A 144,179-nucleotide genomic window follows, 5' to 3' on the forward strand; every position below is an offset into this window, starting at 1 on the left:
CCGGCATTGTGGGCATCAATTACTTTCATTTTTTCTGTCTTACACAGCTTCTTAGAGGAACCCATGGTTGCTGAGTGTTTGTACAAGGTTTGTGGAGTCGCCGTATTTAAGAAACCCTCAAATTGGCACCAGCTGGCACTCCCTAATGACAATTGTTGACACATGCTTCAGGACCAATGAGCTGGTAGAGCTTGTAAAAAGAATCTAACACTTTGAAACTCTCAGGGTGCCCCGACTTTTGCACATGCCAAAATTATGTTTTTCATTTTTGTAATTTTGTTCAATTTATAAAATAAAATGTAACTATGCATTAATGTTTCCTGACAATATTGTCTTTTTTTCACATATACCAGAGAGACAGTAAATATGAATATAACTTTTTAAATATATAAAATATGCTGTTTTTAAAGGGGTGCCCTGACTTTCGCACACAACTGTACATCTAAAAGACAGCACTAACAAATACCAAATTCCTTGCAATCTTCATATGGTAATTTCACATATTTTGAGAAGTCAACTCTACCAAGAACTTTTAAGAGTTCACTTTTATATTTGCATATCAAAGGCTTTTTGAATATTGTGTTGTGGAGTCTGTCAATTGTGCATTGTGAGGGCAAATTCTGCAATAAAAATAGGTATTTTTATTGTGTACGCTCATTTGTATATCAGATGTACAAATCTACAGCGTAATCAAAACATACGAGCTAAACAACGCCTTAGATGCATTTTAAAAGTGTACCTCTTAACATAAATCATCTGTTTTTCTCACTTAGGGTTTCCTCATCCAAACATTGGCTGAAGTCACTTTTCTTGCAGGTTTCCCTGCTCATCACAGAGAGCAGTGTGGCATTTAATTCAAATCAAAGTGTTCATTATTCAGCCCTGGAGAATACATGATGGTGAGCTATGACCCACGTGGAGATCACTGCTTCAGGCTATCTCCCCCTCCTTTAGCTCAGACATCACTGTTTGTGAGGCTTTTTGTCCTTTCTTTTTTTTTATACTAATATTGAATTATTTCAAGAACAACATGAACAAACCCTTGATGCAATAACATACATTCCCCATGTTGTGCATAGGTCCATCTTTGCTGCACTGCAGTGACATTATCACAGAGATGGATAATGTCTTCCAAGGCGCCCGTCACTAAACCTGCATTGTCAATAATTAAAGCCCTAAAGAGGGAAAGACTAATGATGAGGCTGAGATGAACTGGCTTATAATCTCCTACATCGCCACACGAACAACTCAGCAGGAAGCCACCAATACATTCATTTCCATAGAAGCAAGCACACTCATGCTGAGAAAGTGTTAAAAGTGTCACAGTCTGCATGCAGATAACAAGATACGACAGAACATCTGGGGTCTACTGTACAGTGACTGAAACAGCACTCGTAAAAAACATGCATTTTAATGTTGAAAATGAGACTATCCATCATAGAAAAAACACACAAAGAAAGTCCATGTGTGCTTCAAATGCAAAGAGTAAAACATGTTAATAATCCTAGCTACGCTACTTAATGTTTGCCAGATATGTTATTATTGTTAAGTGGGACATCTGTTGTTCTCCATGTAAAATTCTTGAAGGTTGGAGCTTGTTTGTTTCTTTTCTTTTTCTTAACCAAATTAAGACCAAGACATTCTGTCAGGGATTGGTGTTTGGGTAGATGATATCAGGTAGAGAATATTTTTAGGCTTTTTTGTTCACTGTAATGCTGCAGTTTAAACAGATCTACAACAAGAAAGGCATTATGGGCATGATAAAAAGCTATTATTTGAACTAATTTCTCCTGAGTCTTCATTTAATGCTGAGCAATGAGACATGACGTGGCAAGGCTGTTATGATTTTTATGAAGTGTCTATACCACTGCTGTGCATGCTGTAAATTTTTATGAGCTTGTATCTGCTGCACCTCACTGTCCTTTATTAACCATTCAGCGTCCCCAATCCACAATAGCATCTGCACACATTGTGCCCCAAATGGATTTTAACTCAGGAATTCTGTATCAAAGTTCACAGGGATAGAGATTGAAAGGAGGCAGTTCACCCAGATAAATGTTGCAGACACACAAGCTTCAATCCTTTCAGAGATGCTACGTTCTGAAAAAGACAGTCTCGTCACTCCTGGGGATGCTTGACCCAAATTCAGAGCTCTATTTTACTAAGATGGGTGAAAGGCAGGAGCACCGATAGAGAACAGGGTCGACTTGTGCACGGGAATGCACTACTATATTTATTCCAGAGGTTAGTTCTTCCTTCTATTACCAGTTTCTAAAGGCCAGAGTGTACTTTGTATGATCTACATACAGGAAAGAAGAACCTAAGGATTATTTTTTGTTTTTAAATTATCATTTAAAATGAAGAAACCTCTTTTTTAAATGCAAGAGTGCACCAGATTAAGCAGTAAGCTAATTTTTATGTGTAGATTTATTAAAACAGACAGTAACACAACACAACATCAACCTCAGACATAAAAAGCAATCAGCCTTTCCACATTGATCAGCAACTCATTATCAGAGATTTAACAAACATGTCTTAAGGAAGTCTATTCCCAGCTCATGTTCCTTATTAGTGGGTGAACAGTCTAACACTTGGTGAATTTTGCTTCACAGTAATCTATGTGCTTTGTGCTAATCACAGTGAAAGATGTGAAGTGGAGTAGAAAAAATAGAAATACATTATAATACATCTATTTTCTGACCCACTAGCTCCTTTTTCAGGTCTGAGTACCAAAAGTACCAGTAATGTAGAGTACAATAACAAATGTACTTCACATTAAAGCAGAACTAAGTAACTTTTTCACCTTAATAAATCCTTCTCTTAGTCCCTTTGAGGGTAAAACAAGTGTTTATGGGGTGATTGGGGGGTCTTTCATCACTCCCTGCTGTCTCTGGCCAGAAAACTGCACTTGCAACTTTCCTGCCTCCGACCCGGTGGCAAGACGTACTGCTTTACGGCAGCCCAATACAAACTAATGCTACATTGTGACCAGCCTCGTGGCTGCTCATGGTTGTCTACAAATTCACTTTTTTCAAACTTATATCATGGTGGAGCCAGCAAAAAAAAAGGCAGAGAAGACCTTTGTCTGAGGAACGCACAGCAATTACGTACCGTTGTCATGGCAACAGGCACGCACACACTCGAAACCCGGCACTCCATCAGGCAACACACACAAATATCTGTCTATCTATCTATCTATCTATCTATCTATCTATCTATCTATCTATCTATCTATCTATCTATCTATCTATCTATCTGTCTGTCTGTCTGTCTGTCTGTCTGTCTGTCTGTCTGTCCATTTTCAGAGCTCAAAGCAGCAGACAAACAAACACATCACACACATTTCCACACTCCCTTCTGTATTACTCCCACATCATTCATTTATTTTACTTGTCGCTCTTCCTCATACTGTTCACATGGTCACATGGGACTATTTGTGTGAAAGCACCCTTAGTGTCACTAGTGACGTGCCGTCAGGGTAGGCAAGGTAGGCAGTGCCTACCCAAGGGTGAATTGATATTTTGATTATTTGTTTTAATTATAATAAAATTATAAATCATTTATTTTTCCATTTCCAGTAGCCTACAGTACCTATAAGTTTGAAAGTGTCTGCATTTTGTGCGTTTCATAGCCCAAATTACTAAACAGCGCTGTTTCCTGGAACAGCTGCACAGTCTTTTTTTTTTTTTTTTTTTTCACTTCGCTGTAAGGCAGAGGGAGGCCACGCCCCCTCCCAAAGGCACGTCGCTCTTCTGACTCCGTTCCCATTGTGTGACTTTACATGTTTGCGCATGCGCAGTCAGGTCCCCAAGATGACAACCATTTACGCGTAAAGGCAGCGTAGAGAGCTGCCTTTGGACGTAACCGCGCTATGCTAAATGCTATACGTAAGTTCACAGCACATTAGTGAATAGATGCAATGTGACCACTACTGCTACGTTCTCTAGCTAGTGGGCGGGATAACACTACAGACAGGATGACAGCGCTAGAGATGATAGAGAAACTTTTTTTTTGAGGAAAAACGACAGCTTTTAAAAGATGGAGACCAACACCTGAGTTACCAGAGCTTCAGCAAAGGTACGGTCAGAACATGTTTCATACTTTTCACAGTGAATGGAACAAAAGGAAGGATTGGCTTTGTGGATGCTCCTCACTGAGGCTGTTCTAAGTTGTCATTTTCTCTGTGTTTCTGTGTTTCCAACACAAACAACAGATGTGCTGCCATGTCATGAGATATATCTTGTTGGAGAGTATGGAGGCTATATTAAATAATTGTTTATGTTTCTTTAATGGTGTTTATGATGTTGATTTTGTTAGATGGCTAAATGCTTGTTCATGTGGATATTGTTGGGTTTTTTCTTTCTTAAAATGAATTTTATATTTTGATAAGCGCATTGAGATGACTGTTGGAAAATGCTTTACATAAATAAAATTGATTTGAATTGAATTAACACTTGCCAGCAGAAACATATGAAATTGTCATTGGTGGTCTCGATTTGCAACGTGCCTACCCAGCCCTAGTGGTCACGGCACGTCACTGATGTCACTGTTGTATCATTTTTCAGTGATAGGTTGCTACTGTCTTGGGAGAGCAAAGGTGCGCATGTAGCTGTGGGGTGACGCAGGCAGAGGGGGGTGTGGAGTTTTTATGTCAGTGACATAAAAAGTAACTTGCACTAGTGCAAGTTACTTAGTTCTGCTTTAAGCAGAGATATCAAAAAGGAACTTAGCAGCTGTGCATAGATTAACATTATTTTCAAAGACTATTTAAACATTGGGAATTCATGAAACAAAAGAATTTGGAAAACTGGGCTTGTCAGTACCTGACCACAGCTTTACCAAATACTTCATCTACCTTTAATAAAGCCATTGATGTTTAAGCCCTCCTCCACCGTTCCGCCAAGGATACACCTGTCACATTGATCATGGCTGTTGTCCCAGCTTGTTCCCATCACAGATCAGGGAGGGTTTTGTCCTGATTCACTGAAGAAAAGCACCAGAAGGTAAGTTTAAAAAAATCTTATATTTTAATTATATTGAAAGTGTCTCAGTTTGATCTCTTACATTGTTTCACCACTGGTAACATAAACAGTCGATTGTTTTCAAAGATAGATTATGAGTAAAATCTGCAAAGGGAAACAAATTAGGTGTGTTACACTAACCTGGGTTTATCCAGAGAGAAGTGTTGATATAACACACATGGGGTGAGCTAAAGGCAGTGCTAATGTTGTTGACAACCCTTTATTGCATGACTAAATTGTACAAGAATGTAAAATAAAGGACTGACAACAAACATTAAAACAAAATCTCTGTTGTTAGTTTAAATGACTGAACACATACCAGTAGTTAATGGTATACTTTTGGAGTTTTTACTATGTTAACACACATCCTTTTTGCAAAATGTATTAAAGTAAAAAAAAAAAAGAAGTCAAATTATTATTATATATTTAAAAAATAAATAAAAATAGTGAGATGTGACTAATCCAGACTGGTGTGACTAAGACTAAAACAAAATTCAAATCATTTTCAAAATTAACACACAAGTGCACAGTTTTGTATGTATACAGAGAGGTTTGAGTGCATGTTAGGCTATTTAAATAATTAATGCAATATTTTGACACTAATTTACAATGGTTGAGAGCTAATTAGTTGTTTTAATGTAAATGTCAAGTCCTGTATTCTAGATTTATTATAACTATTGACTGAGATTTTGTACATGTATTATATGCATTAAGATTAATGATGAAAAGAAAAAGTCATATTTGGCCAAAATGTATGATTTACATTTATGACATGACAGTAAGCTTAAATTTTAAACCCAGCTGTTCCAAATTTCCACCCCAACTTCTTTCTTACAAAATAACGTTGCTTCACAGAGAAAAATCCCTCTCCATGCTCATCTTTGAAGCTCATCTTCTCTCGATTGTCAGTGAACTGGCTTTAGAAGTTTTTGGGTTTTCTGTGAAGCTGTTGTTTCACTGACAGGTTTTGCTTCCAACTATGACTCACTTTGTGTCTGGATGTTTGAAAGTTTCACATGCTGCTATTTAAAGCTTCAAACTCTTGTGTCAGAAATGACGTGGTCGGTGCCACCATTGTGTTATTAGTCGAGAAGTCAAATAGTGTAAAACGGAAAGAAAGATATTTAGACAAAGCGGGTCAATGTAGCGGTATCCATTCTTCCATCCCATTTTCTGACCCACCTGCTCCTTTTTTTCAGGGTCCCAGGGCTCTGCTGGTGCCTATCTCCAGCTTTTAATGTAGCGGAGTCTTTGTAATTACAAAGAAACACATCCGTTTCCTCTAATGAGGACAGACTCCCACCTGTTGATCACTGACACTGACGGATGAGCTCGTGTGTATCTGTTGTTTTTCTTCCAGACTCGTAAGATGTGTTGAGTCATGAAAACTAAAGGTCACAACCTTTTAGCTTCCTGTCACCTTTTCCAGGCTCAGCTGCCTCTGTGGAGGCGCCAGGATCCTTATTTTAGTTCTTTTGATTGAAGTGAAGCTCAAATTAAGTTGTCGAGTTGAGAGCATGTGATCAGATGTCTCCGTTATCCTGTGTTTGGAAATACTTTGTATTTATTTATTCATTTTCCATCCATTTTCTGACCCGCTTAAGCCTTTTTTTAGGGTTGCAGGGGTATTTATTTATTTTTTTGTTGCATACACAAGGACTTTTGTCCTCAAATAGGAAGAATTACATACATATAGAAAACAAAAACACAATATTCAACTTCTTTTTTTGCAAAAAATAATTTTTTTATAGCGTTTTGGCTGCTCTTAAGTCGTGACTAACTTAATGTCATCAATGCTAAATGTTTTTCCCCCCTTGTTGGTGGCAGATGCACTCGACTGCCTGTCCTAAAAGAAAAGCTTTCATCGTTCCTAAAAAGGAAATCCCTAAATCCTGTTCAAACACAGGCACAGACAGGTGTGTCAGCAAACTCTCTGATGATCGGATACACAAACACAGATGTCTAACGTTAGAAATGTTTTCCATCTTTAAAACATACTCCGTCAAGCTTTGAAGTAGATTCCCCAAACATATATGAAAAGTAAAAAACATGTTTACTTTATGCTTTGTTTAGTAATGACTAAATCATCAAACTAAAAATAAGTTGCATTTTTTTGTTGATATTCTCCAATCTCTCAACTTTATTTATCTTTGACTTTATTTATTAACCTTCGGCTTTATGGTAAATGGATGAACCACGTCCCAGATGACTCAAGTACAAGAAGAGATCTCCAGAGCAAATACACATAACATGATCACAGTTACACTCCTAAGGACTCCTCTGGCCAACTAAACCTAACTTATGTTTAACTATGAACCTAAACCTAACATATGTTTGGATGGCTCTTATTACTTAGCATGTAAATAAAGGGCGTCCAAACATACGCAATTTTTGACCTCACATTACTTCATTTTTTTACTACCAGTAAATAGCATAAATTGCAGTGAGATATTATTCAATGCTCTCACTTTTGAATTAAACAGGACATTTTGTAAGCATGAGTTTCAAATCAATGTGAAGTCTGAACCATCTTTATTACCTTACCGGAAATGTATGGAAAGCTGTTTAAGCATAAACTAGAGATCAGTGATATCAACCATGGGTAGTTCATGTAGGCCTACTCAATTTTGGTTTACCAGTGCACGAGTACACTTTACTTAAAAACTATTAGTACCAGTGAATAGTAACTATTTCTACAAGTGAGACAAAACATGTCATTAGTACTACTAGTAAGTTTTATATAAGGGGGCGTGGAAACGCAAATTCAGGTTTTAAATCAGGGTGCTGGATTTCTTTATAATCCACCTCTAATTCCTTTGCATTAGGTCTACTAGTACTACTACTTTTTTGATATTACTAATACTACAAGTGGATTACAAACTGTCTTTTAGTATGACTAGTTTGATTCTGAGTGTGCTAAATGCACCAGCAAAACTAAAATAGGGGAAAATCGTCTACTAGTAGACGATGTGTTGTAGTACTAGTAAAGAATTTAGTTTTTACACGTAACATATTTTAAGTCTTGCTTCACTAGTACTACCAGTGACACTTTTTGCACTAGTTAACCGAAATTGAGCAAACCTACATGTACAGTATGTAACTTGTAGAGCTTTTAACAAAGGTTGATATCACTGATCTCAAATTTATACTCAAATGGTTTCCATAGAAATGAGCAGCTGAACCTTCATTTCACTGGATTATCTTGGTGGTTTTTAGAATGTGATGCTTCAGTTCTTCAAAAACAGGGTTCAGTCCAGATGTTGCGTTCACAGTCAAACAGTGCCAAAAGCATCCACAGGTCGGAAGGTTTTTTTTTTCTTTTCTTTTGTTGTTGTTGTAATCTTGCTCAATAGAGGAAAGAAACCTTCCCACTGATCTTCTCAGAGCACAAACACATTTTTGAATGTTAATAAAATATGACATCTCGTGGTCATAGTTATGCACTGCAGGCTTAGAGTCACCTTAGAGATACGCCCCCCCCCATTAAAATACAAAGTATATTATTTTACAGTATGTTTTTCTTCTCAGTGTATTCAGAAAAACCCTTTCACCAGTGACTTTGAATGGAATTAATGCAGTGACAATACTTTTGGAAATAAAATAAAGCAAAATGGAGATGATGTAAATGCTAGCCCTTATGAATATACGAACAAAGAGACAAATGCAACAGAAATGAAAGTGTCTAAAACACTGTGAATCTTTTCCTGTTCAACTACTAAACAATAACTCAGCTCCACCCCAGGGCCAGCCACCTCTGTGCAGCTGCGTCCAGACTCATCACTATGAAAACATGACGCTTAAAAAGGGAATGGCGTAAGAGGAGTATACAGATAGCCTAAAAGATCTGAAGCTCGGAACCCAAATGAGATAAACAAAGAGGGAAAAGAAACAGCAAAGCAGAAAAAGAAATGAGGATATAGAGAGTTTACAAGGATGAAAGAAAGATGAGACGCGTCCTCAAAGATTAGAGCCAAGGCAGCTACAGAAGGTCATAGAGAGAGAGGTGTTCCCCAGACATAAAAAGGAAAGACTTGATGAGACAGAGATGGTGAAACATTGGAGAAATCAGGAAATGGAGATCAAAGTTTTTTGTTAGCTTTATATTATATAAGAGCCCTAGAAATAAATTAAATTACTTCTCTCCCCAGTTGGCAGTGCACTAAAATATTTAAAAAAAAAAAATGTAAAGAGCAAAAATATTAGATTTACGTTTTGTAGATAACAGTTTGTATATATCGTAGCAGTTCTCAAACACGAGTACCCCCTTTCTATTATTTCTGAATCCAAGTACCTTTAACCGACTACAACATTTTGCTCAGAATACTATGGAAAAAACAACTATAGAGCATAATGATGGAATGACTGAGTGATGACACACATTTTAAAGAATCTCATTTAGTACATAAGTGAATGAAGCACTATTTAGTGCCTCCTGAATAGGCTTACCGGCCTTTTCCTGCCTGGTGTAAAATCAAAAGTGGCTCTTGTATTTTCAGTTCATGTTGTAGTCAAGGTCATTTTCATCATCATTATGATGTTTAGCATTCTTAACAAAAAAACAAAAAAAAAAACAAACAAAAAACAAAAACATTATAAAACCCCATATTTTTAATGCATTCATTCATACCCCCATTTGAGAAACACTGTACAGTAATTATAGTATTTTATATTAGCTGTTTAGTAAATAAATCATACTTACCATAACTAGACTAGATTTGACCATTTTTAGTCAAAGTCTGTTTGTAGTTTACTATAGGGCTGATTTACGAGTGCGTGGAAGATGTTTCACAAGAATAAATAAAAAGAGAAACAAACCTCCCTGTCCATGTAAGGCATTCCAGCTGACTCAGTTCATGTTTCATTGACTGGTGTTGGGCGTTCGTGCATTTTTCCCAAAAAAATTATGAAGCCTAATGCAAATTTGTGAAAAAGTGCTTTGACTGACCCACACAGTAGTGGGTGCAAAGTCAGAACAATATTCCTCACAGCGCTGTCAACTCAAACCAGAAAGTTATGGAACACATTTCATTTTTTATCAATTCATTTTTTGTTACTTTTGGTACAAGAAGTTGTTTGAGGAGGAATGTAGAGATTAAAGAACACACACACACACACACACACACACACACACACACACACACACACACACACACACACCTGTGATAGTCTTCAACCACACCTGAAAAAACATCGTCTATCTGCAGTCTGACTCAGCTGCGTGTTTAGGTCTTTCTCTTTCCCATGGCCCGTAGCAGCAGGCGGTGTTTTCACATCACCTCTTTCCCACAACAATACTGTGTCAACAACTCTGCTTACACAACCGAGTAGAGTAGAGGATGACAATGAGATACTGCCTTCGTATAATCTCTAAAGGAATCCTAATGACCACTGGAGTCCACTGGACTCTCTCAGAACTGTGCACTTTCTCAGGCTTTATCAGGTTGCAATAGTCATTGCTATCATCATATTTCTGAGCTTACCAGATGGCCCTTTATTTCGGCTATTAATTAAAAACCATATAAAAATTTAGGGTTCCTTTCACTTGCACCATTACTCGCAGAAGGTCATTGTCAACAAATGTGTTATACCATCAAAAATGACCTGAAACTCAATTTATAGAGGTGGTTTTCATTTAATCATGAGTTTGATTTGATTCCAAGCTGTTGAAGGGTCCCACAATTCAATTTGTTTCCAATGTCGTGCTAGTGTCTTGCATGGTCCAACTTGGATGGTGATGAGGCACTATAAAAAATGAAATTATATGTATATATATATATATATATATATATATATATATATATATATATATATATATATATATATATATATATATATATATAAAAGGATATATATGACAGTCGTGACCTAGCTCCTCGAGGCTCCCAGCGACGGCCGGGTATGGGCCCAACGTAAAACTAACCTCATGTTCCATATTAGTGACGCTTGGTGAATTCTGCTTCACAATGACAGGAGCTGGGTTTGTGAGACAGGTTAGTTTTACCCTACTGATGATGTGTTGATGCAATAGTAATCCTGCTAGTGTAGTGGATAGCTAATCTGCTACTCAGTGAGTGGCCAATGTTGAATCCCAGCTCTGTCTTTTCTATGTCTAAAGGTTTTCTCCAGGTTAGGTTGATCAGTGCCTGTGAACTCCCCCCAAGTAGAAGTCTATAGGCAATGGCTCTATTAATTAGCCATTAAATGCATGTGGGAATTGATGTACAAAGACATTTTTTAGGTTTGTTTGTAGTATTTCATTACTTTAAAAAGAAGTCCTGGTAGTTAAGATACTCAACATGTTTGGTTTTGCCATTAGAAATTCACATTTGATAACAGTCAGGATTTCGTCTAAACCCTTTTATTATTATTTTTTCTCTCTTATCTCTAAGAACACCCCTTTAGTAAGTCAATCATTTCAAAAGCTCAATAGGGAAGCACATAAAATGTTATCTTTAAAACACCCTAAGGGCATTAATCCAAGTGAGGTCAGGTTTATTCTTCCATAAAGAAAATGGATCAATCACACTCCTCAGTTTCCAAAATACATTAACTCCTTTGATAATGTTTCATATTCCCTTTATACTGAGTGTTTCATCACTACAATTGCTCGACTTAACTTGTGCATTTATATTTATATCAAGGCGATGTTCTGTGGTAATGGGTGAGTAACAGTTATTGTTGCATTGTAAATACTTCATAACTTATTTTTGATGGGTGTAGGGATTCACTTAGCAATAGACTTTTATTCATGTTGAGGCCTTTCAATAAATTACCCAAATGTATATGACTTTGCCAGAATAATAATCAGTCTTTGGATTGTTTTTGTGGCGTGTTTTTTTTTTCTTTTTTTTTCGCTGTTTTATAATCAATTGCCCACATAATTATGTGATGCTCTAGAAGATTTTTGCTTGATGAACAACCAATGTTAAGAGAGAGTATGGCCAATTGATTCATTTTGTAATTGATTAGCAAATATAACCAACTCAGTAACTTTGTTAATGAAAAAATTCACAGGAGATAAACAGAAAAATACATTTTCTGTTAAAGTGTTTCATTTTGCAAGAACTGAACAAACAATGAGACGAGCTCACAAGCACAAACACGGTCCTGTTGACAATGGAATGTCTGTGAATGCTTATCTCCTCCTCATAAATAGCTTATTTTGACTTTTTTTTTTCCAACAGTGAATGGCAAACCAAACAAAACATGCCACAAATCCACTCTGAGAGACCTGGAAATACCTCACACAAAAACCCATCAGTGGTGTGGACAGATATTGATGAAGTTGAATCCAGGACTTAAGTTTCTGCTATTTGTTGAAAGAAAAGCCAAATGTCTGAATCACTAGCCTCAGGCTCTTCTTAATTTTGACAGGCCAGAGTTGAACAGGAAATGATGTCACCATCACCGCAGCAGATCTACAGACGCTGATAAGGTTGTTCGTCCTGGGAAAGGGAAACAAGTGAGAGACAGATCAGCTCTTTGTCTTCCTTCTTTCATCTTGTCCAATCAGGACAGAAGTAATTACATAGAAAAAAAGCTACTTAGACATTCATCACTGGGTCAGAGCTCTTCATATTAGTGTCACTGAAATGCACATCTGAGGTCTTTCCTATTAGGAGATGGACCCACCACAAATTATTTGCTTTTGTTCACTCATTTGTAAATAACCTGATGCACGTGAAGTTAATAAACCAAGTCTGTGGAGCAAATGAAGTCTGGAAACTGAGCCAATAACTGATGTACGGGCTAGATTAGAGAGTAAATTACATTCTCCCATTCTTTCAGAGTTATAGCACTAGGTATGAATCACCCTTTATGTGCTGTCAAGTCTGTGTGCTGCAAAGTTTAAGTGGTGGGAAGACGCTAAGGTATCCAGGGATCTAGCTCCCTCGTACCCATTATTACAAAGCAATTAGACATCATGGGATGTAAAGATAGGGCAGCCAAGGTTTAATTGGCTGTGTTTGTCTATCTACATTTACGCAGTTGCTTGTGTTTATGTCTGTATTCAAGAAATTGCTGTGAATATGTTTACAGTGGTGGTAAATGAGCCTGTGTGGGTGTGTGTACTCCAGACTTCCGAACAGTGGCATTGTTTCCGGAATGGGCTCGTTTCTATCTCTGTGTATCTTTCTGGTTTTGCTTTGTCTGGTTTGCTGTTCCTGGGTGCTTTTACTGTCTTATGTGCATTCTAGTGAACATCCTCATTCCTTGAGTCTCAAGCACAAAGCAGCCTTCCTCCATGTCTCCACTGTGTAAGGCAGAACATCTGGTTTTCATGAGTGGTGGAGGTCAAAATGTAGTGTCAACTCACTGTAGACTGCTTTCATCCTGCTTCACTACACTAGGACAATAACCTTATTCCCTGAGCATCTTTTTCATTCAACATTATCTTTTCATTCAGAAAAATCTTGGACTGTGTTTATTAAACTCCTTATAAAAGTATAAATGTATTTATCTGAGATATATGACAGAAAGACTACCTAAAAAATTTAGAGCAAACTGTTTCTAAATTGTAAGGGGAAATCTTGGGATTACTATTTACTCTATAACCTTTTCGTTGATATTTCATTGATAATTTCAAAATGTGAAAAATATAAAACACTATTTACATGTTCCTTATTACGCCAAATAAAGTGTCCTAATCCTAACTACTGAATAATAATCTTATCTGGCAATTGTTTGTTCCTCCAGAAAATCTCAATCTTGCAATTCCAAAAAGTAAATCTGAGAAAAAAATGTAAATATTTGTGATAGCTTACAATTTATTTTCTAAATTCCTGGAATTTTTCCGCACAATTTCTGAAGGTGATGTAGTACACATACCATTAGGCCAACCACATTCCCAGTCAAGGAGTGTATCAATCAGGAAGTGGACAGATGCTTCGCAGCAGACGTCTCCAAATGCCAGGTTGTGGCCCAGTACAGGCCAGTATAACAGCTGATACTGACACTCAGGGGTAAGAATAGGGGATGAGCCCACCAAAGCTAAGGCAACTGATTTCCCTCAATTTAACATGTTGTAACTATTATTATTATTAAACACACCAAGGATTTAAAATCTTTTTTTTGTGTGTGTGTGTTTACAGTCATTTTCTTTTCAAAGTTCAATGTAGTTAAATAAAAATAAAAATACAAAAAGGCTATAAATTCAAACCATTTGCATAATTATAAAAAATACAAAATGTGTCAAACATGTAAAGAGAAGGAGGATTTTTGACGTGATGTTAGAGCACTTTTAAACAGCGGGAATCTGTGCTCGATATTTGTTCACTGGCTATTTTTCTAAAACAATGCAAGGTTTCCCAAAAGAACAACAATAATAATAACAAATGACAAAAAAAAAAAACCTAATTGCTTACAGATTTATGGCTGCAATAATTAAAAACAAAGGTACATCACATATACACTTTTTGCATTCATAGTTGACTCTGCTCTGATGGGTAAAAACATGCGCCCTTGCTGCATGATGCAACATTTCATGGTTCTAAGCTGTTTTCGGTTGCAGTTATTTTACCTAATTAGTCTTTGTTCTGTGCTTGAGGATCATCTTTAACCTCCTCTATAAAGCAAACCCATATAGCAAAATAACCAATGCATCTTTCCAAAAAGAATTATGATGTGGTATGTTAAGACTTATCATGATATCAGCTGGAATAAGATTCTGAAAGGCTGCTGTTTGTGCCTGAAAAACCACATGCAAATACCTTTGGGTTGGTTTCAACATATGATTTTAATAATGAAAACTCTCAGAAGACAAATAAAAATGTCTCTTCTGGTTAAAAAAAAAATTGCTACCTTGAAATGATTTATGATTATTAAGTAGGTGGCCCTGGAGTTGATACTTTGGTTTTTAGTATTACACTTTCTGGTCTATATTAAATTGTGTATTTTACAATTATCCAATATTTATCAAAGAAGTGCTGAAAACATTGTCACAAATGGACTGTGCAAAATGTTCTGTATGTTGATTATTGTTTTTCTAAATTATTTTTAGTCAGCATCATTTAGACACCTGCTCTAATCAGTAACATCAGCCTAATACAATAGCAGTGGCTTTTTCCCTTTTACAACAGCACAGACAAAGCAACCTTTTGAAATCAGATTACCTTTAGTATGCTAAAGTTAAAGTTTAACTTTTAACCAAGTCTAGGTTAAACTGGTATTCATCAACAGATGACTAACTTCTGATTGAGTAAGGGCTTTTTTTTCTGGGATGTGCAAGTTGTCTCAACAACTTTTCTTTCTTTTTTTTTTTTTTAAACATGTAGTAAATGTGTCACTAACTCTTCCAGGTCCCAATTGTTCACTGACTGAAAACCAAATTTTTCATCAACAAAATCAAAAGGTGTAAATGATTGTTTTGGAAAATATCCAGAACAAATTCCAATTAGAAGAAGAGAAGAAATCACGTGCAGATTAAAATAACAGGTTGCAGCATGAAAGAAATATAATCACGCGAGGAGAGAAGAAAGCACATCCACAAACCACGTCACATACTTATGGGTTTAAGGTGAAAGACAAGGAGCCTGGATTTGTTGGGAAGAAGAACAATGTGAGGAATGCTTGGAGAGGCTTTTGATTTTGCTGATTGGAAAAAACCACAAATATTTGGTGTAAAAGCAGGGAAGGCAGAATAAAATAACAGCTGATGGACACTTGATTAAAAAAATATATATATCCCTTCATCCATTGGTGAGGAAGATAGTCATGACTTCCTGGAATTTAAATGAATAACAGACAAAGATTGAGGCTGAGTTCTTTCTCTCCAAAGTACTACTCACAGGCATTTCTTTGGCCTCAGCCGACAGAAATAAACAGAGGTTTGTCAGTCTTCCCCCATATGGAATTCTTCAGTGATGAATCCTTCTCCTTGCAGCAGCAGGTCCAAAGGTTCTTTTCCTATCCATCTCTTAGATGTTTTAATGTAGTTCAGGGGGTGAATCTTACATTACTCACACCTAATGTGAGGCAGAGTATTAACCTTTACAGGCCTGCTGCTGTTTAGCTGGAACCTTATGTAGGGAAGCCCTCTGCTGTCCCTGCCTTTGATATGAGGGGAAACTCAGGGCAATCTGCCGCAAGACAATTGCTGAAGAAAGGAAATGAGAAAGCCAGCTCCATGGAGGGCACTGAGGGACAAGAGAGAGGAGAAAGACTGGCTTAGCCTTCTAAAGCTCCCAGTGTTTAAAATAGAAAGAAAGAGGCCACAGATGAGGGGCTGGACTTCTGCAGCTCACAAACTCCATGCCAGATCATTGTTTCTGTAACTGGGGGCCTGATACACATGTGTGAATAGTGGGCCGTACGGGGTCGGCCGTGTGTTTACTCAAAGTATTTTATCTCGTACTGTAACAGATAGATGTTGTTTCTTTGACCACGTTGTGTTTTCCTTTGTGTCTGAGGGTGTGTTCGGCTGCGTGATAAAGATTGTTTAAGAGAAAGAACTCTGAAAAGCCTGAAGGGGGATTTCCTCTGAAAGAGAACGCTTTTCTCCTCCCCCTTCTCAGACACTTGGTCCAGCCCTCTTTCATTTCTCTGGCACTCAAACACAGAGAGGAGCAGAAGAAGTGGGAGAGAAAGTTAAATAGGAGCAGAGGAATCAACAGGCAGTAGAGCAGTTTGTGTTATTGTGTGCCATATGTTTTTGCAGCTGGGGAGGGACTCTAAGAATGGAATTGATTGTATTTACTTACCAGCCAAGACAACTGTCTGTCACATGGATGTCCTTGAGCCAGCTTCTGTTGTCGCTTTATTTAACATGGGAAGTGTAACAGCACCGAGACCAGACTTTCAGTCGAAAGAGGATTATCACGACCGAATATGAAAAAACTTCCTGCCTGATAAAGGAGAAACTCTTGCAAAAATGGTACAGTAATATCTACATTTCAGTCCTGTGTGAACTTCCTACTCCCTTGTGTTGTTTTGTAGCGCTCGAGCTAAAGTGCTCTACTGACCTACTAACTGGGATTTGTTTCCAGGAGAGAGCAGTGATATTGTTGTTCTCACTGTCTCACACAGCTAATGGAAAATTGTTGTTTTTCTCTTTTTATTAAAGTTTATTTTCTTTTTGACATGCAAAAGCAAAAACTAAAGCCAACTCAACAGCCTTTGTGCAAAGCTTTTTGTAGTACCGTGCACAATCATGGGACAGTTTCCCACCAACAACCAGAGCATCTTCAGCTCTTCAAAACTGTGCACGCGGGGAGTAGAGTGACTGAGAGCCACTTCTTCTTTTGTTTTGGTTATTCACACACTTTGATTAGGACGTGAGTTGATGTGAAAGTGTTTGTGTGTATAAATGATGTGGTCAGATTCTAGGGGAGTACTTTACAATGTTTAACCCCCAGAAAACTGGATTGGGTGAATCTAATCTAAAGGCACAACAACTAAACAATAACAACTGGACAGACAGGATGGTAGAATTAAGGAATGAAAATAAGTTTGTGGTCTATAAATTTAAATGATAATCTTGCAGGTGCATTTATAAATAAGTCAGTAAAGTGGGCGTAATCAGTTTGTAGTTCAATATCTTTGGACAACATTTGGGCGAACAAACATTATTGTTTACTTTTGCTGCTGCTTTTATTGCTTTTCTTTATATGGAAATCACCCCGACCCAAAACATCTGTCCAAGCAGACCAGATAAGAGATTGCATTACACAGACAGGAAGGAAGGATGTCTAAAGTAGTCAAACTTGGCTTTTCATCATGGCCAGCACCATGCTCCATCTTCCTACTCATCAATGATTTACTTGTTTGACAATTTCTTTTTTTTTTTTTTTTTTCGTTTCAGTTTGTTTTACTTATTAAATGACTGATTTTTTCCCTCCGTGAACGTCTCAGTTTACAGCCACAAATCTGCAGAATGTGATTTATTAGATTACTGCACTGTGTCCAGATGAGGGTTTCTATCTTGGGTAAACACACAACTGTACAAATCCCAGACATTTGGCTTTGAGCAGGTTTTGAGCTTAGTTACTGTGTGACAAGGTCAACTAAGTGTCAGTCAGTCATTCACTAGCAAGGTCAGCCTCTTTCTTAATATGGGGAGAGATTTGTCTCAAAAATATTCACAAATAGATCCACAACTTTGTATGTATTTTTTTAGATTTTCACATGTGTTTTTTAGATTTTTACAAGTGTTTTTCAGAGCCACAAATATATCCACAATTTACATGTGTTTTCTCATTCATGTGTGTATTTATCATGAATTATCATGTGTAAATCTTCAATTGTGCTTGTGGATTGAGAAAAGTGCGTTTGTGGATCGGCCCCACGTGTGAATGTATTTTTGAGACAAACGTAACGTGGCTTCGCTTGAATCACAGCTGCCGATCCACATGTGTCTAGCGCACCACCATCCACTAGGGGGCAGTAATGAGGCATCTACGACACAAAAACAGATGCTGCAAGAATGTCTAACAACGTTGTTGTTATTCCCAGCTGTGTCACCAAAATCACTGCAGCCTTCCCTTATCTCCTGCTGATCATTGTATAACACTTGGTTTGACAAAAAAAAATACGGTAACACTTTAGTTTAGGGAACACCTATTAACCATGAATTAGTTGCTTATTAGCATTAGTAACATATTGTCTTTTAATTAAACATCATTAAGTACTTATTAATGCCTTATTCTTATTAATACCTGGTTATATACTTAATGGCAGTCTCTCAGTCCAAACAGGGTTAGGGTTAGGTTTAGGATTAGGATTAGGATTAGGGTTAGTGTTAATTTTAAACCTTACCCTAGCATGTTGAGCTCATAATTCATATCCAACAACTTCCTTACTTACTACTAATAAGTAATAATTCTAAGGTTATTGAGGAAAAACTCTTCGTTAATGGTGTACTGGTTGTATAATAAGGCCATGCAGAATAAGGCATTAATAAGTACTTAATAATGACTAACTAAAAGTGATAATGTTACTAATACTAATACTAATAAGCAACTCATTAATGGTTAATAGGTGTTCTTTAAACTAAAGTGTTACCAAAAATACTTTTTAATTAATGTATATGGCTTTTTAGTAGTAATAGAATTGAATAATTTCACTGTAATGTGTTGTATACTAATGACATAACTCAATCCAATCATCGAAGGAGTTCTGTTGATCACACTACAACACTTGATTTGTCAAAAAATACTTTTTTTTTTTTTATCACTTTAATGACTTTTTTATTAAAACAATTACAAATAGTACAAATCTATTTAATCAATGTAAACATTCTGCTTTCAATAATCAGTTAACACTAAAACAATTTTAGAAGGTATCCTATTTTTTATTTCCTCCTATTTGTCACACTGGAGGTGCAGCCTCAACAGTTTATTGGTATGGTGTCTGACTCTGTATGGTGAGGATAATAAGTTTAATTATTATACACTATAAATTTTTTGGCCAAACTGGTGCACTGGGGACCTATTTTTACTCTGTGTTATATAAAATATAGCATCACAGATATCAAGAGGAGTGTCATCAAAAACATTTTAATAAAAATCCATTAAAATTATAATGAGATACTTTTTTGAACCAAGTGTTGTATTATGATCAGCAGGAGACAAGTGAAGGCTGCAGTGATTGTGACGTTATTAGATATCCTTGTGTCGGAAGATGGAATTAATCTTCAGCAGATACTGTACCTCATTACTGCCCCTTAATGGTGTTGCTCTAAACACATGCCCCTGACTGTAAGCTGCATTAACCCTATCCTTTATCTATTTTGTATGCCTATAGTATCATGTAACATAAAATTATTTATATGGAGCAATTTATTTATTTTGAGGCTGATTATTTTTAACTGTATAAGAATCACACAGCACAATAGCATGCCGCATTAAGCTCCGCCCCGAACTGCGGACTGCAGTCAGGGGTACTCTGTGGATCAGCAGCTCTGTGTGTGTGGATTTGAGTGAAAATTGTGGATCTATTTGTGAATATTTTTGAGACAAATCTCTCCCCATGTCTCAAACCTTTACAGCAGTGTTTTTTTTGCAGGAAGGCAGTATTCAAAGTGTCCTTCCATCCCTCCATTTCCTGACCCGCGACTTGTTTCTGTTTTCAGGGTCGCAGATATTCAAAGTGTATTAAAAGTTAATGCAAATTAAGAGAGCAAATGAGCTACACCTGGTTTTGGGAACTCAATGATGGTACAACATTGCTCTTCTTCATTATTCAACAACTATTCCTTTCATTTCTGAATTATGTAGCCTTTTATGTGGTTATTGTAGCCCAAAAATGGTTAGATTGCCAGCCAATGTTCTTAAAAACTACAATGTAGGTTGCAGGAATTATGTAATACATATATTATCGATTGCAGCAAATAGCAGGGTTTAACAAAAGTTAAGAGTTGGATTTAGCGTAAAAGCTGCTTTTGGAAAACTGACAGCCACCTGTAATGAAAAAGAGAAGTAGATTTTCCTGTCGTTTTTTTGAAAAACTGTAATACCTGCAACAGTTTCAATACTATTTCAACATATTTAAATATTTTGAGGGCTTTTACAAATTGTAGCATTAGCTGTCTTCTAGTAAACTATCAAAACTTGCTTACTTCTGTTGAACTTTAGAAAAAAAAAAATCAATCTTTCACCTAATGTAGGCTTGCTTAAAACTTTGTTCATTCCTACATAAAAAGCCATTGAATACAGACTTTTTCAACCTTACAGTAATGTTCTCTGTAAAATTAATTTTTAATGATAGCATATGCAAAATTAGGAAAAACACTATTCATACTTTTCGGGGGAAACTTGTTTTATTAGATGTCTCAATCGTCCAAAACAGCAGCTCAATCTGAAGACAGAGAGGATTATTGAACAGCACGCTATTCAGCCCACCCAAGTTCACTGAGTTAGTCCAGTGCCATATAAGCATGTAGACTTAAATTTGTTCTCTGTCTGACTTACTGTGCCTCTGTTATGTTCTGTGAGGGAATCCAGATTCCAAATGGAATGCAGTGTTCATACTAATCTGCCTTTAAAGTGTTACAGCTGTGCCTCTTTCTCCCAACCATCAGTAGCTCCATCACTGTCATATTTCCCACATGGTGTGTCTTATATTTCAACAAAGAAGGAGAAAAGTTCTGGTGGAAAAAACAACAACTAATAATTGTGACATCTGTCTTTGCTGTTTGAGTCTAAAATCTGAATTATTTGTAGTTGCTGACAACAACCAAAGTATTTATTATCTCTGCATCACAAAAGTAGGTCGTACTCCACAGAGTATTTGCAGTGTTTTCAGTGCATAACAGAGTTAGAGAAAGTATCTAAACAGAGGAGGGATGTTGTTTTTAGATGTGTTTAGTATTCTCTCTAGAAACTTAATAGACTTTTTTCCCCCAAAGAAAGTATCTACTTCATTTTCACATATTAGAGAGGGGTCCCTCTATATCCACCTGTAAGGATGTTGCAGGATAAGTCCTTGCTTTATTCAAGGATTCATAAATTCAAGGTTTTTATTGTCATTTTCTCACATGAATATGTAGAAATAAAATGTGTGCTTCAGGGCATACATAGTAAAAGGTAAAGTTGACAGAAGTATAAAACAACATTACAAGACACAGACAGGATGATGAGGATATTGTGGATGTGTAGCAGCATCAGAGCTTTGGCTTATTGTTTGTCAGTCTAAAGCTTTTGCAAAGAAGCTGCTATGGAGCCGAGCCGTTTTGGCTCTGATGATGCAGTCTTTTTCCTGAAGGGAGCAGATTGAATATTTGCCTTTTGATTATCTGTTTGAACAAACAAACAAACCAAAAAACAACTTCCCTTACTAAATAAGACTAAAGAACAGCATATGTGAGTATTTAGAATATTTTCTGACTCATGAAGACATTCTGTGTGGTCCAGTCTGAACGATTCCTTTAATTTGGCTTCTTTGGTGTCCTGGTCATTTTAAAGTGCTTCTTATAACAAAGGAAACTGCTTTGGTGCGTTGGAATTTCTAAAATGCAAAACAAATTAAGATTAGACTTTGTTTTGTCATGTTGACAGGGAGTGGTTCATGTGTGACTTTAGCTGTGCTGACAGCTCTCAACTAACATTAAATCTTGAAAAGAATCAGGGTTCAATCAATGGTTATCTTTTGGCATTTAATTTTAAGTATTTGTGTATCAAAATCTATGTTGCCATTGTTTGACTGGTGCTTAGCGATTCACAAAGTGTTTGGCAATTTTTCACCTGTAACAGTTGGCATGACAAGCAACCTATCAGGAAATATTATCTTCAGATCCGCGGTGATGCTGGCGCACAGACAGAAAGCTGAATTTTCCCATCACACAAGACATGAGTCAGAATGTGATTCATGCATGCTACAGGCACAGTGGATCCATTATCCTCCTCCAGGTTACTAAAAGGTAAATTGCGACATTACTTTCTACGGTGACCTCAATAGTTTGTGATGGATCTAGAAGCTTATCGTTCAATAAATACAGATCAGTGAATCAGCCTACTAATAAATCAAACTTTATTTGTAGATTGGCTTACAATGCATGATAATTGCAGGAATATTTGTTCATTCTCCAATTGTTTATCTTCTATACTTATTTCACACTACTACAGCATTTAAAAGACTCCAAAAAAAGCATGTGTTTTTGGACTGGGGAGATAATGAGATTGCCTGGAGAAACCTCACACAATTCACACGGGAACATGCAAATGTTACACAAAAAAGATTTGACAGAGGACAGTGGTGGTGTCTTATATTCAGTGGCGATAATATAAACTTTGACAACTGATCTGAAAGAGCCCTGTGCATTAAGCTCCATTGTAACATCGTAAACATCTTTAAAGAGAACTTGTTCACATGCAGTATTTTAGATCATGATGAGATGGCGGTTAATATCAGTTTCATTTAATGGACTCACCAGTCTTTTTATTTATTTATTTATTTATTTATTTATTTATTCAGTTCATTTCTGACATGGTTGCAATCACAGAAATTCATTTTGACATTCAGAGCAAAATCACATCATTGTTTTTTTTTTTTTTTTTTTTTTTTTGTTTGTTTTTTGTGCTTTTGCATGCCGGAAAAGGCGACGGAAAAAAGCATTATGCTTATCTTGTCTTCAAAGACAACAGTTTACATCCCATCATAAACAACAGTTATGTTCATTCTGTGACCTTCTTCTGCTACGTATAGACATGCCCCTACATGTCCATACATGCAGAACTCGAGTAAGCCATGACTCTACAGCAAGATTATTAGTTGTCGCTCCAACTTATGTTCTTGTTGTACTCTGGAAAATGATTAATGGTCTTTTGTTGTGTTTTGTTATGTGGTACAATTTATCCAAAAGGTCATTTTAGCATTGTTAACATCAAGACTGTGAGTTTAGCTATACGGTTAATGTTCTTTATAATGATGTAGTAGTTTTGAACTTTTGTGGTTAGCGACAATGTAACCTGACTGTTTGTTTATGCTGTGCCTTAAAAATAAAGCAAGACTTTCTTTAACCATAGCCTGAGGCAACATGGTCGAACCTGCAATTATCTGCCTAATACCAACCCTCCCAGGAGAGCGAAGAGGAAGACAAAGCGAGAGAGTGAACCTTAACAACAAATGCTTCTTGTCTGCGTCAGCACACAAATTCCATCTAAACAATGATCTTTGTCAGAGACAGCAGCTTTTCCGAGAGTTAAATCCCAAATTGGTGTGGACAATAGTGGGAAGAGGGGGAATCCCCTTGTTTGAATGAGCAGAGGAGGCAGAGGTGAAATGTGGTCAACTGGACATTGATCAAAAGAAACTGTCACTACAGATCCTAATAAAGATGCAGGATTTAGGCCTGAATGAATGCTCTTCATTGAAATAATGTGGGAGGTAAACACCCAGTGGAGAATGTCGCAGTGCCTTGTGTTAGTGTGAGCTGGTTAGCAGACACCAATATACTGTCGTGTTTAGAAGAGAAAAAAAAAGATGTAATCATAGTAATGTCAGTAACGGATTGTCTGGCAAAAGTAGACAAATATCTGTAAGGTTTTGTATTTTCAGGAAACAGACGTACAGCACAGTAGACAATACATCAGACAAAACAAAACATCCTGGAGATTCCTGGATGTCAGCATTTCAATAATGAGATTGGCTGAACATTATAAACAAACCAAAAGGGCAGATCTAGCATTCATACAAATACAGACCCTTTCCAAAAAAAATTCAATATCATGGAAAAGTTGTTTGATTTCCATACTGCCATTCAAAAAGTTAAGCTTTCATAGATTATAGATTCAGGGCCCACAATTTAAACAATTTCAAGTATTTATTTATTTTTTTTTTACATCATTTGGGCTTCCAGCTCATAAAATCCACGAAAAAAACAGAATTTCAAAAGATTAGAATACTGTGAAGAAATCACCATTTACTTTTCAGTTTTTGCAGAAAAAAAGACAAGAAGAAGGACTGGACTGTTGGCCAGTGGTCCATGGTCCTCTTTTCCGATGAAAGTAAAGTGTGTCTTTCATTCGGAAATCAAGGTCCAAGGGTTTGGAGGAAGACGGGTGAGGAATAGAACAAAACATTGCACCCTAAATCATGACTGACTGGATATTTCACACTGGACCTCAAGCAGCTTGGGTTCTGTTCCTCACCCTCGCTCTAATTTTTTGAAATCCTGTTTTTGTGGGTTTTATGAGCTGGAAGCCCAAATTATGTAAAAATAAACAAATAAATACTTAGAATTGTTTAAATTGTGGGCTCTGAATCTATAATCTATGAAAGTTTCACTTTTTGAATGGAATAATGGAAATTAAACAACTTTTTCATGATATTAAAATTTTTTGGAAAGGGTTAGTAATGTGTATAAATAAAAACGACTTAGGTAGTTGTGATTTAAGTTGATAAGCACTTGTTTTTGTATAAAGCATTCGTATGCATTCATATTGCATTGTCTAAAGTACATGTTAATTGACAGGTTATTACACTCACTGTCAGTATAGCTTTAATAAATTACTAAAGACGATACCCATGGCTATACAACTGTTTCAAATCCAGGTGTCCACCTTATCTATCTGAAACTGTCAAATGTTTCTGAACCTTTTTTTTTCTTCTTCTATCATTTCAGATAAATAAGGTTTGATTAAAATCCTGATAATTTTTTCATGGTAGCTCAACATCAGTGATTCTACCACAACCTGATGAGAGATGTTCATTGGCAGTTGTTTCACAGTCACAAGTAAAGGATGTTTGACTTTCCGTAGCTACGAGTAAGACAGTGCATGTTACAACTTTACTATACAAACAAATCTGCATCAAAATACATCAATGAAACATACAATCAATGTTGTTAATTTCCTGCCCTTTAGCTGCCTAAGCACGACTGAATTTTTAATTGTTTGATATTTGTCTGTCTCTCTGATATGTTTGCTCAATTCATATTCATCACAGTGGCATGTACAAAGCATATAATTTCACTAACTCAAGAGCAGTGAGATAAAAAGAAACTAGAGCCTGGTAGTAAAAAAAAAAAAAAAAAATTCTATCTGATTAAATGCTAGACCTTCTGTGCTTAACCGGCTAATAATGCAATGTTATGTGCAATAGCTATACTAAATTGCTAAGTAGTATAGCATACTGTCAACCTTTACTCAAAATGTATTGCAAATTTAATATATGTACAAAAATTGTTGGATCGGTGCTAATAAAGTATGCATTTCACAGTAAAACACCACATAAAAACAGGTATGATAAAACCAAAAATAAAGCAGTTATATGGCGAAAAAAATAAAATACTTGAAAAATGCTTAATCAAGGTTTCCAAGCAACAATAACAGTATTAAGCTGTTGCCATAGTTGAACTGCATGTCAACTTAACATAAAAAGGTGTAAAAACTCAGTAAAAACTGTTTAACAAAAAATAAATGAGAAGACGTGCTACATTAACTTACTCAGACAACTCATCACAGGCAGTTTATCAGTTTTATTAATATACTTTTCCAAACTAACTACATTCAGTTTAACCTTGATTAACAAATCAGGAGACGTTAGAAACTTAAAAGATTTTTTTATAAAACCATTAGTTAAGTATTATACTATGACTATACACAAGAATTTCCCACCAAGAGTTCACTTAGCTGCTTGTACCAAGGTTCAGCTAAGGTACGTGAATCTCAAGAGAGAATCTTTCATCACGTTTCATCAGTAAAAACAACAAGAGTTGGACAGAGATCCTTTCTAGAGCCGTAAAATACTTGTCTTTTCTTTGGTTGATAAAAAGAGGTTCATATTTGTGTAGCAACTGAGTTGCTAAAATGATATCTACATATTTTGGGTTAGAATGACATGAGGTGAAGGGTTAGTTTAAGGTTTCTTGCCAAGGATAAGAGCGAATTGAGACCCTAGGAATTTCAAAGCTTGGAAAAGACACTCAAAGCTTCGTTTTATTGGACACGACTTAAAGTCTACTGTTATCTTTGAAAAATACAGTTGAACCCAAAGTTGAATGGCCGCAGTCTGTCTCAGGCAGCTGTGATGCATTACCACTCAGGAGCCGGCCTCAAAGGTACTCTCCTCTCTATTTCATGATCTATTTTGACAGATGTGCACAATCAGGAAAAGGAAGCATTCTTTTCTACTGAGGACATGAACAGACTTTGAGGAATACATGGATTGTAAACATTGAAATTGATTCATACCTGATGCTTCTCTTTATAACCCTTAGCTCATTTCCCAGGCTTTGAACAAAGTGATCTTGTTTGGATTGAACAGCCCAGTTTGATCCTGCTAAAATGAAAATGATATAAACTCAGAATACTTACAAAAATATACAAAGACGTATGAACAAGACTAAAAGTTTAATTGCGTTTTCTTTCTGACAGTTTGTTTGTTGAAAGTTTATTTCCGACGCGCTCACAAGTATTCACATCTACCAAATGGTTGCGAAGGTAACCAGTTTGAGGCCTTTGAAGCTGCTGGACTTGTGTTTACCCAGGGCTGGTCTGGTCTCAGTTAGGCCATCAAGCTAAATGAAGGAGGGGGTTTAAAACAGAGCTCTTTGTGGGGCTGAGAGATTAACACAGCAGGCTACTGAGAACTGATTGTATGACTATCACACCTGCTGGGGTCAGCATCTAAACCCTGGTCAGATCCAGAAGATGTGTCATGTAAAACCTTCCAAATTCCCAACAGAAAAATACTGCTTTAAGAATAATACCACAAATTATAATGAGAAAGTAATAGAATGGCAGATTATTTCTGCCAGTATTTAGAACTGAGTTTATAGATTGAACAGACAACAAGTTTTTTTTTTAATCCAAACAGGAATAACTAAAGTATCGTAGCTGTAGCTCTTTGTGGCTTTTGCCTGAAGAAGAAAAAAAGATTCCAACACGTTTTTATCCAGCTGATGTTATCTTTGGATCACTACTTCTCTTACGCTCTAAGGCAGCGCATTCAGCCCCTTGCTGCACATTCATTGCAAATCCTTCTTTCTTCAGCCGCCAATTAGTAGTGTGCACTAGCAGTAGATGTTTTCTCCATATGCAATCTGCCTGAGCCAGAGTGCAAACCCAGCCATTCCCAAATTTGAGGTTATTCTTGTTGCGTCAATCCACCAGATATTCCACCTCCAGAAACATCGTTGTTGGTGATGCAAACTTAACAATAAGACAGCCTGGTTGAACAGTTGGGACCCCCAGAGGATGTCTGATTAAAAAAAAAAAGTCCACATTTATAAAGGGGGTAGCTTAGTTTGAGTGTGGACATTTTGTGAACCAGTGTCTGTCGTGACTCATATTATGGTGTTAAATGCAGATGTGCACAAAGAGTAGACATACATAATGATCCTTGCTCTCCAGCTGTGTGTGTGTAGCATGCACCATAGAGGAAATAGTACCCTCTTTGGATTGCTTCCTTAAGTATGCATACTGGGTCCACAGTGACATATCGTTGATGGTGGCCATGACTAGTCTTTCAAGCAGTTCATGACTATTGGGGTGATGGACACTGGCTGATAATCATTCAGCTTGTTGGTTCCTTGTTGCAACTTTTGTTACCTAACCACCTCTTAAGGCTCAAACATAATCGGGCGGACCCTGCGCACAACTGACTCTGCGCGGATTCTCCCCTCTCCTCAGAGCTTATATACCCGGGCCCACTGCTGGGTAGTAGTTTCCATTGAAATCCTACATGTCCCAGGATTCTTAGTGCTTCTCTGTAGTCCTTTAGTTCAGTTTTTTTGTGTCCGTCTGATTGTCTGTCAATCCTTGTGAGTTTTCACTACATATGCCAGTTTCATAACAGTCTCAAAACATGGTTGTTAGGTTCCTTTGCAGTAGACCTTCTAAATCGGTCATTAGAGTAATTGCATTTACATTTCCTGCAAATGAGTGGATGGATGCACAGTATCATCCTGTAATAAAGTGAGTTTTTCTTCTACGCTCCCTTACTATTCCTTTACTTAAGATTTCTACTCATGGATAACAATTAATGATGTCCAATATTAGTTCAGTAATACCACATGTCTGTTGTGCACAAGGCCATTGGGGTTTGCTATTGTCAACCTCAGCTCACATCAGAATAAAACAAGTGATGTGCATCTTCAACAGGATGCCACACTCATTTGCAGGCAATTAAGCGTTTCCATCAACCTAATGGGCAAGTTTGTTTGTTTTTTACTTTGGGAGGAAGTTGAAGTACTTGGAGAAAGAAATGTCAACACAGGGAGAACATTTAAACTCTTGACCATTGGGAATCAAACACAGGTCCTTCATGCTATGAGGTAGAAGTTGTAATAACTACACTTGTACACCTTCATGGTTTCCGTAATACCCTCACAAATATACAATTTATGTGCCATCAGCTCTTTTTTTATCAGGAATTATAGCAATTTCAAAGTTGCTTCTGAACAAAACATTACCCAACTCTGTGATGGTCGAATAATAACCACTTTTCCATACTCCCATTCATTATTGATAGATGAGACGACAACACAGCTCATTGGTGGTCAAATTCAACAAAAACTTACCTGGGATCCGATCACCACCAATTTAGCACATCCCAGAGGAAGTAATACAACTAATGCACCACTTCAGTTAGCCTAAATTTTCTTTGATTTTACAATTGAATAGATTAAAATGTAACATTAAAGCACAAGACAGTTTGATGAACATATTGCCTTCAATACAGGGAAAAATTAATGAAACAGCATAGGTAAACACTAATCAACTCTGCTTTTCAACTAATCTATCACGGCAGCGTCACATCATTAAGCTTTGCCTGAAGCTAAAAGTAGTACAAGGATGCCCTCGCACAATCTGAATAGCTTCCATGTGTTTGGCTGGACTTCATCCATGCCACAGCTGGTCCTGGGATGCTTAGCCATGTCAGCGGTATAGCAAAAGCAGATTTGTGCATATAGTAAACATTAACATTAAATAGAAAAGAGACGGAAAAACCGCCCCTTCTTAGTGGGTATTTGTGATGAAACGCTCTACTTCTCTGTCACTTTGAATTAGATCACATACTAACCTTGGTCTGCTGCAAATACACAAGCTCAAACGAAGTGTATTCTGGCCAGACATGAAAGGTAATGGAAGTCCTCACATGATGGGGTTTTAATCATCTCTATATTAAAGATGAAAAGCTTTGAGAAGACGGTGCTTTGACTCTTTTGTCTTTGCTGATGTTGTTTTTAATTACACAAGTATACGCTCCCTTAGACAGCACTAGTCCCACAGTTCTCTTTTTGATCTTTAGTTGCTCTTTCAAGACACTCCAATAGAGTCCAAATACAGAAATGATTAGGTCAAGAAAACTATTTTTTTTTCAACAATTGAGTAAGTGTTTGAATGAATGTTACTATGTTGCAGCTGATTTTTTTAGCTTCCTTAGATGTTAGCATGAGAAGAATGAAAATTGGTTCTCACAAGCATGCACAATGACAAAAGTAGACAATTCAAAGTGTGGTAAGAGTGCAAACGGCCTGCCAAGAGATTTTCTACACACTCTATGAAACTTTATATTATTCTGTGGGTCCACACTCACATGTTATCTTACTCAATTTGTCACACTTCACTCAGTCCAGATCAAATTAGGTGTAAAATTGCCTCCAAAATTGTAATCACAACGTTTATGGGGGAAGGTAAATAGATTACCGCTAAATTTCAGAGATTCTGGATTCTTTTGACCATCTCACCATATCACACTTCTGCAACCTCTGGTTTACTGCACAGCTTTGGTTGCTGAGGATAATAAGCACAAATTGCCACAAAGTCTGTTGCACTTCTGCAGCACAGTCAAAGGAAAACTATGATTTGAAGACATGCTCAGCTCCACCCCCAAAATATATCTGCTGATGAATGAGGGGATTAGATCAGACTGTGCCAGTGTTTGCAGGTGCAGAGAAAGCTTTTGCATCCATTATCTAAAACCTTTATATACCAGCATTAAAAATCCTTTTCCAAATACAAAGATTTTCAAACCTTTATATGGGAGCTCATACACAAGAAGAAAGACCAAAATACGCCTGCAAGCACAGGGTCAATGTGCAAACTCGACATTGGGAGCTACCATTAATGTGAGGTGATCATTGGCTAAAATCTGAGCTTGAAGTTAGAAAATGTAACTAGTGAAGCCTTGGTTAATCAGTATAATATTTAAAAAAAAAAAAACAAGACCAGATTATTTTTCTGTTATTGACTTGGACCTTTCCTTCATTTTTCAGAATCCAGAATCTCTGGACTTGTCCATCCAAAGTGCCCTGTCGGCCCTTTTCCCACCCTTTGAGGTGACAGCTCCTGTTGTCCTCAGTCAGCTGTTTCGCACCATTGATGAGCGTTACCACAGTGATGCTCTGCAGTGCCTGCTGGACTTCCTTATTCCCTCCAAACATCTGCTGGAGAGTGTTCAACAGGCAGCGTGTGTGAGTATAGATTTATTACAGCGCCTGCATGTCCATCAGAGGGTGAAATATCAACACAAGCCACAGTAATTCATATTTTGTGATTTCTGCTCTGCATTTACAAATACAAACAGGGAAGGCAAATAATACTGTAGTTGTGTTGCTGAAGTGAAACACAAACATTTGAATCACCCAGCAATAAATAATAGAAGGATATTAAAGGCTTTCTTTGATAGTATCATTGTAGTGGGAGGAGACTATAGGGATGACTCCAATGTACAACACAAGAGTTCAGGATGCCTCTTTACACAACGCCCTTTTCTTCACCAGACATGTCCCATTTTGATGCTCTGTCTGGTTAGTTTAATATTGATCATGCTGTATGCTACTGCAGTGTAAAGCCTCACATCCACCAATACAATTTTACTCAGCATAAATGAAATTGTTGGAGGTTTCACCCTTCATTTGGAGCAGTATTTTTATGTTCATGAATTTTAAAATTCAAAATGATTCTGTTTATTTTTAGTCACAAAGAATAAATACAAGAAAATTGATAATGTAAAAATCTTAATAAACAAAGAACATTTGTTTGTTTGTTTGTATTTCCAGGCCGGGTACTCAGATGTGGTTTTCCGATGTGAGGGCTGGCCTTTATGTCTCCATGACAAAACCGTGGTGCAGTTGGCCCCTGTAAATCCTTTGCTTTTGCGTCCTGGAGACTTTTATCTTCAGGTAGAGCCTTTTGGAGAACAAGCAGCACGCATCGTCCTCAAGAGTCTTCTGGAGGTGGGATGTCGGGAAGTGGAGGAAACCCCAATCCCTGAAACCTCATACCCCTGCATGTTCTCTGAAGAGTGGCTGCAGGACATCAATGAAGGTCGCCATGGAACTCCACTCTCACGTTGTTTGCTTTGCACAGACCAAGGAGTAATCAAGTTACCTTGGGCCTCAATTGCCATCCCTGAGTTTCTAGAAAGGCCAAAAATCACACCAACAATTCGGGAAACACATCCTGAGCCAAAGCAGAACTCTGTTCCCTTAGATTTGACCTCTTCCACCCTTCCGGTAAAATCTGTGGTTTATCCAGGAAAAGACAAGATGTCAGCATCTCTTAGACCTGCAGACTCTAAACTTGTTAAAACAGAGCACGAGAGACGAGCTTCCAAATCATGCTCAAAACCACTAATCAAACCTGTTGGTTGGGTTTCTCCGAATACATGTGACAGTCAAAGCTACCAGGAGATTGAGGGTGATTATGTGGACCTAGTGGAAATTGGCAAAGGGAGGGAGTTTGTTAATAATCAAAGACATAGCCATCTAAATCAACATGATTCCCCTATATTCAACCCTGTGAGACTGCCTCCAACCATGCCACCTGGAAACATCACACCCTGTGCCCTGACTCTGCAGTATAAGGAACCATGTACCCCGTGCAGCCAGAGAAAGCTCGGGCAGGTGCTCATGGATCAAGACTTGAAGTGTAGATACAGAGAGTCTTACCTAGCAGCACTGAAAAACCCAGTTCCCTTTGAGAGGGGAAACGTAAACCTCACGGCTTTGGAGGAGGAACAATTAAAACCTGACAATCAGACCGCCACTCAAAACGTCCAGCAAGGAAACTTTTGTGAGAGTTGTATGAAGCTTTTAATGGGTAATCAACCCTGTCAGTTCCAACCCGGTTGTCAACCAACAACGGAAGAATTTGCACCTCACCATTGTGTTTGTTTTAAACCTGAGAGTGACATACAAGGAACACCTGGGATTTTGAAATCGCTACCAATTTTGAGTCAAAACCAGGGGGTTCAGGCAAATCAGACATCTAAACAATTTGGACATACTGCCTATGTGCCTTCTTTATCCAATATTTCACTCGCAACCCAAAGCAGTGACATGCAACCACAACAGAAGGAAGAGGCGGTGAAACTATCGGCCAAACATAAAATTAAAGTTAGGTCCTTGTCCACTTTGTCAGAAACACCTTTAGGGAGTCCACCTCTTTATAAACTCAACAATAGGAGCCTCAGCGACGTTTGTCCTGAAGCAATCACCGGCATGATCCGACTTAAGAAAGGTGCACTTTCTGATCAGGAGACTCTAAAGCTGGAGACAATGAAGTGCTACAAAAACGGTGAGTAAAGATGGGAGAGTGACTCTTTCTAAACACTCACACACTATCTGAACCCATACAACTGTGCACATACAGCCAACCAAGTGCCAAAAGGGTCTGTGATCAGTGAAGGCAAACAAAGGGAGTGAAACTTTACAGTGACCTCACATGTTTGACAGAGTGTGCATCAAACAGGGTCACAGTCCATAAAGACTCTTCAGAAAGAAGGTTAAACGGTCAAAGGGTTGAATATGATCTTCCTTCAAGGATTCTTAGTTTTCTGCCCACATCCATGTTGTTCCCATTATGAACAGAAATAACACGCTGCATCCCACTGAAAGTGCGGACCGTGATCTAGAACACAGAAGTAAAGCATTCCTGTAACATAGAGGCAGCAAAAACGTGTAAAAAGGAGTTTCCTCTGTCTACATGCTGGCATGCAGCCACATGCCCTCAGAAGGAAAGGTTGAGATCTTGACTGGCGACATGCTTGTCACGGGCTATTAAAGTAGCAAAGAGAAAAGGAGCACAGACAAGGCTTTGTTGGTTATATCTGAAATCAAAGCCATGCAGAGGAGCCAGGTCACTGCAGGGCTTGGTTGTGGTGCTCTGTGTCTCGGTGTTTGCACACAGCTATTGAGGGGGGGCTCACGTGACAAAGAGTTGTTAAACTCAAACACATTAATAATGAGCGTCAACATGAAAGAGTCTTGCTAGAGCTGTGGTTTCCAAACGTTTTCAGCTCACGGCCCAAAATCACAATCGTGATCACTCATCCTGACCCAAAATAACATATTTTTTCTCTTGGGGTCAATCTGACCCCAAGGATATTTGCCTGCAGAAAATAATTTTCAGAAAATTGTTGACCAAGTTTTTGTGTCAGGCACTTTGTTTATTCGTTGAATACATAAATAACCTCTTGATAATGAAACCTTGCCCTGTTTTCTAGCGCCACCATCAGGCCAAACTTTTTCATTAAAATTAATTTATATTTAATAGTTTTCATGCAAATCTTGTCAAGAGTATGAACCCTATTGGTTGTGGTGATGATATGACCTGATCAGTTTTAGAGTTAGTGTATCTTGAAAATCTTTCATCCAAATCTTTTCTAATTTGGGGTGCTGTTGGTGACCCCCTCTTTCCTCTCATAAATGCAGTTGTTTACTTTTTTTAATCTCCTTTTTGTAACATATTTTGGGTTATTTATTATAAAGTCCCCTGTCTCAGACACATTCTCCTCTCCGTCACGTTCACTGTGAAAGAGTTTCACACAGCTAAAACAGCTTGGGATCAAATTTACATGAGAGGAACACCAATGCATGCAATATGTGTTCAGCACATTGAAAAACATAATTTTATGCTTAATTGCACCCATCAAATTGGGAAAAGTCATGAAATATGAAGCACATATATATATATATATATATATATATATATATATATATATATATATATATATATATTATTTTTTGAATGATAAATGTTAAATGTTGTCAAATTGACCCCAAGGATAATAGGAGGGTTAAAGTGCCCTTAATATTTAAGCAGTTTGAGACAGGTGAGGTGGACAGCTACATTATTTTTCAAAAGATCATGAATTTTGCACAACCAAATGAACCCCCAAATTAATTCTCAAGCCATTTTGTGTCAGCACCCATAGTTCGGGATACTCTGAGCTACAGTATTAAAAATAATTTTAAAAAAAGTTGACACTGATGTCACAGTTTGGTTTCTCTCACAGATTCCCACTCAAGCAGAGGAGAAACATCCTCCATCAGAGAGGAATCAGTCTTCAAACTCTACAGAATAAGCACAGGAACGTCTTCTTCTCCACCAGTTGAAGTGCCATTAACAAATCCAGACAATCAGAAGCCTCCACAGAGTGAAAAAGGCAGATTGAGGAAAAATATTAGTCTGCTTGAACTGGGTATTATTTGTGTACCAGGTAACTATTAAGTCGTCACTCAAATCGTACAACACACGTCTTTTACTTTAGTTTATATCCATTACAAATCATCAAGATGATCTGAGTTCACTCAATATTTGTCCAAGTCAGAGATGAGTATAATCTTTTTAAACCATTTCCTTCACTTTTTGCCTCTGTCATGACATTCCCCAGGCAGCAGGGACAGGACTGGCAGGGCAGTGGTGGAGGTGTATGGAGACAAAAAGGAGTGGATGTCCCCTATTGTGTCAGCAGAGACAATTTGTGAATTACTGCTATATCTGCACTCAATACCAAGGTACAGCAACTACTGTTTATTCTTCTAAATATGTAAAAATATGTACATATCAATATTATACAAGATTTCATTATAAGTATTCGTAATAGTACAGTGTTATAAGCTGTTGCAGGGTAAAGCATACATGCAATGAAAAAGATAACCACAAGGGGGCAGCACAACACAACTCAAATCTTAATGTTTTTTGCAGGACATAGTTATACATTATACACTACACTGTGGTGACGTGCGTCATGCAATTAACAGTTAATTAATCATTTAACAGCTGTGCTTATTATTATTATTATTATTATTATTATTATTATTATTATTATTATTATTATTATTATTATCATCATTTTTATTATTATTATTATTATTATTATTATTATTATTATTATTATTATTATTATTATTGTTACAATTTGACAGAAGAAAACCTCTTTTAAAAGGTAGAAAAAGGCTAATTTCATATCTGCAGCACTGACTCAGGTTGCAGGGTGTCTGGATTATACTGCCTTGCTAGACAGCCCTCTAATGTCGACTCATACGACAGAAACTGTAGGAAGGCCATTAGAGAGGATGGGTGAAAGTGTCAAAAGGGTGCAAAGAAAGAAAAGGTACATGCATCAAAGAGAGCTAGAGCTGTCAGGAACTGAATGGGGAATCTGTGTTATCCAACCCATTCTAAAGTAAATGTCCAATTCACCTTGACATGATTCATTGTTGTAACAGAGAAGATGTCCGAGAGCTGGGAATGACTGTGGTTATCAATGCCAAGAAGAAGCCCCCTCCGCTCCATCTTTACAAAGCTCTGCTGATGGCCCAGGTAATAAGAGCAAGGCTTCACACAAATGCCCAAAATTCACTGATTCATAGATTAAAAAAAGGAACTGCTGATGAGGAGAGTTGAATTCATACATTCAGGTTAAAGGAGTGTTTTGTTTTGTTCAAACAATATTGTAAATGACTAGTGTTTGTTTATGCACATATGCACATAAATTCAATATTCTGTTTTGACTATGCATTTGAGTATTTCTAATGAACACAGGTTTTATAGTGATGTAGATCACTAGCTTACCTCAAAGCCAGGGACTCCTACCATGATTACTGTGCAAGGCGTACATTTCAGAACATAAAGAAACTAAATCTAGTATAAATAATTTATGTTAATTTAAAGAAAGATAGGGATTCTTTATTTTATTTTTAAAAACGATTTAGAATCACTATATTAAGAGAAATTCATAAGGGTTTGAAACTGACTGATCTTGATGAAATTTGACTCATTTATATTGAATTGGTTTCTCAAATACTCCATTGAGTTGCATCCGGATCAGATCCGGATTGTACATTTATTTAGGATTTTTCAAAAAAATCTGAGCACCTATATTTCGACCTACTGGATCGATGTTAACGGGGATGAAAAATTTCATCTAAGCCTTTAAAATGTGAATGATCATGGAACCATGATCAGGATCTTTGATGTAGTTAACTGCCAATATCTACTAGGAGTGTTGGAAAAAATGGATTCAGCAATATATCACGATATTACGTCGCACGATTCCCGGATCGATTCTAAATGCATCCATATCAATATATATATATATATATATATATATATATATATATATATATATATATATATATATATATATATATAGTGAGCTATTATTTTTTAAATGATAAATGTTAAATGTTGTCAAATTGACCCCAAGGATAATAGGAGGGTTAAAGTGCCCTTAATATTTAAACAAAATCAAACTCTAATGGAATAACGTTTCTCTGTATTTGATATTAATCTTTCAGCATCATTAATCTTGGGACAGTTTGAGACAGGTGAGGTGGACAGCTACATTATTTTTTATATTTATTTATTATTTTTTTTAAACCTTAACTTAACCAGGAAAGTCTTTTCCACAGCAGGAGACAATTGTAACTGCACAAAGAAGTGCTCTGAAACCTGGGCACGTTGACCAGCTTGTGTTTTTTCAATAAAATCTAAAAAGAAAGTACTAACTTTCTGCATTTATTTGTTGTTCTAGGAATATACCTCAGTTAAGTTGCACTAAAGTGCACTAAAGTCAAAGTTGGTTTAAATGCCACAGACAGATTGTATGTTATTTTTTTTATTTTTAGTTGTTGGCACACGGCATGTTTAAGACAATTATTTTTTAATCATAAAGCCAATGTTTTGAGTGTAAAATATAAATATAATAAATAATAATAAAATATATTTCATACATAATGTTCTCATGAAGGTGTACACATTTACAGATGAGTTGTTTCTTAAGTCATATATATATATATATATGACATATATATATATATAAAAAATCACAACAATCGCCTTATACTTTAATATTGGGATATATCATATTGTATCATACCGAGACCTATGTATCGGGATACGAATCGTATCGCCAGATGCCAGGCAATACACACCCCTAATATCTACCAAAGAGGATATATGTATGGTGCTTGGCGGAGGTTTGCGCTCTTTGAGTGCTCTTGTTTTAAAATGTTTTCCGGAGTTGTAAAATAAATTTCCTTGTGATTGTATAAGCTTAATTAAAAAAGAGAGGCCAAAATAGCCTCAACAGAACAAAACCAATGAGAACTGACTGAAACACTTAACAGTTGTTCTAAACAAAGCAGGGATGCCTTTGGACACTTATACACAATACATAACACAAACAAGGAAAGAGTCATTTCATAACACAAAAGTTCAAGTGGTGCAGAGAAAAGGTTGTGAATCACTACTTAAGGTCACACTGCCAATGGACATATAAATTAATTCTACATCTACTATAGCTTCTACCACGAAGATATATCCCTCAGACCTTAGCATATCCTTCATTATTGTTTGTCCCACTGCCTGCTGCAGGAGCAAGCCCTCCATGCTGTTCACAGTATTCTCATCCTGGTGGATAAAGACACAAGTCCACGGCCTGAAAAACAGCCTGGTTTGCAGGTGAGGAGTCTGTGCAAATTCCAGTTTTTATATGTTTCAGTCCAGGTAAGTCCTATTCTACCCTTCTCACCGATGTCTTTGTCCTTTAGATGGATACAGTGACTTCTATGAAAAACCTGAACAAGACTGTTGAAGCTTCTCAACTGACCTCCAGTTTAGGCGGAACCTTCACTTACAGCCACACTGACTGGCTGCAGTTTCATCAAGTAAGACATGGTGGGAGTATTGCACAACACACATGACTAACTGGGATGTTTGACTGGAAAGTCTCACAAATATTCTGTACTTGATTCATCACCACTTTAAGAAAATGTATTTTATAAAAAAACATGTGATACTGAGGTCTGCTGGTTTTGTGGTGAAAAATAGGAGGAGGTCACTGGGGGCAAGTACCAAGTCTTATCTTAGTTGATTTATTATTGTGTGGTTAGCTGATATACAAACCGGTAATTCATTCTGGTCATGCAACACTGATCAGCACAGACCCTTCAGGCTAAATGCCTGCACTGTTTCACTGCTGGCCTAGCCAAAAGAGAAGATTGTGGTCTTGTTTATTTGTCTGAAAGTGTATGTTTGTACCCCAGACACACTGAATATTTAATAGTCAATATTGTGCAGTAGCCTGGACTAAAAATACCTTTCAAACTGGTATTTTGTGTATAAATAAAATATTTTCACAACATTTTTTCAGAGACTGGTTCCTTTCATGGATGACCTCAGGGGAGCAGACGGTTTATTGCAGAAGGCCATCAAGAAAATAGACTGTAGAAATCAAATGGACACTGCCCAGGTATTTCTATGCAATAATACATAATATTTGTTACACGTCATGTCTTTTCTTAGAGTCGTTCTCATTAAGTGGCTCTACTGAGTAATTGTACTATTTGTTTTGGATCTTGCAGGAAGTGCAGCAGTGCATTCAGGAGCGGAGAGTTTCAATGAAGGAGGTGCTCGAAGATGAAAGACTGGTAACACTGCAAAGGGAGGGAGGTGCTTTATTGGCCAGGATAAGGAGAGAAGAGTTCAGGTTTCCACAATCAGAGGACTACAGGTATTAGAGTATTAGATTGAATAATATCTACAGTTTATAAACATGTTTACACTGCTGCATCTCATTCATTGTGCCATCAAATTGTTATTATAAGGTAGTCTGGAATTTATTTCCAGGGAAGGTCCAATTATATATTTCAGCTACATTTACAAATACACTGTGTGACTAAACTGAACATTTTTAGAGTGGCCTTTTATTGTGGCCACCCTGAGGCACACCTGTGCAATAATCATGCTGTCTAATCAGCATCTTGATATGCCACACCTGTGAGGTGGGATGGATTATCTCTGCAAAGGAGAAGTGCTCCCTAACACATTTAGACAGATTAGTGAGAGAAATAGGTCTTTTGTGTATATAGAAAATGTTTTAGAGCTTTGTGTTCAACTCATAAAAAATGGGAGGATTTATATTTTTGTTCGGTATGATTAGTGTATATAATTACAGACACAAGTAGGGCTGGGTATCGCAATGTACCTCGCGATGCGATAGGAACAGAACAGAACAGAACAGAATATTGCAGAATATTGCACCCCAAATCATGACTAACTGTGGATATTTCACACTGGAAAATAAACAAATAAATACTTGAAATCGTTTAAATTGTGGACCCTGAATCTATAATCTATGAAAGTTTAACTTTTTGAATGGAATAATGGAAATTAAACAACTTTTCCATTATATTCTAATTTATATATTGTTTTCATCATGCCTTGTATGTTGCGATATAAAAAATAATAATAAAAATAATAATAAATTGATATTTGGCGCCAGTGAATTGATAACGTACCACAAGACAAAACCTCGCCATATATCGTCATATCGATATTTTTGGCACACCCCTAACACAAAGAGTCCCGACTTCTGCTCACATTGTCGCCCTCATTGAAGATAGTGAGTTGTAACCACAGCGTTTTGTCCCCACTTTCAGTTCCCAAGGTATTAGTTGTATCATTGTCAAAGGAAAGTATTCATTAACTTCTTTTCAGCGATTAAACACTCTATATCTGCTGTACAAGGCTCATCTCTCTGTGTGTAAATGTCTGTTGTTTCTTTTCAGAGATTCTGTGGATTCTGTGACACGTCTGTATAATCAAGTGGAGGAGAAGCTCCACACATTGGTCATGAAGTCAAATGAGTGTTTGCAGCACCTGGATCTCCTCTTCAGACTCAGAGAGATGGAGGCCAAAATGAGCCTGGTATACGCCTACTTCTTTTCTCAGTTTTTCTTTATTGAGATAAAATCAAAATCAGTGTTTACTGCAATAAATGTTCTTTGTATAAATACATTTTTTTTTATGAATATTTTTCATAATACAGCAATGCATGACCCTCAGAGCTACAGGTATGACTTTAATTTGCCATGATGTCTTGCAGATTGGGATGTGGTTCAGTACAGAAGGTGAAGAGAGACTAAAGGATTCTTACACAACAGAAGAGGATCAGTTGTTTCCTAAAAATGCCTTAAAGCACTTTCATCTGTTTCTCACTGAGTCTAAGGTACAATGACACTTATAAGTTACAAATGATGAGCAATAGGAATAGATATGATTATATCACTCAGTGTAACAATTATTTATTTTCTTACAGTCTCTTGTCTTACTTGCTTTGTTGCCATTCATTACAGGATAAACAACACTATGCCTTGGCTCTGGTGTCAGCGGCAGAAAAGATTGTTAAGGCCAGTGATTCCAGTCCTGCAATAGATGTATTTCGAACTCTCGTCAGCACTTTCAAATCAAATGTAGAAGATTTTATATTGCGGGCAGAACAGAGATATAAAGAGCTGGAGACCTTGGTGGATATGAACAGCTTTTGTGACAAGGTTTGTGTTTGCTTTAGGTTTTATCTTTTATTAAAACCATTTTCAAAATCTTGTATCTATTACTGTGTGTAATTTGTTAGTATTATGGACTCATGTTAACATATAATTTCTCTTTCCCTCACAACATCTAGGCGTTTGCCCTTACTGAAGAATGTGGTCGATTTTTGGAACAAGTAGAGCCTGAGTGTTTCTCGGCTCAGACTCAAAGCACACTCCAGATGTATAAAAAACGAATGGGCAGTGATTTCTCCTCCCAGCATTTCCAGGCTCTTAAAGACAAAGTCTGCAGCGTGGGATCGGGGGCCACAGGAGTGATGAGAGTGTGGAATGCTGCCTTGGTTCGGTGCCAACAAGTCAGGAAGCGTCTTGAAGAGATGCAAAAGAAAAAAAGTGTTGATAAGAACCAGATCCAGCATCCCACAGCTGCACACTCCCCAGGGGAAGTTGGAGAATTGGAGAGGAGGAGAAAAAAGAGCGATGTGGGGGAGGTTAAAACCTCCCTTCTCCACAAGCCGGGGTCTCCTACAGAAGTTATTCATGCTGAGGAAAGTAGAGAGAAAAACTCTGTTGTTTGTTTCAATCACTTAGGATCTGAATTTAAAGGGAGCCAAAACAAAGATGCAGAATTGAAACAGTTACCTATTAAACCATTTAAAAATAATCTTCCACAAAACAGCAAATACCACCTGGAAAACAAGTGGAGGTCAAGAGAACACCACAGTGAAGCAGATCTTACAAGCATAAGCTCTAAAGATGATGGTAAATGTTTTCCATCGCACAATCCCTTGGGTCGCTCCCTGAGTGAGGGCTCATATTCCTGCTCTCATCTGACAAACCTATCAAGCCTCTTACCTCATAATGTTAGTCAAAAACACTGTCAAAGCAGGACACAGCCACTGGAACTCAAGCTGCACCTTATCCAGAACCAGCCAACTTTCCATAATGATGGCTTGTGGAAACAGATCTTCCAGTCAACCCCCCCCAAAACAGCTGCAAACAAAGTGCAAGATGAAAGATGCCAAATCTCCCTCCAGAGCCATGAAGATTTAAGACCTCCTGGGACAGAGATCAATGGCAGCAATGGGTTGTAAGTAATACACTTCCCTTCAGCTTTGTAATCCAAAACTTAATACATTTTCACCTTGTATAGATATTTGTTTTAACAGTCCAGCCATATAAGTAAGCCTTGCACAGATGGATTCTGATCTTATCTGGGTTTAGTTGTCAACGTGTTTTCTTCATGTGAGCAGGAGGGTTGAGAGGATCATGGAGGAGTTGCTGTCCACAGAGAGGGAGTATGTCAAGGCCCTGGATTATGTTCGAGAACACTACTTTCCTGAGCTTGAGAGGACCGATGTCCCCCAAGACCTCAGGGGTCAGAGGGGAAGCATCTTTGGCAACTTAGAGAAACTGCACGACTTCCACCGTCATCACTTCCTGGATGAACTGGAGAGCTGCAAGAATGAGCCCTTCAGAGTTGGACGTTGCTTTCTGCGGCATGTAGGTACCATTTGAACCCATGTACTCTTTGTTCTTTGGTTATTCCATTTTGAAACCAAATCCAAAAAACAAATAAACAGTGTTGTTATTTTATTTTACTGACTTAAAACCATGACAGAAATACAGAAAATCCAAAAACTAGATAAGCAGCGTTTTTCTGTTTAAAAAAAAAAAAATCTTGTTGTTCTGTTTGTGAGATATTAGGATATTTACGAGGAAATTGGAGCAAGAGCTTAAGTCTACTGCACCTGGTTTCCCTTCACAGGTCCTGGACCAGGTCTCCACACACAACGGAACTGTTTAGGATTTATTTCATACGTTTTCTGCTCCTGCTTCTGTTTTCATGCAGTCTGTGGATGTCTGTAGTTTTGTTTTATCGTGTAGGCGATCTTAACAGTGTTATGGTCCAAATAGTATCCAAGTAAACTGGTGACTGATTATCGACTCTGAGGCTGGTGTGAAGAACTATGGATGTAACAACTTCTACAATTTGACACTTTTGCAAAAACAATTACACAGCTTTTTTTAAGGCAGCCGTCAACACAGACATGAGTTGATCACAAGAAACGAGGAGCACCAGTAGATTCATGACACCACCTCTGGTTCTTTTAATCACATATCATGTACATGCTTTTCGTAACATCCTTTTTTTGTTTCGATTCATTAATGTATTAATAACTTTTCAATTCACCGGTTCATCAGTATTGTGACTTATTGCTCCTTCTTTCGTCCTGGAGTAAAAGTCCGTTGGTATATCCTCTCCATGTGGTGAAATTAAAACATGAAGCTCTCGTCATAGTTTTCTCGTAAATATCCAAATATCACATACAGTAAACAGAACAAGACTTCATTTTAAAACAGAAAAACAGTGCTAATCTAGTTTTTGTTTTTTCTGTAATTCTGTTTTGGTTTTAAGTCAGTAAAACAAAATAACCACACTGTTTATTTGTTATTTTGATTTGGTTTTAAAACGGAATAAACAAAGAACGAAGGGTACATGATTTATTTGTTCTTTATATTGTCAACATTTTAAAAACTTCTTGTTTTAGCATTGAAATCCTTATGGGGTTATTAGAGTTCATTATTATCCAATCATCCTACTATTATTGTATCCTATATTATGAATGAATAAACAAATGTAAAGGGAAAGGGTAGCATGCTTTGAGTTTCTAGTAAGGCACAGTTTGATGAAACCATTATTAGGATATTGATAGTTTCCTCCATCACTAAGCATTCTCTGTCTGCATGGTACATATGCTCATGAACCTCCATACTCATGATACAAACACCTCTGATAGTTCAAACGGATAATGACTAATAGTCTGTTTTGTTTTCTTTCTTTAGAGGGAGAGTTTTGCCTTGTATGCTCTCTACAGCAAGAACAAACCCCAGTCTGATAGTCTCCTCATCAATCATGGACAGACATTTTTCAAGGTAAGTTCCAAGACCTGCCCCAACTTCTATCGTAACTCACATGCTTGAAAGATCCCAATTGATCACTAAGACTACAAATAAACAATGCCACTTTTTTTTTTTTACTTGTCTGCACATGCTGTCAAAGGTCAACACCACAGGAAGTGCAATCATTATGAGACAGCAATGTATATTTTGTTATTGCAATAAAATACATTGATTTATTTTATTGCTTAATTGTGACCATCACCAGCCCTCCCTAAGGAAGGGTAAGAAATCTTTTATTATAGGGAGGATATAAAAAGGGAGAGCAGTGCTACACCTTGGAGGGGGAGGGGGAAGGGGTGGGGAAAGGGAGCAGGGAGGAGAGACTCAAGGCAGGAAATAGAAAAGGTGGGGAAGAATAGATTGTTTTACAGTGAGGGTGAGATGTGAGGTTGTAGAATATATTGTGCTTATTATGTTGTGTAATCCAGCCAGTATAGTGACAAGTGTGAAGCTTAGCTTTAATGGTGGTGGCTGTGAACAGGGGGAATGAGTGAATGGTAGTACCTAAAGTAGGAATTTGGGATTAACGTGTCTAAGGTTAAGCCCAGTATGAGTTTTATCCCACATCCCAAGGCGTGCCAGTGCATCGTATACCAGTATATGTGCAAAAAAAAAAAAACGCTACTGCAAGCCCAGGAACTGCCCCGGGCCCGCAGATGCAGCCAGGCCAGCAGAAAGAGCGGAGGCCAGGGAGCCCCAGGCAACCCCCCCCCCGCGGCCGAGCAACCCCCCAGATGCCCCCAAGATCCTAGGCCGAGATGCAGCCACCGCCCCCCACACACACATCCGAGGGAGCCCCAAGCAGCCGAGCACCCAGCGCATCCCCCCACCGACCCCAACCCCCAACCCCAAGGCCCCCCGCCAGCATCCAGCCCCCCCCACCCACCCACACCCAAGCACCCAACCCCCCGAGGGAAGGGCCCAGAGAGCCCCCCGCCCGAGACCCCAGCAGAGGAGCCAAGGCCCCCGCCCAGCAGACGGCCAGAGCCGCGCGGACCGCCGGTGGGCCCAGAGCCAGCAGGGTCCGGACCCCAGGCCAGAAGGACCCGGAACGGAAGCAGCACCGAGAGCAGCGCCCCCAGGGACGACAACCACGCCCATAGTCGCTGAGGGCACCAAGGGGATGCTGCAAGCCGCCCCGCCGGCCCCCAGGCGCACCGACCAGGCACCCCAGAGCGTGCCAGTTCGCCTTTCCTTGATGCCGCCCGCGCGATGCGCCCCAGACGCCCCCTCCCCCCCCCCACCAAAGGGCCCAGCCACAACGCAGAGCCCGGCTCACAGGGCGCCGCCCAAGCTGCACCCGCAGGTATGGCAGGGCGCGGCCCGTACCACCCGCCCCGGCAGACCCCCGCCAGGACCGGCCCAGCCAGCCGGCCAGACCCGCCTGACCCAAAGGGCACCACCACAGGACAGGGAACCCCTAAGGGCGAGCCCCCGGGCCAGACCTCCGTGGGGGGCACCCCCCCACCCCCCAGCCCACGAACAGGCCACAACCCAGCAAGACCGCGCAGCCCCAGACGGCACAAAGACAGCTGCCCAGGTCCCGCCCCCCACCAGACAGTGCAGGCCACGGGGCAATGCCCCCCCCGGCGCAAGAGCGACCGGCGGCCGCCACCACAGGAGAGAGGGACCCCAATTGCACACAACCGATGTGGAGCAGCAGCCCCCAGCCAAAGGCGCAGAACCCACCCACCCGCCAGCCCGCAGATAGCAGGACAGACCTACCAAGTGGCCGATACCGACCTCAACCCCCGGAACAGCTAGAGCCGCCCCCCAGCAAAGAGCTCCACCCCGGAGCGCCAAGCAACCCCGCCCCAACCCCGGCGCAGACGCCGGCACCCCCCAGCGCGCCCACCCCCCACACCGGCGCGGCAAGCCGCCCCGGACCCACACGCCGCGAGGCACGCCCCCAAGGCAACCAGGAAACGAGACAAGCGCCAAGCCCCACCCGCAGGGAAGGGGCACCCCCACGCCCCACCAGGCCGGCACCGCCCGGAGAGACCACGCAAAGGGAGCCCCCAGCAACACTCCTCCACACCCCCCAGAGACCCACCGCCCCGCCACGCCCGACCGCACCCCCCGATCCCCACACGGTAGCCCAGCCATCAACAGACGGGCCGGGCCCCCACCCGACAGGCCCAGATGTGTGAATTTACCCACCACCCTGTTATGGTGCCTCTCCATTCCCCAATGGAGAGGCACTTCCCTATCCCCTGAGTGAATGTATGTGTTTAGTGAATGTATGAAGTGCTATTTAAAAAGGGTGGATGGAGGGGAGCGGTGTTCCCCATCCAGCCTATGTGTATATATGTGTATGTGGTGCAATAGCTCCGGAGGGTGGAAGTGGTGGTCCCACCCTCCGGGGGGTGGTGTGTTGAGGTGAACAATGCCACTGTTTGATCAATCAACCTGACATACATGTGGGCCAGTCAAAGCTCTAATGCCAGGGTGATCCAGCGAGGGATCTTGTTTCTGATACCTGATGAAAACTAGAAATTAAAATGTATCAATTTCATTTGTTTTCATCTTCAATACAAACTCAACTTCATAATAATATGCCAAAATATTCATTATAATGTTTTTGTTTGGTCCCTTTTCTTGTGCCACCAGCAAAAGCAACAGAAGCTGGGAGACAAAATGGACTTGTGGTCATATCTGCTGAAGCCGGTCCAACGCATAAGCAAGTACAGCCTGCTGCTGCAGGACTTGATTAGGGAGTGTGATCTGACTCAATCCAGAGAGGTTGCTGAGGCCAAGGCAGCCCTAGAGGTCATCCACTTCCAGCTGCGCCATGGAAATAACCTGTTGGCTATGGACGCCATTCTTCACTGTGATGTAAGAAGCTCCGCAGCAGTAGCTGTGTTACTGTTACACTTTATAAAACCACCTGTGCAGTGGTATCAAAATGGTTTGACTGTGTGGAAGTAACAGTACTATACACAAGCCACATTTGGCAAAATTAAATGATAACTGCAGTGGTCAAGGCCAGGCAAGTTTAGGTCATTCTGAATACAGTAACTGATAAAAATTGACCTGATTTATATGGCACTTTCATGAGAAACAATTTGAGCTCATTCATACATCAATTTGGGATGGAGCTGACATGCAAGGAGCCAGTCGACCATTTGAAGCAACTTAGAAATTTGTGTCTTGTTCAAGCTACAACAGGTATTGGCTTGGGATTGAACCCACAACCTCTTTATCAGAAGACGACCCCTGTAGCACCTGACCAATCGGCGACTGTGGTATAGGTGTAGGAAGATGAAAAAAAAGGTGGCATTTTAATGTGAATTTTACATCAGTTAAGGTTTGAACATACAAACATTTTTAATTAAGTTAATTACCAAAAGATTACTCTGCTGTACATATGTTTAAAACTTCTTCCTGCTCTTTATAGGAATTCTACAGCTGCAATAATTAGTAAATAAATCAATGTCAATCCACAACTATTTAATGAAGGAGCATATTTCACTGAGCTAGGGTTGCTGTAATTGCTGTAAAACAATAAATAAATCAGTATTTGAGACAGAATTCTGATATTTTAGAAACAACATCTACAATGACATTTTTTGCATTTTTTTTTAAATTAAACATTATTGAATTTAGCAATAATTCACAAGTAAATGTTTACATTTAAGGTCAAACATTTTGATGCACTGTCGGCTCAATTTTTAATAAATCAAAATATGTGTGGATCGTTTGTGTCTGAAGATGCACTGCAGCAAGTTTGGTGTCAATTGAGCAGGAGAAATGTTTAATAGGTTTTAGTGACATACTTCCTAATTTGCAGTATTAGAGCTACGATTTGCTGATTTGTTGCAAATCTGTAGCACATATGGTTGATTTGTTGTGATTTTTCAACATTTTAGAGATTTGCTGTAATGCCACCTTTAGGGCAACTTGCCTGTTTTTGCATTTGATCAAATCCGGCATGGGTATGGACCTTTGTGCAATATTTGGTAATTGTTCGTAAATGGGAAGTATGAAGAAGAAAAAATCACAATATGTTTCAGACAGTTTATGCTCCCACAGTTTTTCCACAGAGATACTATTTTCCATAAGGAGAAACTCCTTATGGAAAATAGTATCTTGAGCTTATACATCTGGAAGGTCAGAACAAAAGGGAAATGTGCGAGTGAATTTGGTTGGTTATTATGACCATAGGGTTTGTAATTTCGATTTTATGATTTTATAATCTCTGTCTGAATGTTTAACCTTTATTTTTGTACAGCTCAAAATAAGTCAGCCTTGCCAATGAAGGGTGACTATATTTAAAAATATATATTTGGGTTTTTTGGGTGAAATGTCATTTCATACTTTCATCATTAAATTGCATTTGCAGTGATTGGGTAAATGATTGCCCTGTGAAAATGTATGTTACACTACAGGTAAACCTGAAGGAGCAGGGCCAGCTGATCCGCCAGGATGAGTTCATGGTCACGTTCAGGAAAAAGAAGTGCTCCCGCCACATTTTTCTTTTTCAAGAGCTCATTTTATTTAGCAAGACACGAAAAACTGACAGCGGAAATGACACATACATCTACAAACAGTCGTTTAAGGTAACACACAAGCACGCATGCTCACACACACACACACACACACACACACACACACACACACACACACACACACACACACACACACACACACACACACACACACACACACAGAATACATCTACAGTAACCTGTAGTAGTTGAAATTAGGTAAATGCAACATCATTTTTGGTCGTACTGACAAAGATGGTGAATTATGTTGACAAATCCATTATTAACTCATTCACAGTTTTAAGCATGGTATGTATTTAGAAGACTATATAGATTTTGAGCACTTTGCAGACATTTTGGAAACAGAAAGATCTTTCTATAGATTGGTAAAATGCTCAGCATTTATAACCTGTAATAATAAAACTTCCACGTTAATAAGGAACATTTACACTTCAGTAAAAAACATTTCCCTCAACTTTCTTTCCTTACTTTTTTTTAACATATATAAATTAATTAGTTAATTGTGTTTTTTAGAAAAAAACACTAAAATACAGTTAGAACTTAATTTTTTGACTTTCAACAATTGCTGATATGTTCAGCTTAACTATAAAATACTTTTCCATTAAACAACTCAAACTTTTGATTTGTGTTATTCCTAACTCTCTTTATACCTTTTGACAGAAGAGGGCTGGTTTTTGATAATAGCAATGTTGGAGCCCACCCAAGGGCTCTAACAAAATAAAGGTGCATGTGCTTTGTAACCCCTAAAAACTTTTATATCAACATCCTTCATTTACATTTACCCATTTTCTTTTCTTTTTTTACAACTGCCGCTTATTTCCGCTTCAAGTTAGTGGACTGGGTGCCAGAGTGCTCTTATTTTCACATCAAGCACAGAAGCAGGAGAACGGGGATAGAAGATTAGACACGATGAATCCCAGGTCACTCAACCCAAACCATTTCTAAATAAATTACAGCTTCCTACCCAGTTTTGCAAACTTAGCGACTTCTCAGACCCTCCTAGTTACTTGATTTCCAAAAAGTAACTATTGGCCAATTTAGCAACTTTTTCCGGTGGCCAATTACTCTACTGTGCACCCCTGTAAGGATACCCCTGCAAGTTAATCAACCACTATCAAAGCCATCAGTAGCCTATCTCTAACTACAGCATTTTCACACAAGCGTCTTACTGGCTTTTCCATAATCAGCATCAAACATATACTGTATGTGTTTGGGGCATTTTTCACCCTGGGAGTAAAACTTACCAGAGACACTTAAACTTGTTGCTGACTTTGACACTAGTAATACTAATGCCTTTTTTTTTTTTTTTTTTTAAATCTAGACGTCGGACATAGGAATGACACAAAACACCGGTGACCGCGGCTTGTGTTTCGAGATCTGGTTCAGGAAGAGGAAAAGCCAGGATACATACACACTGCAAGCAGTGAGCCGAGAGGTGAAGGAGGCCTGGACTAAAGACCTGGAGCGGATCTTGTGGGAGCAGGCTATACATAACAGAGGTACAGGAACAGACAAGCACATACCATCTATACCAGATACTGTATGTTGGCCTTCTTTATGTAGATAACTTTTTGACACTGTCAAAAGATAAATAAATGTGATATTTTGGTTTTCTTTTTTAGCGGTCCGTATGCAGGAGAGAGTATTCCTGGGTATTGGAAACAAACCTTTCATGGACATCCAGCACAGTGAGGCAGCTATCAGTGACAGGGCTGTGAACTATGTCCTGATGGGACGAGGTGATGATTTTTAAACTTTACCTGCCTACCATGGTTTTAGATAGGGGTTACAAAGTGGTTTATCATTTGATCCTGCAGAAAACAAGATGGTGTCCTCATCTGGGTCCCAGGATGAGCTTACAGGAGGGCGACCAAAATCTGTTGGCAGCAGTTCATCTTCCTCCTCTTCGTCAGGAAGGGGCTCCCTGTCCCCAGTGGGGTACCTGTGTGGGCCAAGGGTTGCTACAGGTGGCCTTGGAGGATACACATTGCCCTCTGGATCTCTGGAGGAAGATGATCTGGACCCAGAGAATGGCAACCAAAATTTACTTTGTGAGTGAAAAATCTAATAAATAATGAAACATATAGAACCAAGGTTCAAGGATCCAGCTACACCCAGGAGGCTTTATGAGACTGTCCATATTTGTATTTCCCAGTGGACAGCTCTGAGTCATCAGGAGAAAGCATAAGTGGCTGTTCTGGTCACAGCTTTTACTCAGCCGTGGGAGAAGTGGAGGAGAGCCCCTCAGTCTGCACATCTGTGATCACTGTTAAAGAGGTGAAAGGGGGATCTTCAGAGAAAACTCAACCACAAGTGGCATTCAATCTCAGATCACCAAACAAGAGCAAGGATCAGGCCTTCAATAAGGTAAAATACAAATGAGTTTAATGTAACGTGCATTTGTGTCATAATATGTAGAGTGATTTAGGACCTTAGTTTGAGAACGGATGGCACAGTAGCTGTGAGCGCAGACTGATTTTTTTCTTCTAAAGTGTGGTAAGATGATTGGTGACTTGATAGGGGTGATAACATCCTTCTTTTGCATTCAGCTTTGGGCACAGATGGAGTTCTCCCAATTTGTACAGATGGGCAAATGTTTCTAATCAAATCATCCATCTGCTTTGTGTCTGCAGAAAACAATAAAATATACATTAACTGCACAACACCACCTTATCTCTGTAGACACATGTCTGCTAGGATATGGATCAGGAAGGAGAAGGCAGGGTCTATGGGTCTCAGGAAGCAGTTGATAGGTTACTGGCCGGATGAGTATTGTGTATACTGTGTACATCACATGAATGCAAACTTTCTGATGCCTTGGGTGGGAGGAAAGAGCAACTCGCCCATACTGTTTATAGTGGGACTGATTGCTGATACAATATATGATATAGCTAACATATGGAGATACCCGCATACCTGCTATTTTGTGATAAAAGGTCTGCAAGCAAGTGTAATTATACCGGCCAAAAAGAGATAAAGTAAAACCTTGTATAGTAATGTTTCAAATCTTTCTAATTCACTGCTTTGCTTTTTTGCAGATTATTTTTGATCTGTAAACAGCCATTTATATTGTCCATTAGTGGTGAATGCATGCAAAATATTTGTTTTCAACATGTCAGTCATACATCTTTAAAGGTTTTACTTGGTACAGCTGATAATCACACTAGTGTGTCACAGCCCGAGGATTGAGAAACCCTTATAGTGACAGAATGATTTAAATGTGGTTCGATATATTAATTATGAGGCCGATGTATATTTATATACACACTTATCTGCAATTCTGTGAATTTTCAGGTTCGGCGCTCAAGCCTTGGAAAGTCCACTGAGGTTTGACCTGAATGACCATAAGGTAAATATGCCACAGTTTAGCTTTGTTTTAAATATGTGAACATGTATGTAATAATAAACTGTTTGTATTTACAACTTTTATTTCCTTTACAGATATTTTTGCAACCTTTGAAAAGCAAAGAGTGTTTCCCCTGTTCCGAACACCATTTGTTGCCATGCTGTAAATATAGCCTTTATATAAGCACTAAAGCAATAGTTTAGAGTCTGTCTGTAATAGTTGTTTTTTTTTTTTTTTTTGTTTCTTAAAGCATCACGGGGACAAATCATTTCAATAAATTGTTTAAATTCACCTTTGACTTTGCACTGTAAGTCACTCGATATTTAAAATTGAAACATAAGAATGAAAATGTTTTTGGCTGTGCTTGTTGCATTAACAAAATAATAAGTTATGTGTTTTAAGTATGTTATAAATGTATGTCCTAAATCGTTTGTAGATATTGTGGCAAATATAACAACAACCTGTGCACCTTTTGTAATTTTTTTTTAAAGTTAACACACATTGCCTCATTTTTGTCCTTATCATTTCATCATTTTGCATTAATGATTTTATGGCCTACAGTTTGAAATACACACTTTTCACAGTGAATAAATTAGTTTTATTTCTGAATCCTTGTCTGCACCTCCTTTATGACAGCACTCTAAATACAGTATACACTCCAGGTTGTGTACGTACTAATACATATCCTTCAACTGGTGCTGTAAACCAGTGTTGTCTAATGCAGATTTACTTTGATGTAATATGTGGGCAAAAAACTTTTTTCAAATCTGTATTAAACCATGCCCACAATCATAAGTTCATGCCAACATTCGTCAGGAAGTTCAGTCTGATGATGAATTCTTATCTAGAACACACGTGTCAAACTCAATTATGCCTACAATTTGGCCTACATGAGAAAATAAAAATTATAGAAAAAACATGAAGAATAAATTACCAACTAAATCGTTTGTAGATTTTGCAGTCCCTCAAAATGCACACATTTAATAAAACTTTACAATATTTCCCAGCTCTCACAGTTTTCCCATGTTTATATCACATGATGGCAATCATTTTTAAAAGCAAATTGGTAAAAGAACTCAATTTAAAAAAAATAAAAAATCCTGTAATTTAACTCAAATTATTCCCAAAATCAAGTAAATGTAGGTTTAGATCCTACAGGGACTTATATCCATCACCTATTACTTACCTATTATCTGCAGCCCACTTGAGATCAAACTGGTCCGTATTTGGCCCCTGAACTAAAATGAGTTTGACACCCCTGATCTAGAAAATTATCTGGACACTGCTGAGAATTCATTGCCAATAGTTTTGTTCTTCAGAAGGTGGTGGAGCCTTCTCAAGGTAGGTTGTCCAGTTACTTTAAAAAAGTAATTTGATTACTGATTGTCACATATGTGAGGAAAATGACATGAATAGAAACAGCAGTAATTTATTCAAGTTATTATTTATAAATAATAACTTGAAATAGTAACATGTTAGATTACCCGTCACTGAATAAAGTGGTCATGTTTGAGTAACGTGTTTCTTAGTACTGTAACTAAGTTATTGACATCTATGCTTCTAAGTTACACAGCAAGAAGCATGGTACACCTTGAAGTTGAGAAGTATGGTTAGGAACAAAAGTGAGAACATACACTTTTCACAGAGAAAGATATTAAACACCAAAGCTCAAATCTAAAATCCTACTCACAGCCTGTGTTATAATAGTGTTGCCTATCTATTGGTGACATCATTGAAGAATGAACACTCACTAGAGTAGACACTCAAGGACCTAAAAGGGTTGTGGCTCTGCTGTGTTAAATGAGTGTTTTACAGAATGTCCATGGTTTTTATACAGTACATGTTTCTTTACCCAAATATTATAGTCATTTAATTTGTTCGTAGACTTTTGGTTTTAGTATTTTTTTTATTATCATATCGAGAAGAACATGTAAAAAGACAAAAAGAAGGCAGATGGTTTATTAGGAATTTTCTTGTTAATAAAACAGGATACTAAATAATCTGACTTTACTCATTATGACTGCAATTTAACTAATAGAAGATATGTTTTTCAAGTGTGTCCTAAAAATAAGAAAATGGCTACTGTACTGTTGGATCTGAAGGATTTCACATTATAGAGGGTTTTCACGGCCCGTCATCAATCCAGAAGTCGCCATTTTGGAGGTAATCCCATTATACAAACAGCACACAAACGAGCAAATCCTGAATTTTGAGGAAATGGTGAACTATTGCCATGTTTTGGGCTGTCCTAATCCGTCAGAATGTGAAAAACGTGGAGTTTTATAAAATGCCAAAAGTTATAACAGATCAGGGAAGAACAATGTCTGCATTTTATAGTCAGTAGTTTTACATCAGGGGAGCAGTGACATGAGACTAGCTCACCATTGGTGCACCAGTTGTTGGTGTATATGCAAACACCGCCACCCTAATAGAGGGATTTCACGGCTTATAAAATTGCACGTCGGTGATCCTTTCATTGATGATTCTGTGATCGAATTCATGGTTTTTATAAGAAAGCCGTCAACGCCCAGTTATCTCAAACATCCACAGCCGGCTTCACGAGGTCTTGTCTCTTTATCCTGCCTCAGCAAACGTGCAACCAATTTATCCAAGATAACACCGACCAGACTTTGTCTAACCACACATTCTCCTTTATCCTGGTTTTTTTCCCACTTTTGTGCAATACCTTCAGGGTTTATTTATTTATTTATTTGATTGGGACAGTGCATGATAATGGACATACATGAATAAAAAATACATGAATGTAAACACGTCAGATTGTAGCCAGTGGCTATTTTCCATCTGTTGTCATAAATGGGGCCAGGGTCACACAGGGCTGGGTTACAAGGGGCTGGGGTCACATGGGGCTATATACAAAATAAGACAGTAAACCATGCACAATACCAAAAGTTCATAATGCCACACATAAGGTTAATTAATTCCATACATACAAAAAAAAAAACACACACATTCATGAACCAGACACTACTCACTATTACAGTCTACTCACTATTGCACACACACCACTATTGCACACACCACACCGCCTTGGACAGATAGTAGAGTTTGGCCAAAGGTAGTACATCTATGAGGTATCCCCAGGTCCCTTCTGGTGGTGGCTCGTGTTGACATTTCAGAATGTTCGTTATGTTTAATAAACTCCTTTAGAGGTGGGGGAGTGAAGGAATGCAAGACCTTGTAAATTAGACATGCTCTTTTAAGTTTAATCATGTTGTTAATATCTAGCAGTCTGTGTTTTTCAGAACATGATGTAATGGTAGGATAAGGGGTTTTTTTTTTAATCAAGTACCCCCAGGGTTGCAGCACAGATCCAAACACAACAGTTTATTAAAAGTCAGATGATGAATGACTATGACAGGAAGCATTAAGATTAAAGCTGATATTCGGAGTTTCTGAGAAATCTATGTTTATGTATGATTCTTTTGAAATGCAAAAAAATGTGTGTGCCCAGCCAATAGGCTTTAACTTCCTGTTTTTGAGACTGTCAATCAAAGTGAGTGTGGAAGTGTGCACAGAAACAAGACCGTGCGTCACAACAGCAAACAGTTAAATATGATTTTGGCTCTTACCTGACCCATAAACCTATATCAATGCGACCCGATTTGACCTTATTATGTTCCGTGATGCGTATGCAGAAAAGTAGAGGCGTGGCTTCTGGTAGATTGGGAGAGGTAGTGGGAGGAAGTGAGGCTGTTTAGGGCGGGACACTGAAATGTTTCTCAGAAACTCCGGATAGCAGCTTAACTGTGACAGGCTATGGTTGAGGCTTATACCTATATCTAGGAAAGGCTCACCTGCCGACAGATGAACACTCATTCACAGAGAAGGACCAAACCTAAATAAAGAGGGTGATTACGAATGGGACACCTGGGTCAGATTAGCAAGAGAGAGAGAGAGGGAAGGATAGGGCTTGAGGGTAAATAAAAACACCAAAAGAAAACCACAGTGATACAAACCAAATACAAAACAAATAAATGATTTCATGACACAAAGGTCATGTTTAGTAATAATGCCATAAAAACAGTGTGTTCCTGTTGCATTTCTTGATTTTCTCAGTGTTGCCACATTTCATTGTATTATTCCATCAATAATCTGTCAATAGTGCATTAAAATCCTTATTTAAACAAATTATCCCAAACTGGCGACACAGCTCATTTAAGGTTGGTTCTCCCATATGTTACATCTTATACAGTAACTGGGTTTCCATTACCCTTGGAAGTACAGTGAAGTAAAAGTCTATTACATACATCATAATGGTAAAATGTTGCTTTGTGTGTCAGATTTTAGTAACACACAGCTGCAATGAAAAAACAAATTTAGAATTAGAAGATACTAAGGGGCGAATTCATTAAGATCTGAAATAAAGGGTGGTTAACCAGTTGTGTCCCTAAATCCTTTGGTGACGCAGTTTTCTCACCTGCTGGGAGGAATTCACTAAGATTGCAGCAATGATTAGCGCACGTGTAGAAGTGGTGGAGACCACCCAATTTAAATGACCGTTTTGCTCGTTCGATATGGAGAGGTGAGTGCACAGAAGCACACAATGACATTTGAGGAAGTTAAATTGGAGGCAGATGGACACACACATTTAATAAGGTTTAAAACTAAATAAACAAATAAAAATGTTTTTTTTTAAAAAAAAACTACTTTAAAACCTAATATTTTTTCCCCCTAATTTAATGTGGCTGCTCTGCCAAGTCCTGTAACTTTGCTCTGATCAGTCAATGAAAAACAGATTTGGACAGAAACCGTCTTATTGATCGGCCATCGATCTGAGTTAATGCGGCAACACAGTCTGTCAATCAGTCTGCATCATTTGAAGATGACCATCATCCAGCAGGTCTGAGGTCCTGAGTAGCACTGTGTCACCACACTCTCATATGTGAAAATTCTCAATCATCGTAATTTACGCATCTGATCAGCCAATTCTGGCCTTCCATTAACACGACACGTTCAAAACATCACTGGAGTAGTGCGTCCATAGCGCTCACAGCATCCTCTCTCCACCACAGCCACACCAGACTCCACACACACCGCTGCGGGTGTGCAGCTTTTTCTCTCCCTCACACACACTTCACTCTGCATTTTCTTAGTCACTGGCTGTTAATATTGACAATTGTTTTATTTAAATTATTTTTTCATACTAGAAAGGTTAACTAGAGCATTTTTTTCTATCTCCACTGTGTTTTGTGTAAACGTTTACTGCAACGGATCTCTGCGTGTGTGTTTGCACCTGCTTGTCAGTCGTACTATTTTCCGGTGCTAAAACAATCACCGCAAACAGTTCCAGAGTTGATGAATTGAATTTCGTCCACTGCATTAATTTATTTGTATTTCCCCCTTCCATTTTTTTGCGCCCCTTATGAGATCGGCCTACTTTACATATTCATCAGAGGGAATTTTCTTCAGGGAAACACACTAAATTGATTGAGGGCGCTTTGTGAGGTGCAAAAGACGCGCTGTCCTGATGCCCTGGGGTCTCTACTCCCTATTAGTGCGTGGAGTGACGTTTCCATACGTTTTAATACCCCAAACCTAAAAAGGAAGTCTCCGTGCAACCCAGATAATGGTGGTAAAGTTGTCTTTTCAGGGCCACATGGTTGAAGATAATTTGCTGATCAAATTTCATTAGAAAACAATGGCTGACTGCAGAATGCATTGTAGCGCACAGGAAGTTTGAAGTTTTATACAAAAGGCCGACATTACTCTATCAATATTTGTCATTAGCATGAATAAGGTGTAATGAAGGCTATCAATGAGTGTAATTTGCTAAATTATGACACCTTTGGAGCCATTTTTGCATTTTTTGGGTTAGATGGAGGGATCTAGTGGGGTGAAGTAGGTTTAGGGTTAGGGGTTAGGGTAACAACACTTAAAGGTAAATCAAGCAGCAGTAATTACCTTTCAAGCAGAAAATCTAGCTCCGGGAAAGGGGCGGGGACTGAGCAACAGCTGTCAGACAGCCCATCAAACCAGTGACGTGCCGTGACCACTAGGGTTGGGTAGGCACATTGCAAATTGAGACCACCAATGACAATTTCATATGTTTCTGCTGGCAAGTGTTCAATTCAAATTAACTTTATTTGTATAAAGCAATTTACAACAGTCCCCATTGCCCAGAATGCTATTTAAATGAGTGTCAGCCAACATAAATGCAAAGAAGTCCAACAATACAAATCAATTGCTGTTAGAATTTTTTGGGCAGTTAAGTAAAGTTGACACACCAAACAATATTGAACTGCACAGTGGTGGAGAAACACTATCAAAGACAAATAGTTAAAAACTCTTGCTATTCAGGGTTTGTGCAGAGGGCAAAAGGTAGAGTGCACAGGAAGACCGACCTGCTGGGCTACCGCATAAAAACATGCATGCACACATCGAAGAATCAACACTTTAGAAACTCCAATAAAACCTATAAATGTGTTTTAACCTCAGGGAACCTGAGTGAATAAGCCAAAGTAAATACAAGCACCCATTGGGAGAACATGCAAACTCTACACAGGAGGTTTAAAAGCTGTCCCCTTAATTTATCCTCATAAAAGTAAATGTTTGCAGGTGTAGTGTTTTATATATACTACTCTTATTATTATTATTATTATTATTATTATTATTATTATTATTATTATTATTATTATTATTATTATTATTATTCTTTACAATGAAGGGAGCAATGTTGGGGTTTGGTACCCTACTCAAGGGCACCTTGGCAGTGCTCGAGAAGTAGTCTGGCACCTACCAGTTACCGTTTTTTTTTTTTCTTTTTGTCCGCAAGGGTACTTGAACCCGCGACCCTCTGCCATATTCATATTATCATGGCTACACTATTTAACCATTACTCTATAACAAGGTCATAACATTTTTTTTACATGTAACTAAAAAACAATATTAAGTATTTTAGTTTTTCAAAACAGTGGTTGCAAATCCTTTAAATTGAACTAATAGGAATTATCTCATCATGATTCCCACAAAATTCTGACAACCTCCCTTTGTCTCATAACACGGCCCTTGATAATAACACTGGCAGCTGAGCTACAGTCTTCGCTCTGAACCTCAGTGTTCTTCCACAGCTCTCCCCCTGTGTTTTTAGGGGAGGGTCGTGTCACACCCTCCCACTAGGCTGGCCACAAATACAGCTCACATAGCGGCAGTCTGTGTTTGTCCTGCAACGCACAGCATGGCACAAGGTAAGCAGAACTACTATTTGCTTTTCTCTGTTGTACTTATGATGTCACACACCAACCATAAGCTGAGACTTTTAAGGATAACAAAATATTTTTTTGTTTACTGTCTAATGCAGAGGTTTCAAACATTTGATATGTGGGGCATTATAGGGAGTCGTGCTAATCTTATCAAATGTAATACCCCTAAACCCATGTTTGTTTGCTTTTTCTGTTTTTTTTTGTTTTTTTTTGGGGGGGGGGTTACATCTCAAATCAATGTTTTTGTATTATGAACGCAACATTATATGGTTTGCTTTGGTTTTTAATTCAAATTTTCTGTTTTTGTGTGTCCATGAATAAAGACATCAACCTTATTTTAGATGTGACTGTCAGTGAGTTTTAAAGTGAACAGCACATTTGCCAAACTGAAGTCCCAAGAGCTAAATGTAGCTTGGCTGGTATGTCATGTTTCATATAACAAATAATATAAATAGATGCTTTTATAGGTATGGACATTAAAGTGTTAAAAATATATATATATATAATCACATGTTACACAATATGATAAATGATAATGGATGCACGTCTGTGCAAATCAAGGTTTCATTCATGGGGCAACCGTGGCAGAGATGTCGTCTTCTGATCGAGAGGTTGGGGGTTTGATCCCTGCCTATGCATCGAAGTGTCCTTGGACAAGAAAATAAACCCTAAGTTGCCCCCAATGGTCGACTAGTGCCTTGCATGGAAGCTTTGTCCCATTGTTGTGTGAATCTGAGTGTGAATGGGTGAATGAGTTGATATTGTAAAGCGCTTTGAACCTACTTCAGTGTAGGGATAAAGCGCTATATAAAATCAAGTCTATATACAATTCAATCATTGGGCACTCCTGTATTTCATCACATCCTGATTGGTGACATCATTGAAGAATGCACACTCACTAGACACTCAAGGACCTAAAAGGGTTTAACCTCATCTTTAAGTAGATGATTGTTACTCTGGGACAAAAACAGTAACAGCTGAGAGCAGCTGGAGCCTACACACACACACACACACACACACACACACACACACACACACGCACACACACACGCACGCACACACACGCACGCACACACACACACGCACACACACACGCACACACACGCACACACACACACACACACACACACACACACACACACACACACACACGCACGCACACACACACACACACACACGCACACACACACGCACACACTTTGCACACTTTATAGCCTTATGAAGGCTTGGCATGTTAAACATCCAGTTCAGATTCATTGATTCACATTAGGAAAATGAACTATAAATGATCAATTAAATTCTGGTTCCATACAAAAAGACAAGCTTTCACATGATAAGCTTATGTCAGTTTGTATATGGATCTTTAGATTACAGTAAGACGGGTTTCTGCTACAGAAACGTGATAATAAGAGCTAGATTGCTAGAAATCTTGCTACATTACCTTCTTACCAATTCCACTAATGACCATAATCAAATCTGTTTTGATTTGTTAGTGATGCTTAGTTTCCATCAGTATGAAGCACAGAAAGTTGTAATGAAAGTGAACATGTTTGTGATGAAGACCTGAGGTCAGTTTGGGCGTTACCTTGAAAACAGAATAGTTCTGTGTTCGCCTGTAAGTCCCCCCCACTGGATGAGAAGTGTTTACTGTATTTGCCTCTTCCCATTTGCCGCTAGCTAAAAAAAACTTTCCTTCAACCATGATGATCTTACCAGGATTGTAATAAATGCACTTGTAAAGTACATTGATGATCGTATACTTGGAAAATAAGAGATACAAAGAATGAAAGTTTTCATAATCTATTAAGTTGAAAAATTATTTGTATAGTTTGATTAATGTTGAACCAAAAATAAGATATAATGATAAAAAAAAAAGAAATGTATATTGTGGCTTGTGAATTCCCGATGAGGAAGATGAATGACGTCCCAGTTTCCCACAAAGATGACAAATGGACAATCACCAATGTCCTCAGCACATTTAACTGTTCACTTCAGCCTATTGCCTTTCTTTAACCTTATAGAGCATCGACAGTCACCTGTGAAAACTAGTTTTCAACACTTAAAAACGTGTTCACGCAAGGCCCAGCTGATTCAGTTTGGTTTTGAAAAGGCTCTCATTCTAGTTTACATCTGAGTGGAAGAAAATTTTGACGAGGAGGTACAATAATGTAGCTATCATTGCTCAATGTTGCTCAATACAGGAAAATACATTTAGTTGATTGACCAGGGTCAATCAACTGCATTGACAAATGTTGTATTAGAAAGTATGTTGTAAGTGTGCACTTAACCCTCCTATTATCCTAGAGGTCATTTTGACCCCATTCAATGTTTATCATAAAAAAAAAGTTTTTCTCAATGTGCTGAACACATACAGTATTATACGCATTGGTGTTCCTTTGAGGTCAATTTGACCCCAAGCTGTTTTAGCTGTGTAAAACTCTCTCTCGCTTTCTTAAAAATAACTTCTAGGAAAAGGTTTACTGTTAATGAGGTTTTGGAACAGCTCTTTCACAGTAAAAGTGACATAGAGGAGGATGTGTCTGAGTCAGAGGATTGTGTTCAGGACGACCCTGATTGAGAGTCATTCTAATCTGATGAGAATGAGACTATTGACCCTCCAGCAGACACTAACTCTAAGACTGAAAGTTTGACCTGACGTCATCAGCAAAAATGGGATCTCCTACCACTGTTATGCTGATGACACGCAACTCTATATCCAAGCTGCCCCAAATCCATCTGCATCTCTGACATGAGTCATGGCATGCCTTGAGGAGTTAAAGGCATGGATGCATTTAATTTCCTCCAACTCAACAGCACCAAAACTGAGGCAATACTTGTTGGCACATCTCATCAGACTCACCCCTCATCTATACCATATATATATCATTTTTGAAAATCAGACCATAAATCTTTCCTCTGCAGTCAGAAATCTGGGCATCCGATTCAACCTTCAGCAAACTTTCTCTAAACATATCAAACACCTGTGTAAAATGTAATTTTTCCATCTCCGAAATATTGCCAAACTCTGTCCTCTTCTAACTGTTCCTGACTAGGGCTGGACACCGAGAACCGGTTCTAAATATACTTTAGTTGAAAATTGTGAGCGGTTTACAGAAAAAATTCCTTCAGTCTGCCAAGGAGACCTGATAATCACAAGAATTTATTCTCTGAACAAGTTTTTGTCTGCTGCATAGGATTGGGCACCGAGAACTGGGTACAAATAGGAACCAGTTCCTAACGTCCGGTTCCAGAACTATTCGATTAGTTTTTTTGATTCATAAATGCTTGCGCTGCTTGTTTACGCGGGGTTTGTATAAGATGCGTCCACCCGCACCTTCAGGTCATCCAGTAGCCTCCACCTTCACGTTCCTAACACCAAGCACCGAACCAATGGGGGACAGAGCCTTCTGCTCTGCTGAGCCAAGGCTTTGGAACAGCCTCCTCATGGAACTGAGATAATGACAAAACCTGGACTCTTTTGTAGCTATATTGAAAACATATCTTTTTAAGAAGGCTTTTAATTGTTAATGTTTTTAAATGGGTGTGTTTTCTTGTAGCACTCTGATATTCCCTGAATGAAAAGTATAGTAAAAGTAAATAAAATGTACTACTATTATTATTATGGTGGTGCTGCAGGAGATATCATACACCATAACACCAGGGTTCACACTGTGGTGGTCTTTAATGTTGTCAGTACATTTTTGAAGATACATCAATTATAATTTAAAAGTTTGGCCTGATGGTGACGCTAGATAACAGGTCAAGATTTCATCATCAAGGGGTTATTTATGTATTCAACAAATAAAAAAGTGCCTGACAATCTAAATTTGGGGAAGTTCACAATGATGAAGTTAGATAAGGTAGCTATTTTTGCTCCCGGGCTTATCTACATTTTGACATTGGTCGGTGGATCAATCGGGAGTCTATTGCCATGGAGAATGTTAAGGCTAAATACTAGTTCTAATGGTCTCCTGACTCTAATCCACAGCTGTTCCATGATAGACACGCTTTTTGTGTCTTTGATTGAAACAGTGGTCACTAAAACATCTGAGCCATGTCTAACATTAGGGTCTGATTCATGTACCTCACATAAAACACCAGGGAAGGATTTTTCTTCTCTCATGCTGTGCTTAGCTTTGACAGCAGCAGGGCTTTTATTTGACAGCCAGGCTTTATTTACAAGGGGGATGCCCAATCAGTGGCAAGACACCAGCAGGAGGACCATAGACTGAAAGTAGGGAGGGAGCAATCTTTCTTTACAAACAGGAAGTTAGAACCTCAGTTACATTATTATAGAAAAAACTGTCATACTAATTAATCTCACACATTAACAGTGGGTCTGCATTTCATTTAACCTTAAATAATGATTTTAAAGGTCCAGTATTAAGCTGTTTTTCACACATCTCCAATTGTTGGAAGAACAATAGCTACATAGTATTTGAGGTTTATTTTCCCAGACTTGCCTGTTTTTTGGAGCCACTTTCAGACCATTCCAAAAAAACAGGGGGCATGGGCAGGATTAGACATGTAGGCATCTGATTGATTCTTTCCATGTGGACCAAATGGCAGGGATTGTTTAGAGTTTTTACAGGATTGCAGGTGCTACAGATGTCTGATTCTATTTGTTCCTTTTTTGAAAACAATAATATTGACTACTCACAAGAAAGAAGGACCATTTCACCCAGTATAACAAAAAAGTTTTTCTCAACAGGACTTACGGACTCCACCTTTAAATTACCTTGCACATTGAGTTCATTGAAACATACATAACATACATACAGCAGATAACCTATTGATTTCAGAGCTCTGTTTAAAGTATTTGAATATTTTTGGTTTGTGTATGGGTGCATTATGCTACTTATAAGTCATTTATCAGGCAATACTGCCTCAGTTTAATGATGAAGGGCTCCCAGCCAAGCATTGTCTTCAGATTTGTGCTTCCTCTACACTACCAGCAATCCATCACATCACAAAACCTTCCTACACCCTCTTATGTTTTGTGTGTTCTAACTGAGGTTAGAAGAGGTTAGCACTGCTGCCTCACAGCAAGAGATTCCTGAGTTCAAACCCTGTGGTGGACAATTGACTCCTTTCTGTCTGGAGTGTGCATGTTTTTCCCATGCTTGTGGGGGTTTTCTCTGGGTTCTCTGGTCTCCTCCCACCATCATAAAACATGTATGTTTAGTTCATTGGAGTCTCCTGATTGCACACAGGAGTGAGTGTGAGTGGTTGTTTGTCCGTCCGTCCATGATCAGGAATAGGCGGGTCAGAAAGATGAATAAATTAATATTATGAATGAGCTTAGGGAACTGGGGTTAAAGTTGTGTATCAGAAGCCTTCATCTGGGCATTTGGTTGAGAAAGTTGAAGTTTTCAATACTTGATTGTCTATAACAATATGATTGTAGTCATGTAGTGTTTTCATTTAAGATTGTATCTTCATCACAAAGAGAGATGCACTCATGATCAAATGCTCTTACCTTCTCTAGATCTCATTAACTCACTCTTTGTTTTTGTTTCCAAAGCATTGGACATCGACCGGTGGAACTTGGAGTGTGAGTTCAACAACAGCGATCATCGTACTGAACTCAATGGGACTGATCGTCTGATAGTGAGGCGAGGCCAACCATTCACAATCAGCCTGTATCCTCGCTCTGGAAGCTACCAACCTGGAAGCAGCTCTCTTCAATGTACTGCAGAAACAGGTGACTACAATCATGTTTATTTTTATGGCTCTCCCACTGTGTGTGTACTGACCATTAAAATACAATAAGTGCCAGTTCACAGCATCAAGATCATTTGGAGAAGCGCAAAGCAACTTCTTATGAATTTGTTTTTTTTTTATTTGCACAAAAAATAAGCAATAAGTAGAGCAGGAAAAGGCAAAAGGTTTGAAGGGCTTATTCAAGGCCTCCCCATATATATATATATATATGAATCTGTGAATTTACTTTAAAGTAACGCTTCAATTTCTCAGCAATATTCTAAATAAATACACACATTTGTAAGATATTGATGTCAAAAATAGCGGCTTATGTACAGGTATGTGACTAATGGAGTCACAATCCTAACAAAACGCTCAGAGATAAGGATCAACTAAACTGTATTAGAGTTTGAAAACAGTGTGATGTGTCCAGATGATCAACTTTCCCTATTATACCAATAGATTCATTTATTTTTCATTTATTTAGTTTATTTCTGTTTGTATTCTCCAACATATACTCTCATCAATAATAGTCCCCAAGAATATTGTTTTTGATACTTGAGGCTTCTCAGCAGACTCAATCTAAATGTAATTGCATTCTGACTGTATGGTTTTCTACCACTAGAAATGATAAGGTTAGTCATCAAAACACAAGTTAGTTCAGTCTGAACCAGCAAATTTTGTAAAGCCAACACTAGCACTCTTCATTAGCAAAATAAACTTTGAATGAGAAAGGACTAAAGTTGTATCATTTGTAAACATTAACAGAGAATATATATATTAAAAACATTAGACAAGTCATTTATCAAAATAAGGAATGATAAAGGTCTTACTGCTGACCCTGTGAACCGCCACAAAGCAATCTCATAATTGTGTGGTATATTTAGAGTGGAATGTATTGGCTTTGTTCTCACTTGGGAACTTAAGAGTGCTGCCCATTTCTTTGTCAACCCTACTGCTGTTATTAAAGTCAAGAAAGGAAATTAGTGCCTCTTCCTTCCACATGGGAACAATCACGTAATACTCTTTGTCACGTTACACTGTCTTTTTCCATTGTTTATCTCCAAAACTTTCCTGTAGGACTTATGAACTTTACACTCGCTTTTCTTTTTACCATCCATCATTTCAACACTTTCACTTGCAAGAGTTCCACTCTACCAATCGTCTTTCCTCAGGAAAAGCTGTTTGCAGACAGGAAAAGAAAGTGTATGTATATGCATTGATAATGTGGTCTGTTACAGTTACACATGTTAATGGTTAGAAGCAGCAGCCTTATGCCACATTACACAACAGTTAGTTCCGACCAAGTGATTCATTCCAAGAGTGCTGATATAGGGCAACAACACACTGGGACTTCTTAGGGATCATATCACTCCGCTGTACAGCCGATCTAAATACCATTAATTACTGTTACATCTTGTGTACACACTGCAGTACACTGTCACTATGTTCACACTGCAGGTCTTAATGCACAATTTGGATTTTTTTCAAAAACGCCGATTTTTTGTGTGTATTGTTACGGCCCCCTCCAGGATGTTAGACCAAAAGGCTTGAGGGGCCGCAACATAAAAGACGCCAAACAGAAATCAAATGTTTTCAAAGTATTTATTAACAAAAGTTCTCCTCAAAATACCAACAGAATAAAATAAAAGGGAGTAGAGACCTTTTACGTAAATGGTTTTCATCTTGGTGAACTGACTGCACATGGGCAAACACATAAAAACATGTTATGAGGCCAGAGGCAGAGCAGCAATGTGCTTTTGGAAGAGGGTGTGGCCTCCTCCTCCTTACAGTGGAGTGAGACTGTGCAGCCGTACCAGGAAAAAGCACTGTTTCGTCATTGACTATGAAACGCACAAAATGCTGACACTTTCAAACTTGTATGTACTGTAGGCGTTCCGAAATTTAAAAATAAATCATTTAAAATTAAAACAAATAATAAAAGAAAATATCAATTCACCCTTGCCAACCTGACTAACACTACATAAAGACAAAAACAGGACTACCAGAAATCTCCAGCCCAAACTAAGCTAACAAACTTACAGGACGTTGCGTGGGGAGCAGAAGAACTCTCCCCACATCTGCTGCTGGTCTGAGTCAACAGCGTTGGGATAGCGATGTTAGCGGCTTCAATGATGAAGAGTTCATTAAAATCTGAATCTTGAACAAATCGGATACACGTCGCATATGGGCAAAAAGATCGGATTTGGGTCGCATTTGCCTACAGTGTGAAAGTAGCATGTGTGCTCTCTACTTGTTGCACTGTTTTTGTTGGCACAGCCAAATTATTAAATAAACCAAAAAATCATTATGGATTAACCTTGATGTAGAGACAAAACAAGCTGCAAACTTGTGTGTCCAAAGAGACATTCCCGAGTGGTAACATTATGGATGAAAAGGGAAAAACCTTCCAAACACCTTCGAAAGAGGAACTGTTCTTGAACTGGAGGAATGGTAACAACGTCTGGCAGGGAACAAGGCCAACACAAACAACGATAGAGAGGAGGAGGAATAAAAAAAAAAAATTAAAAAAAAAGACAACACTGAGTACAGATGAGAATACACAAAAAAGGACTGTTCAGAACAACTCAAGAATGTTTGACCAGAGAGACATGTAAACCCATGTAAATTTGCGATGGTAAAACAGGGGACGGGACCCAGATAAGCAAACTGCTTCTCTCATCTCCTTTTTTGGCATGTACAAAAAAAAAAGTAAAAAAAAAAAAGTGAATGTAACCATGTCAGAAATAAACTGAATAAATAAAATAAAAATAAATCAAATAAATTATCTTTTGCCACTTATTACTGTTAACTAATAAAATGCAGTTGTAGAACTGTATAAAAGCAATATCATGTGCTGTTGTGTGAAATATCAGCACTGGTGTGATTATTTACAGCCTTGTGCCGACAACAGTATCGTGTAATATTGCTTAATTAGCTAAAGTTGTGATTCTCAAGTAGATGATTCCCAAAGCCAATGAAAGCAGCTTAGAGCCTTATACTTGATTGAACAGAATGAAGCACAGCTGATAATGTTATGTAACTTATTCAAACAGATGAACTACCATTAAGTGAAATAGATTAATAATGATTATTTATGTTGTTCATGTATGGTAAGGAATTCCAAACATGTAAGAGATGTCTTTAGCAAGGGCTGGGAAAACCACTTTCACAAATATGCTGAGACCTCTTGACTCACTTGTTTGGTTTACATGCAGGTCCTCAACCCTCGGAGCAGCATGGCACCAGGGTCTCCTTTGGTCTGTCCGCTAACATTGACACCTCCCACTGGAGCGCTGCTGTTGTCAGCCCCCCCGGAGACATGGTGGCCCTGTCTGTCTGCTCAGCCCCTGACGCGCCCATAGGCCGCTACACCCTGACCCTGAACCAGTCAGGGCGGATTGAGTTTATCCTGCTCTTTAACCCCTGGTGCCCAGGTGGGTAAACAGATCATATGGTAATTGTCATCATGATGCAGAACTTCATGCTCTGAAGGTTTGTGAATGTGTTTAGGGGATTATGTGTCAACCATAAAAGGGAAGTAGTCAGCAAGTAAGGTTGGAAATTTGTTAGATCAATGTGCCGGTAAAACATAAACATGAAGGGTCATCTTGATGATATAGATTCAATTCCTTTGGTTAAAAGGTTTTTCCTATTGTAGAATATTTTGGATTTAAGGATGTATGTTGAGACTTAAAAAATATGAATTGTTTGTTTAAATTTGATAACGAATTGATAACTGATTTGTTTTCAATATTTTATACAAAGGTCTCTAATGTCCAATGTTACTTTTAAAGCAATAAAATGAAACATAAAATAAAAGAGAAACATAAAAACTGTTTCTTGGCAGACTTTGGATGTTTATGTTGTAGAGTTTGACAGTTGTTGAGATGCAACATGTAAATAAATGTTAGTTTGTCAGTAAAACTACTTGAAAACCCAGTATCTATCATTTCTCATCCTTTGGTTTCTTCATGTCTTGCATTGATTGTGTCCTGGTAACAGCGGATGCCGTGTACATGAACAACCAGCAGAGTTTGGGCGAGTATGTGTTGTCTCAGGATGGGATCATTTTCAGGGGCAGCTACAAACATCCCATATCAACGCCCTGGAACTTTGGCCAGGTACCAACACCAACAGTGACGTATTCACCACAACATTTCATTAAAAACATAATTCCACATGGCAAACACGTTACAGCCAAGCATTAGAAATATGCCTGTTCTGACAATAGGAACACATTCTTTAACTTGTAACTTGTCAAAATTAATAACACAATTGCAACATTATAAATAACAGTTATGTACTAGTTAGGGGCTCACATACTTTTTCAAGCTACAAATGGAGTCTCCTGTTCATGGTGACCTGTGCATATTTTTACCCACACTTAGCAAACATAAATAGTTTTACCAAAGATAAACACTAAGCTGCCTCTCAGGGTTTGGGTCGCTTCAATGATTCATGCATTTTCTTCTTTTGGTCCATTTGACTGTCATATTTTAAACTCTCCTTATGTGGTTTGCTGCATTCCACATCTATCAACATAAAGTGCAGACTCCTCTCCAATGGAGTTGAGGCTTTCAAAACTGAACAAGAAAAAGAGGAGAGAGTGGTTTGGGAGCTCATGTTCATCATGTAAGCCACTGTAAATCCTTAGTTTGTGTTAACTCCATTTTCCCTTCAGCAGTTGTGGGAAAACCACAACCAAGGCAGAGCTTTGAACTGTAGAAGTGTTGAATGTATTTGTAATTACTACATGAACTATTTCCTTGATTGCTCTTCTATCTCTAATCTGCCTTCTTATATTGTCCCAGATGCAGACAAGATACCTGATACAGATGTTGATAACAAACAAATGAAAATGTTATCCTATTAGTATTATTACAATTTATTCATAATAGATATTATCTGTGATTATAGATAGGAGTGGTAACACTGCTTATCTGTGCACTTATGACAAGCCTACATTGGTCATTATTGTTCATATACTGTCATAAGCATTACAGCAGGACAGGATAATTCCATCACTTTGGTGTTTGTTTTTTGTAAGAAAATTTTCATGATTTCACTGCTAAAAATAAACAAACAAACAAAAAAAATTATATTTTTGTGGATCAGTTCGAAAGCGATATCTTGGATGTTTGCCTGAGGATTCTGGACATGAACCCCAAATATCTACAAAATCCCAGCAAAGACTGCGCAAAAAGAAGAAATCCCATTTATGTATCCCGAGTACTCAGTGCTATGGTATGTCTGTCTATTTCTGATGATTTTTTTTTTTAGTATTACCTTTTCTGCAACCTCATTTGTTACAGTTTTGAAATGTATATTTACCTCCTGTTATTTCTGTGTCAGGTGAACTGTAATGATGACAATGGGGTGCTGTTGGGTAAATGGACAGATGGCTACGAAGATGGCGTAAGTCCCATGTTTTGGAAGGGCAGTGTGGAGATTTTGCGCAATTGGGACACACAGGCCTGTCAACCTGTGCGCTACGGACAGTGCTGGGTGTTTGCTGCAGTGGCCTGCTCTGGTAAGATAGGACAGAAACTGAGTTTGAGGGGTTATCTTTAAGAAACACAGTTGCCAAGCATCCTGTCGTCACACTAAGACACCATGCAAGCACACTTCCTTGATGCAAACATCGTCTACCTCAAGTGTTGTGTGTTCCATTTAAGTTTCCAGAGCTTTGGGAATCCCCTGCAGAGTCGTCACCAACTACCTGTCTGCCCATGACACAAACGGCAACCTGCTGATTGAACGCTACATTGATGAAAATGGCGATCTCATCCAGTCGAGAGAAATGATCTGGTTAGAAATATTTTCAAATAAAAAAATGGATATTTTAAAGCTTTTCAAGAAGGCCACCATGTTTCTGTTTTTTGGGTGTAGCTCAAGAGTTTCGCCAATTGAACCTAAAGGCATAACGTCAGTAAGAATCAGTCTTTATCTCCTGAACTATAAAACTATTAATGAAAAAACAACCTGTGCTAAAAACCTCAGCCATCTGCTCAACCCAAATTACAAAAACAGCTCAACTGACAAAGGATTAAAATGTACTAGTCAGAATGAGAGGCCATTTAAGAGCTGAATATGCAATAAAAAAGCACTTTAAACACATACTAGTGGAGGTCTCTGTGTTTGACAAACTGTGATGTAGTCAATACTTAAGAAAGTGTGGCATTCACATACAGTAACTCCAACAGGTTATATGAGGTTAAAGGTATCTGATGGTTGTGATGCTAGCATAGACCTCCCTGTTTTAAAGTGTCTTTCTATTTCTATAAATTGTCCTGCTTTTCTTAAGAATAAAATCGTAACGTCCACGGAACAGGATGACACGTACCTAAGCACTAAAATGTTGGATTTAAATACTATTTCACCCTAGACTCTCTATGGGACAAAATACAAAAAGTAGTTCTGACATGGCGACAAAATGAATTGCTGATTATATAAATAGAGATATAAATCTCCAAAATGACAAATGCACACATACTGTATACAGGGATATTACGTGTATTTGAAAGCTGACTCCAAAGACATTTCTATCATGAATTAGTAACACTAACATAGCTTTATTGTTCAGCTTTTGACTTTTGATCCAAAGTGTGATGATTTGCATAATCATACAGTTAATTAATTTGTGCTAATTCAATTTAATCTTGAAATCACTAAGTCAAGCTCCATTTCAGAAGTGATAAAAGCCAGAAAGTTAAGTTCTGGGTGAGTGTGATCTATATCAGTGTAATATGTGTTGGTAGGAACTATCACTGCTGGGTAGAGAGTTGGATGACAAGGCCTGATCTGAAACCTGACTACCATGGCTGGCAGGCCAGTGACCCCACACCTCAAGAGAAAAGTGACGGTAACAAAAAGCTTTATAAGTAACACTTAGTTTTCTGTTAAAAATGCTTCTATGGTGTGTAACCATTGTAGTTTATTAATGTTTTAGGAGTGTACTGCTGTGGCCCGATCCCTGTCAGGGCCATCAAGGAAGGGGAGCTCACTTTCAAGTATGACGCCCCATTTGTCTTTGCTGAGGTCAATGCCGATGTTGTTACATTCATGAAGAAGAAAGATGGCAGCACCTCAGACGTTGTAACTAGTGCAGTTGTGGGTCAGAAGATCAGCACGAAGAGGGTTGGTAGTGACGCCAGAGAGGACATCACTTATCTCTACAAGTATCCTGAAGGTAGTGATATCAGCACTATATTAGATGCCTGTGTATCTGCAGCCACAATATAGTGTATTAATGGAGATATGTCAAAGTGGGGCTGCTTTTACTATGAAGGGAGTGGACCAGAGCAGTGTTGGGGTTCGGTGTCTTGCTCACGGGCACCTCTCCAACTACCAGAACAACAACCATTTTTTGGTCCACAACAAGACTTGAGCCGGCAACCCCCCCAGTTCCCAATCCATGTCCCTACGGACTGAGCTACTACTCATAGTAAACAATAAAGTGCTGTTTCTTTTTTTTTATGTTAAATATAACTGCAGTGGAGGAATAGTGTTTAAGGAAGCTGGCTTGTAATCAGAGGGTCAGTGGTTTGAATCCAGCCTACCCCTACTGCTCCTGTATTACCATTGCTTTGTATAGAAGCCTCTGCTAATTGAAAATGTATTGAATCCAACCCTACAGTTTCTTATCATTTGCATTCACAGTACTGAACTCTGCTCAGTATTTGTCTTTACAAACACCAATCTGACTGAAACACTAAGTATTTTTTTTTCAATCAATTTATTTACCTGAGACCAGCAGAAACCGAAAATGTTGCAAGGAATCCCCAAATAAATAACACTAAACAACCTGAATATTATTCAGAATCAAAGATCAAAAATTAAAGTGGCTTCAGCAAAATAAAAATGGTTGTGTTTAGCCCTTATAATGTTCACTTACAGCTTAAAGGTCTTATATCATGCAAATCAACTTTTTTGAGCCTTGTTACAACATTAATTATCAAAAACACCCCTAAAGTATAAGAAAGTGTACATTTCCTGTACGGACAACCCCCGGTGCTATTGGTACGGTTACTGAAGTACACGTATGTAGCATCTTAGGGATAAGGTTAGGATTATTTTTAGGGACATGGTATCAGGCTAACGAGCTGCTGAAAGCAGGTGACTCCACAGTAACGAAAAGCTGCATATTTTCAACAACATACCGTGCAAAGACTTTGCTATTCTGTCCCTGTCTGGTCAAAAATTGTTTAAAATTGTTGTTTCGGTGGAGGGCCTTCCCTCACATCCAGTATGTCCACCAACGCAGGGTTAACGTAGAGCTTCGCCGATGCATGTATCTTTTGGAGGCAGATTGGTTAAATAATGCACGTATTTCCACTTTGAGAGGCTCGTCCTGCTCTCGCATTGACTCGCCATGATTAGCGCACGTTATATTAAACAGAGACATGCAGACAATACTTCTTCTTCTGTTTTAATGTGTTTGGCATGGCATTCCACAAAAATGTGTAGCGCCACTGTAACCAGGAAGTACACTGCAGCTAGCAAAGTAACGGACAAATGCACCATATTGTAACATTAATTGAGTTTATTTCTTTAAAATATATTGCACAAGAGTACTAGTTACTGTCAAAAGTGACGGTGGCACGTAAACGTGTTATTTGTAAAACGTTACCACCCAACACTGCTAACAAAACAGTGTCCTGATGTACTTACAGGATCTGATGAAGAGCGGGAGGTCTTCAAAAAGGCTAATCACGAAAACAAGCTGCTCCATCAGCAGCAAAACCAAGGTCTTCACCTCACCATCAAAGTCACATCAGAAATGAGAAAGGGTTGTGACTTTGACGTGTTTGTTGTTGTTACCAACAACACACAAAGCGAGAAAAAGTGTCGCCTGGTGTTTGGGTCATGCGCCCTGTCATACAATGGCTTTCTGGGAGGAAACTGTGGCTTTAAAGATTTGCTCAATGTGGAGCTCTCCCCAGGAGCAGGTGAGGATAAGTTCATTAAACACTCAGATTTTCGAAACATATATTCTCTCTTCATTTTTTCAATCCAGAGAGACGTATTCCATTGAGGCTGAACTACTCCAAATATGGCGATCAGCTCACAGAGGATAACCTAATCCGACTGGCAGCTCTCCTTTTTGACTACTCCACTGGTGGGACAACACTGGCAGTGAGAAATATTGTGCTGGAAAACCCAGAGATCAAAGTCAGGGTGAGTATCATCATCCAATAACAGGCATAAACCAAACTTACTAATTAAAACCTACACACAAAAACCTCATTAGGTTTTAAAATGAGAAAGTGGCTCAAGAAAACTAAGTGCAAGAACATGCAACGTTCCCCCAGATCTGAGCAGACTTGTGGTGCATCTACTACTATTTGAGACATTTATTGACTAACAACTAATGTTTTGGTGTAATTTACAGATCCTTGGTGAACCAAAGGAAAACCGAAAGCTGGCTGCAGAGATTACCCTCCAAAACCCACTACCTGAGCCACTGGAGAACTGCTGCTTCAGCATCGAAGGGGCCAACCTGACGGGTGGACGTGCCGTCACTGAAAGGTTTTATGATTGCTTTGTTATCGCTGAGTTTTTTGTTACTCTAATAAGGAGGGGTAGAAAATCACAAACATATCATTAAACTTCCTTTTGGCCTTTTAAAATCTCTCAGTAGATAAAATTGTTCAGCCAAACTCTGCAATGTGTACATTCTTATACATCATTCAGGTCTGGACTCCCCAATAATGGCCTATTATGTCTCCAAAGGTTATGTCATTGTTACTTAACATTGTTTGCGCCAAAATCACTGACTACTCAAATAAAAAAAAAAGTGTTCATCAATTTTATGATCTATGTACAGTATTTGTGAGACTAGAGGACAGATATAAAAGCATGCTGTCACAGTCGTAATGCTCCAATGTTTATCTTTCAGGCTTGCCTCCTCAGTTGGACCCGGACAGGATGCCAAAGTAAAGATATACTTCACCCCCACCCAGTCTGGTCTCAGGAAACTGGTGGTTGACTTTGACAGTAACAAGCTTTGTCATGTCAAGGGCTACAGAAATGTAATCATTGGGAAGTAGAGCGCTTCAATCCTCACTGATGGTCTTACATTGTCGCACACAAAAACGCAGGAAATGCCAAGGCCAGCAACATCGTCGCGGTGGGATCTACGTAGGACCACCGCTGCCTGTGGTGTATCCTGTGTACCTGGCTGTGTGTGTTGTGGTTTCACGGACTGTTGGGGAGAGAGAGAGAGAGACGACACACTACATCAGTGTCACATACTGAGTTTACCTCTGTACTGAGATTAAAACCCTAACCCTCACATAATCCATTAAACAAATAAAACACGTGTTCCCTTTGTAAACAAAACTTATTAGTATTTTAATTTTATTTATTTTTTTTAAGCAAAAATAAATTTTTTGGTAGTGCGCATGTGCATATACAATTTCAGTACGATGCACTCTCAGTACATGACACAGTCTCTGCTCAGAACAACACTGTAGATATGAACAATCTGAGAAGTTCTTCATACATCCATCATCTCCTGAGGCTGATACAGTAAGGCACATCATGGTTGGATTGTAAGCTTGTAAAATTGATTAATTTGAAAGACTATGATTTGATTTAATGTTTAGGATGTGGAGATTTTAAAGTCAAATGAAAGATCATTTATTTATTATTACAGTAGTATTAGACAATATAAATAGGCATAATATGTATGGCCTTATAACAAAAATCATACTTATAGGTTACCATTAAATAAATAAATAAATACAATAATATTTTATTTTATATTATATATATATTCCCAAGGTAAAAAAATGTTTGTAGAGGTTTCTGTATGTTCTAGGTTTTCCCAAACTGGGGTATGTGTACCCCTAGGGACAGGGGTCTGCAACCTGTGACAATATTAAAATAATGAATTGTTATTTCTTACAGAGGGTGGTAATGATAAATGAAAATGACACCAAATAAAATCATGATAAAACAATTTGTCATCAACCATAACCTTTACTTGCTGCTGTGGTTAACCTTATGTTTTAAATCCCTGGTAAGAAAACTAATTCAACAAAAAGACTCTTCTGGAAGAAAATAGAGATTTTATTTGTGTGGGGAAATATTTTATTAGGTGCCAACGTGCCAGATTACAGTAATATGCATGCTTGATATGTTGCAAGAATCTAGCAATTAGTATGTGTTGACCGACATGATCGTGTTCAACTTGTTTTTTCATGTTCAAGTTAAATTCAAGTGATTTTTTTGTGGCACTACAAATACAAATACAAATACTATTTTTTCTAAATTATTATTAATAATATTATTTGATATAATTGTAACAAGAATTTTCTACACTATATTGTCTTCATTGAGAAGGTTTATTGTTTGGTTCCGGAAGAATTTTAATCCAGGTGAGAGGAAGCAAAATGGCTCCTTTGAGAATAATGGTTGCAGACCCCTGCCCTAGGTATACTGGAACACCTTTCAGGAGGAACACAAATGTTTCAGTTTTTTTTTTTTTTCAACACGGACAGACTTTTTTTTTTCACCCATCAATCATAATTTGTTGCACAACTCTTTAAAATACACCAAAAGGTGAAGTTCAAATTCTAAAATGAACAAAAAATCAGAAGTAAATGAATAAAAAGCTTAAATTCAAGGTTAATGTTGGACAAGACACGGAAAAAGTTCAGACGAGTCTGCAGACACTAATAACAACATGAGCTAGGGGTACATGGGGCAATAACGTTTGGGAAACACTGTTCTATGAAAACGTTTCTATTTTTGAGGATTGTGGTCACGGTCCCATGGGTGTCCCTTATTTTCTTTTCTGAAAGGTGACAACTCTAGTTGTGGCACCTGGACTTCACGACATCCAAACTGGTCAGCTACTTAAGAAGCCTCTAGGTCTAGAATAAGAGGTAAAACCTCTTCTAGAAAAAAATCAAGTCCATTTTCCTCAACTGAGCTACCAGCTAGGCTTAAATACAACATTTCCACTTCCTTCTACAACACAGCTCTACAGAACGCGACTTGTTTTCATTAGAATATAGTTCTTCGTATTTTTAGATTTTTAGGTTTCACTCAAGACATGCAAGTGTATTATTAAACTAATTGTTTTAGTGTTCTTTATTTGTCTCACATTTAAAGGTTTACATAATGAGGACTGTCACCAGAACTGCCCAGAGAAAAAGTACTTGATAGCACTATAGCAATCATTATTATTGATGATTTTAATTGAGTTTACTGATGATTTTAAATGTTCTTATTGATTTTAACCTGTTGAATGTTTTCTGTTGCACTTTTTGATCATGTAAAGCACATTGACTTGCCTTGTATATGAAATGCACTGTACAAATAAATTTGCCTTGCCTTGCCTTATTATTTTGTGAAAATGTTGGTGCAGTACGGAGTAAATAAGTAGTGGTGGGTTGGGCTGTTTATTTGATGTTTTTTCTATTTTTCGTTAGCACTTTCCCTGTGCAGCACTTCAGGGACAAAGATTTCTCCAAACTGTTCCGTCTTTCGTCATCCCTTCCTTTGATTGATGATCAATTTGGCATTTCTTTATACATGCTGCTTATGCATTGTTGTTGTGCCTCTTTTTGGGCAACCAGGAGAAGCCATTTCTTCGGCCTTCAATAGTAGTGATGGTAGGAATGTTGTATCTTTCAGGCTGCTGGTGGTGAACCAATCCTCCCAGCTAATCTTGACATCTTCTGCAATAAGATGATAAGTGCAACGCTGACTACTGAGTAGAGTTCTGAAGAACCATGCTAGTACCATGTAGTGCAAATGCATTAATAATTGTGTCACTGCAGAATACACATTTATAAAGAACTGTATGTCTTTAGTTGTTCAAAGACCCATGTTTACCAGCTGCACTGCTGCGTCACTGATCTTTAACTAAACTTCCCAAATCAAGCATTTACCATCATGTTGTCTTTTAATGGATCTCTCATCCTTATTTACCCATTAGATAGGGTACAAAATAAATAAAAGCAGCCAAGAAGACTCAAATGTGTTGATTTTATAAAACGTAAGTACTTTTAAAGTACTTTATTTGGTTACTTTTTATTGATAGCATGTGTATCCTCATAGCTGTTTTACATGTTTAATCAATTCTTTGATTTTCCAGCAGATTGGTTGTATTTTTTAGGAAAATTTAAAAAACTTTGGATGACAACACAATTTTAATTTGATTTCCTTGCCTATTTAAGAAAGACTGACATTCAAACTTTTCTTGAGCTACTCCTGAATATTAAAGTACAGTAGTCCCTCGTTTATCGTGGGGGTTACGTTCTAAAAATAACCCGCAATAGCCAAAATCCACAAAGTAGTCAGCTTTATTTTTAACTATTATTATACATGTTTTAAGGCTGTAAAACCCCTCACCACACACTTTATACACTTTTCTCAGACAGGCATTAACATTTCTCTCTTGTTTAAACACTCTCAAAGTTCAAACCTTCGTAGATATTAAAACATAAACCTGTTTTCAAACACACAGTGCTTCAGAGTCACACTGCTAGTGGACTAGGAAGGATTTGGCGTGGAGGAGAATCAGCGAGGAGGTGGTAGTAGCAGGTAAAAGTTCTCTCTGTAGCACTGAGCTAGCATAGCATTAGTCGCTAATCACACCGGCTTTTTTCACTGGTGATTTATGTTTATGAGAGGAGAAAAAGGAGCGCAGCTGCTTGCTTCAGCAGACAGTGAAACTCACCGAGTTGGATGTGTCGCTGGTGGGTGAAAGCAGCATTAGCCAATCAGGACGCAGAACACGATGCACGTTCAGGGATTACTGTTGCAACAACACATCATCAGTAGGGTAAAACTAACCTGTCTGATGATGTGTGAGTCATGTCAAAGATATAGTTATTTTGTTGAAGCAGTGGTTATTACCATTAGTTAATGTATTTTATTTTAAACTGAACAGTGTACAAATGAATGATTTTGGACTGTAAATCTGCTGCCATCTTCTGGTTGCACTTAAAAAAAAAACCACTGACAACCAGCAGCTTGAAACAACTGTTTATCTCCACATCCCTGAAGGAAATCATTACTTGTTCTTTCTCAAGTAGGATTACACTTGTATCCGACACTTTTAAATAATAATAATAATAATAATAATAATAATAATACTGTGATGGACTGGCGCCCTGTCCAGGGTTTACTCCCGCCCAGCGCCCTATGAGAGCCGGAGATTGGCACCGGCAGACCCCCGCGACCCTGATAAACATGAATAAGCGGGTATGAAGATAGATGGATGGATAATAATAATAATAATAATAATACATTTTATATAAAGATACATATTACATTTCATATATTAAAAATAAATAAATTTAAAGGCAGATAAACATTTGTTTTTCTCTATATCATTCCTTTCCTATAACACCCATCTAATCATTAACCAATGAACTGTGGATATTTCCATTTCTCATGCTACGACACAAATAGAAACACCTTTGCATTTTACTACAATTAATTTAAAATTTTTCAATATAGCCAAAAATTAAACACCTGAGACAGGTTTTTAAGTGGTCTCAGTCCTATTGGAGAAGATAAGAAATCACAAAACTGATAAAGAGAAACATTAAAGTTACAGTAGTTTGGAAAAACTGCTGTTAAAAAATATCATTTGGTTTAGTAGCACTGAGGAAGTGTGTTGTGATAACAGCAAAAGGTTAATAGTTAGAATTGAGGATGTAAAGAGGATTACATTGTGATATTCATATCAGTCAAGTCAGTGTTTTCATATTACTACACAACATTTGCCTTTGACAAGCCAGCTGAGGGGGATACTGTTGTGTGCTGGTTAAACTCTGCTTACTGTTCATTATACTTTGGATCAAAAAAGAGCACTAAAGGTCTTATTTATCACTTCTCTAGCATTACATTACATTTAACAAGACACAAAAACAACAAACAAAAAGTAACATTTACAGGTTTTCAGGTGGTGGGCATCTAAACAATAGAAATAAACAAATTAACAAAAGTAGGCCATGTTACGACCCATGTTTGATCAAAATGCTGATGACCGTCCCTCTAGATAAGTGATGAACATGCAGAGCACTGTAGAATAGATGCACCCTCTAAAGAACACAGCTCTCGTCACAGTCCCTGCTGCTGTCAGAAGATCTCTTCTTCAGCTCCCTTTCCTCTGCCAGGTGGGAACTGTGGGTGGAGGAGGACTGGCTCCTGCTGCCTGGTGTCATCTGAGCTCAAACTCATGTTGGGCTCCACGTGAAGGTAGGCTCGAGCATGGTGATGCTGTGTCACCGTACTGCTGTAGTCAATGACGCGACACTCGTACGTGCCATTGTCAGACGGTTTGACGCTGGAGAGACGGAGCTTGTGAGAGATGTTGCTCCCAGCCACTTTTACGACCTGATAAACAGAAAGAAAAGGTGTTTTATTTAGGAGTCTGTAAGGCAAAAACAAAAAACAGAAGATTTGGGCTGCGTCCAAATAGTCCCTCCTATCTCCTTTCCTATCCACTTTTCCTTAACCCCGTGGATGACTTCACAGGGTTAAGGAAAGGTGTTAGGAGACTTCCTGAAAGGCGATCACATTGTTTTTGACAATCAGGCGCACTTCCACTAGGTGACGTAATAGTCCAACAGTGGGGAAGGTTAGCGACATCTGCTGTGGTGCAAAAACTACAAATTTCCAAAAATGGACTACTAAAAGCACATTTCTAACACTTTCCCTGTACCTCTAACCGCTGATATAATCTCAAAAATCACAAGGTTTGAATGTAAATCAAAAGAAAAGAGGCTACCAGGCTACGAGGAACAAAAGTGAAACTAAAATAACGTCACATTGACAACAGTTGCTCACACTCACCTTCCACACAGAAATCAACATTCATATAAAATAAAAATAATTTTATGAAATTGTTAGATTTATGCTAGATATAGGTCTACATAACGTTGTAGGCATACAAATGTACAACCACACAAAGCATTCCTATGTAAATGAAATAGGTTTACGAAAACATAATGTGGCTAAAAATATCTCTGATCACTTTTTCTTGTCAGTAATAATCTGATAATATGGCTTGTATATAATAACATATGGGTTTTAGATTATTTAAAGTTGTTCAAGGCATAATATTCCATTGGAAATTTACATAATCTGCGTCGCTTTTCTGTTTTAGTGAGTTTCCGTGAACACTCGGATGAGCTCGGTCCCTTTAAATGTTTTGTGGTTTGTGGGTCAGCATTATGTGGTCTTCTTTGGTAAAGGATGCATCAGTGTTTCCTGAGCTAGAGGAGGTTATAAACGAAGTATGGAGTCTCCTTTCCTTAGCTTTTAGAGGATTGTGAACGCTCCATATCATGGCCACCATAAGAACTTCCGGGGGTTAAGGAGAAGTGAATAAGAAAGTTGATAGGAGGGACGAGCACTAGAAGTCCCAGGATTTTCCAGACACCCTCTAAGTCCCGGCAATGGCTCAAAAGACCCTCAGCTCAAACTGACCCTGACAATCAGCATCCTTTCATTTGTAAATGAAGCAATGTGACCATTGCTGGAGGAATCAGCAGGGGAGGGGGAGATGAGAGACTGACTCCAAACATGAGGTGGAAAGGAATTTTTCAAACCTTAAAAGCCTTTTCACACTCTTGCTATGGTTCAGTACTTCTGCATTAGGTTTCCAAAGTCGAAATGATGAGTTAGCTGCTAAAGCTAATGCTGCATACAAGCTAAAAAAATCAATCAGCTAAACAGTGCTGTTTCACTTATCGACCTGTCCATCTGGTGCACTTCCTTCAAATTTGTAAAATAATATCTTAATAAAAATAATCATGGACCTGGTTAGAGAATGGTGTACCTCGTAAATGCACCTTTTCAAAGTGAAAACTCATACTGTGCTTTTCACACTCGAATATCTAACTTTATGTTATTTATTTATTTATTTGATAGGGACATTGCACATTAATGAACATCAGTGTAAAACAAATGTAAATATGCCGGATTATAGCTACAAAGCTAGTTTTCATCCGTAGTCCCTAGGCAGGCAAATACAGTACATAAGAAATGACAACATACTATAGAATACAATACAATGCAACATAACACAATACAATACAATACAGGCAGCACAGGGAAATGTTCAGAGTCTAGTGGTCACATGACTTTACTATCAATAATAACAAGACATTTTATTTATAAGCACATTTCAAAAACACTTTACATGTAAATAAAATTAAAAAAACTATCAACAATAAAAGTGAATTGAGAAAATACAAGAGCAGGAAGCAGAGGAGCTCTAAATATAATACTGCTTCTCACATCAGATATGAGTATCATCAACTGTAATGCAGATTTCACTTGTTTGTTGCTCAATTGGCTGACTGTGGCACAAAAAGAGGCGTACAAACAGGGGAGTTTTGAGAGGTTCGTTCATGTAAAACAAGCAGAGGACTCGATTGACCATTTCTCACATTGTCATGTAGGGTCACTGCCCAGGTGTGAAATGTCGACATTTGCATATTTATAGAAAAAGCCTAAAGGCTTGCTATACGCTTGCAAATTTTTACCATTACACACCTGGGCCGTGACCCTACATGACAATGTGAGAAATGGTCAATCGAGTCCTCTGCTTGTTTTACACGAACGACCCTCCACCAGAGAGCCTAAGCTGCCGGGAAGCTATTGTTATCCTGCATGTTCTTCTTCTTCTGTGGAAATCATACTTTCCATGTGCAAACAATAACCTAAGGGTGCTAAGGGTCCTAAGGGTGGCACTACAGCAAGCCTCTAAATGTTACCATTTTGAAAATTCACAATAAATATCAACCTTGTGTGCTACAGTTTTGCAACTTTCACCAAAATATAGCCCCAATCCTGACGAAACATTTGTACATTTAAACCTATTGAAAATGTATGAAGTCCAACATTCTGTTTTTTGTTTTTTTAAACTGTAAAGTGTATCAAATTGACCTCCTCCCACAATTCTTACTCAATTGACACCGAACTTACTACAGAGCATCTTTAGACTGTCCAACATAAACAATCCACACATGGACTGTGCAAGTCAGCTGGTTACACATGAGACTTACACTAATTTTGATGGCGTCTTTGATGGTTTCCTCCAGGGGACTATCCTGCACAAAGATATGGATACAGCATTAGCAGAAAAAACCTGACTGTTTCAGAAAAGCAACACAACTTACAACTGATTCTCAGTTGAAACACTTAATTTGTGCATTTTCCATCTAGCTTTTCATGCAAGTGTGAAAACTGCCGTCCATCCTGTGTGTCTAAAAGTGAGTGCACACGCACTAACTTGCAGCATCTGATATGTAAGGCTTGGGCTCTGGGCAGGAACATGAGTGTGATTGGGTATGCAGAGGCACAGAGGTATTCTTTTGGGCTTTGTTATGAATTATGCATAAAGCACAGAGCTCAAAAATCTTTTTTTCTCTGTGGCCAATTATAGCATCTCTAAGCAGAGTGGGGGAACCTGAGTTCCCTGATGCAGGGCAAGAATCAACCGGTTTCCCTGTTGTGGGCAAATGTTAATCAGCATTTATTACTGTTGTATATCATAGGGCTTCTCTCTTGTTGAATGTTTCATCTTCAATTTAGTAGCTGCATTTCCATTACCCTTGGAAATGCACAAAATCTAAATATAGCGTAATAAAAACTGGTAATGAGAACACGTGAATTTTGAAAAAACACTCAAATATTGCTCAAAAGTTTGTACGCTTTTAAGAGGAGGAATTTCAGGCATTTCAATATTGAAATGTGTCGTAAAAGTGCTATGGAAACACTTTTTCCTCAAATAGATGTCACAGGACATGACGTACCTTATCACATGACCACTTCTCTCCGTAGAAACATGTGTAAACAAAAGAGGAGACCGGGACAATATACTTTAAAATTATGACTGTCACACTAGACGTGAAACAACAAAGGAATACGGAGAGATATAAGGAGGCTTGGATTGTCCGTCTTCCTGCAGTCTTACGGGATGAGATTTCACGGGATCTGCGAGGCTCATGTCCAAAACATTTTCAAAGCGCAATTTTACTTTGTCGACATTTAGAAATATCCCCAAGAATATCACTTTTCTTTTGCGAAAATCTGTAATGGAAACCCAGCTCGTGATGTGAAGTGCACACCTGAAAAGTGCAGAGATAAAAGAAGCCCTTTAACAAATAAATATTTTGATAGACGTTCAAATATCAGAGGAAAACTATTTGACATAGAAAGGGAGTTACAAGAAGCGTGGAATCTACTATTAAAGTCTGAACATGAAATAAATGAAGACAATGTTTGAATGTCTATACAATTTGAATCTAACTGCATTTTATTTTGTAGCGTAATAGAATACATAGCCACAGAGCTGTAAGGGTGCACGTGCTAAGGCTGCATTAAGACCGGTTGTTGTTGTATTAGCTAAATCATCAGGTCCAATCAATCCTTCACCATTTTAATTTAAGAATTACATTTTAATCCAAAAGGAAGAACCAGCACAATATCTTACAGATGTTCGCCCCATACGCTCAACACATGTAATGAAATAAACCAGATGTGAAATCACATTACCCGCAGATATCAAGTTTAGATTCTTTAAATGACTAATAAGGTGTAATCATTTTATATGGGTCACAAATTAAAGCCATCATTGTACACCAAACCTAAAACAGACCAACATCAATGCTTACATTATTAGTTCTATAAGACTTTTCCTGCCATGTTGTTGGTTCCTTAATGTACCACCACTGGATTTCGAGGGAGTTGGAGGGAGAACCAACCCCATGGAAAGAACAGGCCATCTCCACATCCTCACCGCTTTGCGTTGTGATGTCATGTGGGACTTCTGTAAAGAGAACTAGGACAAGAAATAATGCATGATTAGATCTTAAAGGGTCACCTAAATAAAAAAAAAAACAAACATCCTTCAACATTTATATCACGTGTTGAACTTTGAGCTCACAAATTGTTTGGTAATTTGCTGCTGCAGTGACTCACTTGTAGCTCTTCCCTCTTGTTGTCAACACAGTTAAAGGGACTTTGGACAGGGTATTTGAAAAAAAAAAAAAGAAACATTCATTTTAAGTCTAATAATGCTAATGCGTGATGAAGCTTGAAAACCAAAAACACCCAGGACAGAGCGCCAGTCCATCACAGGTGTAGGGAATCAAATCCTCCAAGTTGAACTCTGACCGAGGGATACTAGTTTCAACATTCAATGAAGTCAGAAGGTCTGTCTCCCACTGTGAAATGCAAACGTGCCCCACATAGGGCATCAAACAGACAAACAACCACTCACACTCACATTCACTCCTAGGGCATTCCAGAGAATCCTTTCAACCTAATAGTCATGCTTTTGGATTGTGGGAGGAAGCTGGAGTACCCGAAAAAAACCAATGCAGCACGGGGAGAACATGCAAACTCCACACAGAAAGGACCCAAGTGTCCACCCCAGGTCTTTAACTTAGGACCTTCTTGCTAAACCACTAATCCATTTTGTGCCCTGTACTGCAATTTGGGGTTCGAATTTGCAGCGCAGTCCTGCGGACATGACGTCAAATGATGCTGTAAGCGTGTCCTCTGTGGCTTTGAAGGCTGGAAGAAGAAAAGCGTGGCTGTCGTGTCACTATGGAGTCTTATTTCTTGATCCTGCCCCAAGTTCCTTTAATCATCAGCTTCAATCTGCTCATTTATTTGCTTCATCTTCATTGCAAGTAATATCCTTTACAAATATATATCACATTTACAAATATGTGACGCTTACAGATTCCTAATGTCTGGATTGTAAGCTTTCAAATGGTGTCACATTTGAAACCAGCTCAGGGGGCAGAAACAAAGGCTGTGAATTTGCATTACTTTGCATTAAGATTACGACAATTATTAGTACCCTGTGTTTCCCACACATTCTTTTATTTGTGGTGGACCGCCGAAAAGAGGGAACCATAATTCCATGGGGTGGCATTTGTTTGGTTTTATTTATTTTTTTTTTTTTTAATGTACAGATATATACATACACACATACAACATATATATTTATTTTAATTTTTTTTTAAAAAATAATGCTACCTTAGCTTCACCATAAGTGGAGAATTATCCTTTCAATGTTAACTCACATAACACCTGTGTTGTGTGTTTTTTTTTAACTTCATTATTATTATTATTTTTAGATTTGTCTTTCTCAGTAGAGCCAGGGGGTGATGTTTAAGTCCCTAAACAGTTGGCCATCTATGTAAAGCTTGTCTACGACCAGTTTGGAATTTTTGCCTTTCTGTCGGTTTTCTTTAAAGATAGGATACAGGGTTTTTCGACGTTCGTTTATTTCCCGAGGGAATTGATCATTCATGCCGAATTGCGTACCTTTAAGTTCCCGACCTTTACTTTTAACCTGGATCTTCTGTTGAAAGTGCTCAAATTTGGCAATGATGGGACGTGGACGGTTTCCTCGACGTGGTCCGAGGCGATGGACACGGTGAAATGTGATGTTTTTCACGGTTTCTGCCGGGATTTTAAGCGCCGACGACATGAAGTCTTTCGGCAGAGCATGTGGGTCATCGTTGGGGGTTTCTGGAATACCTGAGAATATTACGTTGTCTCTCATACTACGAGATTGGATATCCAAGACTGACTCTTTAAGAAACTTGTTTTCTTTTTTCAGCTCTTTTACCTCGGAGCTCACCGCAGATAAAGCCGAATGGATATCATGATTATCTTTTTGTAAGTCCTGGATTTGTTGATAGGCAAATTCCAGGCTGACTTTCATTTCCTGAACGTCTCGGTGCAGTAAGTCGAGCACATCCAGCCTCTTAATTATGGTCTGTAGGAGTTCCGTGTGGGATTCTACCTCGAGGTCTGATGTATCGGTGGCCGAATCGTTTTTCCGGCGCTTCGCCGACTTACCTGATGTACTGGCTTTTGGTCCGGACTCCATCACGTACTCAGCGTAATATCTATCTATGAAGTCCTCGAGGTCCTCCACTCTGGCTGGTGAGAGGGCGCGTGGTCGGCTCTCGTTGGTGGCGTTGATTTAACGGTAAAAATCGTTAGTATGTGCACGTAAACAGGATCGGTAAACTAGTCACGGCAGCGAGCCGCCATGTTGAATTTTCTCAGCTTGTCATGTGACTCTCAGAACATCTCGCGTGACTTACCTCCTCTCTCTCGCGTCTTACCTCCTCTCTCTCGCGTCCTTCATTTGTTTGGTTTTAAAAAGTCAGACACCAACCAAAAACGGTAATTTGCCAAACATGCCACCAACAAGTTGTTACTAGCAACTAAAACAGGTCTAATAATTTCTACCACTTAGTGACATGGCATGAAGAACTGCACATTGACATAATGAAGTTGCGACAAAGCTATTGCGTTACATCAAAACCACAACGTGATGTAAAGAAAGAAGAAAAAAAACACCAAACGAGTGTAAAAGAATCAAGCAGTCCCACAGACACCACAAAATTACAGATGCCATCACTAAATTCATGAAAAGCTTAATTTGACCAGCTGAAGAGTGAGACCTCCACCAGATGGGGTTCACCACAAGAGATGATGAGCTGTTCATTGAGCAGAGAAGCTGTTACGGAGGCATTTTTTATGTATCATGCAGGCATGCATAATATGTGCTCTGCCATGTTTTCTGTAAAGTGCTTGTGTTCCCTCTGTGAATGAAATGTAGTGTATAAATAACATTTGGATTAATTTGATATGTTGTCTGTGGATACAAGAAGGTGAGATATTTGAATCTGAATTGGCAAGACATGGTAATTTTGGAGTCCATGAACAAGGCATTAAGCCCTCTCATGAAATTTACAGATGTGCTGTCTGTAGAGAAGTATTTTAGTGTTAAACCTATACTGCACCTCTTAAAGCACACAATCCTTAAGTCCGTGGATGATGAGTCCCCTCTCACTAGAACCATCAATGAAGCCATCCTGAACTACCTCAATGACAAATATGATGACAACACTACTGAAAAGCTGCTTGACTTGGCTACACTCCTCGATCAATGATTTGAATCATCATACGAAAAGGAAGAGAGAAACAACTTCATGAAAACGAGAGCTGCTGCAAAAATGGAGCAGCTGGTGGCTGGAGGTGAAACAGCAGCACCAGCAGTCACATTTGCCCCACCATCAGCTGTCCCTGCAGCTGCAGCAGACAATTCTGACCTCCTTGCAGCCAAGAATAGTTAGTCCAGCTACTTCATGAATCAGCAGTACCCACGGGCCAAAGCACCTCAAAGCCAAGCAGAGCATCAATTGAATTGGAGCTCAACATGTACCTGCAGACAGCTGACCTGAAGGCAGAGAAAGATCCTCTTGTATGGTGGAGATTAGAGGATGGATACCTGACTGAAGCCCGATGGGTTGAATCGGGTTTGGACAAATATTTAGAATTGTTGGTCAAGTTTGGGTCGAGCTCGGCCACATAGTGTCCTTGGGTGCAGCGTTCTTGCCATTCCTGCTAGCAGCAGTAGCTGTGAGGGTAACTTCAGCGATGCCGGCAGGACCATTGAGCAGAGAAGGACAGTCTTCAAGCCATACACTGTTATTACAATATTTTTATGCACAAGAACATTGATTGTCCTTAGCTTTGATACTTGGATGATGTAAATAAACCCATTGGGTCTCTTGTGTGCACTGCACGTGCATGCTTGTTTGTGTTTGTCTTCCTTCTGCCTTATCTCTCTCTCTCTCTCTGGCTCAAAAACATTCCCTGTAGCCTCTTTCCCCTGTTAAAAAAATAACCAAAAAACTCACATAGCAATGCTTTTCCTCTCCTTGTCATTTTCCTCTTTTTTCTCACTTTCTGACGATTAGGGTGTCCATTTACCTTTTTCACTACAGCCTTTGAAAAACTTTCTGACTCTCTTCCACCTTTATCTCAGTCTGAGTCCTTACTTTCCTCTCTGCTGCTCCTGGTGTATAGCCTGTATTTGCTCTCTGCTGTCTCACATGAGAAGATTTTTCCAACATAGTTTAGCTGCCCATAGCATCTCCTGGAGCTTAGCCTACTGGCTCTGGCAGGTTGTCACCATTATGGGAGATTTTTTACCATGTCGATCCCTGGTGGCTTGAACTGAACACTGCATCCAGAAAGGTAAAGATGGAGGCTAAATTATTAACAGCCACCTCAACAAATGGCCAAAGTAGTTTCAAACTCACAATTCTCTCGTCAAGAAAAAGCATTGCTGCAAATTTGCCATTCAGTAACCTAAAACAGATATGGCTGAGAAAGGCTAAAAAACACAATGCCAACACTGATGTTCTATGTTTCAGGTACTGTATATACATCAAATACAGTATATGATAAAGGATCCCCTATTGGAGATAACCCAGCATATACAGGGGAGTCACTTTCCTATAGTTTCCATTTGAAAGAAGGATTCAATAAGAAGATAAAACTATAAATACCAGGTCTTCTTAAATACAATAGGATGCAATTAGCCCTTGAACAGTATTCCCATGGGATAAGGCATTTCACTAATTGGATGAATGAGTTCATTAATCACGATAGACTTAAGGGAATAGCAGAAAAAAAAAAAGAAAACTCCTCTGCAATAAAGAGACCAGGCGCATATACAGTATTAGTCTTGATCTAAAAAGTGAGAGCTTAGTTGGTTTCAGCCTTTATAGGTGGAGGGGGCATTGATGTATACCAGCAGTTAGGGCTGATCCTCATCTCAGGCATACTGTCCTCAACAGGGTCACAGAGAGTGACTAACTGCCACAGCTTCTGACTAGTTGAGAAGGACATCCTAAGATAAAGAAGAATTATTGGAAGTTAAAAGCTTTAAGTTAATAAAGTGCTGGGCTCAGAGTCAGCACTGAGGCAAGCAGACAGGAGCCTCCTTTTGGAAAGGAATGTTTGTGAGACATTCAGCTTACAATAAATAAAAATAATGAATTAAGAGAAAAGTCTGTAATCATATAAGCAGCTGCCTGCCTGTTACCACTGATATTCGGGAACTGAAGGGAATTTTTATAACCCTTGGGGAACAAGACTCAGAGGCTATTTTTATTTCCTACCAAATGGAGAGAACCATGAAGTATAATACAAGGTTGACAGCACATACTGTGGCTCAGAGTCATGTCCAAGGCTCCACACTAGAATCCATCTGGACTCCTCAGTGACAGAAGACGAGATTCAGTATTAAATCTTTGATTGCCTTAAAACAACAGTCGACTCAAAGAACACTGAAAGTCAAAGTAGGTTGAGTATTTAAGGAAATGCAATTATTTAAAGTAGTGGTCCACCAATCTGGATAATCAACGATTTTGAACTTCTCAAGCTGGAAACCGATATAAGAAGATGATTTATCTCAAATTTTGCTTTGCATATCTTATAAATGTTGTCTACATTATTTGTTTTACACATGAAATGAGAAAGTGAATACATGAGAAATATAAACCAAGGCTGCCCCGATCCGATATTGATATTTGGCAAATTGACAAATAAAATCAAGATATAACAATTTGTTAACATAAAAATAAATCATGTTGTGCAATGACTCAGCTACCTTCCCATTCACCTCCTGCAACATCTACAGACCATCAACTTTCCTGCACCTTAACCTTAAGTTTTACATCCCTGGTAAAATAATTAAACCAACAAAAACACTATTCTGGAAGAAAATACAGATTTTAATTGTGTGGGGACAGATTGATTTAACCACCAATGTGCCGGTTAAATATTAGGGGTGTCCCGATCCGATATTGATAACGGATATCGGCCCGATATCAGCCAGAAAACAAATGTCGGATTTTATCGGACTGCATCTAAAGTCTCCGATATATATTATATTAAATTTATTCAATAGTAGAATACTGTAGATATCATGTTGAAGGTTAAAATGTATGTAACCAATTGGTTAATAATAAATGGGTCAGTTTTTCTCATCCCTACTGTTGCTGACTATTGTTCTCTGAGTAACATCACTTGATCAAACCTTTTCTAACATACCACACTACAAAATAAGTAATAAAAGTATGTATGATTCGTGCTGATATCGAATGAATATCGGTATCGGCTAACACTCAAGGCTGCAATATCGGAAGTGAAAAAGTTGTATCGGGACATCCCTATTAAATATGCATGCTTTATGTGTGGCAAGAAATTAGCAATTAGCATGTGTTGACCACATGATCATGTGTTATCAAATTCAAGTTACTTTTTGTGGCCTTTCAAATACATTAACTACAAAATAATCTTCTTTATCTAACATTGTGTTCATGTTAACTGAGATGCGTAAGAATTTGAAGATGCAAGATACTGTTTTATTTCTTGATGTCAAATTATTTTATTTTAAACTGTTTTTAAGTTACCATTTACATGATCAATATAAATCAAATCAAATTAAATCAAATGATCATTATTCTATTTAATTTTAACTGTATAAAATTTAATACACTGTGTTATCTTCATTGAGAAGGTATTTTTCGGCTCCGGGAGGACTTTAATCTAGGTGAGATGAAGCTCCTTTGAGAGTAAAGGTTGCAGACCCCTGACCAGTGGAAGAGGGTGAGGAAACACCAGTATAAGAGCTGGACCCTCTGAATTGAATTCCATGGGGTGAAGCAATGCAGATGCTAAGTTGGTCGTGCTACTGTTAACTTAATTCAAGTACAGCATTTCTGCAAAATTAAAAAATGTAACCTGTTGTTATGCTTTGCTGTTATTTAAAACATTTTTCTTACATCTTTTAAAATTATATAAAAAGAAATTACCTGTTATTTCAGCCACTGCTTGAAAACTTAATAGTGACACTAAAACATTAAAACATTTTGCAAATATCATATCTCGAGTCCCTGTCAATCTTTACTTCATCTACAGTACGCCAGTCAACTGTTCATTAGCATGCCCGTGGAAGTATGTCAATAAGGATGTTGGGCTTGGGGGGATCAGGAGAGTCTGGAGTTTAGTATGTGCAAAGTTTGGTGAAGATGGAGGTTAAACACTAGGAGGAGTTCGAAAAAGTAGGTTTTTGTTGTGGAGTGACTTACAAAGAGAAATATGCCGTGGGAGTGGGCGTGGCCTATGTCAAAAGATGTGACTTTATTTACGGAATATGTGGATATAAAGTTCATGGAAATGTGATTTAAAATGTAAAAGTTACAGGCCAAGATGTGCCAATTTTCATGCAAATCTGATCAACTTTCATGTTGCTTGATGTTTCTGTTTATAGTGCCCCCTGTTGACCAATTTGCAGCAAATTTGGCACAGAGCCTCTGGTTGACCGCTGACACAAGTGAATTGAGTTTGATGTTGATAGCTTTTACTTTTACACAAATATGTAAAAAACTGTCATATATGTACATGTTTACTATTAAAATGTATTAAAAGAAAAATAATAATAAAAACATTGTATGCTCGGTTTTGTTTCAAAAATCACATCCCAGCAGCTCTGCGATTGCAAGTAGGAAGTGACGTAACATACGCGCATCAGATCGTGACTGGGTAGTGACAGAGAGTTGCAACAATGGAAGTCCAAAATCCTTCACCATCAGGTGATTCATGTAAGACTGAATTTGTACCCCGGAAGTCACTGGCGGCCTATTCAAATCAGTTGACATCAGTGAAATTTTTGGGAATTTGGCATCAATAATAACATTATTGACATTATTTATACAGTGCACCATCACATGTATGTGTATATACAATATATGTTTATGTAGTCCCATAAATTTTTTTCATAACGTAAATTCATTTAAAAGATCAATGTAAATAGCTACCTTACCTGCTTTTTTGACACAGTAATGGTCAACATTGTGCTCCATTATTTTACAATCACATCTCTCTGAACATGATTACATTTAGTTTTATGATTAGAATGTATTTGTTATGCAGTGTGAACTCCGTTCACTCCAATGGAGCCTCAATAGTGAGCAGTTTACTATTGTAGCCAATGGAGCTAGAGCAGATAAGACTGTTTGTGATGCACTTTTGAACAGTAAGATGTTAACATTATTATTATTGTCAGCGTTTTTTGCTTTTTTATTACTATGAATTTTTTTTTTTTTTTAATTTTCATTGTGAGATACACTGCTGTTGTTTTCATGTTCAAAAGAAAAAGTAAAACCTTCTAAATTCTTCTTAGAAAATGAAGGGATCATTAGCAGATATACAGCGTTTACTTCACACAGTTTTATCTCCCCACATGGGCTACATATCTTCTTCTTTTTTATCAAACAATAAGCTTTTCAATTGTGTTATTTGTGGAAAAAGTGCAAATGAAGTGATCGCCTCACAGATTATTTTATCATTATAATCCTGATTTTTTTTTTAGATTGCTACAGCTGACTTTGACTATCCATTTCTTTCTCCTCTCTGAATCAATGGTTTCGAATGGCCCACCACGTAATTCCGGGAACAAATACGGTTTTACATTAATCACGTGACGGTCAAACATTTTGGACTTCCGTTGTCGCATATAGCGTCATAGAGCCGTATATGGGTCTGGTTGAGAAGTGGGCGCGTCGGCCGGAGACGCATTTCGCGCCCACATCTTAAGCTATGCTTCAAACATGTCCGCTATCTTAAACCACGCCTTCATAGCTACAGTAACTCCACCCATAAAATAACCAACATAAAAAACCTGCCTAAAACATCAGAAGTCTTCTGGATTTGTAGCCATGGCCTTCAATCTTTCTCCGTCCAAGCTGCGTGCCGTTTCTACTGAAGTAGGAAATAGCCATCGACATAATCTACAGTTATTATGCGTAAGTAGACGAAGCTATTTCATATGCAAGAAAGGTGTGTGTGTGCGCGTGTGTTTGTGGAGCGAATATCTTTCCGGCGCGATGTCTGTAATTTTGTTTATTTTTATTTTATTTGGGCCGGACTTCACCCAGACGTGAGCCAATCGCTGCACACATAGCCAAGCTGCACGGACTGTGAACACGAGTGAGAGAGGAAGATAGTTTAGACCGGAGAGGGGGGAGGGGCATCTGAGCAGCCGCGCTGATATACTAGCAAAGCTCTGCATGCGTGGCCAAAGCGTGTGCGTGTGTGTGACCCACGGAGTAGCGAGACACACACACACGCCAAAATGATGCAAAACACACAAAACTAAATATTTATACAAAAAAAAAATACACAAATTAACAACATGTACAAAACTACACTAAAAAGATACAAAAATGCACAGACTCCAAAATACATCAAACGAAAAAATATAAAAATGAGTAAAACAACAAACTAAACAATATTTATTCAAAAAATGCTAAATATGGACAACGCTGCATTCATATAACATATAAGAATTAAACCACAGAGTATGTACACCTCTTTGTATATCCAACCTTCAAACACATACTCATTTGGCCACAATTGACAACTCTACTTAAGCTCCTCCCACTATATTAATACATACTTCCAACGGGCACTGTACTAGTTGTGATAATGATACAAGCAATACACTTATAACCATATGCTTACAACTTTTTTTTCTTTCAGTACCAAGCCCAAGATCCAACTTTCCCCAGAGCAGAGCTCGCTCAGAATCTGTGGCTTTACGCTTCATCGGTTTTGAAAATGACTCAATGCCATGAAGCAATCGAGGAGAGAAATCGGGTTTTACAAATGCAACTACAGATGGAGCAGGAAAAGACAAAGAGTTTTCTTGAACTAAACGAGTTCCTTGGATTCTTAGATGACGGAGGTAGGTGTATTAAACAAAGTGTGATTTTCTTTTCTAGGAATTGATATATTCTAGCAGTTCATCCAGAGCTTTAATCACACAAACATTATTACCTTTACTGTAATTTCTATTCTTTATTCTGGTCTTTTTTTAGATGAAGCCTACACCACGCCAGAGACGGCAGTGGTCACAGAATCTGAGGCAGACAGTCCCAGTGACAAGAAAAAGAAGAATGCAACTTAATTCCAATACAGTGTGCCGAGTGTTTTGAATTAAAATGAAAAAACAAGCAAACGTATCCATCTCCTCCTTGTTACCTTCACAATTATGTTAATACCACCATATAGGCCTTTACCTCATTTGCAATAGTTTTTTCAAACAAAACAGTTATTTAAAGTTTCTTGTTTATTTAGCTTGAGATACCTTGTGATCATAATTGTAGTCAAAATAATGCATAATGTCTAACAACTTCGACACTAAATCTAGGCACTATATTGTGTAAATAAGGCATATAGACTATGATGTAAAAACATGTAAGTGAAGGTGCATAAGGACCAAATTCAAACAAAAAACCCATTTGTAACATGTACACATAAAACAAATAAATACTAAATTATATCATGTAATATCCATCCATTTTCAGACATAATATATTATTTATTTTGACATCTTATTGTATTATTGTCAAAATATATATATATGTATATATATTATGTTTTATTTAATTATATTATATAACCATATTGGCTACAACAGAGCATGAAATGATAATACATCAACTGTCAAACAACACAGAATCGACCGAGAACATGAAACAACTGTAGACTCGAATTTTACGGCACTTTGTGTACTTTTTAAAAGTAACCAAGCTATTTAAAAATACCTACAAATGTATGTTCGTCAGTTTTGATGTTCTGTTGCAGCCAATATGGCTATACAGTACATGTACATTATATATTTAAACGAAACATAATATATATTGTAATTATTCTGTGTGTTGCCTTCTTTTGTCTTTTTACTGCACTTTATCTGAAGCGAGCTTCCGTAATGGTGGATCAATAAAACTATCCATCTATCTATATCTACTATTAGTGTCTTCACATGATCTGTATGATGTAAAATACAATAATTACATTAGCACAAAGCATTGTTTTATTTTTATAAGGCCAAGCTAATGTGGCTTAGTTTTTTTTAAATAGGAGAAATGGAAAATCTTTCTATTTGTCATGACATTGAATTTAGTCGCAAGGGTTAATTTTGTTACCATTAGATTGTAAAAACAGTCGTAATCGAGTGTGTATTTATAATAATGGTTTCAGTTTACCCTGGGAAAAATAAAAATCTGTAGTTTGATGTATTATTGTTGTATTTGTGTGTCCATTAAAAAAGGATGGCATGGTTGGTCTTATTTAGCAGAGGTTTGTCATAATGTAAATTAAAACTTCATGCGTTTTAAATGTAGATGGTTTTGTGTTGATTGTTACATAAAAAATATTCTCTGACCAAATCTTACATTTTCTCTTTTTATGTGTTGTTATAGAATGAAAGCAACTATTTCCAAATGAACCTATTTAACTCACTGATGCTTAATGTTTTAAACCTTTTTATTTTTCAGATGTATCTTTTACACATGAATCAAAGCTCCACCTCCAGAATGACAAACAGTTTGTTTTCCTGGGCCATGAGAACCATGAACAAAAAATAACCTTTTTCCTCTTATGACTCAAACTACATGTGCAATAATCCACATCAAAGTGCAATACACTGAACCATATTTAAACTGGTCACTTTATATTTTTATATTGTGTGTATGGTAATGTATATAATTTGCTGAGTAGTTTTTAGTATTTTATATTTTGTTATGAGCACTATGATGTGACTTTTTCTTTAAGATGGCTTTTTATAAATAAAGTTGAATTCAAATTAAATTAAATAAAGACACAAAACAGATGTCTTCCTTAAGTTTCATCATGTTCACGGTCCTGTAACGTGTCCCTTGTAACACCAACGCTGTTAATGATGAGCTTCCTAGGTTATAAAATCAGGATTTATTTGATTTGTGTTAAATTAAAAAGGAAAATTACCTACAAAGGCCATTATGGATACCAGTATGTCCACACAAATAAAGTTCATAGTGCACTAGAACATTTAAAATATCACAAGTGGTATAAAGATGTGTAAATTAATACAGATTGGACAAATCCCCTTGAAAAAGATAGAAATGATGATGAAAGTGATGAGGGTGAAAAAGACATTCAAGATGAAGAACACATTAATGATCAGCAACAGCATGGCATGTATTTGGACACATGTATGCAGCCAGTAGATGTTACACAGGAAGTATTGGATCACCATTTTGACAGTGTGTTATCAGTAGCTCCAGCAGAAGGTAACAGTCCTGTACGTTTGCTTACAGATGCTAGCAATGAGGCTAAATGTTTTCCTGTTCTTTTCCCAAAGGGCACTGGTACATTTCATGACACCAGACAGCATAAGTTGACACTGAGTCACTATCTGAATGCTAGAATTCTTAATGCCGATGGGAGATTTGGCAGAAATTTAGATTATATCTTTTATGCACAGTATTTGTCTGAGATTAATCAAGTTGTGTCTAATGTTTCTATAGCATTAAGGAAAGGGTATCATGGAGGAGAGAACACACAGATTACATCATCAATGCTTGCAAGTAAAGACTTTGTTCAGAATGTTTTAAGTTGTGACAAGGGTTACACATTTTTAAAGCCTATTCGTGGAACACCTGTATTTTGGCAATGTGTCCAGAAAGATTTGTTTGCTATGGTCAGGCAACTTGGGATTCCTACTTGGTTCTGTTCCTTTTCATCTGCAGATTTACAATGGACAGAACTGATGGAAACCTTTATGAACATTCAACATTTGACATGCAATGTAAATGAGATGGACTGGTCCCAAAAATGTAATTTGTTAAAGAATAATCCTGTGGCAGCAGCCAGGATGTTTGATCATAAGTTTCAGTTTGCTTTGGGTGGAAAATGCACCAAAGATTGGCACTAACACAGATCAGGAGGTCATAGATTTCATTGATAAATATGTAACATGTGACCTCCCACCTGAAACTGATGATCTGCATGAGGTCGTTTCCAGTGTTCAAATGCACAGTAAAAAACACTCCAAGAGTTGTAAAAAGAAGGGCACACCATGTAGGTTTAATTTCCCACGACCTCCAAGCAACAAGACATTTCTGTGTAAACCAAAAACAGAGGAGCAGCAGAAACAAGATGAACCTGATAAAGGACAGCAGCAGAATAATGTCAAAACATGTGATGCTGCTGCAATAGCTAAAGAGATAATGAAGAAAGTCAAAGTAGCTCTTTCAAATGAAGAGGCATTATTTGCCAGTATTGACGCTCTCTTTAATTCCCTGGGTATCAATCAGTCAATTTTTGAAAAGGCTTTTAAGTTAACTACAAAGAAAACTAGCGTTGTTCATAAAAGACATATAAACGATGTTTGGGTAAATCAGTACAACAAAGATGTCTTGCTTTGCTGAAATGCAAAATTGGAGATTCAGTTTGTATGTGATGCATATGCATGTGTAGTATATATTATCTCAAGCAGAGAATGAAGTTAAAAATAAAGGAAATGTAGATGCTAAACAGGCCCTTAACAAGTTAGGAAGTGTGTTTTTGCATAACAGAAGTATCTGCTCAGGAAAGTGTGTATCGACTCACAAACATGCAATTAAAGGAGTGCTCCAGAAAAGTTGTATTTGTTCCAGCTGGAGACAATGTTGTCAGGATGAGTCTTCCTCTGAATATAATTCAGAAGACAGCAGAACAGCAACACCTAAACACAGACAAAATCTGGATGACAAACATCACTGATCGTTACAAAAATAGACCTAAAACTATGGCTGGGCGATTAATTGAATTTCGATTTCGATTTCGATTTTGGCTGCCCTCGATTACAAAAACAAGATAATCGTTATAAAACGATCATTCTGCCGCCCGCACGGCGCGTCTTGTGTGGTAAATGCAGCGACCCTTCCAACTGTGCACTCCGCCCCGCCCCTTCCCAGTCCCCGGTGCAAGTGAGTGTTTAGAAAAATCTTGTGGAAGGAGACGGTAGAAGATGGCAGAAAGGGAGCTTTTGGTCGTGAAGAAAGGAAAGGTGAATTCTGTGGTGTGGAAACACTTCGGTTTTGAGGAGTCTGACTCGGAACAAACTAAGATATTGTGCAAGATATGTCACGCGACCGTGTCTGCACCTCAAGGAAACACAACCAATTTATTTAACCATTTAAAGTCCACACACAGAATAATATATGACCAAGCAGTGAAGGAACAAAACTCAAAAATGAAAAGCTCCTCGACTCCTGCCACCGCCACGCAGTCCTCAATTAAGGACACGCTTTATAATGCCACCGCATATCCACCCAGCTCCCGCAGGCATAAAGAAATAACTGATGCAGTCACATACATGATTGCCAAAGACATGAGCCCTATCAACACCGTTAACGACCCGGGGTTCATTAAACTGATGAACACAATGGACAAGCGGTATGTGTTACCATCACGTCACCATTTTAGCAGAATTGCGCTGCCTGCACTTTATGACGAATGTCGTGGAAAAGTTGCAAAAGAAGTGTCAAGAGCAGTATATTTTGCCACCACAACGGACCTATGGTCGAGCCGCACCATGGAGCCATATATTAGCCTCACACTTCATTACATCGACGCGGATTTCACCATAAAGACGAATTGTCTCCAAACGGCTTTTTTCCCCGAAGACCACACAGGGCAAAATATAGCCGATGGCCTGAGGCAAGCGATGGCTGCATGGGACTTGAACGAAGAGAAACTCGTCTGTATCACAACAGACAATGCCTCAAATATGAAGCTGGCAGCTGAACTCAATGGCTGGATGAGGCTGCAGTGCTTCGGGCACAGACTCCACTTGGCCATAGGTGAGTAGTAGGTTTCCTTCTCCTGATTGTGTGATGCAATTTATTAATAACTAAACAAATCATGTACAACAGTGGTTCTCAAACTTTTCACAGTCCCGTACCCCTTCAGACATGTAATCTTAAGCCATGTAGCCCCTACTTCTGCACACTTAAAAATTATAATAATGAAATGCAGTTTTTTTCCAACTTTGGGGTCAGGACCCCATGTGGGGTCGCCTGGAATTCAAATGGGGTCCCCTGAAAAGTCTAATAGTTTATAATGATAAAAAAAAAAAAAAACAAAGCTGAATATCAATGTATTTTTAAAAATGTTGTAATTATTATTTTTCAAATTTTAACATCACACAACAATCTTAAACTGTATTGTATACTTTCACTTTCTCAAATATAAATCTAGTTCAAAATAAATTGCAGAATAAAAAACAAACAATAAACATTATCAAAAGCTAATTCTAGAAAGAAAGAAAAAAGTCTCTGGAGATTAAAATGGGGTCACAACCCAAAAAAGTTGGGAACCACTGATAAACAATGTAGCCCTACAGTGAAATATATAATAATAATAATAATAAATTAAATAATAATAATATTCTGTAACCATGGGTTGTCTTACATCAGCTAATGTGTAATTTGTGGCAAAGCATGGAGGCTCCTGACTGCTGGTCGATTTATATTCTAGTTTCCATTTTTTATTTTTTTTATTCACATACCCTCTATGACAATTTGCGTTCCCCACTTTGGGAATCTAGGATGTAGAATATATCATGTTAGCTATCTATCTATCCATCTATCACACACACGATAATGTATTTAATTCCTAATAATAATTCATATTTCCCAGCCTATTGATACATTGATGAAGATTATGATGATGGTAATGATGATAAATGTTTATATTTATTGTACTTTTAGAGAATGCAATGAAGGACCACAGGATTGGCCGTGCAATGGGGGTCTGCAAAAAACTGGTCAGTGCCTTCTCCTACAGTTGGAAAAAAAAAAGGGAGCTGACAGATGTACAGAAGAGGCTGAATTTGCCTGAACACTCTCTTACGACGGAGTGTCCAACGAGGTGGGGGTCTCGGCAGGCTATGATTGGCAGGGTCCTAGAGCAGCAGAAGGCCATTGCAGAGGTCCTCTACAACGACACAAGAAACAGACACCTCACCCCCTCATGGCAGGACATCGATGTACTGGAGGCCATCAACAAGTCACTAAGCCCTCTCGTTGAATTTACCGATGCACTTTCTGGGGAGCAATATGTGAGTGTGTCTTTTGTCAAGCCAACTCTCCACCTTTTCAACACATCCATATTGGCTGTGCAGGAGGACGACACAGACCTTGCAAAGTGTATCAAGAAGAAGATCGTGGGCTATCTCAATGAGAAATATGATGATGCACCAACACAAGAGCTGTTGGACATGGCTTCAGCCCTGGACCCAAGGTTCAAGCTCGCATATGTGAGTGAAGACAAGCATGGGTCAATTGAAGAAAGACTGTCATCTGAGATGAAGGCTGTCATGGTAATTATAATTATAATAATAATAACAATGCTATGGTACTAATAACAACCAGTAAATACAATGTAATTTAATGTAAACAAAAGTCGTTTAAGTTATACTTTAATATTTCTAGTTGTGAATAGACATAACCATTTAGTCAGATTAAACATTTTAATCATTTCTCTTCACAATATTCTCCTCCTCCTTTTCCCAGGAGAAGGCCCCTGAGAGAGCAGTGACTCCTGCTGATGACACTGACGCCACCGCTGCTGGTGGTGCACGAAAGAAGAAAGCCCTGGGCAGCTTCTTCAAGCCGGTCATTGAAGGCACAGCTCCAAGATCCGCTGCTTTGCAACCGGACCAGGACCAGGACAAGGCCATAGCTTTTGAGCTACAGTCCTACCTTCAGGCAGGGACACTGGACACTGAGGCGGACCCACTAGAGTGGTGGAAGGTATCCCAGAAGTTCTACCCACGGCTCTCCAACCTGGCAAGGAAATATCTTTGTATTCCAGCCACAAGTGCCTCGTCAGAGAGGGTTTTCAGTACAGGTGGTAATGTCGTCACCTGCCTGCGCTCATCCCTGAAACCAGACCAAGTTAACAGACTGGTGTTCCTGGCTAAAAACCTTTAAGAGGTTGTAGGTGTCAGATTGCAGGGAGCCTGGATGAGGGAGTATGGGACTAGGTGCCAACTACTGTTGTTTTGTTTTTAAAAAGAGTTTAAAAATAAGTTTTGGCAGCTGATTTTTCTCGTGAGTACGATTCAGTCCATTTATTCTTGTTAAGACTAATTTTGGCCAAAAGGGTGTGCCTTTACCTCAAATATAGTTTTAATTTGTTAACTGTTATATCGTTAATATACTGATTAATACGACAGTGTTTTTTTTGCAGTACTAGGTAAGGTTGTTGTAGCAAGTGCATTACACCAGAGTTGGAGTTGGAATTTTTTTTATGGTAAAGTAATTTTGTTTCAGTGTATAATACTTTAAGTCTGGGATAGTGTTTATTTTTTTATTTTTTACATATTATTTAATTCATTTTATCAATATATTTTTTATCTTAATTATTTGCATTTTTCTTGTTTTTCACTTCAAGCTTATGGTGTTAAAAGAAATACCAGAGTTAAAAGATCAATAAATGCTTTTTCTCAAATCAATGAATAATCGTCTTTAATAATCGTGATTACAATATCAATCAAAATAATCGTGATTATGATTTTTGCCATAATCGAGCAGCCCTACCTAAAACTAATGAGTTTAAAGACATGTGTCTAGCAAGTTTTGCTCCAGAATATAGAAATGTGGCCACAAGTGAAAAATGTCAAACCAATGTTATTAAACTAGATGACGACTGTGGTTTGGTGAAAAAAAAGAGGACAAGGACAGATGTTGCTTTAGTATGAAATGTTCGCTTTTCACTGAAGATCCTGAAAAGCACTATCAAAGCTTGCTTCAGCTGTTGTTGCCTTATTATACAGACAAACAGGTGAAACCCCCACAGTTTGTGTCTTTTGAAGAGTTTTACGAGACTGGTTTTGTCACTAATAGCAGCATTCAAATTAAAGCTGTAAAAGAGTTGGTTGATTTGAACAAGTCTAAATTTGAAAAAGAAGCTGAAGAATTAGAAGATTTTGAAGAAGCCATAGCACACATGGGCTTTCCTGAAGATGCTTCGGCTAATCTATGTCCTGAAGCAGAATTAGAACGATTAGAAAGTGTAGAGGAAATGAGTGTTAACAAAGACTTGTTTCCTATGAAAAGAGACATTATTCCAGATTTGCAACCAGAAAAGACACCTGTGTCTATGGAATTCCCAAAACAGAAAATTAATCATTCTGAAGCTCAAGCTATCATGAGATCACTGAATGACCTACAGTCACAGGTGTTTTACAAGATACGACAGTGGTGCTTGGACAAAGTTAATGGTAAAAATCCTGCACCTTTTCATGTATTTATTTCCGGTGGAGCAGGCACAGGGAAGTCCCACTTAATTAAAGCTGTGTACTATGAGGCCACAAGACTTTTAGCTAGGATGTCAAATTATCCAGATGATGTTCATGCTTTACTCACTGCTCCTACAGGTGTAGCTGCTTATAACATTAATGCTACTACAATACACAACAGCTTTGGTCTTTGTAATAAATACATATAAAGCACCACACAACGCACAGACAAACGAACTATTTGAAAAGGCCAAATACCTAAAACTGCAAGAAATAATACACTACAACACACAAATTCTCACATTTAGGGCCTCACTTAAAACACTCCCATATCAAATGCAAAAACATTTCACATACAACTAAGACATAGTAATGTGTTTATACAAGAAAGGGTTAAATCTAACATTGGAAAATACAGCACTGTCAATAGAGCTATCACCAGCTGGACTAACCTTGATGCAGAGACAGAACAAGCTGCAAACTTGACTAGATATAAAGAAAAAACTCAGAACACATTCTTACACGAATACGAGATCAACACATCAACAAGATGGAACTTATCAACTGGTCAATGAACACAATCGAATCAATCTTCACGAACAGAAGATCACAACAACACGAACCAGCGTGTCCAAAAGAGACATTCCCAAGTGGTTACGTCATGAATGGAAAGGAAAAACCCAAATGCTGTGCCTCTCAAACCTCTCAGTGGAAGATGTGGAGGACCTCTACCTGTTAGGGGTCATGATCATTGGCCTGCTAATGATAGGGGTATGTGCCTTTCTAATCCTTCGTATGCTAAGAAATCTATCTGAAGATAACAAGGAACTTCGAAAGAACTGGAGGAACGCAAACAACGTCTGGGAATGAAATCTGCAGGGAACAAGGACGACATGAACAACGATGGAGAGGAGGAGGAATGAAAAAAGACAACACTGACTACATATGAGAATAAATCCTACATAAAAAAGGACAAAAAAAAAAATAATAATGAAATTGTGTTCAGAACAACCTAAGACTGTTTGACCAGAGAGACAAGCTTTGATGTAAATTTTCTGTGTTCAAAACAGGGGACGGGACTTGGATAAGCAAACTGCTTCTTTCGTCTCCTTTTTTGGCATGTACAAAACAAAAAAACAAAACAAAAAAAAAGAATAACAAAACTTCTGTGAATGCAACCATGTCAGAAATAAACTGAATAAATAAAAAATAAATAATGTTTCATTACTGTATCAGCCATTAAAAGAGAAAAAAGTAAATACTTTAAGAGTCAGTCTGAAAGATCTCCAAATATTTATAATAGACGAGATTTCAATGGTTGATCACAAATTACTGACATACATCCATGGCAGACTGTGACAATTTAAACAATGTTCTGATTTTTCTCCCTTTATTAATGTGTCTGTAATAGCTGTTGGAGATTTTTATCAACTTCCACCAGTAAAAGGAAGGCCTCTTTACACAGACCAAACAGGAACCAACCTATGGGGCAACACATAGAGCTAACAGAAATAGTGCGACAGAAAAATCTAGACTTTGCTATGACACTGAATCGTATCAGAAAACATAAAAAAGGAGACAAACTTAATGCCTAGGATGAAAAACTGTTAGAACAATGTAAGACTGGTATGGGTGATGACACAGAAGACCTTCACATTTTTACAACTACAGGTGGGAGAAAAAAATCGATTCTTAGATGCATCGAGATTCGGAGGTGGACGATTCTGAATCGATTCTTTAATTTCCAGTAATCGAAAATCAAAATTTTAGAGGCCGTTTAAATGGGACATATCATGCTAAATCCACTTTTTTAGCGCTTAAATGCATTTTGTTGTATATTTAGAGTGAATAGAAGTACAGAAAAAATCAAATTGGTCTCTTCAGGTGCTCCGTAGTTATCTTTATATTCTGTTTTGCTCATATTTTTCAATCTGTTTCGATTTTTCTATTCTCTATTACGTTTTATGAACTATTACATCACAGTATTTGCAGCAGAACTGCCAAATTAGTACATCAACTCCAGGTCCAACACTTCGAGCAATCCGCCATTTTTATTTCTCGCTTTTATTTTGTAGTCCAAGCTCAAGGATGCCGAAGTTACGAGAGGATAAGTCAAAATGTTTGGTTGTTGGATGTAGTAACCCACACGCTTCATTACACCGTCTCCCAGCATGAGAACCTTTTTGAAGTGCCTGGTTGAGTTCTATTTTTCACGGAAATGTACCCACATCTGTGGGTAAGATCATTTTTGTGTGCGAAGCACTTCAAGGATGACTGCTTCTGCAACCTCCGCCAGTATAAAGAAGGATTTGCCGAAAGACTTTGTCTGATTGAGAGTTCAATTCCTTCTATCTTTGGAGATGACGAACAGAGCACTTCAGTAAGCTGTAAATAACGCTAAAAAGTGTGATGATAAGACGTCCCTGTCATGGTTTTGTTAGCATTAGCAGTTGCACCGTCTTCAGACTTATCATACAACATATGTTAGCGCTGTGTGCTCATTTTAGATCCTTGATGATATGGCCTATGTGATTTAATTTAAGTCTAAAGTTTTCATTAGTCATTTCAATTTGCCGTTTTTGTCTTTGAAAAGACTGTATTAAAATGCATTTCGTGACGATAGCTTGGCGCTAGCGTTAGCTCGGTGCTTGTGTTAGCTCACTTGTTAGGGATCTGCAGGTTCATCATCTTCATTTTCATCTCGCTCCGCCGGGTCCGACTCTGGCTCAAACATGTAAGGCTGGATGGACAAGTCTTCTGTTGTTGACATTTTGTAAATAAACTCTGAATAAAAAGTTTATGCGCCGCTACATAGCCGTATCTCTTCTATCAAACTACAAAAATGGCCGAGCAGGGTGGAGTTGAACCGAGTGTCACCTGAAGAGGGGGCGGGGTATGGAGTGTCTCATTTGCATTTAAAGAGACCGCACCAAAACGAGTTGCTCTCAGAAGCACATCAGAAAAGGGGTAGAAAAGGGGCCTGTGGAGCTATAATAATGAGGAATTCAGACCCAAGCATTGCAGTTCTGCTTTATATAGACCACAACTGTATGATTTATATGTAAAAAGGAAGGATTTAAAACCATAATATATCCCCTTTAAAAGTCTGAACAAAAAAGCCGCGGAACTGGGGCGTGCAGCGCGTTTCCAGGGGGACACTTTAAAGAGAGCACCACAACAAGGAAGCATGGACGTGCGGGAGTTAAGACCAGCGCCGTGCAGCTGATGTTTCTTTAATGTCCACGGTGGAAGTAAACTGGACAAGAGCCACGCTGTATGTAAGCTCTGTTAAACTAAAATTAAGTACTTTGGGAACACAACAACCATGAGAAGCCAAATAGCACGTTTTCACACGGAGGAGGAGGCAAAGTCGGCTGTTGCTCAAAGTACCTCTGCTAACCAGAGAACAATCAAACACATCACAACAAAGCTTCCACCCTCTTCGGAAAAGGTAAAGTGGATTAACAAGGTGATTGCAACATTTATTGCTAAGGATTTACATCCTTACTCGGTCGTGGAAAATCAGGGCTTTCGTGCGCTGCTGCATACTTTGGAGCCTAGATATACTATCTCTTCTTCACGTTACTTTACTGATACACGGCCATCCCGAAGCTTTACAACCAACCAGAACAGAAGTCATGGCATCGCTGCAGAAAGCGGGTAGTATAGCAGTGACATGTGATGTGTGGACATCATATAACTGCGTACTTTATCTCTAATGACTGGAAGCTAATGTCATACGTCATTTTTTTTTTTTTTTTTCAATTGAAGTTACCTTACATGAAAAGGCTGCTACTACCTTTATTTCAAAAACTTGTACATTTTCAGTTCACATACTTTTTCCATTAGTGTAATAAAGGTTAATGAATGGTAATGTATCTCTTTTTTTCTAACTACATACAATATATATTTTTATAAAGTGCATGGACACAGTGAATACAACAGATATTTTGTGAATAAAGCATGCATCAAAATACATTAATAATCAATTTAGAATCGAATTGAAGCCCCTTGAATCGTAATCGAATCGAATCATGAGGTGCCTAAAGATTCCCACCCCTATTTGCAACAAACAGTGGCGTTGATACCATAACTTTAAAATGTTGCACAAGGTATGTTCTGATATTGTGCAGATTAAAGCACAAGACTTTGACAAAAATCCTCAAACATGAAGATTTGCAAAAAATACTACTTCACATACCTTAGACAAACAGACATATTTACATAAATTGTTGAGTGTCGGTCCAAATGCTCGTGTCATGCTCATCAAAAACATAGACATTTCAGATGGTCTTGTTAATGGAGTACTTGCCACTGTTTCTCTTGTAAAATTTGATGAAAATACCAAACTCCCAAAATGTATTTATGAGAAATTTGATGATGAAAGGATAGGCAGTAAATTAAGAGCAAAGTTCCCATGTACAGTGCCTGGTCTTCAAAATGCCAGACCAGTTGGGCTTGATGAAGACAAAGTAACCAACAGAGGTGGCGTTAGATGTCAGTTTCCTTTGCGTCTAGCGTGGGGCTGCACAATACATAAAGTGCAAGGCTTACCTTTAGACAAAGCAGTGGTGTCATTTAAAAAGATTTTCTCTGCTGGCCAAGCTTATGTAGCTTTAAGCCGTATTACATCCATAGAAAATCTGATTATTCAGGATTTTAAAGCCACTGCTATTTACGCAAAAAGTGATATTGATGAGAACTTGGAGGGAATGAGAAAATACATCGAGACTTCATTAACAAGATCAGATGCTTCTCTCAAAGTTTGCTTACTTAATATTCAAGGCTTAGAAGCACACATAGCAGACTTAAAACAAGATTGCAGGATGTTAGATGCTGATTTGCTCTGTCTCACAGAAACATGGCTACAACACACCACACATTAACATTGCTATGGCAGGATGGACATTTCACTGTAAAGCTAGATCCCAATCCTATAATGACCTGAAAACATTTTCTGCTTTACAAAAGGAACATGGTGGTGTGACGTAATTTCAACATGGTGGCGCACAGGCTCTGAAATGGTAAAGTTGTCCCATTTTTAAAAGTTAACAAAACAAATATTGTGCAAAATATTTTGTTAGGCATTTATCTTTTAATAAGGACATTTCAAAAGTTTTTAGGCCACATTTGTAAAAACTGTGGAGAAATGAGGCTTGGTTGAGTCACAGCTGCTCAAGGCTACAAAGCAGCATTTATACAGCATATGGCCGGTGGTAATAAAGTTAGCACTGACAGCAGTAAAATGGTACAGCTGAGTCAGAAATTAGGCTGATTTTAGTGAAATGACACATGTGAGAGAAGATTTCATTATCATGAACAACCTTCTCTCACATAATCACTCTTAGTTGCAAAATGATTCGCACTCTTAAGGCAGGCATACACTGTGCGATTTTTGGCCCATTTTGAGCCGATTTTCGACTTGTGCGATTATTTGTGGGATTGTGCGAGTCTCTGCTAGATCGTGTGTCGTGCATCGTGTAGTATACATGGGGTCACGAAAGCGATTAACACCTCACGACCAGCTCACGATCAACAATCGTAGGGTGTTAAGGATTTCAAACATGTTTGTGAGGGTATCGCACAGTTGAAGCAGCGACACGGACCGGCTTACGTCAAACTCTCACACTGCGCCTGCGCGAACACAGAAATACGTGCTCAAATGAAAAAGCAACATGGATATGCAGCGCGTCGTTTGGACTGAGGGAATGGAGGCTCAACTAGTTGAACTCTGGCAGGTTCACCCGTGAATTTTCGACGTGGGCTCACAGAATTACCACGACCGCAACAACCGGGAAAAAAGTAGGAGGGAGATAGCTGCTCAGTTACAGTCGTATGATGAGTGTAATGTCTTCGTCCAGATAAGCAATTTACCGGTTGTTGTTGCTTGCTTGCGTGTGCCAATAAAGCAGTTTTGAATTTGTATTGTTTTGCACAACACAAATGTTTCTATTTTTAATATTTATTATTATTGTGTGTACATTGTTCTATGTCACACTTGCTTTGGCAATGTAAACTTGTTTCTCATGTAAATAAAGTTGTTTTGAATTGAGATCCCAGATAACACTATGCTTCCAAGTGTGCATGAATTTGTTATTGATTTAACCATTGCAATGATGTTTGATCAACAAGCAATCATTGATAATGAATAAATAATAAATAAATACACATATTAAAGTACATGTTTAATGTTTGTTCAGTGAATGAGGTGAAAACCCGTGAGGCATCACTTTGAACGCAATACGGTAAACTACAGAAACCCAAGCCCAGCGGCAGTGGCCACAAACCATTGACCAACAAACAGAAGTGGTTACTACACCACTTGGATTTTTTGAAGGCCCATGTCATACACAGACATACCAAGTCTACTCTAAGAGTAAGTTTGTAACAAAGTTGTATGAATACATACACACACCATATTTGTGAGGAAACAACATCAAAGTCAGAAGAAATTATAGGTTCAAATGTTTTTAGTCAAATAAATGATATAAAGTTAATAAATAATCATAATTTCATTCTAACATGGTCAGGCCTAGTGATAATAGTGTAAAATTAGTATCTAAACTAAATTGCACTGATAAGATCTTTGCTTTTGTGTAATCACTTTCCCCCTGTGGGCTTTCTGTGCAGTTTCCTACAGGTTGACACAGAGCCGGAGGACACAGGTGCAGCAGAGGAGGGAGACAATGAACAGTCCAGTGGGAATTGACCCAGAAATCTGGAGTTCTTCGAACACAAGTCCAGTTTCGCTGATGCAGGAAGAGGAAAACACAGCAAACAGTTCACATGCCACCGAGTCCACAAGTCACCCTGTCAAGACCTAGAGTGCACAAACCAAAAATTAGCTGAGCACAGCATTGAGATGACCAAACTTTCTCTGCTTCATCAAGTCCAAAACACATTAGCAGCCTCCACTGCAGATGCTGAGGAGGTGTTGGGCCACAGAAATGCAAAATGTAAAGGATAAAGTACTACAGTTAACGCTTAGGAGAAATATCATGATCATGATTTATGACACACAGGAGGCCCAGCAGGCTGGCCATTCTCAATTTGAAGGTTCATAGGCTAGGCCACCTTTGTATCATATGCCCCCTTATCAGGTCCCCCCCCCCCCCCCCCTCCCGAGACTACCAGGCCCCATCCACCCAACCGATGGCCTTAATAAACATGTTGAACTCTGAGTAGCTGGGTATCTTATATCCAAAATGTTCCTGCTGTTTAAAACAGGCTCAATACCTGTAGTTTTGCACTGATCTAATTCATTTTTTGTGACACTGAGAATGTGACTTTGCCAGCTACCTCAATGCTGTGGTGTGATGCACACCTGTTTGCACATTTTATTATTCAAATATAATTTTGTTTATTGAAATAGTATTTACTATTACATCGAAGAAACACTTTGCATTTTCCATAGAAGTAGATTTATATTTCTTCGTATTTGAAAATATTTTGTATTTACCACTTTGCGTCATCTTAATAAAAAAAACATAACATTTCAAATGTTGTACATTTTTATTTCAAATCACCTGTAACAAAATGTACTTAATTGTAATTGTAAAGAAACTGTGGCTCATATCACTTTCAATAGAGAATAATTAGATTTGATACAGCATAGACCAAATAATGAACCAGCAGGTGACAACAGGGCAACAAGTCTCTTTTCCTATACCTAATTCAGTTAATGTTACCTTGTTTGCTAGTTGGTCTATTATGTATCAAATTATCTTTTTCTACAGACAGCACTGAGTGACCTCAAACAACAGAACTATGGATTGATCCACATTGGATTTGTCTTAACTTTGGTGTCTGGTCTACCTACACCATGTCTTTTTGCCATGAAACACTCCCTTTGCTTCCTTGCTTCCACTGAGGGATTCCTTACTTGGCCCAGTGAAACAGGTTGAAGTGTTCCCTCCCTTATCCATGCTCCTTCGACCAGCTGATAATTTGTGTCCTCAGAATCCACATTTCCAGGTGGTACGTAGGCGTCAGATTTCTGGTTCCGGAGAAAGTTGTGTAAACAAAGGCATGCAAAAAGAATGTTAACAACCTTGTCTGGATACATGCAAATAGTTGTCCTGAAAACTCTAAAGCAATTTGCTAATATTCCGAAAGCATTCTCGACAACGCGGCATGCTCTGGAAAGACGGTTATTGAAGATCTTCTGACTGGTGTCTAGGTTTCGAAAGGGATATGGCTTCATGAGATCTGGTCGGAGGGGAGAAGTATAATCACCAATGAACATGAACAGCATCATAACATCAGTGCCTTGAAGGGTATCTTGAGGGGGAAAGTTCAGCATTCCTGTGTCCATGGCATCTCTCATGTCGAAATGTGCGAACACTCTAGCATCTGACACTCTTCCCTGTGTCCCTGCGTTTTCATATACAAACTTGTAATTGGCGTCAACCACAGCCATAAGTATGATGGAAAACATTGATTTGTAATTGTAAAACATGCTTCCACTCTTGGAAGGGGGTTGAATGAAGATGTGTTTCACATCTATAGCCCCTAAGCAGTGTGGACACTGCCACTTATTTTCAAAGTCTCTGGCAATGGCCTTGCACTCCACCTCAGTCGATGGTGTCTGTGGAACACAAGTACAAGGTGATACATGAAATGAATCTCTGGTGAATTAATGTTTTCCTTTCTTAACACATTGAGAATGAGAGTAACAATAATTTTAAAAAGCCAATAAAACAATAAATAGTTATAATGTAATGTAGTTGGAACAATATTTGACAATAATCATGATCATAAATACCTAACAAATTCTCATTGTTACTATCGTCAAGTATCATTCACCTGCATAGCATTATAAATATAAGTTTTTTATTAATTTTTACTGTAACAGAAAGCCTCTCCCTGGGGCTAATGGCCTTCCTAAGGTGTGTATCTCTCTTACGGATGAGAGGGGTCACCATCTCCAGGAGATAATTAAAGTCCTCCACAGACATCCGGAGAAGGTCCTGAAAACCCTTCATATTGCCCACCTGTTTTAAACATAACACCCCATATTAATACAGTAGCATTATAGATGTACAATTTAAGGGTCTGAAACTGGTGGAAACTTTTCTGCTTAGACTTAACACAAGATTAGTATAAAACCAATATTGTATGTAGCCTACTTCAGGAATGAAAGTTCAAATGTCAATAACAAAGATGAGCATTTAAAAACTTCAGATGTTTTGAAAGCCACAAAAATGACAATTGTGTTTGTTCTGCTTGCATTTTCATTTGAAAGTTTACCCACGTTTACCCACCACTCTTTGATAAAGCCTACTTCAACATGTTTTGAAATGTAAAACAATACATACTGCAAATGTCATCGAGTAAAAGTATGAAGTTAACTGTAGTGAAAAAAAAGTTGACAGAATTATAACAAGTAGGCTACAGAAAGTCTTAAAACATACTGTTAACTAGTATTAACCCACTTATTAACCTACTTCTGTATTTAACTGTGACTGCACTGAACGTTTGTGCAAACAAGCCAGAAAAAGCAGGAGTTTTAAAAGTTATCTGATGGTAAATTATTGGCCTAAAGTGCAATTTAGCTGTTTGGTGTTAATGCACCACATGGATGCCAAACGCCATGACAAACAACAAAGAAAAAGAAAAAATTAGCTGTTGCTGCTCACCTCGAGTTCCCGCTGCAGAATTGACAGACCTTACTGCCCACGTCTGCCCAGCCAATTCCTGGTCCAGACCCAATGCCGCCTTTTCTTTTTGGAAGTTTCTGCGCAGAGAATGGCACAAAATGCCAAGGCGGCGCGTTTCTTTACGGTTGACATGACGAGTGTCTTTCCACTTCTGGGTTCTTCTTCTTCAGTTTTAATAACAACGCTTCCGAATTCTTCTTCTTCTTCTTGTACTTTGTATGTCGCATTTCCGGAAACGACCCCCAGCGTCGCCGGCGTGTCATGTATAGACGTACAGTGTGAGCAGTCAGATCCTGTCAGAGTGTTGGTCCGTACAATGTGAGAACATGAATCGTGAGCTGCGCACATTCGAGCTCTGCGTCTGAGTCGCACAGTTTGAGCTGGAGCTCAGGGCAACGACTGAAAAAAATCGCACAGTGTATCCCAGCCTTTAGAAATGTAGTGTTGCTTTGCTTCATTATTCCTCTGCTCTGTCTATCATTTAACCTGAAAAAGGACTTGTTGTTGTCGGGCTTTCTTTACCTATTATTTGATAGATGTTTACAAACAAAACAACAACAACTGTAGACAATATAAACAGCATTTAAAAAACAAAGATAAAAAAAAATGTAGCTATTATATTTAGAAAGGTTGAACTGTGTTCACCCACTTTGTTGATATATTTGGGATATATGCCCTACGTGATTATCAGATTTCAAATTTAGTCCTTATTCCTATTGCGTGACACTAGTTGCATGATTCCCACGGTACCTCGCGGTGCCAAATTGTAACGGTTCCTACTATACTAGAAATTCTACACAACGGTACTACCGCGGATTACGATACTACCGGTATCAGTTTCCGCTCCATAGCGACTGCCTCTACTTTCCTCCCGGCTTCTCACTGCACAGTCTAAGCTCACTGCACGCTACTTACTTGAAAACGTACCATCGTGTTTACTACACCGGCAAGAATGAACTACATGAAGACAGCTCCGCTTTGATAGAAACTCATTTCAAAGCAAACAACAAGCTAAAGTTCTGTCTCGCCTGGACGCATGCACAGCTTACAGTCACAAACACGAAACAACACATGGCAGAAGCACCGGGCCCGAGCGGCGAGTCTGCTGCGGTGGCGTCATACTCAGTGGCATCACTAATTTTGCTCAAAAAACCAAACTCCAAAGGTCCCATTTGGAAGTATTTTGTCTTTAAACGAGGAAGAGACGCTAAAGCAATAGGAGATCCACAGTGCTGGTGCTGCCACTCGCTATAGGAGCCAAAGGAGGAACACTTTTTTTATTATTATTATTATACCGAGATATTTACAATGTTCAAACAATATTTACAAATTATTTACATACAAAAGAGGGATCACATCCAATCTCGTAAAACACCATTGACGTCATTCTGAAAATGCATACAAATATAGTTTTCTCATGAGAATCAGTTCCTGTTAATTGTATTTTATCCTCTATGGTTTATTATGTTGGAGAAACATTATTGTCATATGGTTTTTTTTTTTTTAAAGACAGTGGATTTGTTATCCTAAGTTGATTAATTATTAGTTAAAATTAATGTCCAAAGGAAACTGAATGATATATATATATATATATGTATATATATTTTTTTTTATTTATTTCAACCATAGAAATTCGAGCTTCGTTAATTAGTTTTTTTTTTATTGCTTACAGAATATGATTTTGTTCATGTACTCTTTTCATGCACCAAATGACACTATAAGTAATTAATAAGTATTTCTGACATGTACAAATACATTGCAGATCATAAAAATAACAATAATAAAAAATAAAATAAAAAAGGCTTCAGTATATAACCGTGATACTTTGTCTAGTATAGTATTGTGGTTACTCATTTTGGTATAGTGACAACTCTATGCGTGACAAAAGTCAACTTTAGTCACATAAAAAGGTAAACAAAAAAACAGCTCATTAGTATTTTATGGAAAAACATTAATAAATGAATACATGAATGAAAAAAAAAATCATTGCTTACTGAATTGCATTAAGTCCTCAGCCTCAAAACTAGACCACAAAAACATCTCACCTTTCATGGAAGTGTGATTATCAGGCTCTCCTAAAGCACCGTTCACAGCTGCGTTAAGTTGAACGTAAAGTCCAGCGTAATAAAAAATCCCAGTTATTATTCCATGCAGATCCATTTCTTCAGCTGATATGTTTTCAGTTTTGCAAAATTGTCGCGTTGAGAGCATCGATAATACAGAGCGTCTGTCTCACAGCGAGAGAGGAGAGGAGTGATGGAGCCGGCGGAAGGATATGCAGCACGGAGACCGGTGAAGCGGCCGCAGCCAGAGTCAATTAGGCGGAGGGATCTGAACAATTATTTGTGAAGGTAAGTCGAATTATGTACCAGTACATAAAACAAATATACAGAAGAGTAGAGCTGCCACAGGTGAAAACATATTTTGGATCACTATATTGTATGAACAATATAATGATATTGTACAAACATGATACTATATTGTACAAACAATATCCTTATATTGTACAAACAATATACTTATATAGTACGAACAATATAGTATATTGTACAAACGTGATTATATATTGTATGAACAATATACTTATATTGTGCAAACAATATATTTATATTGTTTGTACAATATAACTATATTGTTCGTACAATATAATATCTGATGATGATTCTTTCAGTGGATGATATTGTTAATACTATGAACACTCTGAGGAGAAAGCTTAAAAGTATGGGACTATTCAGGGTGTACCCCCGCCCAGCCTAGAACCCGATAACAGCTGGAGATAGTCACCAGCAGACCCCTGCAACCCATGAATTAGCAAGCTGCAAAAAACGGATTGATGATGACCTGAGAAGTATATAATACAGCGCATACTGGCACTTTACGAAGTCCGAGTGCGCGCACACCCACCCCTTTACACGCTGCCTTAAAACATGTCCTGCCCTGGCGCCTAGAAAAAGAAGATGTTCGTCCTCCATGTTGGAAAGGAACTCCTCAGACACACAAAGATTACACAGAAACCATAATAGTGGAGGATCCATGTTTTCAAACTCATCTATCACCGAATGTGCACGTGTTTGTCAACTTTCTTACTCCTTATACTTTTACTCCTGGCTTAAATCCACTACCTCCATCATCTGGACATTATTATATCACGTTTGTACAATATAAGTATTTTGTTCGTACAATATAATATCATGTTTGTACAATATACTATACTGTTCGTATAATATAAGTATATTGTTTGAACAATATACTATATTGTTCGTACAATATAATATCATGTTTGTACAATATAATGTCATGTTTGTACACAATAACTATATTGTTTGTATAATATAATATCATGTTTGTACAATATAATTATATTGTTCATACAATATAGTGTTCCAAAATATATTTTCACTTGTGGCAGCTCTTCCGTACAAATATCTATGTGAACAGGTCAAAATGAAGAAGCTTGAAATAAAGCTTTGTACATTTGTGTTTGCTCAATTGTTTGAAAATGAATGCAGACTGGCTAAATCTACATTCAAGCTCTTACAGCTTTGTCTCAGAGCATTTACCAAGCATTTTAGTAGTGTAGCAACAAATTGAACAATGCAGTAGGCAAAGGTCCTGCTCGTAAGGGAAATGATATTCTCACCAGCTTTTATTGGTTTGTTTGTTTGCAGGACTACGTCAAAAAATTTTGACCAAATTTTAACCAAAAGACCTTACGTCATGGAAGGCTCCATTAAATTATGGCGGGGATCAACATCAATATTCTGATTCTAGATTAGATTGAAAAATCCCTCTCTAATCATTGTCAAAATTTCAAAAATTCACACCACAGTCATGACCAGTTACTGGAAAAAGTAACTAGTTACCATTACTAGTTACTACATTCACAAAGTAACTCAGTTACTATTTTGATTACTTACACCAAAAAGTAATGCATTACTGGAAAAAGTAACTTTTGAGTTACTTAGAATTAAAGAATGTATTATTTTTTGGGTCATTAGTGTCCTTACAGCTTCATATCAGTACTGTATCAGAAAATAATCCACTGTTGATCAACTCTGCCGTGGAGGAATAGTGGTTAAGGAAGCTTCAGTTGTTTGAATCCTTCCTACCCCTACTGCTCCTGTGTTAACATTGTTTTGGATAAAAGCCTCTGCTAAATGAAATGTTATTGTATCCAACTCTATATCTGTATCCAAACCTTCTCAAATATATAAATGAAAGCAATCTGAATTAGCATTCGCAATAAATTTTGACCAACTCTGCTTTGCAAAAACTGCTATAAAATAACCATAAACAATGTGCATATAACAAAACAGCTGCTCAAAAATTAAAACTGCAATTTTTCAGCCTTAGCACAATAATGTAAAGTAAGCTGTGCGTATTCCAAGTGCACATTCTGCTGTTGAAAATGCTTATAAAAATAAATGAGGAAAACAAATTCACAGCATTTTTCTCAGCTACACAACGCAAAACATATCAGGCTAATAGGCTGCTGTTAGCAGTGACTCCACAGTAGCAACAGGCTGCTTATTTACAACATGCCGTGCAATGCATGTATCTTTTGCAGCCAGATTGGTAAAATAATGCACAATATTTCCACTCTGAGAAGCTCGTTCTACTCTTGCATTGACGACTCGCCATGATTGGCGCATGTGATGTAAACAGAGACATGCCGACAATGCTTCTTCTGTTTTACCGTGTTTCGCATGGCATCCCGCAAAAAAATGTAACGCCACTGTAAACAGGAAGTACAATGCAGCTAGCAAAGTAACGGACAAACGCACCATATTGTAATGGTAACCGCGTTATTTCTTTAAAAAATATTGCAAGTACTAGTTCCTGTCAAAAGTAACGTTGGGGTAACGCATTACCGCCCAACACTGGTTATGACTGATCTTTATCAAATTTGAGTCAGTTATGTCTGCTTGGTTCCTCAATTTCCCCCACCAAGTTAATCTGGATCGTATTCCAGATTGTGCATTTAATTCCAATTTTATTGAAAAATACCCATACATTTAGACCAACTGTAATGTTATTAATGGGGATAGAAATTTCTTCCAAGCCAAAGTGTGAATGATACAGAATACTGCTAATATCTGCCAAAGAGCATATTTGGCACTTGGCATAGGTTTGTGTTCTCTGTGGGGTCTTGTTATTTATGTTTGGTTGTCATAAGTAAAATGCTTGTAATATTTTGGCATGAAGGGTTATTTTGCTAGAGTAATATAGTGCATATATCATGAGTACAGTTTGAAAGAAAATTAGAAAATGTATTCATTAGCTCTGACAGTTAACACAGGCATGTGCAAATTATTACCAGGTGGAACCTAATTAAATACCAAATTCCACCAAATTGTGAGTTGCAAAGTCACCAGCAGGTGGTGCTGTAGAACTAGCCAAACTCCTCATTATGCTCCAAAACTTGTTCTGGATAATGTATGCACAATAGCCAGAGCATCTCCAAAATCAACTTATTCTTCCTTTGACATTGTCTACCAGTTTAAATCTGTCAGAACTTTTAGAGATATCCTGTTAACAAACATCCACATTAATAGACAGAACAAACCAAACGCAGGTGAAAACATTACCTCCTTGGCGGAGGTATTGGGTAAATAACAATTAAGTCAGGTTCATGGTATACAGTATGTTTTACTCCTGAATAACTTTAGCTACAACATAACAAAATAGTCCATAAAGTATCCATTTTAATAATTAGATTAATTGTGATTCTATGGGCAAACAATGGTCCTGTGAGTTTCTTTGCTATTTGGTTACGATTTATTGGCAGAAGTGCATATTAAGCTAAATTTTCCTGATCTATTCTCCATGCTAGTGTGTTTTCAGTTTATCTGAATTGGTGGTGAATAGTTTGTGTGTGTGTGTTTTTTTTTTTTTTACTTTATTATTCAAAGATAATCCAGATTCCTATTTGGTCTTTTCTTATTTTAGACGCCACTTGTCTAAAGGCAGATATTTCAACATCTGCCTTCATCTTTGCTTAAGAATGGAAGGCACCAAACAATTTGCATATTAGCCTGAGATGTTGCTCACTGTATACATTTAAGAGGAAGAATGTCAATATTTTTTACGCATTTTACCTGTTCTTTCAAGAAGAGTTTCACATTTTATTTTATCCACGTGAGTACAAAATACATTTGTTTGCTTGGACTTTTTAAGTTATTCACTACCAAGCCACTCACCATAAATTCTGTTATTGTCAAAACTGGAAAATCTGTTTAAAATTCAGGCATTTAAGCTATCCAGAACCCTTTCATCCTTTTCATATGAGCATCAGTTAATGATACAGTTCAGGTGATTAGAAATCTCTACAGTACCACCAAGGTAATCCTGTTAACCTTTGCAGTCCATGAGAAATCTCACAATTTTCAATTTGCCAGTTCATAGAAGGAATCATACTTTGCTGGTGTCTGCTCTCGTCATGTGAGTGTCAAGCCATTGCTGAACCTTATGATGTCTAAACATCTAAGATGGACACACCTGCCCAGTAGCTCTGAGCTCAATGTCTTTCCAACATTAACTGTTTCAGACAGCTTTAGTGCATAGTGTGACTCAGTCATAATGTGGGTTTCGAACCTGGCAGCTTCGTTACATATCTAATTTTTAAACTCAAGAACACATTTCCACTGCTTCTTTTACTTGCTGCAGTAGGCTAAAAGGGTTCTAAAAGAACAAAACAATAAAAACAACGAATGAAATAGATTACTCTTTTATTCAATGGAAACATCCTTCAAAAGCCCAGCCACTTTTCTCAAAAATCAAATACCCACAACAAATAATGTTTTTCTAAGGTCCTACATGACCTACATGGCAAGGACCCTTAGTGGTTATAGATGATGTGACATTTTGGAAATATATGATACTGGGTGACAATAAATCATGTTTTGAATACAGAAATATGTAGTCCGACCAAAAAAAAACTTGAGACTTACATCAAATATAATTGTGGATTTGTCAGTGCTGCTTCCTGTTTCCACTTGATGGGGCACAGCAACAGCTGGCCCTCCCTGCAGCTCTGAATTAACGCACACTTCAGCTTGGCCAGTGGGACATTACAGCCTGTGGATTTTGTTTACTTTTTCTGCATTGTGTTGTTATTTTCACTTTTTTTTCAATATTGATTATTTGATCTTGGGAGAGCTTTAATACTCTTTGTGGTGGGGTTGATATGGTAATAGGCTATTAGTTCAGATTGTTTTGTGCTTCTATACAGCGTTATTGAGCCGGGATGTGTTGTGGTTACCACTCTTACTGCACTTTGTGTTGTGACTATATATGTTTGGATTGCATCAGATTTTCTTGTGTGAATATTGTGTGGCCCCACCAGAATTTCAGAAAAATGCAATGTACAAATTAAAAGAAGAAGAAAAAGAACTCTGAAGCGTCGCCATTAAAACAGACAAAAAAAGAGAACCCACAAGTGGAGAGACTCTTACAAATTTCAGCAAAAAGAGCATCAAAAAAGAAAAGACAGCGATGTGATGGACCAAGAACTAAATGGACGTGGGCAGTACGGTCCGTCAATTCTACAGTGGTCCTACAGTGTTCGCGCATGCAAAGTGAAAGAGTTTGAGGTTAGCCGGTCCGTGGCACTGCTTCAATAGGGCGATACCCTCACGAGGACGACCAGGATTTCAAACATATTTGACAAAAAAAAAGTAAATCTAATTTTAAAGGTATTGTAGACAATGTTATTTTGGCTTGAACTTCCGAGTGGATCATCAAGATTATTGGTCCTATTTTTCAGTCATTCTGATGCTATGTTTACGTAAGGCCATCGTATGTGCTTGTGCCCGGTGCGCACCGGGTCCTTTGAAAATTGATTTTCACTTACCGGTGGCGAGTCTGACAGTGGAAAAAGCTGCAAATCTTCTTTTAGAATGTAAGCTTGTTATTAGGGAAGCCGACTCCAACGTGTAAACAGAGCTGTGCTCGAGGAAAACTGGGGCGTGTGCGAGAGAGAGCGCAACGAGTGTTGCGCATGTGCAGAGGGTGTTTCTTTTCTAAACTTCGGGAAAATCATCCTCTCTACCTTTAATATGTTAAATATTTTCCCTGAAAAGAACAACATAACGTGACTGTTTTTGTTTTATAACAATAATAAATCACAGAAACATCAGTGGGTCTATTTTTGTTTTTTCCTTTAATTTATTTTAAGATGTAATTTCCAAAACCAAAATATCTGAGTTTGTACAATCAATAGTATTGGAATCCTTAAACAGCCATATCATGCAATCATAAGTGTGTCAGGCCTCTGAGGCAGTTACTTAGATAATAAAGAGAGATGGTGCTTGAACTAACAAATTATATTAGTTTGGATAACAGATCCTGCACTGCAGTTCACTGACTCACTTCTGTCCCAGGTCTTGATCTTCTAGTGCAGACTTGCTAACATGCATATATTCTCTTTAAGTACCCTACAAATGTTTTATCTTTTAGGCTACCTGGAGTCTGCTGATTTAGATTTTTTCCTAAGTATGGAGGATGATAGTATTAAAATATGGATACAATAATAATAATAATCTATCTCTAATACAAGGAAGGTCTGTGTGCCTATGTGTGTATCTCCCTGAAGCAGTGTCTGATCAACCTGAAATGTGGTGCACAGAGGGGGTGCATCCATTATTTTTGACTTATTTGGTGATTACGTTTCAAAACGGTTTTTTTTTTCATTTCATTTTGAAATCAAAGCGGGTGTGTGTGTGTCTGTTTAATTCAGAATTAAATTGGCATTAGGAATTAAGTGTTTACAAGGCCAGTTTAAAGAGGATTTAACTTTTATTCTCAATTAAAGGAAGAATTAAAGTTCCCATGTAAACCATTCATGAAAAAGCTACTTAACCTCCCACTTTTCTATAGCAAGACATTCCATTAAGCGGGTTATGTTCAAACTCTGAGTATGTTGGGGCTCAAATGAGGGAAACTCTGAGTATCCCATCCCTTTACGTGGGGTATGTTCCTCTCTGAGTCTGTTCCCATGGTAACATTGTCAGTGAACTAAACCTGGTCGCTGGCAGGTTTTGTCGAAGAAGCCCTGGGTTTCCACCTGGCTCCGCCCACCTGAACACCGCTTCTTAAGGAACACTTTAATGTACCTTGATACTGTTCTCTGACACACATTTAGCATTACACACCACAGACATGCTCACATCATTGCAAATGTTATGCTGCTTTATGTTTTTTTTTTTTTTTATAACTGTGGCGTTCTTAGTGAATGCACCTTCAGAACAGACTCATATTCCACAAACACCGGCTTATTTCACACCCTGGGATGAATAAATCACTCTCTTCCGGGTGGTTGCCATGGCAGCTCTTTTAACCTTTGCTCCATTGATGATGGCTTTTCATCGTGCGCATGCATGAAATTAAGCCAAGGTTTTCATACTCAGGGTTGATTGAGCCACATCATACAGATACCCAGAGTTTCCCATCGCAAGGTATGTTGACCCAGAGTTTATGGATAGACTCAGAGTTGAACCTTCTTTCTGGAAAACACCTCTGCACTAATAATAATAATAATAATAATAATAATAACTAGCAACTGCAAGCCAGTTATGAAAGGGGGCCAAGCCTTCCGCACGACTCGGCCCCAGGTTCGCAGAGCCCTTGGAAGTACGTCACGAAGGAAGACGGGCTCGGGGCGAGCGTCAGGAACACAGGCCAATGTGCCCATTTGCTGTGAACAGATGGATATGAAGTTTTGGAAGATGTGATTTAAAGTGTGAAAGTTACAGGCCAAAATGCATTTGCACCCATTATAGTGCCACCTAGTGGTACACTTTTTGGTATGGGTGATCTGTGTGCTCTTCTATAGTTACCCTGTAAATTTCACAAGCCCTCAACATAATACTTCAGCATGAAATAAAGAGTTTTGTTTATTTATATGATTTGTTGTAATAAACCACGCCCACTTTGACCAATTGTGATTAACTTCGAGATACGGTCCCAGGAGTGAAGGTCATACCCACCAAATTTGGTAGAAATCAGTTGTGCCTATTAGGAGATATAAATTCTCATAATTGCAGTGCCCCCTAGAGGCCTACTTTATTCAAATTTTGGCTCATATACCCCACAGTTACATGCCAACCAAGGATCTCAGAATTGGTGGTGTTAGCAATTATTTTGAACAGTATACGTTTTATAGCTCGCTAAAAAAATTTACTCGTTAATATTTTGCGCATATTTTGCCCGAACAAAATTTTTTGCTGAACTGTAGAACAAATCCAAATGAAGACTCTACGTGCCAAGTTTCACGCTGATTGGACAAAACCCCAAAGATGAATTTGAAAAAAGTAGGTTTTTGATATGTCGTGACTTACAAAGAGACAATGTGCTGTGGGGAGTGGGCGTGGCCTAAATCAGAAGACTGCAACTTTATGTAGGAAACATGTGGATATAAAGTTTTAAAGATGTGAATTAAATTGTGAAGTTAAAGGCCAAAATGTTTTTGCAATTATAGCGCCACCTAGTGTTGCAATTTTGCTATGGGTGGTCTGTGTGGTCTTCTATATCTCTACCCTGTAAATTTCACTGCCCTCAACATATAATTCAGCAGAAATAAATGTTGTTTATTTATGAGTTATGATTATAACCCACACCCCACTTTGACGAATCACGAATAACTTTGAGATATCGCCTCAGGAGGACCCAAGATCATATACCCTCCACATTTGGTAAAAATTTGAGATATAAATATAAAAGAGATATAAATATTCGTTATTTGTAGCGCCCCCTAGTGGTCTACATCATTCAAATTTGGCGCATTTCTTCACAGTCACATGCCAACTAAGGATCTCAGATTTGTTGTTGTTAGCATTTATTTTGACCGAGATATGCGCCAGTTTGCATTTTTACTGCTCGCTAGAAAATTTTACCTCGGTAATAATTTGCGCATAATTTACCCGAACAAACTCATTTTGATAACTGGATATCACATTCCAACTGAAGACTCTGCAAGTTCTATATCATTGGTAAAAATGTGTAAACATGAAAAGTCAATCCAAATGTTAAATCTAAATGTTAAATGTTAATTGGGGTGTGTGAAGTGTGGGTTTTAGATTCAGATTTAACATTAGGATTTAATGTTTACATTCAGATTTATTATTTACATTTGGATTAGTTTTCCATCAGTACACTTTTTTAACAATGATATAGAACATGCTGTTTTTCATGAATTTCTGTCTCAAATAAAAGAACAGAAATGCTAAATGTGAGGAAAGTCAGCTAAATGTTCAAAATATGTTGGCTATGAAAAAGTGATCGATTCTTTACATTCGGCACCCCATACCTAACTGGGGTGAATAGTTGTACACACTGCACATGAGGCCTACACACACACACACACACACACACACACACACACACACACACACACACACACACACACACACACACACACACACAACCACACACACACACACACACACACACACACACACACACACACACCACACACACACACACACACACACACACACACACTTTATTGTAATATGAAAGATTTGTAAATGATGCTTCGTGTGTATCGCACCATTTCTGTCATTTGTCTTGAATGTTGCAAAGTAAAGTTAATAAAAAAAATAACCTGCTGTGTCCTTAAGCTGCTGTGTGTCATTATTCCTTACTGACAATGTTTGTCCTTTTTTTTTTCCTTTGGTTGTATTTGCCAAAATGTGTTTGTAACATACATGTAAAAATGTAATAGCCAAGCTTTCGGTCAGAGGTTCTTCATCTGGATACCAAAAGCATGGGTACAATGAACAGGCTTATCTAATAAAGGCAATCAGTCACATGTTTTGCTACACCACTATTGATCATGTGGAGATGTAGTTCAGAAGTAGAATGAGGAGTTTGTAGTGAGATAACTAATTATATACAAAAATATATAACAGTGTGAGAACAAATACTTGGCATGAAAGGATGAGGACACTGCATAACAACATCAGGCAGACGGTCAATATGCAGTTGTCTAAAACCATGGCTAATCTACAAAGAATCCATATTATATTAAATTATAACCAAAATCTATTTAAGCTCTTTGGGTGTTGAGAGTCTATTGTGTGAATCCAAAATAGTTATTTTTTGTCAGCGTCTCATCCTCTTGGCAACTGTACATGCTGAATTCCCTGGAAAATGACAGAAGAGAATAAGGTGTGAAACAGCATTAAATTACTGGCCCACTGGATACAAGTAGTTAGGATTGGCAACATGTGATGGAGCTTTTATGTTCACTGATTCTCTTGAGAATAAACCAACATTCATTCTGTGTACAAGCAGTCAGATAGTGGGGGAAGGCTTGATTGGGAACGGACCACACCTGAGTGCAAAAACATGAGGAAGCTAATCACTCAAAACCCAAACACACTGACATCACTGGGAGGTGGAGACACGAGCAGGAATACCTGTTAACACAAATACGAATGTTACGAAATGTTAACAAAACATTTAAAAGAACTAGAATCGAAACTAAACAGAATAAACCAAGACTCACAGAAAAACTAAGAGGACCACAAGAGCTGAAAACAACTAAAACCAAACAGAACCTGACACAAATCCCCCTTAAGGAGGGGGTCCAACACTCTCCAAACTGTCACCAGGAGCTAAGAACAAACTAAATTTGAAAATTTCCAAATCTTGAAAAAGTCCATATTTTGTAAACGAGGTCTTAAATGATGTATGTTCATTTTCGGCTTCCTTTGTCACTCCCTTTTTATTTAATTAGTTAGTTAAACAAACTAACTTAAAAAAATAAAAAATCTGAAAAACTAAATTCAAATAAAAACAAATTACATTTCACAAAGTATAATGACCCTGACACACACTCATTCACTCCATTGTATATTCTACCTTTGTTTCTGGTTTGTTTTATGCTTTCTGGGACTGCTTACACACTCTCTAAGAGACAATGTTCTGAATGTGGTCTTAGCAACACTACAGTATTAAATCACACATTTCAGCCTTAATGAAGGAAAAAGTCAAAAGTGACACAAAATGTTGATATTGTGCTGCTAGTGATTAATAAAAGGCTCTTTGTGACATTTTTAACCACTGACTTTCACCCATTATTGTTTCTCTTGTAAAACTATATTGAAAAATTAAAATAAAAATAAGTTTATATCATCTATCACCATTTTGAGGAAAAACATAGAGATATGAATATTGGTCTATGTCACCCAGACCTAATGTAAACAAAGCAGTAATGTTTTATCTTGTAAAGCATGTAATTGTCCAAACTGTGGGAAAAGAGGGGTCCGAAACACGGCTTAAAGTAGGATTTTAACATGAGTGTTACCTCAAAATAAATAAATAAATAAATCACTAGACTGATTTGCTGCCTTGTTATGTAGCAAGTGTAATGCTACACTTATTTAGTTAAACTAAGTAAAAAGGCTGTGTCACTAAAAATAACTTGTGACATTTTTGTTTGATGTAAATTGTACATAGAACCAGTTTGATAAATTGCTTACATCATTTTTTATTATCTTGTATCCAATTTTTCCATTTAGGGCAATATTTTAAGTTGATGAAATAGTTTGTTTTATTGATAAATAACTTTAAAATAATCTAAATGGTCTGAATGGAAATAAAAAATAAAAAAACCAGTGATTGCGATTTTACAAAGAAAAAATTGCGATTTTTTTTTTTTTTTGCTTATTGTTCTCCCTCCAAAAAAAATTTTTCTTTGTAAAATCGCAATAACTGTTTTTTTTTTTTTGTTTGTTTGTTTGTTTCTTTGTTTGTTTAAAATTAATTATTTATTACGGGGGGCGGCGGGCCCTGGGCTGCTGGCCTTGGGCTGTCCGGGGCTGTGCGGTCCTGCTGGGCCGTGGCTGGGTCCTGGGCGGGGGTGGTGGGTGCGTCCCGGGGGGCTTGGCCCGGGGGCTTGCCCTTGGGGGGTCCTGGTCCCAGGGGGTGCTCCTGGGGCCCGGGGTGCTTGGCCTGCTGGGCGGGCCGGTCCTGGCGGGGGTCTTTCGGGGCGGGTGGCGCGTGCCGCGCCCTTGCGTACCTACTGGTACGGCCCCTGCTTGGGCAGTGCCCCGTGAGGTAGGGTGTCGGGGGCCGGAATAGGGGGCCACATCCCGGCGGGGCGGTCTGGCTTGGCCCTTGGGGGGGGGCCCTGGCTTTAAAAAAAAAAAAAAAAAAAAAAACTGAAGCTCGTGGCGGGGCGGCATCAGCGAAGGGTGATCTGGGGCGCCATGGGGGGCTAGGTTGGGGTGCCTGGGGGCCGGCGGGGGGACTCCCGGCGGCCCCCTGGTGCCTTATGCGGCTTGGGGTGTGGTCGTCCTCCCTGGGCGGGCTGCTCCTGGTGCTGCATCCGTTCCGGGTCCTTCCGGCCTGGGGTCGGGCCCCTGCTGGCTCTGGGCTCGCCGGCGGGTGCCCGCTGGCTGCCTGTTCGGCGCGGCTCTGGTCGTCTGCTGGGCGTGGGCTTCGGCTCCTCCGCTGGGGCCTCGGGCAGGGAGTTCTCTGGGCCCCTCGGGGGGTTGGGCGCGGGGGGGGGGGGGGGGGGGGGGGGCCGATGGGGTGGGGGGTCTGGGGGTTGGGGGTGGGATCGGTGGCGTGGTGCGCTGGGTCCTTGGCTCCTTGGGGCTTTCTCGGGTGTGTAGGGGGGGGCGATGGCTGCCTCTCGGCTTGGGATCTTGGGGGCGTTCGGGGGGCTGCTTGGCCGTGGGGTGGTCGCCGGGGGCCCTTAGGCTGCCTGCTCTTGCTGCTGGCCTGACTGCTTCTTCGGGCCCGGGGGCGGCTCTTGGGTTTTGCAGTGGCGGTTCTTGGAAATACATTTGTCATGGATGCACTGGCCTTGGGCTGTGGGATAACACTCATACTGGGCTCAACCTTAGACACGTTGTTCCCAAATACCTGTTTTATGGAATTTCCACTCACTCTTCCTCTGTTCACAGCCACCACCATTATTCCTAAACCGCACACTGGTCACCAAACTGGCTTGACAACACAACAATAAGCACAATATACACAACCACAATTTCACATCGCATCACTTAAAACCTAACAACTATTCCCCACCCATTCTATATCCTATCTTGTATCCCTCTTCCCAGTTAACTTCCCCACCCCCCTCCAACCCCTCACCTTGGTGTAACACTGCCCCTCTCTTTACATCCTCCCTTTACAGTTTTTCTCGAATGTCAGGACACATTTCAGGAAACTGCCCTCCATTTTCTCTAAACTCTAAACACAAAACACTTTTCTCAAGCTAGCTCCACAAAAACTCGCAGTCTCTTTACAAAACGAAACTCTCACTCCAAAACCCAAACTTTCACCACAAAACTGTTGCTCCTATGGCCAAAACCAAACTTTGACAACAAAATGGTCCTCACAGCTTGCAAAAATGTAAACACTATTGGATATCTATCACACACTTCAATAAAAATTGAAAACACAATGTTCAGGGTGTGATGTTCTCAGTACCCCATCATTTGTATAGTAATCACATCTGTATAGTAATCAATAGTAAGTCACAGATTATTTTTAGGGGAACCTCATTTATTGACAACCTGTACAAACATACTTTTTCCAAAACAAATTTCAAAAGAGAACAAAAGCATACATGGGGATACATGTCACAAATTCTTACAGTAAAGAGGTTCTATGGGGTCTGTGGGGGGGCCTGTGCGGGGGACTGTGCACGGGCCTGCGCATCACGTCGTCGGGGGGGTCAGGCCACAGGACCTCGTCCACATCGCAGGCTATGTTTTCCCTCGCCAGGCAGCGGGGGAAGAAAGCTCTGGCATGCCGGACCCAGCCTGAGTAATCCCCCACATCATCACAGGCCAGGTCCATGGCCCTGAGGAGGTTCTCTCTACTATATGGTTGCCGGTCATACACCTTCCACCGCCATGATGAGAAGAACTCCTCTATGGGGTTGAGGAAAGGTGAGTAGGGTGGCAGACATACATTGAGGAATTGTTGGTGTATATTGAACCACTCTCTTATCTGGTTGGTGCGGTGAAAACTGACGTTGTCCCAGATGATGACATAGATGGGAGGAGGCTGTGCTGGAACCAGATTCTGCTGCTCACGGTCAATCAGGATGTCCCGTAGGTCTCCCAGGAATGTGAGGAGACGCTGGGTGTTGAAGGACCCAAGGAGAGCCTGCCTGTGGAGAAGCCCTTCTGAGGTCATGGCTGCACATAGGGTGATATTCCCCCCACGTTGGCCAGGAACGTCCACAATTGCTCTTTGGCCAATTATGTTACGGCCTCTCCTCCGTCTCTTGGTGAGGTTGAAGCCAGCCTCATCCAGGAAGATGTATTCATGTTGTCTCATCATGGCGTCCAACCCCAAGATTCTCTGTGGAAATGAATAGAGTATGGGTAGTGTCACAGAAGGAGTACTACAGTACACTGTGGGCTACTGTGCAGTACAGTGAGCTTGTACACCCACTGTACTGTGAACAATCAACATTGTATACCCGTATGTATACTTACTTGCACATACTGGAAACGTAGCTCTTTGATTCTGTCCGAGTTACGCTCAAAGGGAACTCTATAAGCTTGCTTCATGCGTAGCTTCTGGCGACGGAGGACTCTGTCTATGGTGGCCAAACTGACTCTGTCAATACCTCCAAAATTTATGTTGTCAGCTATGACTCTCTCCTTTATTTCCCTGAGTCTGATGATGTTGTTTTCCCGGACCATGTCCACAATGAGGATCTCTTGCTGTGCTGTAAATAGGGGAGCCCTTCCACCATGATGTGGCAATCTTTCAACCCTATAGAAACAAATATGCTTTCACTCTTCAAAAAAAGACTTACAATCTACAATACAAACATCAATGGAAATGTCCAGTCTCCCAAAGCAAACGTAATGTGGTGAAACCAATTTAGATTGTGGGCTACAAACATTTAGACAAAGTAACTACAGTACATACCTGTTGTGTTGTCTGAATGCCCGAATTATGGTGGACACTGAGAACCTGCTGAGGTTGGGTTGGACTCTTAGTCCAGCTTCTCTCAGTGACATTCCATGGACAATGACATGGTCAATGACAGTAGCTCGCATTTCATCTGTGATGATTGTACGTGGTTGTCTTGCTCTTCCTCCTTGCACTCCTCCTCTCCCTCCTCGCCCTCCTTGGCCTGCTCCTCGCCCTCCTCTGACACGAACTCCGCCTCTGTACATTCTGTTGCCGTTTGGCACCTTCAGCAAACTGTGCATTCTAAACTGGCCTATATAGGTGTTGTCACATCATTGGCAGGTGTCTTCAATTTTGAGTCGTTGTGCATTCTCAAGCGGCCAATATGGATGGTGTCACATGTGTCTTCAATTTTGAGTCACAGTGTTTAAGCAATGACACCCGTGCTTTCATTGTGTTCAACTTTTGATGTCTGAGTCTACCATTTTGCATTGTGTGAGCAAAAGTGTGTTTTAGCAAGTGTGAAAGTGTTTAGCATAAGTGTGAATGTGTTTAGAGCAGTGCAAATGTGTTTAGAGTTCTGCAACATGTGTTTTGGCAAATGCAAATGTGTTCAGAGTTTTGTGAAATTGGAGATTGAGGTGAATGTGTTTATAGTTAAGCCAACTAGAGGCCAGATTTATTAAAGTGTTTAGGCAACTGGTCATTGTGCTCAGAGATCTAGAAATTGTGCTTTAGCAATCGAGAAAAACTGTAATAAAGTATTTCTTACCCTTCCCTAGGGAGGGCTGGTGATGGTCACAATTATGCAATGAAATAAATAAATTTATTTAATTGCAATAATAAAATATGCATTGCTGTTAAAAGATTGCACTTCTTGTAGTGTTAACCTTCGACAGCATGTGCAGACAAGGTAAAAAAAAAAAAAAAAAAAATTAATGGAACGATTTTCCCATCCACATTACAGTGTAACTCATCCACCCTCCTGCACAATCTCTTTTGGAAAGTTGAATTAAAATTACATTGAAATTTACTCTTCCTCCAGCGATCCCTCTCATAAATTTGGAATTTCCTTCTTTTGTACGGGAATAATGGAAGTGGAGTGACCTTAAATATTATACAATGCACGATGTTGATAATGTGAATTTTTCTTTAATTAAACTTGTGCAGCTCATATTTAAAAAAAGAAAATTAAAAAAAAAAAAAAAAAACACATGCTCTTATGCCAAGCTGTAACACTGGGTGAATTATCAAATGCAAATTAATTAGTGTTTAGAAACTGAGTTGGAAGCAACAAATTGCACTTAGAAAATTAAAGAAGATAGCACTTGTTCTTCACTGTGTAATTTATTTGTGTAAAGTTCAAACGAGAAGCAGGCCACATGTACAGGGCAGCTGTCATTTCAAACATTAGATTATCCTAATAGTTTTTCATTTAAAAGTCATTGTTTGACTTCGAATTAAAACGAATATCGAAGCGAAGACAAACTGTTTTTAAATGGTGCCTGTGGTCAGTGTAGAGTCACAGCTTGGGCAGACTTTGTCTTAAAGAAAAGACTGAAAACTAAATCTCTGAAGTTATCCATTTTAATTTCTTAAACCAGTGGTTCTCAACCTTTTCAGCCCTTAACACCCCAAAAAAAGGTACCAGAGACCGGGGACCCCCACTGTAGCTGAAGGTGGTTGAACACATGAACATTGAAGAACAGTCGTGGAGACAGGGTCATCTATAAGGGGGAAGAAAGGGGAGAGATTTTCGGGGTCCATCCATAAAGTCAGTAAAATGATGGTTTATTGTTCTATGAATCTGTGATAACCTCATTTATTTATTCATCTGAATAATATCCACTGTTATCCTGGAAGTTTAGTATTATTTGCGCCCTAATATATAGTCATATTAAATATGGAAATACTATGTAAAAAAATAAAATGGGAGAAATTGCTGAAAAGTTGCACATTAGTGACCAAAGTCAGACAGAAAAGTGGTAAAAAGGGTTCATAAGTGTCAATATTGGCTTAAAAGTGGCAAAAATGGGGGTAAGAGGGGTTGGGGTAATGTAATTCAAAAAAGTAGGAATGATTGATTTAAACTGGCAAATAATGGGCATGACAAATCATGAGTATGGTTAAATTGGCAAAAAAATAAGCATGAAATATGGTGAAAACAGGTTAAAAGTAACAATAATGGGTCAACATGTGCAACATTAGGTGGAAAAGTGATGGAAAGCGTTTATAAGTGCCTAAAATTTCTTGAAGGTGGAAAAATTGTGCAGAAAAGGCATTGAAATGTGTTGTAGAATTGGCAGGAATGGGAGTAATGTAGCAAAAAAGCATTAAAAGGACCAAAAAAAAATAAAAAAATAAAATAAAATAAAATAAAATTAATTATTTGTATTTTATTTATTTTTTTCTGAAATGTTCTGTTTTGCTTTAAACGCAATTGTTGAGCTGAAAAAACTGTGTTGACCAATCAGATGAGAGGTTGGGTTGCCTGGGGAACAAGCCTAACTGTCCATTACTAACAGTCCACTTTTATATTCAGTTGCTCATCATCTCTGTGAGTAACAGCACCATTTTTGTGGAGCTCTTCAAACAAATTTTCTACAGCTGTGTTGATCAGACGACATCTTGTGGTGAAACCACATTTCTACCAGTGGAAACAGGAAACTGGACGAACTGGATGAAAAAATGACGGCCCAGCAGCATCAGCCTGAAAGGTAAGACATTTTTTTATGAATTCGTTTTTTTTTTTTTTTTTTATATTTATTTTTTGGGAGGGGCTAAAATCAAATATTTATAGCTATTTCCTTCTTAATTTTGTAAATATTTATTTAGAAAATGGTCCTGCCTCACTTCCAAATGTTTTGTAGTAGTTTTATGTCAATCAGGAAAAACTCCACATGTTGGAGAAATAATGAAAACGTATGATTTATACCAGTGTTCCTCAAATGGGGGGGTACGTGTACCCCTAGGGGGTAGGCAATGGCACTACAGGGAGAACTTGAGAGAGATAGAGTAAAATTAACAATAGAAAGCATTGAAAAATTGGGTTTTATGAGGTGTATTTCTAGTTAAAAATGATCATACTAAATTTTACCGGAAACTCACAAAACGACATTAATAACACACAAAATATGAGAAAAATATACAAAAGGACAAACAAACAAACACACACACACACACACTAAGAGAGAAAATGACTTACTATTACCAGCTAACACACAAAACAACAACAAATACACCAGTTTTTGAAATAACGGCGTTTAAAATAACGGCGTTTGTTGTTCAGTAACAGGGTAATCTAACTAATAAACTTTTTACGCCATTACAACTCCGTTAATGTTAAAGAACATTAAATGCGGTGAGTTACATGTATTGATTGAATAAACTGTGATCAGAAAGCACCCCTGGCTTCATATGCAGCTATAGTGAGGAGGTGGGTTAAAAAAATGGTGAGCAATTATGATTGGCTAAGACGGCGTCATGTTTCATGGTAGCCAATCAGAGACAGTGTTTTTACACATGTGGCAGCACACACACAACCACTACAGATTTGATGAAGAAGCAGAGGTGGCGAGCGTGGAGCGTTCCGATGAAAAGTTGTCATTTTTAAGGTGGCGATACAAATACTACTTTAATTTAATTGTGGTCAAAGGACGTGCATGTGAAGTGTACTTTATATCCAGGAGTGAAGACTTTGTCCACATCCGTTGTAAGTAACTAGAATTTAATGAAGCACCTCACAATGACACACGATTCTTTTTTTTTTTTTTAAAGTATCGCAAATAGTTACTTTCCTTTTTAATGAGTTACTTTTATTATAGAGTAATTAAGTTACTAACTCAGTTACTTTTTGATCAAGTAGTGAGTAACTATAACTAACATTAATAGTTATAATTACGATATAATATTACTGTTTTAAAGTAACGTTCCCAACACTGAAAGACACACAAAATAAGAGAAAAATATAGTGAATAATAAAAAAGAACAAACAACAACAAAATGACACTAAAAACACACAAAATGATGTTAGAAATGATATTGATTAGTTATTATTAGTTATTAATATTAATTATTATTATTATTATTATTATTATTATTATTATTATTATTTTCAGTTCATGTTCTAATCATTAGAACATGAACTGAAAATACAAGGGTCAGTCTTGGTCCCACGTGATGAAGGAGATGATCGTAAATGGTAAAATCTATAGAAATCAATCTATTCAGGAGGCACTAAATACTGTTTCATTCTATTTATTTACTAAATGAGATTCTTTCAAATGTGTGTTATCACTCATTATTTCCATCATTGTGCTTTGTAGTTGTTTTTTCACAGACTTCTATGTAGTCAGATTGAAGGGAGTACTTGGATTCAGAAATAAGAGAAAAGGGGTACTTGAGTCAAAAAAGTTTGAGAACCACTGGTTTATACTGTATGAAGTAATGACCTGTAGCCATTGGAGAGAAAAAGAATCTCAGAGCTGACTTTTAATTAGAATCTTCAATCTGAAGTGAGGCTTAACTCGTAACTGGAACTACACACTTCCAGCTAATATGATGATAAAACATGGACAGGCTAAATGACAATGATGAGTACTTTTTTGTATTTATTTTCATGAATCCTAACCTGATTCCATGTCTATGTTACAGCTCACAGAGGAAGGACAAAGTCATCAAGGAGGTGTGGATAATCGGCTCCAGTTACATCCGGCGGGGCGAGGAGGCTGCACTAAAGTTTTTTGGTGACAATTTGGGACTGGATGCCAACATGCACTGGTTTGGAAAAGGAGGGATGAGGTGGGAAGGAGTTCTGCCGTGTTTTTATGGTCAGCTTTCCACCCAGGGACCCCCTGACATCCTCCTGGTTCACGCCGGAGGAAACAACCTGGGCATAAACAGTGCAAATAGTCTGGCCTACACTATTAAAGAGGACTTGACCAAATTGCACATTAAATTCCCTGCAATGAAGATCATCTTCTCCTCCATAAATGAACGCAGATCCTGGAGGTACGGGAAGCTGTCCCAGATCATCAGGGACAGAAAAATCATCAATCATTTCGTCAAGAGGACGTCCGTCTGTTTCAAAGGAGACGTTGTTGAACATCCTCTCCTGCGATTCTACAAACGATCACTGTTTATTTCAGACGGAGTTCATTTCTCTGATGAGGGAAACCAAATATTCTTGTCAAGCATCCGCTCCACCCTCCAGAACTTTCTAAAGGAGTCAGAAATACCAACAAGGACCATCTCTGGGGCAACGATGCCAATAAGGACATTCTCAACGACAAAAAGCAGTACAGCAACCGTCTCTGGACATAATAGGAACATTACACCAATCAGCTGGCCTTAAACATGAGGAGGAGGAGGAGGGGGGCTGGTTGTGGTCACCTGGTGGCACCCCCCACCCCTTTTCTACAATACTGCTTATCTACTGCCCACCCAAATCTATGAGGTGCCAAGTGTAAAAATTACCCATTATTGTTTTTCTTGTAAAACTATTGAAAAAAAATAATAATAATGGAATTTTTATCACCTATTGCCATATTGAGGAAAAAAATAGAGAGATGAATATTGGTCCATATCACACAGGCCTAATGTAACCAAAGCAGTAACTTTTTATCTTGTAAAGAATATGATTGTCTAAACTGTGTGAAATGAGGCGTTCAAACACTGCTTAAAGTAGGATTTTATTAATATGACTGTGTTACCTCAATAACAAATATAAATCACTAGACTGATATGCTGCCTTGTTATGTAGCAAGTGTTGCTAATGCTAATGCTACACCACTTTAGTTAAACAAAGTAAAAAGACTGGGACTAAAATAACTCGTCTTGTAATTACCTTGTCCTAAATTATCTTTTATTCCTTTTTTTTCATTTAGGGCGATGATTTTAAGAAGGTTTTATTAAAATAACTTTAAAATAGTCTAAATGATTTGAGTGAAAAAAATCGTGATCGTGATTTCACAAAGAAAAAATCGTGATATGATATTTTTCCCATATCGCCCACCCCTATGTTAAATCTAAATGTTTAAATCTAAATCTAAATGTTATAAATCATATCTAAATGCTTAATCTTATATCTAAATATTAAATCTAAATCTAAATGTTGAACCTAAATATTTCGCACATATGTTAATTGACCCCGCCCCTTGTAACCTCAACCATTACACAAGCAGAGAGACACACAGCCGCTCCCACACACCCTTTCACCAATGCCTGCCTGGGTGATATGCACTTGATCTCCACCACCGGGAGAGAACCAGCCATACATATCACCCAGGCAGGCATCGATGATGGGAGCGGCTGTGTGTGTCTCTGCTTGTGTATTGGTTGAGGTTCCAAGGGGTGGGGTCAATTAGCATATGTGTGAAACATTTAGGTTAAGGTTTGAGTAGTAGTTAGAGCGGGCAGTGTTGAGGGCAGCTTTATATAGTTGAAGGTGATCAGAGTAGGCTTGGAGATGGACTGTTAAACCGTTTATTTTGTGGAGACGTTCAAGTTGGCGTTTGTGGGTTTTTAGTTTTCTGAGGTCGGGGGTGTACCAGGGGGCGGTGTGTGTAAATGAGACTAATTTGGTTTTGGAGGGGGCAAGTTGGTCGAGGCAGGAGGAGAGGCAATTATTGTAATGATTAACAAGGGCCGTGGGGTCCTCAGAGAGCGGAGGGGGGGGAGGCAGACAGAAGGTTAAGAAGAGAAGTGGAAAAATCATGAGGAGAGATGGATTTCAGGTTTCTAAAACAAATGGTTCACTTGTCGTTGGGGTGGAGGGTGGGGAGGTGGAGGTCCATGGTGATAGCCAGATGATCAGATGCAGAGGTCGGTACTGGAAAGTTGCTGGATGGTGAGACCGGTGGAGCAGACTAAATCTAGGGTGTGGCCACGGGTGTGTGTGGGGAAGTTGACTTGCTGAGTGAAGTTGTGGCAGTCCAGTAGAGCAAGGGATTCAGAATGACTGAAAGGATGTTGTGGATATGGTGCTGATGTTGAGGGCTTTTTTATGGACTGAGGCTACGCCACCGCCCCGGCCAGTGAGACGGGGCTGTTCAATGTAAGTGTAACCAGGGGGAGTGGCTTGGTTCAGGGAGAAATAGTCCAGAGGTTTATGCCAGGTGTCAGTGACGCAGAGGAAGTCCAGGTTATTGTCAGTTAATAGTTCATGTAGGATGAGTGCTTTATTGTTCAGTGAACGGGTGTTAAGGAGAGCCAGTTTCAGTATTTTCAGCGTTGAGGGTGGCTGTGAGGAACGAGGGAGTGGACGGAGGATGGGATTGGGCCGTTTTATGCGTTTAGTGTCATTTTTGTAGGGTTTGGGGGCCTGGCTGTGATTATGGACTGAATGGGAAAGGTGTGAGCAGAGGAATGTAGTAACGGGTGGAGCCTGTAGGGGGAGCTGTGGCAGGAGGAGGCGCTTTGGTGGGGTAAAGTAGAGTAAGGTGAAGGAGACGGTATGTGTTTTGTAAATAGTCATTCATGTGGGAAATGCTGGACGGCGTGCTGAAGATTGGCTGTTAAAATACTACTGCCCAGTTAGTTAGATTTAACATGTAATATTTACATTTGGATTTAGACATTTAGATTTAGATTTAACATTTAGATTTAGATTTAACATTTAGATTTAGATTTAACATTTAGATTTAGATTTAACATTTAGATATAAGATTTTGCGGCTCAACTAGTCTGGAACACTCGGATGGACTATCCTTCTTTCCTATTCTGTTTTTCCTTCTGTCCACTAACCCCAACCAGTCGAAGCAGATGGCTGCCACCGCTGAACCTGGTTCCGCTGGAGATTTCTTCCTATAAAAAAAGGGAGTTTTTTCTTCCCACTGTCGCTAAATGCTTGTTCATGTGGATCTTGTTGGGTTCTTTCTTCTTTTTTACTATGGACTTTATATTTTGTTCGGCGCTTTGAGATGACTTTGTTGTATTTTGCGCTATATAAATAAAGTTGAATTGAGTTGAATTGAATTTAGATATAGATTTAACATTTAGATATAACAAATACCATTTAGATTTAATGCTTCTTTTTTTTTTACCTCTAAGTGGTTAAATGTTGTTAAATGTAGGAACATGTGCTAAATATGAGAAAAGTGAGATAAATAATGAAAATGTGTTAGCTACAACTTTTATACTACATTTTTACTAGAGATGTAACGATTAATCGTAAGGCAGTTAAAAATCGATTCATAGGTATCAAGGTTCACATCGATGCTGTGAAAATTGAATCGCAGTACTTGTTTTAACCAGCAGAGGGCGCTATCCAGAAGTCATGGCGGAGGGCGAAATCTGCTAATACTTTCTTTCTGGCCGCCTTCTACTCTTAAACATATTCAGAATTGATTCCTTACCCCATTAGCACCAAAAGAATATCTGTAATATTAAGTGAATATCTGTAAAAGTCACGTTTTTCTATTAACCCTGTCTGCTAGCATAGCATCTCTTCTTCACTGCACTTAGCTGCATGCCAACCGACCACTGGGTTACCAGCGCCCTCTGCTGGTTCAAACAAATATCTGACGCAAATACAGTGCAGACTGTTTTTTTTTTTTTAAGGTCCAATTGTTTAGTCACAAAATACATTTTCAATTGCACTTTTAAAAAGAAAAATAACTATTATGCAGTTTTGTATTGTTTACTATGGAATCAGAATTTAAATGAATAGGCTTCTTCATTTGTATTATTCCTTTATTTATTTCATGTTAAATTGCATTGTTTGAATAGTTCATCAAGGGATTCTTTTGACAAGGAAAAATAAAAGGAAAATAGTACAGTATTTTCTAGCTTTTTTTTCCCCCAAAAAGATAAAGGAATATTTTTCCGTCATTTAAGTACAGTCCCATTTTGTAAAATGAATCGTGAGAGAATCGTATCGTGAACCCAGTATCGTGAATCGAATCGTATCGGGAGTTGAGTGAATCGTTACATCCCTAATTTTTACACTTGGTACCCCCATACAAATCTGCATAGCTTTCATCCCCGAGATACAAGACCTCCTTTCCATCTTTTGCTCAACATCTGCACAGAGGGAACTAAACAGAGGGATGACTCTAATGATGAAATCTCTGAGAAATCTTTATTTGCATCTCCTTCATTCTCATTCTTGTGTAAGAAGTTGATTTTCTAATTAGAATTGCTGTTAATAAATATTTTGTAATAAATACAGTGTGTCTTGCTGGGGTTTTTTTCAGGTTAGTTTTATCTTTTCAATGAATCTTCTCTACCCCTTCACCACTTTTGTTACTGCATACATTTTAAAAGGTTGTAATAGTGCATGTAAACTTTAGCTTGAATCAGGGTTGGAGTCAATTACATTTTAAAATTACAATTACGCATTCAATTATCCATGTTCAATTACAACGCAATTATGATTACGTTGATGGGCATTTTTTCCAATTACAATTAAAACTATAACTGTAAGCAGTTATGATAGGGGGCCAATCCTTCCCGCACGACTCGGCCCACAGGTTTCGTGGATACCGTGGAAGTTTGTCACAAAGGTTGACGGGCTCGTGGCGAGTGGAAGGACACAAGCCAACGTGACGTTTGCTGTGAACAGGTGGATATGATGTTTTGGTAGATGTGATTTTAAGAGTGAAAGCGACAAGGCAAAATGCGTTTGCACCCATTTTAGCGCCACCTAGTGGTGCACTTTTTGGTATGGGTGATCTGTGTGCTCTTCTATAGTTACCCTGTAAATTTCACAGCCCTCAACATAATACTTAAGCTGAAATAAGGGTTTGTTTGTTTATATGTTATGATGTAATAAGTCATGCCCACTTTGACCAATTGCAAATAAATTTGAGATATGGCCTCAGGAGGCACCCAAGATCATACCCACCAAATTTGGTAAAAATTGGTATTGCCATTTAAGAAATACATATATTCCATTATTGCAGCGCCTCCTAGTGGTGTAATTTATTAAAATTTTGCTTATACCCTTACAGTCATAAGCCAACCAAAGATCTCAGACTTGGTGTTGTTAGCATTTATTTTGACCGAGATATGCAACAGTTATGCATTTTTATAGCTAGCTAGAAAAATTTACTCAGTAAATATTCACGCATATTTTGAGCCAACAAAATTATTTTATCAACTTTAGATCAGGTCCAACTGAAGACTCTACGTGAAAAGTTTTATGCCGATTAGACAAAACCCCAAGGAGTAATTCGAAAAAGTAGGTTTTTGATATGTAGTGACTTACAAAAAGCAAAATACCAAGGGAGTGGGCGTGGCCTATGTTAGAAGATGCGCCTCTATATATTGAACTATGGGATATGAAGTTTTTGAAGATGTAAATTAAAATGTGAAAGTTAAAGGCCAAAATGTTTTTGCAAATATAGCGCCACCTAGTGGCGCAATTTTTGGTATGGGTTGTCTGTGTGGTCTTCAATATCTACCCTGTAAATTTCACTGCCCTCATCATAATAATTCAGCAGAAATAAATGTTTGTTTATTTATGTGTTATGATGCAATAAGCCACGCCCACTTTGAACAATCACGAATACCTTTGAGATATCACCTCAGGAGGGACCCAAGATCATACCCTCCAAATTTGGTAAATATTGGTCTTGCCATTTAAGAGATAGAAATATTCATTATTTGTAGCGCCCCCTATTGGCCTATATTATTCAAATTTGGTGCATACCCTCACAGTCACATGCCAACTAAGGATCTCAAATTTGGTGTTGTTAGCATTTATTTTGACCGAGATATGCGCCAGTTTGCATTTTTATAGCTTGCAAGAAAACTTTTCTCGCTAATAATTTGCACATAATTTACCCGAACAAACTCATAGGGTTAACTGGAGATTACGTCCAACTGAAGACTCTACGTGCCAAGTTTCACGCTGATTGGACAAAACCCCAAGGAGGAGTTCGAAAAAGTAGGTTTTTCAGTTTTTGCGATTTTGCGATTTTGCTCCGAGAAAAGTTCAGGGCGTGGCCTAGCCCAGGTGATTCAGTGCTATTCAAGGAATCTGTGGATATGAAGGTTTTAAATTTGCAACAAACGGTGTGGGAGTTATTGGCCAAAACGCGTTGACCTTTGTTATAGCGCCACCTGCTGGCAGACATACAGTTGTGTGCGAAAGTCAGGGCACCCCTTTAAAAACAGCATATTTTATATATTTAAAAAGTTATATTCATATTTACTGTCTCTCTGGTATATGGGAAAAAAAGACAATATTATCAGGAAACATTAATGCATAGTTACATTTTATTTTATAAATTGAACAAAATTACAAAAATGAAAAACATAATTTTGGCATGTGCAAAAGTCGGGGCACCCTACAGCATCAGTACCTTCAGTACTTAGTAACACCCCCTCTGGCAGATATCACAGCTTGTAAACGCTTCTTATAGCCAACAACAAGTCTCTGGATTCTATTATTTGGGATTTTTCCCCATTCTTCCTTGCAAAAGGCTTCCAGTTCTGCAATATTCCTAGGACGTCTTGCATGCACAGCTCTTTTAAGATCTACCCACAGATTTTCGATAATGTTTAAGTCGGGAGACTGTGAAGGCCATTCCAAAACCTTCAGCTTGCAGTTTCTTGAAGTAGTCCATGGTGGATTTGGAGGTATGTTTAGGATCATTATCCTGTTGTAGAAGCCATCCTCTTTTCAGCTTTAGCTTTTTTACAGATGCTGTGATATTTGCTGGTATTTAATTGAATCCATTCTTCCCTCCACCCGAGCAATGTTTCCTGTCCCACTGGCTGCAACACAACCCCAAAGCATGATGGATCCACCCCCATATTTAACAGTTGGCAAGGTGTTCTTTTCATGAAATGCTGCTCCTTTTTTTCTCCAAACATACCTTTGCTTATTGTGGCCAAAGAGTTCTATTTTAACTTCATCAGTCCACAGCACTTGTTTCCAAAAGTCATCAGGCTTCTGTAGATGTTCTGTTGCATATTTTTGACGTTGTATTTTATGATGAGGTCGTAGATAAGGTTTTTTTTCTACAGACTCTTCCATGAAGGTCTTGTTTGTGCAAGTATCGGCGCACAGTGGAAGGGTGCACCACCACTCCTGAGTCTGCTAAATCTTCCTGGAGGTCTTTTGAAGTCAAATGTGGGTTTTGGTTTACCTTTCTGACTAGACTACGAGCTGTTCTCTCCGAGAGTTTCCTTGGTCTTCCAGATCTCTTCTTGACCTCCACAGTTCCCCTCACCTGCCATCTCTTAATTATGCCTCGCACTGTGGAAACTGCAAGCTGAAGGTTTTGGAATGGCCTTCACAGTCTCCCGACTTAAACATTATCGAAAATCTGTGGGTAGATCTTAAAAGAGCTGTGCATGCAAGACGTCCTAGGAATATTGCAGAACTGGAAGCCTTTTGCAAAGAAGAATGGGGAAAAATCCCAAATAATAGAATCCAGAGACTTGTTGTTGGCTATAAGAAGCGTTTACAAGCTGTGATATCTGCCAGAGGGGGTGTTACTAAGTACTGAAGGTACTGATGCTGTAGGGTGCCCCGACTTTTGCACATGCCAAAATTATGTTTTTCATTTTTGTAATTTTGTTCAATTTATAAAATAAAATGTAACTATGCATTAATGCTTCCTGACAATATTGTCTTTTTTTCCCATATACCAGAGAGACAGTAAATATGAATATAACTTTTTAAATATATAAAATATGCTGTTTTTAAAGGGGTGCCCTGACTTTCGCACACAACTGTATGTGAATTTTTGCGTCCAAGGTACGCGGGGTGGTCTGGACCTAACTCCCAAAGGGCATCACCCTACCTTGCACGATTTAGCCTGCAGCACTACTTTTACCAGGGGAAAAATAAAAGGTAACAATTATTCGGTAACAATTATTAGGCTAGCACCGCTGGTCCAAGGAACAGCGTATGCTTACATACACGGTTCCCTGGCCCCGCGGGCTTGGCCCCCTAATAATAATAATAATAATAATAATAATAATAATGATACTTCATTCATTGTTGAATTATACCTGTTGTTTTCAGCCAGTCTGCCATAAGAACACACATAGACAGATAATTTGCTTACACACAGTTCACTACTCTTAATAAGCCTTTCAAAATAAAAGTGTGGTACAGAAACTTACTCTTTTGGAGTTTTAGCAGCAGAGCTGTGGAGCTGTGCAGTAAAGTAGCCTCTTTTTTCTAAATCAGATACAGATACTTAAACAGAACCAGCAGCACCAGTAAAACCATTATCTAAATGCTTTGACCTGTGCACACTAAGGGCAGGAGTTCATATCAGATGAAATTTTTGCTTTCTGAAAATACAATGTGCTGTACTGTATAACTCATGTATCAACTTGTTTTGTGTGAGTGCATATAGAATCTTCTTCTTAAATTACCAACTTCATTTCCCTATTGTTGAGCTGGCACAAACATGGGAAGAGTTCAGTTACACCTGGCTTGGTTCCTTTGGTTTATGGAAAAGCTTTCTTTGAAATCATTGTAATGAAAAACTGTAGACAACTTTGTATTATACAAATGAGTTACAAAAAGTGCTGGTTATTCAGCCTGATTCATGCATACACTGATCACATTTAATTTAGTCCAAAATCTCATGATATATGACAACCTGTTAATGAAAACATGGATGTAAATAATAGCAGTGCATTACTTTTATTATTATTATTATTTATACCTAAAGGTTATTTGTTATTATATTTCCTGAGAAGTGGATGAACTTCAATATTTTAAATTTAATTAAGATTTGAAAATAAAAATGTATGGTGCAGTGCACATATCATACTATATGATTATCAAGATTTTAAATGTCTTCAAGCTGAAGAGATTAGCTAAACACTTACAGTTTACAATACAGTTTTTCTCCATAGAAATCCATCACAAAGTAGATTTTCTGTGGTGCAGAAAATCCTAAGCTACCCGAAACAATGGAATGCATGAAATTTTGGTTTCCTCGCAGTTTGACCCAACGAGGAGGGCCTTGACTTAGAGCAACTCTAACACTACAAAACCTTTTTTTTTTTTTTGAAAACCAGGAAAGAACCTATAATTTATAAAAGTGTTCAGGTCAAATCACCAGCACCAAAGAAAAAGATTTCACATCAGTTCAAAATATGTTGTTGCATGCATTTACATGTACATCCGGGTATACAGAACATTTCTACGTTATATACCTTTGTTGTTCCCTGTCGTAGCAGTTAGCCTTTCACTTGATGCTGCTTTTCCTATTCCCGCCAGTTTATTGGATATGCAACGATACCGTACAATACCTGAACAGTGAACAATACAACAAAGTATTTAGTTGCATCTGAAAAGTTCTATGAGTGGCCATTAAAGTGATAGCGCTGTGACATTACCATTAGCAACAATGAAGATCTCTCTGGGGGAAACGAAGGGGCAACATTTACAATGGGCTCAATGCTGCTTATGCTTAGTCTCCAGGTATGTATGACCCGTCACATCCTTACAAATCTATATGGGAAATGGCTTCTGTGCCACATCCTTCTCCTACTTTCAGAGGTGTTAATGCTAAGTCTTGTTTTTAGAAACAAGATTTTCTTCATCCATTCTGAGTACTGTTTTTCACCCCAGTTTATGGTGGGGGTTTTTGTTATTAAAATATTGAGACAAAAAAGAGGATATTTATCAAATGACTGAATATTATTATGTGTATAATACCTTATAAGTAATAATAATAATAATGCATCAATTTTATATAGCGCTTTATCATAGACACTTTACAGAATTAAGGCATTATTCTTTCACACTTAGTGGTGGCAAACTACTGTTGTAGCCACAGCTGCCCTGGGGCAGACTGACGGAAGCGAGGCTGCCATAGTGCGCTATCGGACCCTCCGACCACCACCAACAATCACTCACACACTACGTACATACATAGGTGTAGGTGAAGTGCCTTGCCCAAGGACACA

General features: G+C 38.4%; 4 protein-coding genes across 5 annotated transcripts; 2 read left to right on the forward strand and 2 right to left on the reverse strand.

Moving 5' to 3' along the window:
- Nucleotides 1-16,574: 16,574 nt before the first annotated feature.
- On the forward strand, nucleotides 16,575-52,376 carry quob (quattro b). 2 transcript variants are annotated; one of them, XM_028447323.1, is made up of 24 exons: nucleotides 16,575-16,893; nucleotides 30,676-30,873; nucleotides 31,462-32,980; nucleotides 34,701-34,904; nucleotides 35,079-35,202; nucleotides 35,917-36,010; nucleotides 38,066-38,152; nucleotides 38,242-38,358; nucleotides 38,844-38,942; nucleotides 39,055-39,203; nucleotides 40,261-40,399; nucleotides 40,578-40,700; nucleotides 40,828-41,025; nucleotides 41,157-42,112; nucleotides 42,276-42,525; nucleotides 43,870-43,959; nucleotides 46,597-46,821; nucleotides 48,375-48,545; nucleotides 49,816-49,993; nucleotides 50,117-50,233; nucleotides 50,312-50,545; nucleotides 50,650-50,861; nucleotides 51,789-51,843; nucleotides 51,936-52,376. In XM_028447323.1, the coding sequence occupies exons 1-23, from the start codon at nucleotides 16,891-16,893 to the stop codon at nucleotides 51,825-51,827; spliced, it is 5,526 nt and encodes a 1,841-aa protein (XP_028303124.1). In that variant the 5' UTR covers nucleotides 16,575-16,890; the 3' UTR covers nucleotides 51,828-51,843; nucleotides 51,936-52,376. The 2 variants fall into 2 exon arrangements, with proteins under 2 accessions (XP_028303124.1, XP_028303125.1); XM_028447324.1 differs by lacking the exons at nucleotides 49,816-49,993; nucleotides 50,117-50,233; nucleotides 50,312-50,545; ... (1 more) ...; nucleotides 51,789-51,843; nucleotides 51,936-52,376 and adding an exon at nucleotides 48,218-48,247 and having other exon boundaries at nucleotides 48,375-48,511.
- A 6,525-nt stretch (nucleotides 52,377-58,901) lies between these two features.
- On the forward strand, nucleotides 58,902-77,068 carry tgm2b (transglutaminase 2b). The gene is made up of 13 exons (XM_028447161.1): nucleotides 58,902-59,045; nucleotides 64,585-64,764; nucleotides 67,982-68,200; nucleotides 68,769-68,887; nucleotides 69,882-70,010; nucleotides 70,119-70,296; nucleotides 70,442-70,574; nucleotides 71,525-71,628; nucleotides 71,716-71,955; nucleotides 73,439-73,714; nucleotides 73,783-73,943; nucleotides 74,158-74,294; nucleotides 74,665-77,068. Exons 1-13 carry the CDS (start codon nucleotides 59,036-59,038, stop codon nucleotides 74,813-74,815), a joined length of 2,037 nt encoding a protein of 678 aa, XP_028302962.1. The 5' UTR covers nucleotides 58,902-59,035; the 3' UTR covers nucleotides 74,816-77,068.
- A 2,471-nt stretch (nucleotides 77,069-79,539) lies between these two features.
- Nucleotides 79,540-114,631, reverse strand: LOC114463458 (V-set and transmembrane domain-containing protein 2-like protein). Its single transcript, XM_074783802.1, is given in 5 exon segments — nucleotides 79,540-79,949; nucleotides 79,951-80,126; nucleotides 82,805-82,849; nucleotides 84,416-84,582; nucleotides 114,449-114,631. Coding segments are annotated over 5 exon segments (672 nt in total). The 5' UTR covers nucleotides 114,615-114,631; the 3' UTR covers nucleotides 79,540-79,831.
- A 13,378-nt stretch (nucleotides 114,632-128,009) lies between these two features.
- LOC114463418 (uncharacterized) lies at nucleotides 128,010-129,932 on the reverse strand. The gene is made up of 3 exons (XM_028446966.1): nucleotides 129,309-129,932; nucleotides 128,867-129,149; nucleotides 128,010-128,729 (listed from the first exon to the last, which is right to left on the reverse strand). Exons 1-3 carry the CDS (start codon nucleotides 129,593-129,595, stop codon nucleotides 128,010-128,012), a joined length of 1,290 nt encoding a protein of 429 aa, XP_028302767.1. The 5' UTR covers nucleotides 129,596-129,932.
- Between the last annotated feature and the right edge of the window lie 14,247 nt (nucleotides 129,933-144,179).

This window comes from Gouania willdenowi, chromosome 5, assembly GCF_900634775.1.
Source record: "Gouania willdenowi chromosome 5, fGouWil2.1, whole genome shotgun sequence".
NCBI lineage: Eukaryota > Metazoa > Chordata > Actinopteri > Blenniiformes > Gobiesocidae > Gouania > Gouania willdenowi.

Coding starts and splice junctions, on each gene's coding strand:
- LOC114463418 (XM_028446966.1), bottom strand. CDS start 129,595: ATGCACAGTTTGCTGAAGGTGCCAAACGGCAACAGAATGTACAGAGGC. Junction 129,150..129,308: donor GCATTCAGACAACACAACAG/GTATGTACTGTA, acceptor TTGTTTCTATAG/GGTTGAAAGATTGCCACATC. Junction 128,730..128,866: donor TACGTTTCCAGTATGTGCAA/GTAAGTATACAT, acceptor TCATTTCCACAG/AGAATCTTGGGGTTGGACGC.
- tgm2b (XM_028447161.1), top strand. Junction 68,888..69,881: donor CGCCCTGGAACTTTGGCCAG/GTACCAACACCA, acceptor TTTGTGGATCAG/TTCGAAAGCGATATCTTGGA. Junction 70,011..70,118: donor CCCGAGTACTCAGTGCTATG/GTATGTCTGTCT, acceptor TTTCTGTGTCAG/GTGAACTGTAATGATGACAA.
- quob (XM_028447323.1), top strand. Junction 35,203..35,916: donor TATCTGCACTCAATACCAAG/GTACAGCAACTA, acceptor TTGTTGTAACAG/AGAAGATGTCCGAGAGCTGG. Junction 40,400..40,577: donor TGGAGGCCAAAATGAGCCTG/GTATACGCCTAC, acceptor GATGTCTTGCAG/ATTGGGATGTGGTTCAGTAC.